The sequence below is a fragment of the Miniopterus natalensis genome, chromosome 5 (assembly GCF_054644295.1).
Source record: "Miniopterus natalensis isolate mMinNat1 chromosome 5, mMinNat1.hap1, whole genome shotgun sequence".
Lineage (NCBI taxonomy): Eukaryota > Metazoa > Chordata > Mammalia > Chiroptera > Miniopteridae > Miniopterus > Miniopterus natalensis.
The window spans coordinates 37077281-37221459 of record NC_142085.1 but is presented as its reverse complement, the minus strand read 5'-3'; the positions used below and the strand labels follow the sequence as shown (position 1 = coordinate 37221459).

General features: G+C 36.9%; 1 protein-coding gene across 1 annotated transcript; it reads right to left on the bottom strand.

Annotated features, from left to right (window-relative positions):
- Positions 1-29077: 29077 nt before the first annotated feature.
- MEI4 (meiotic double-stranded break formation protein 4) lies at positions 29078-130514 on the bottom strand. The gene is made up of 4 exons (XM_016207287.2): positions 130277-130514; positions 103626-104161; positions 69040-69171; positions 29078-29347 (listed from the first exon to the last, which is right to left on the bottom strand). The coding sequence occupies exons 1-4, from the start codon at positions 130506-130508 to the stop codon at positions 29078-29080; spliced, it is 1170 nt and encodes a 389-aa protein (XP_016062773.2). The 5' UTR covers positions 130509-130514.
- Positions 130515-144179: the final 13665 nt, after the last annotated feature.

Here is a 144179-nt window from a genome sequence, read left to right as displayed (position 1 = left end):
TCCTTTCTATGAAGTTTGCTCGGTTTCCAGAATTACGTTCCATAATCCCAGTGCCAACATTTTCATTACAGAGAGAGAGAGAGAGAGAGAGAGAGCCTGCCTAAGAACAAAAGTAAGAGATGGGGAAGGAGAAATGGGAGACTGAAAAGAGAAACAGAAGAGGAAAGGAAGGGGGGGGAAATATCATTAAGCCCCTGAAACCTTCTGTGCCTTAATCCAGCATCACCCATGGGATTTCCAGTTACATACGTCAGTAAATCTCCTTTCTCAAGTTAGAGTTGGCTTTCTGACACTTGCAAATGAATGTGCCCTAACTGTATAGTTGATAAAACTGTTGCCATGAGGAATTTAATTACTAAACCGCCAGTCCGTGGTGTCTTAGGGTGCCTTACACTTAGAAACATGCTTTAATTGTCAGCCTCAGCCTGACTGACTCTTTAATATATTCACCAGAGCAAGTTCCTGTTTTAAATTCTGGAGTCTCAAAACATGCACTTTTTCCTGAATAATTAAAAATGTGGTTGCTAGCGGGCTTGCTGTAATGGCTGTCTTGGTAAGGGCCGGTGGAAATGCCAGGGATTAGTGTTTTCACTTGGTTATTAGAAATTCTGAGCCCGAATTACTACTTATTATCTCATTGATTTTAAACCTCTTGATACTTTCTGAAAATATGTTTGATGATACTGGCATACTACAAGTAGACATATTTAAAGAATACAGGTGATAAAAACAAATCTCCCTTCCTCCTGCTGGCCCCTCGCTTTCTTCCTCAGCATGACTCACCTCCCACCTTGAACTCCTCACCTTCGCTTGCTTTCTTCTGATTTTTATTCCTGTACCAAATAGGGGGCATCATCAAATACCAAAGCCCATATGTTATCCTATTGGAATGAAACAATTTGTCATTTTCCAAACGAAGTTTTAGTTATCAAATTGCGCGGTGGATATTATATGTCCTCTTCATGAGAATGTTCAAATACAAAACATTGTTGCAAAGCAGAGATTAGAGTCAACCCAAATACACTTATATCCTTAGGCTAATATATTAATTTAGAAATGATGCTGTAGATTTGCAAACCATTTTATTTTTACATAACATTTTCACAGAAGTTAAGGTGATTCGAAACAAAAGAGAAAGTTTGAATGTGCAGCACTGTCTGTCTATCTATCTACTTACTTGTATTTCTCCTCTATGGTAAGCCAGACTTTTGAGGGTTGAGCCAGGCTAAGAAAAATACTAATTCCTAAACCTCAAAAGATATTCTATCCTTACCTACCTCCTATAAATCCATTTTAAGTTATAAATACTTTCTAGAGAGGAAGAACAAAGGCTAATTTTCATTTATTCATTCAGTCAGTCATCTGTTGTGTGTTTTTAGGTTCTGTGGTCAGATGACAAATAGGAAAGTGGTTCAACCTTTGCTCTTTCCACTAATACAATGTGATATGTTTGTTGAGTGGCTGGGGCTTGGAGAGGTCTTGGAGAAGGAGATCTTATAACTTAACCTATGAATATTTATTAAAATATCCAGAAGCTTAGATTTTCTCCTTTCCCACCCAAATCTGAGGATGTGTCAAAATTTGGAGTGGTCTTTCTGAGGAAGTTTTCCAGTGCCTGGTTCCTTCAAATATACTCCAACTTGCTCTGGCTCCCCACTCAGTTATAACCACTTTATGGTGTTTCCAGCAGGTGTTCGGGGAGCAGAGATGAGGGGCCAGTTAGTTCTGTGCAGAGTAGAGTTGGAGAACTCAGGGACATTTCCAGATGCTATGATGATTATTACTTTTGTATTTGAAGTGGGCCTTGAAGGATCAGAACAATAAAAAGAGGTGGAGAAATAGGGGAAGGAGCATTTCAGCTTGTGGAAACTGAGGCATAATGATTATTAAGCTTTTACCATATGCCACATACATTCCTCAGGTCATAGTCAAGAAAGTAAAGGACAGAGGTTAGATGATTTTCCCATGGCTTCGTAAAAGATGGGGCTGGTTTGTGAATCCCAGCTTTCATTCCAAAAAGCATGCTCTAAAACTTCTACACTTAGCTTTTATAAAGGGAAGTATTTTGGGAATGATCAGTTGGATGCCCCGGGTCACTAGTCATTGTGGTTTGTGTGTTTCTTTGCCCTAGTATGCCCTGTGAGAGACATCTAAGGGTGATGAGAATTGACTCCATCTATAACATAGTGTTGGTCAAACTATCTATCTCCTAATTAATGTTGATTTTTACTCTCTCAAAGCCTATTGTCTAAATTAAAGCGCTTCCCTCAAAATTCTCATTTTTTCTATGTCATATTTCTGCCTCATAATGAGTTCTCTGTGTGTGTGAGTTCTCGGTGTTTGTGTATGCACACATGTATATATGTGTGTGAATGTACACACACACACATTTATATATGTGCTGAGTCCTCTAGTTGCTCCTATCAGGGTAGAGCCTGTCACCAGGCAGATGGTACATTCTTGACATGGCACATGCCATGGGCTCATGCATGGACGGATGCCTAGCAGCTTATTGAACTGTGGATGAATGAACACTGATGAAAGGACCCGTCAGAATGAAAATTTCTTTCCAAACAGAAGTCCGGAGGTTTGGCTTTGTAAAATAGATTTTAATATGCGATATCTACTTTGTAGAGAGACTAGAAGTCTAGTCTCAAATGTTGTTTTACACGTAAAATGTCAAAGACTGTGTCTTGCTCTCATTTTTCATAAGCCACTTTATTCAGTCCCAAATTTATTATCAAAGTCCTTTGACATTTTGTTATCCACCCCTCAATTTTATTGCATGTAATCTTGCAGGAACAGAGGATCTTTCAAATATTAATAGAGAATGAGTGTGTGGTTGTTACAGTAGGCCAGACGCCTTCTCTAGCCCCCTGTATGAATTTCCACCTCACTGGTTACGGAATCTGAAAGAGGCAAACTTCACCCAGCTCGAAAATACCACGCGCTGTCTTGATAGTTCATCTTTCCCCCTGCTTGGCACAGATGGCTCTTAGTGCAATGAGATATGAATTAAAGGAATGAAAAATGATACGTTTTAGAAATATCTTTTATCACTTGAAAATAATGTGTATATCCATTATAGCCAAATATTACATTGAGTTCGTTCAAATAGAATTTAAATTATGAAACTCATTGCTAAGGTCAATGAGACACATGAGAAATTCTCGGTAAATGTTAGTCATGTAAAGTGAAGCTGTTTATACAGCTTTCATTACTTGCACTTCCATTTCCACGATGAAAACATTCGATAAAAGTAAGTGTAACTTTTTCATTTTAATCAGGTTTTCTTTGGGGACCAGAGTCATCTTGTATTTTCACTTCCTGCTTGGTTATTATGTTATGAGAAAAAGGATTGTTTTGCCTAAATTGACTTTAAAAAGGTATTTTGTTCTGTTTGCCCATTCAAATGTGGTTAAAGACTGAGCCATTTCAAGGAAAAGGGCAAGGAGGCGTATCGTCCCAAATCCCAGTTGAGCAGACACTATTTCAGCTGGAGAAGTTCATTAGTATGTTCCATATATACTATCATGAAGTGAGATTACATCTGTTAGATTATACATTTAAAAATTCTGTATGTGCTGCTCTTTCCATTTGCTTCCACAGATACCTTCCTTTTGAAAGTAGATTTGTGGTCCTGTGAGTATCATTTCTGTCTATAGAATTCTATTTTCTCATGTAAATGGCTTCCATTAATAAAAAGCAAGGCAGCTTCTTTCTATACAGTAGAGAAATAGGAAAAGCTTTCTAGGGACATGACATAGAGGGAGAGAAATGGGGAGAAGGAAGGGGTGTTGTTTTAATTGTGGCCAATCTTACAGAAACAGAGAAGCTAAGGAAGAGAAATCGTATCCCTGTGAGGAGCAGACATTTCATTTTTCAGCTAGAATTTGCAGAGTGCAGAAATAATGATTACATTTGTTGGAAGGTTGGAATTGAGAAAGGACAATTTCAGGCATATGTAGATTTTTCAAGTTGATGCTAATATATTTTCATTTATGCTCGATGTGATCATTTCATTGGTTTTGAGAGCTGTGGTGTTACTGATTGTCCCAACCATTTGGCCAGAGTCCTCTAAGAAGTAGACAAGATGCCATCTAAAGTCCTATTCACACTGCGCTTTGTTCAGCTGTAACTGTATATTTATTGCTGTTTAGTGAACCTTTTCTCTCAATTTATTGAGCATTTAATATATACAGAAATAAATATAAGAGTGATTAGGTCCAGTCCCTACATATATGTGTACAGTCTAATGACTTAGGCCATTTAATCTGCATTTTTCAGCCATAAAACTCCTTTTATTCAAAGTGAAGACTTTAGTAAAAAATCAATAAATAACACAAACCTAGAAGAAGAGAGATTAAAGTAGAAAATAAGGACTGCAGAAAAGTGCTTGCTCACTTTTTTAAAAAAAAACTTATTACTTTGGAATAGTTTTAGATTTATAGAAAAGTTAGAGTACAGAGCGTTCCCATATACCCTACACCCAGCTTTCTCTACTCATAACATCTCATATTACTGTAGTTAGTCATTTGTCACAGCTAATGAACTAATATTATTAATGTTTCCTAAAGACAGCACTTTATTCAGATTTCTTTAATTTTTGCCAAATGTCCTTTCTCCATCCTGGGATCCTGACATTCAGGATATCACATGTATTTAATTGTAATGTCTCCATACATCCTGTTGGCTACGCTAGGTTTTCATTTTTCCTCTCGGGATTAGACTGCGGGGATGGTTTTAGAAGAAAAACCAGAGTTAAAGCACTATTCTTATCACAGCATATTAATGGCACATCCTATTAATATGGCTTATCCCTCTTGATGTGAACCTTGAGCTCCTGGCTGAGGTAGTAGCTGTCAGATTTCTCCACTTAAAACATTACTCTCTCCCCCTCTTTTTTATACTAGACTCTTTGGAAGGAACTCATGTGCAGTTCACACAGAGGAATGGGGGGAATTATGTTCCACCTCTGTGAATGGGGAATATTATTAGGATATTTGGAATTCTTCTGGATGGGAGATGTATTGATTCTCCTATGTGGCAAAACTATGCAGATACTCTGGGAATGGGTAGAGTAAAAGCAAATGAAAGAAATTAGCTAGATTTGCATCTTGTGTCTGTACTGAAGGACTGGGATGTAGTTGTCACAAGGCAGTGAGTGGACTAGAAGAGACTTGGCAAATAAGCTGGCTATGGCATAAATAGAATTTTGAATTTTGTCAACATGTCTGGGTTTATGCTCTTTGGATTATCTCTTACTGCGTTGTTCTTCCTTCTGAGGTTCAGCTTGCTTCCAAAATGAAAAGACACAGATTTGAGCCAAGGTGCTGGAGGTGGGTTCAAGCCAGGTAGTGCTGGAATTTGGAGGGAAATAGGCTTTATTTTAATTATAATGGTAAGATTTATTTCCAATTCTTACCAATCATTCTCTTGTCAAAACATTCTTACAGTATCTTAACATTTCCTATATTTGAAGCAGTGATAATTGGTGCCCATTGAACACCTATTGGTGTCCAGCTTACATTCTGATATAATTCCATTTCCCCCCAAAACTTATATTGGAGATTTTCCTAGTTTTTTGAAATCTTCTGTTGAGAAGAAACTACTTACACATTTCATTAAACTTATGGGATAAGGGAGGTCACCATTGCACAATATGTCTCAAGGAATGATCCTGTAGAAAGCTTATTTCTACCTTATTACTATAAGATTTAGGTATATTGGATTTCTGCTTTAAATTCTTCCTGAAGCTTGTCAAATGGAAGCAAAAGCAAGGAGGAGAAAGTACCTTATATTTCAACTATTGAGAGAAGAGGAATATTTTCCCCAAAGCAATGAACCATTTAATTACTACCAGTGTTATCTGGGGGAAAATAATATCAATAGAAAAAACTTAGGAACCAGAATAAGTACTCAGTTTCTAGAGACTCTGAAATTCTGGTTCAGGGAAATAAGAATAGAAAGCTGCCTCTCAAAATAGCCTTGACTGATTTTTTTTTTTGCCATTATTTACAAATTAAACTTAAATTGCCAGAAAATTGTCAAGAATGCATGCCTCTTTGGGAATTCAAAATCCGCTGACAGGCTCTGTATTATGAAGAGCTAAAGAAACATACCCTAAAATAGTGGATGATATTTTAATATGTCAAATAAATGACAGTTAAAACTTACTGTACTTGCTTACATTGGGCTTTAGGTGAGAGAGCAAATAATAAGCATTCACACGTGAGCATACACACTTAGAAATAAGTGCTAAAAAAAAAAGAAAGAAAGAAATATTGGTTATTTTCAGGTCAGCCCTAAAATAAAACTTTCTGGCTGGAGAGTGAGGCAAAAAGGACTGAGGAATCAGTAATGTTCTCACAGTTAATCTTAAATAACTAGTCAGAAATACTATTGACCATATAATAAGAAAAAATATTAAAATAAGTCTCTATTTCTATGCCTAGGAAATTTTATCTTATCTAAATTGGGCCATTAGAGGTAGACACACTGGAAGAGGATTCTATTTAGGGTAGGGTCTGGGTTGCATGGGAGAATGGAGAAAGCATATAAGCTGATTTCTATGATTTATAAAATGAAGTAAGATTTACTGAGATCAGTATTGACTAAGCTTTATTTTGAGGATTATCCTAAGATTAACTTTCATGTCGGTAACTAACCTACCATTGGAATTCAAAAAAAGAATTCTTGACCTTAATACTGATGATTAGAGTCACAAAAAATATCTTCTGAATGGAATGCTCTCCATGTACCATGTCACAACTGGTGCTAATGTCAAATCTGTTTAATGTCAAATACACTGGATTTAAAGTTTCGATAGACACTTGGTTTTTTTCTCTGGGAACAGTGTCCTACCCATTATGGTGGATCCATGGGAGCCATGGTTCTGTCACATCGCCCTGATTCTCCTGCAATATCAGATTGGTGCGGGGTGAGCAAGACTCACTTGGTAGTTACATTTTCCTTCAGTGACTGAGGGGCAGAGCCTGGGAGTTGGGTTCCTAGTCATTTTAATGGCTGAGCTCTAGTGGAGCACCACAGACTCTTGATGCAGTGAGCCCTAGGTCCAGTTTCATCCTTTCTCAAGTTGCTTCTTCAGCATTTAAAAATTTTGTAAAATACCTGATATTTTCGCAGTAAAATCTCTTTTGATAGTGGATATTTCTCATGTTGGTTCTATTGTTAAAAAAATAAAATTCTTTCCTAAGGAGGCAGTCATGACACTAGAGCTTAGGAAAGGCCTTAAGGAGTCAGCTAGTTCAACTCCATTGCCCATGAAGAAACTGACGCTCATGGTTTAAGTCAGTTGTCTAACATCCAGAAGAAGTTCAATGTGGGGTGAGAACTTAGTGCTTACTCTTGCTGAGTGTTCCATTCTAGTTCTAATTCCATTCTAGTTCTAGTTCTAAGTTATAAGAAAGACATGGAACACAAGCATCTTGGTTTAGAACCTGCCCCCATAGAAATAAAAGGACTAAGGATTCTCCCAAATGCTCTATCTAGCCAAACTGCCAAATCAAATCTTTTAGATTATTTATAAACAAAATGTATCTGGTTAGGGGGAATCTGAAATAATAAATAAATTGATTGGTTAATTCTGCAAGTATTTATGAAATCCTTAGTGTTTGCCAGGCACTGTTCTAGTTGCTGGGGGCTATGGTAGCGAACATAGTAAAATCTCTCCCCTTCTTGGAGCTTCTCTTCTGGTTGGGGAAAAGACAATTAAGATCTACATGTAAAGTGTACAGCCTAGTATGTTGGGATGAGTATTAGGAAGAAAAATACAATAGTGAAGGGAAATGGGCATGTGTGGTGTGGTATTGTAGTTTTAGGGAAGGTGTTTCCACCTGAATCAGACTCAGAAATGGAATTGCCATTTGTCAACCAAAACCACAACATTAAAACAGATCCCACAGGCAATGTAAAAATAGGACTGTGATGTAAGGTGACGGGGATTAGAGATATTCCAAGTGGAAGTTTCTTCAATATCTATCACATGCTCAGATAGTACTGAATGTGCACTTCAAGCCTGTGTCTAAATGTGGTTATGTTTTTATCCCAAACTTCTGAGAGACTTTGTAGCCATCTGGAATTACTCATGAAAACATCCTTACCATCTTTTTAGGCAAGGTGACTTTCATGCTTTAATTGTTTTTCAAATTTTACAGCATAGTCAAGTGACTCAGACACAGTGACACATGCCCATTTTTCCTGAGTCTCCTATTCAAAGGATTGTTTATGTTAACATTTCTTGTGGTGGGCCCTGAATTGGGGTTGTTAAATGAAGTCCCCAACACAATCTTGTTACAAATGCTTTTTAAATGATTACTTATTTTATTTAGGATTAGAGTTTATTCTTTATTGTTATTTTGCCAAATACAGCAGAAGAACATTTGGCTAACAGTTAACAGAAAACATAAGGAATCAGAGAAATTGATTCAAATTCAACATGTTATAATTTTTGTGCCAACTTCAAGTACATCTGTGAAAGTAAAAATTTTCTTCCCAAATTAAACTAATTTCAGATGAAAGAATGATCTTTCTGTACTTTACCCCAATAATAGACCATCTGCTCAACGACCTTGACTTTCTTTAAGCCCAAGAGAGCATACTGCCACTCACCAAGAGAGAAGGCAGGGACAATTACTTCCTATTTTTAAAGGCATCACCCACTCCCAATTAATGTAAGCCATTTTTCCTATAGTCCTTAAGGCCAATTGGTAAGTTTTTGCAGAATGAAGCCTTCTTCAGGTTGCATTTTCATTTAGTGTTGGAACACGAATAGAATTCAATGTTTTCAATTTTTTTAAAAGGAGAACAAATGTGTGCCTTTCATTGAAATAGTAATGAAGCCTTTTCTTTTTGTATTGTTTAGAAACAGGGACATTTTCCATCTAAGAGTTTTAAAAACTAGATTCAAGAATCACAAAACCCATTATTTCTTTATTCAGTTTCCCTCCCTCCCATAAGCGCTCATTAAACATCTAGTATGTGCTAGCCATTTGCTGGATACTGATAATAGAAAATGAATACATCAAGGTCCACCTTTAAATAACTTATGTCAAAAACATAAATCACTGAATATAAAATAAGGACCACTATTATCTTTCAACGGGACTAATCTCCCTGCAAACTCATCTCTCTGCTTAGCTGCCCCCTACAGTCTATAGTCTACATAGTGGCCAGATTAATTTTGCAAACAGATTATTCACTTAATTCTCATGTCCCAAACCTTTCTGTGGCCTCTCATGTCACTTAAAATAAATTCTAAAGTCCTTACCTTAGTAAGGTCATAACTTGGTTTGACTCAACTATCTCTGACTCCTCTCCCCACCATCATGTTCAGGACACATGGACCTACTTTCTCTTCTTAGAACTCCCCAACGTGTCCTGTGTCAGGGCCTTTGCAAGTGTTCCTGCCTGAATTGATTTTCCACTGTATCTTTTTATGATCTACTCCCTTCAAGTCTCTGCTCAAATGCCATCTCCTCAGAATCCTTCTCTGACCTCCCCATTCCTTTCTCTAGTAATGGGGGGATCAGGGAAGGGGTCTATGATGTACCACTTTAGTTTTAATAACATTTCTCACCACTTATGAACATACTTATTTCTTTATGGCATAATCTGCTTCCCAGGTTTTAAGTTTCATGCAGGAAGGGATTTTTCTTTCTGTTTTGTTTATATTGGCATCCCCAGCCTCCAGAAATGAGCCTGGCACAGAGGAAGAACTCAGCTAATACTCCCGAAGTGACATCACACGTGATGATGGCACAGATGGGCAAGAGGAGTGACTGACAAGCTGGGGAAGTCAGGGGATAATTCACTGAAGTCAAATGGGACTGGGGGGCAAAAGATGAGCAGAGATTGGCTTGATGGGGAAAGGAAGAAAAGGAATTTGGGGGAAGATGTATGTGGACAAGGTGGGTACCCAATAAGGAGATGAATCAAATTAACCCAGGACATGGAGTCCTTGGGGGGAAATGAGCTCAGTGTACCTAGAACATACAGTTGACAGTCACTATTATTAGAGATGGGAGTTAGAGCGCTGGGGTTTTTCTGAGGTTCGGCATAGAGAGACTCAGGTAATGCCTTCCTTTAAAACAATGTGTGCTTTCTCCTAAACTACTTACTGGTGACACATATCTCCTTGAATAATTTGCATTCAATTTAAATAATTTCATGATAATTGAGTGGTTTTAAGGGACAAGCCTTTTGTCATCCTATTATTTACATTATTCATGAGCAGAGAGGTAGACCCTACTCCTGCAGGCTTGAATTCACACCCTCCTTCCTCTTCTGGCCCCCAGCAAATGCCTGGTGTGGTTAGGAGCTCGGAAAGTGGTGACTAGAGCAGGAGGTTTAGGGTTTTATTTAAAATATAAATATCTTACATAAGTTAGGAGTACTATTTAGAGCATCTCTATGGGATTTCTGTAAAAGGAATAACCATCTTTCTTTATCTGTCCAGATTTTCAGTTGCTGTGAGTATGTGAAATGGGACTGTATCTGGCTGGTCAGAATGCACATTTGTCATGTTTGCAATGCGTTCATGTCATCGCCAGCCTTCAGTGACCAGGAGAGGTGCCACGTCCTCTGAAGGACAGTGACTCTTTGTTCTCAGTCCTTGGAATTCTCCGAGTCATCAGCACCACTAGTTTGGCTCACGTCACCCCATTTTTTAACTACTTAAATTTACAAGTGTGTGTGGCAGATACTGGAATAATTAAAATATTTGTTCTGCCACCCACCCCTATTTGGAGTTCCTCAAGGATGGGGAACAGCTACTTATGCCTAACTGTATCTCGAGCATCTAACATAATGTATTTTGTTTATTCAATCAACACATATTTCTGAGGCTTCTGTATATCAGGCACTGTTCAGCATGCTTTATATGGGGCATAAGACAATGAACAGGACAAAATCTCTTACCTTCAGTGTCTTATACTCGACTGGGAATAAATAGGAAATACATAATATGTGGTATGTAAGAAGTTGGTAAATGTTAAGAACAATAAAGCAGGGAAGAAAATTGGTGATGTTGTCAAGGGGAGGCTTGCAGACTAACATGTAGGATGGCCTGAGCCTCAGAGAGAAGATAGCATTTGTGAAAAGACCTCAAGAATCTGAGGTTGTGTATTTGTCTCTAGCCATTTTCAGTTGCCTGAGTACAGGTGGATATTAGGAAGAGAATGCTCCAGATATAGAAAGGAACAGGTAGAGAAGGCCTGAGGTGAGGGTATGCCTGGAATGTTCTAGAACAATAAGTAGGACAGAGTGGCTGCAGCAGAGGAAGTGGAGAAGAGAGTGAAAAGGGGAAGGAAATAGGGTCAGACAGACAATAGGCATTCAGAAGATAGAGCATTTGTAGGTGATGAAGGATCATGGCTTTGATTAGAGTCTATATGGGCCGCTGGAGAATTCCAAAGAGGGGAGTGATATGAATTGATTTATGGGGTTCCTCTGGCCTCTGTATAGGTGTATTCCCTGAGTGTGAACTATAATCAACAAAGCAGATATACTGATGAAGTTTTAAATTTCTTTCAAGAGAAATTTTTGAGAGGTTTCAGATTATATTTAATATCCTGGAACCTTCCAGTCTGCAAACCTCTTTGAATAAATTCTTAAAAAGATCTTTGACGTAGTCATGATGGTGTACAAGTTTGGTGTCCAAAATAAAGATCCAAGTCATTTCTCAATCATATATTTGCCCCCAAAAGTTATGTGTCTCCAAACAATGTCTTCATATAGAAAAAATAATAATTTCAGATCATGCTTTAACCAAAGTGCCATTTATTTTTAAAATATATCTTTATTTCAGAGAGAGGAAGGAAGAGGGAGAGAGAGAAACACTGATGAGGAGTCTGATCGGCTGCCTCCTGCACGCCCCTACTGGGGATTGAGCCAGCAACCCGGGCATGTGCCCTGACAGGCAATTGAACCGGGATCTCCTGGATCATTGGTTGCTGAGCCACGGCAGCCAGACAACCAAAGTGCTCTTTAAACACGTGCCAGAAGACCTCACTGCAACTGCTTTTTAAGCCCTCCTCCTCGATGTTTGCTGCAATGCTTATTTCTTTAATTCTCTGAACAATATCCAGGCTGCTACAGGAGAAAATCCATTAATGCCCCTAAATTTGCATTTGTATAGCAGTTTTCTCAATTCTGCAGCAGGTATGGGAGAACACATTATGACAGTTCCCTTCAAAAAAACATTGCGATAGGAAGTAAGAGGGATCTGTGGAGAATTTGGATTCACTATAAAAAATCAGCTGTGGGACTTGCCAAATTGCATCTGTCTCAGACATGATGCTCGTTAAGAAACCCCAGTGGCTCATGATTTATTGACTGGAGACCAAATATCCTAGAAGACTCATAAGTTAGTCTTTGAATGGGGCTCTTAAATTCCTCCCCTCCATCCAGCAATGGATTATGTTCAGACCCATTTGCATCTGACTTAATCTATATGAAAATGTATCTCTTCTACTTTCTATCTCATTACTTAGATTGTTACCTAAAGAGCTTATGTAGCTGGAATCGAAACAACAGAATTTTTGTTAAAAAGATATTAGTCATATTAAATTCTAAAAGAATTTTCAAATAAATGTTATTTCAAATCTAAGTTTTAATCTTTGGATGGAAGTGTTTTCCAAATGTAAGAGTTAGAACCCTATTTGTATGGATCAAGCTGCAGATATGTTTATTTCAAAATAGACTTTCTTTTAATTTGGAGGAGAGAAAAAATCAAAGCACCAGACTTTTCTGTTTTCTTCTCTATGCCCCAGATACAGAGGATATTTAATAGTTTCTGCAAATACTTGAATCAGAAAAAGTGTCAACATTGTGTGTCAGCATGAGGTACAAGAAATAAACAAACCAACTCCTGGTCTCCAAACAAGAAGATTGAAACTAAAATGATTCCATGCAAGCAATAAGCTGGATATAAGGAGAAAAAATGAAACAAAATGATGAACAGATCGGCAAATAATATGATCTGAACAACAAACCACAGGGTAATTTTTAAATCGACCAAGTTAAAACACAAAAAAGCCAGATGCTGACTTAGGTAGAACAACCAAGAAAAACAAAGTATGTGAAGGGAGTAAAACCATCTTTTTGCTGTGATTCATTTGTTGACTCAAATTCAGACCCTCATTCCAAAAATTATTACTGGCAAGATGTGGAGAAAAGGGAACCCCCATGCACTGTTGGTGGGAATGCAGGTTGGTGCAGCCACTGTGGAAAACAGGATGGGGTTACCTCAAAAAGTTAAAAATGAAGCTGCCTTGTGACCCAGTGATTCCACTTCTGGGAATTTATCCAAAGAAACCAGAAACATTAATTCAAAAGAATATATGCACTCCTATGCTCATTGGCAGTACAGTTGCCAAGATTTGGAAGCAGCCCAAGTGGCCATCAGTAGATGAGTGGATGAAAGAGCTGTGGTACATTCACACAATGGAATACTACGCAGCTGTGAAAAGAGAAGGAGATCTTTCCTTTTGCAACACCATGGGTGGACCTGGAGAGCACTATGCTAAGTGAAATAACCAGTCCGAGAAAGACTAGTACCATATGATTTCACTCATATGTGGAATCTCGTGAACAATATAAACTAACAGAGTGAAGATAGGCTCATGGATACAGAGAACAGCCTGACAGCTGTCAGAAGGGAGGGAGTTGGGGCTGGGTGAGAAGGGTGAAGGGATTAAGCAAAGCAAAAGAAAGACTCGTGGACACAGACAACAGGACGGTGGCTGCCAGAGGGAAGGGGGTGGAGTGGGATGGGTAGAAGAAGGTAAAGGGAGACAAATGGTGATGGAAGGAGACTTGAATTGGGGTGGCGTACACAGTACAATATACAGATGATGGATTTTGTAGAATTGAAACCTGTATAATGTCATTAACCAATGTCACCCCAGTAAATTCAATAAAAAAATTATTACTGATGACACATGTTGTGCTAGGCACTGAACAAACAAAGGCAAACAAGGCAATGTTTTCTTCACCGTGGGACTTAAAAACACTACTTGGGAACACAACTCCAAACAAATTAAAACAAAAGGAGTACAAGAGTGAACATTAAGAGTGAGCTACTTCGGGAGACTAACTGGCCTGGAGTGTCAAGGGATGAAGGCATGTTTCCTGAGGCAGTAACGTCAAATGGAAAGCTGAGGAGCGAATGGTGATTAGTGAGTGACTAGGTGCAGCCAGATGGAGGAGGTGGTGGTGGCGGCCGTGGCGGGGGTGGACACATTGGGTAGCTGGAGAAGTGGCTTCAGAGAGAGGATGTGACAGCAGGAGCAGGAGCTCTGAGGCGGGGAGAGAGGATCGCCTGTTTTAAGGCTGGGACTGACTAAACATCTGTGAGCACTCCGGGAGGGGAGAGTGAAGGCGTGATGGGCACAAGGCTGGTCCATGTAGGACCTTAAAGTTGTGTCAGGAATCTCGGCTGCACGCTAAGGAAAATGAGGCGCCATTGATGCATTTTAACGAAGGGGTTTTAAATCTATATTTGAAAACAAAGAAAGAAAAGAACCATGCTGGCTGTAGCCTGGAGGCTGGGTTGTAAGGCAGTGATCAAAAGGTGGGTAAGTAGATATGAGGCTATTTTATGAAATCATGTAAGAGATGATGGATTTTTTTGGGACCAGGCTGTGGAAGTGGGGTCCAGGACTACGAAAACAGAGAGGAGATGAAAACCATAGCACTTAGAAATTGACAGCATGTGAGGAACAGGAAATGGGAAGAATCAGGAAAGATCCTTAGGTTTTAGAGAGAGCAAACCTATGGTGATGGAAGACTGACTGAGGCAGAATACAGCAGAGGAAGGATAGTTTATGGGAAAGTTCACAGATTGTTTTGGACATGTTGAATTTGAAGGGCTTGTGTGAAAGCCCCGTGTCATGACAAGCTGTTGGGAATGTATAATATAACAGGTGCAGCCAGAAGAGAGGTCTGGGCTTCTGTCAGTCAGAATGGCCTAGATTATGTTTCAGCAAAATTTCAGAGAATTAGATCTATGAGATTTATTTCTTGCTTTTGCGAAATGTCCATTGTAGGTCAAGAAGGGAGTTTTTGTTTTTTTTTTTTTTCCCATATTATTCACTCAGGCACCCAGGCTGATCAAAGCCTTATATAGTTACAGTGCTGCCATATCTCTTGGGTGCTTCAGTCTACACTATGGCAGACAAAAGTATGTAGGAAGCATATTAGGTCAAAAATATTGTGTTCTGAAGTGACACTTGTCACGTGATTTACATTCCATCAACCAAGGTAAACTGAATGAACTCTGCTGACTTCTAGAGGGAGGCAAGTGTAGTTTCCAGTTATTATCTAGGAAGAGAAAGAAATGCAGAGCATTTTTTGTGAGTGCTGGTAACATCTGCGAGGGGACTGATGAGATCAGTTTAGGTCATCTTAACATGTGGCCCATGTAGTGGATGTTCATCACTTGTGGTGGCCCAATATTTTCCCTATATTTTGATAATTTCTCACATTATTAATCTTTCTTTCCAAGAGAGAGGACAGAATATTTATATTCCAGAACCTCTTGCAGTTTTAGACGCAGGCATGTGACATAGGTTTCTCCAGTCATTTGAACCCACTTGAGATTTGCATTAGAAAGTTAGCTCTGTGAAGATGAGACCCTGAAAGGGGGAACACACTCTGGCACGTGGAATGATGGAGATATGGTTCTTTCTGGGATGGAGGGAGAGAAGGGAGTGGAAGAGCAGGCATCCAGTCCTAAGGGCTCTCAGTTCCAAGTGGCATGGCTATGGTGGCTTTTCCAGAGAGTCCCTGTAGTGTGGTGTCATTGCTCCAGGATGGTAGCTTCAGAATCTTGCCCTCTGACCCTTCTGTAATTTATATGAGCTCTATAATATCCCTTTAAAAATCTATTTTCTACTTAAATAAGTTAGAATGTTTTCTAATGTTTGCAATTAAGACTCCTGACCAATATAGTATTTGGTCCCAGGAAAGTCAACAAGCCCTGAGGAAATGGAAATTAGCGAATGTGTTATTTAAGCTGGTCGGAAGGCATTGGCAGGAGCTAGTTAGTACAGAACTGGGAATTCGGTGGTTAACGGCAGAGCACGTGAAATCGTTACTTAAATTATCCTTTCAAATGAAATGGCAAGTGAAGACAAGGCTTCAAAAAGCATGTGGCTATTGATATAAAATGATTAGGAAGGACTAAGGGCGATGGGGAGGAAAGGGAGACTGGCTGCTTCTAGCTGTCGGAGGGCTAAGGAACAGGAAATGAACGGTAAGATCTAAGTTTTAAGTTCATGGCTCAAGGCAGAGTAAAAGAATTGGGGACTTTCTGAGTCTGTGTCAAAAGTATTTGTCGTTACAACAAGATTGACACAGCCAAGAATAAAACACCCTGTCTGATGCTCTGGGCTGCTGAATGTCAGATTAGGTTGAATTCCCATCTTTGTCAGATGTCCTAGTAACCGCATGTTGAATAGAAACAAGCAGGGCACCAGAATCAAAAAGAAGGTGTTAGGGAGAACCCTAAACACTCAAGCCTCACGGAGTGTCCTGCCAGCAAAATAGAATCTTTCCCACTTGGTTTAGGCCATTAACGCTTTGTGCCAAGGCCCCTAAGACAAGTAAGTGCAAGGAAGGTAAGGACGGCGAGGGAGCCAGTTTGCCTCTCGCCCCTTCCTGCCAGCCCTCGGGGACTCGACTCTACGGCTGGAGTCAGTCAGCATTTTCAATGGCTTCCTTGGTCGATTGACTGAAACTTATACATTAGTGTGGCCTATGAACAAAGTAAACGTGGCATAAAATCCCTTAGTTAAGGTGGAAGATCATTCCAATAAATTATGGAAATTTTTGGAGTGAGTTTATCATGGGGTGACTCTAACTCCCAAATTGGTTCCCTGAGAAGACCCAGAAGACGTCAGTGCAGCTATCGACGGAGATATATTGGGAAGGAGGGACTCGGTGTTATTGAAGAGCATGATGCTGGTGGTTTTTGATGGACCTTGGAAGACCTTTGAGACACTGCCTTTGAAATGAGCTCCCTGATTTCATTGGAGAAAAAGCTTTAGAGGAGATATGGGCCAAGTTCAAAATAGACAGGATGCCATGGAAAAGGTAGGTAGCTGCGTCCGCTTTCACAGGGGGAGGCAACCATATCTTTATTATTATAAAGTTGGTAAAGATGAGAAGATGGCTGAAGATGATGGGCAGGTTCATGTTTCATAGTGGGAATTGAAGAGAGTCCCAGTTTTTCAAATTTCTAGGTAAAGCATGGGACAAGGTTATCTGCCGCGAGTGAGGGAAAATGAGAGGTCAGAGGTGTGCGGAATGGAAGGGTGGAGAGAGTTCTTGCAGAAAGGAGAGTGAAGTCATGAGAAAAACAGAGGTTCAGGGTGCAGCTGTGTTGAATAACAATGAACATATAATGGGCAGGTAGGTCTCCCTGTGTGATTTCTCCAGGACTACTGAGGAAATGGGTGTAGGAGGCAGAGGGCAGACACAGCACTCATCCTGAGCTGGAGAACTGGAGATACGGTGCCTGCCACGTGGACACGCACCCAGTCTGATGAAACTCAGTGCAGGCTCTGTGGGGACACAGCAGGAGGTGATCGACTGTAACGGGGACCATTTCAGAGAGGAGGTGTCCCTCGATTGAATGCTTGGAGGACTCGTGGACTGGGGTGTATGTGAGGTGGAGGAGTGAGTACTGGACAAAAGTAACGCTGGCAAAATGGCTTGGTTCTGATAACCAACTTAGTGTGCATGTTGAGTAATGTAGGGAGTGCCTCATAAAGATTTATCACGAAATAAATATTGAGCTGGGGTTGTGAAATTAATTCAGATAACTTAGTGACCTTGTATTATCTGGTCATTGATACTAGAACCAACCAGAGTCTAGGCCAACTTATGAAAGGAGATACATCCAGGCATGTAGCTAATATCATACAATAACTAGCACCTTGATATAATCAAGAAATAACACTTTATTGTGCTCATAGAGCCCCAGATGGACAGTAGCAGTACATTGAATATACAGAACCACCAACCAACATTTAACATTAGATGGATAGTCACAGACAAAACAAATGAACAAACAAACTTTCTCAGCACCTAGGAGAATTTTACTTTCCAATGCTGGGTTAGTGCTGAGTAAGTTTACTTTCATGTGATGTTTCCTATTATCCAGAGACACTGCAACAGAGTGTCAGTTATGGTGTCTGGGAAGTAGTCTATAATTCAAAATGATGGGAGTAACAGAGAGACTCTGTAAGATCATTTTGGATATTTAGTAAGATTTGCTAAAATATTCGAAGGCTATGAGCTCACCTCTGAGATACTTCCATCTGTCTAATTTCTAATGTAGCCTATATTTTCACACTTAGGTTTTTTCTTTTTTGAGTAATGAGAATAGATCACTTTTATTGTTAGTATTTAGGGAATACTTAGGAGTGTTTTATCTGAAAGTTGGAGGACTTTAAATGTTAAATATTACATAATTTCTTCACTTCTCAAATATGTAATTGCATGTCGGGTTAATATTTCTCCTCAAGAAATATTATGTAAATCATCATACCATTCAAATTAGAAGTTGTAAAGGAATTAGACTTGCTTTATAAAACTGCTTCATGGCAGACTTTGCATTTATTTTATATTAACTGGAGGATATATTTATTTATCCCCAGTTAGCTCCCAGTTGAGATTCTGGTGAAACTGAGTTTTACCTCCTTGCATATCCAAACAAATCCTTTGCTAACTAACGCAGAGTAATTCAGAGTGACTGTGACAGCTTCATAGGTCTGCTCGTGGCCCTGAACTGCAGCCAGAGTGTCTGGGCTGCCAGCTTCTTAGTGTATGAGTGATCAGAGGAGACTTAATCAGGGTTAGAACAAAGCATGCTTAACCGAAGGTACTTATGAAAAATTTGAAACTATTCATCAAATGCTCTCTTGGTTAAAAAGACACGGTAGTGTACAATTTCTTTTTAATTTGCAAAAGATAAAGAATTAGGTCCAGTATCTTTCACTGAAGACAACTCTATCTATACAGAGGTATTTGACTTTGGTTCTATTATTATTTATTTATTTATTTATTTATTTATTTATTTATTTATTATTTTGTGGATACACAGAATTTGATTAATCATGAACTTCTGTTCATAATACACTCATTGTTTGTTCTTTCCCAGCCTTGCCTTTCCTTTCCCTCCCTCCCTCCTCCCCTCCTTATTTTATTACTTATCTTTTAAAATAGAATAACCATTCACAAATCTAAAACAGAATCGAGGAAGTCCTGGATAATAGCCTATATCTACCCATATGGTACAATTTATCTCATCTGTTCCCCTGCTTTCACTGTTAGCATCATTCCGAATCCTACTTCATTTTTCATAAATTTCCATTTTATTTAGTATATCATATCTATATGCAGTCATGAAAGTATGTATTTTAATTATTTTTGATTCTGTAAAAAAATGGTTTCATGCTATATGTAATCTTTGGGATTGACTGCTTTATTTTTTATTGTAATTCATATTGTTAAATATGACTGTAGTTCATTTGTTTTAATTGCTGAATAATATTCCACTGAATGACGAGAACACAGTTTATTCACCTACTTTTTGATATATGTGCATTTGGAGACAGTGGTGCTGTGAACATTCTTGAATAAATGTTCTCTCTTGTACATATGTAAGGGTTTCTTCTGGGTGTATACTTAGAGGTGCAATTACTACATCATACCATACTTGTTTTTATATTGCTGTGAATATGTGTCAGGCTTTAGTTTTCATGATTTAAAACTAAACTAAACTGAAATAAGATAGGAAAAATAATAGGCTGTTTCTTCTTCAATGGTGTTTTGAAAATAATATGACCTATATTTGGCTTGAAAGAGTTCAGTAGTAAATGAATATAGAAAGTTACTTATAGATGGGTCTACTTGTACTTTGAGAAGCTCATTTGGTCATGACATTGTTTCTTTATAGTCACTGAGAAGTAAAACATCTTAAGTGTGAGTCAGCTGGCACACTGACATAGTTATAACCAATATTTGGCAGGTATAGGATGCTAATACTAAGATGGACAAGGATCACTTATATCTGGAAATATTTAAAATATTTACATATTATAAGTAGAACAACTTTCAGGGAGGAAGACCTCTGTATTCACAACTATGTCACTTTTTGCCTTATTAAACATTATTTTAACTTCTTAGATTTTCAGTATTTTCTAAAATGTGATGTACTAAGTGCTTTTGCATTATCTCTACCTACATAATCATTTCCATAATTGCCACGATGCCAGTAATTTTATTTTCAAAAATGAAGTTGGTGAAAGTCAAATTATGTTGAATCTTCTGGCAGCAGGGACCAAATCTAGTTCTTGTTACATAATTGCCTGTTCAGAAGAGTACTTTACCTGCAAAAATCCCATCTATAATATATGCTTTTAGACATTCTAATTGATTTTCCATATTTCCTCTGAGTGGCAGTTTGACTTGATGAAAGTCCTTCAGACTATTAACGAATTCTGCCATCGCTCTGCCGTAATTGATCACATTTACTGCAGTGCTTCCTCCTTGCTCCATTTTGAGGATAAAACATAGATAAAATATGTTCCCATATAACCCATTTGAGTGCCCATTCACATTTGCTATGAATTATCCCTTGTACTGTCAGCAGTAGTATCTGTGAGCAAAAAAGGGCTCATCTGTTCTGTGAACGATGAAACCTTTGAAAGGGCCACAGCGAACAGTGATTGCAGAAGGTGAAGCAAAAGCAGACTGTGCCCTGCTTCATGTTCCTTAGTTCCACGTGACGAAGCTCTTCCCCTTTGGTCACCCCGCCTCCATTCTCTTGAGCTGGCAATAGGTAGAGAAGGGCCCCAGTAGTTCCGAGTGTGTGGAGTAACGTAGCGACCGGTTTCACGCCCTGTCGGCTGCCTGGTCCTGCTTTCTTACCTCCAGGATGACCTCATAGGAAATAAGAAGTGAAATCCACCATTTCTGTGCATTTATTCAATAGTCAATCAAAATAATATGAACCCACTTTGAAAATCCCATGTCCTCCCTTCCACTGTATCTGAGCAGTACACATAACTTCCTTTAAGACATTCTTTTGTCCAAAAAGTATTTTTTTAGATACTAGAGGTCAGCAAATTAAATTCTGTAACATAATAAAATATGTTGCACAGTTTCTAGCACACAGAAATTATGGCTAACATTTATTATCGTGATCATCATGGTCACTGTTCAAAGTAAGTTGACTGAGAAGATGTCAGCAGTGATTGCATTTCAGCATTGCTCAGGTGTGAGTCTACTTAGAATTAATGTAGAAAGTTGGTACAGGAGATACAAAAAAATAAAATTTAATACTGTCTTCATCGCTAGCTGCAGACACTGAACAAGTCATGCAATCTGTGCCTTTTTCCACATCTGTGAAATGGAATTAATACAAATAATAGGGTTGTTATGAGGAGTCAATGAGAAAATACATGTAAATACCTGGTACATGACTGTTATTTTTATTGTAGGGTTCACAAAATGCTTTTCACACTGCCATTGCATTTCATACATACGAACAACCCTGCAGTGAGATTATCCTTTCTAAAATTTTAACAATGAAAAGATGGACATTTCATGTATTTAACAGGGAAAGTGCGAGACCCTCACCTAACTCCCTGTACTAGACCTTGTTAAATGTGTGAAAAGTGTGTCGCTGAACGGCCTCCGTGAAGGCAAGGACGAGACAAACTCCCAGCGCTGGGCGGGAACATTCAGCACTCAGGGGGGGTGACCCTGACAGATGTCACTCTAGTCGTTGATGTACACATTCAGAAGAAGCATGTTCCCTTAGCAGAAATGCGGTTCCTCTCGTTCTTTACACTTTAAAACTGAAAGGCAGATGCTCTGTATTATAACGGGAAAAGGAGAGTATGGAATTACTCTTTCTAAGGCATAAGCCAGCCTGGCCAGTGACGGCCCTCTTCTCTGTCTGTCTGTCCCGCCCCACCCTGTCTTTTCATCTGGGCCTTGGGCGGCTGTTGTCTTCAGGGTTTCACCGTTACTTCAAGATGGTAAAACAGGACGGCTCTCCAAAGAACCTGGATGGAGGGCCGATTGACAAGGCAGAGTGCAAGGAAAAGTCCTCACGTCGCTTTTCCCCAGATCAAAGGAAAGGGGAAACGAGCTGCCTGAGCACTTTTTGGGGAACGTATCACTGAGGTGTTTTTATTTACTTATTTATATGTTTTTGCCCCCGTGATAAAAACATTTCTTTCTACCTCATAAGATGATCATACTGATCAGTTTTAATCATGAAATAAATATCTTTTTTCTTTACATTTAAAAATAAAAATGTATTAATTTTGGAGCCAGTGGAGAAAAACCATGCTTCACATATATTATTTCCACATCTAAGACTTATGAATTAACTGTAATTCATATATGGATGTCTGATCTTGATTCCGGGATTTTGAAAGATTTAACTTGCATTATCCTCAGAAAGGGTAACACTGACTTACAAAAATAATCAGCTACTAGAGTAGAATCTATATATATTTCATTTAAATAAGTACCACCAATTGGAAGCCTCTGGAGTCTTACTGCAACTTTTTGTTTGTCCAAATAAATATAAAGGAGTATTTCAATCATCCAATTTTACTTAACAGAGTGTAAATGTCCCACCACTACAATTATCACAAGTGCATGAAACCTATGTCAAAAAAGAACTCTTAAAAAAGAGTGTAAACTGGAGTTTTACTGTCAGGATAACTTTATTCTCTACACGGTTTCTGCTGTTGCAGTTAGGACGTGACAGCTGTGGGTAGCTGAGTCCTGAGGCTGCAGACTGTTGACTTAGTTGCTTATTGCCTGTTTAAATACTGACTCTGATTTTTTTTCCATCCCTATGATTATGGGCAGATTAATTACATGCTCTGCCCCTGCTTCCTCATCTAACCTGGAATAATATATATGTATTTCATAAGGCTGTTGGAAGCATTAAGCAAAATAATAAATTTAGAGAACTCAGTGGACTTCCTAGCACATACTGGGGGCCCACTATGCTGGGTGTTATATCTGCCTTAATAAAGTGATGGTGCCAAGGCCCTGGATTATATGATATGTATGGAAGAAAGTTTATTTAAGCCAAGATCATACTAGCTTTAGAAATTATTATTTTTAAGTTTTCACATGGGAATAATATCAGTATAATTATATGGAGTTGGAGACATGCTCACATTTCTATAAAGTCTGTTTTATAATTGTAGAGCCCAGTCTCTGGTGTTCTATCCTAGATGTTACTAAGTTGCAAGATTACATGCAGGGTCATCTATGGTGAACTCCACTTCTTGGTCATGGTCCACTGTGGAAGGAGACAAGCCACACATTTCAAGTCCAGAAGTCAGTCTTCTCAGGGGAGTGCCCTGCTCCGGGGTGCTCCCAGGGAAGGTCATGCCAGGGTAGTGTTAGGGTCTGCTCCATGTCCTTCATGCCGGTTCGGACAAAAAGGCACCAGTGGTTCAGCCACTGCTGTGGTGAGGCCCCTTAAAGATAACAAGGTAAAATATAAGGAAGGAGAGTTCTTTCAAACATTAGAATTAGTTTTAAGAGATCTGGATCTCTTTTTTACAACATGAATGTTGAACTGAGTGTATGTTTGAGAGAAAAATAAGAACAAATGCACCCTTTTATCTGCTGGTGAAGTGTTTGTTGTTTCTATTCCTGAAATGATTAATCATTCATGAAAAGGTCTTAGTAGTTAAGTCCTTAAAACTAAAAGCAGTGATAGCTCTGTTCCCTGATCATGTCAGGGTTGCTGTCCTTATGCAACTCTGGAGCTCCCAGTATTATGGAAGAGACTCAACATGGTGGAAATGAATTAAACAAGAGTTGAGGACAGGCAATAGTTTATTATTTATTTACATCTACCTGTATTCCAGAAGGATTTAAAGAAGATAGAGTTTCATCTCTAGGACTAAGAAGCAGAGTAATATATTTGCTACTTAGCTATATTTACCATGTATAAGAACAGATCTCCAGGAGAAAGATGAACATTCTGATATTATTTGGGGTGCCTGATATCTCAACTTAAGAGTAAAGCAGCATCACATCTGCCTCTTTCTGCATGTTCACCACTGTACACCAGGACTAAAGCAGAAGGCTCTAATTAATTTATGATAATTTGGATTACAATAATTTTTTTTAAATACCACCAATAGGGAGTAATTATTTCAGTGAGGGCACTAAAAGCTAAGTATAGCAATGCTAATTTTTAAAAGCGTTATTAAGATTGATGGATATATTTATAAATTAGATACTCATTTTAAGTTAATCATGAATAATTAAGTTCCCCCAAATCCTCCTTTGGAATTTTAAGGCACACACAGGGAAAATTAAATAATTCAGTTAAGCAATTTGGGATGATTGACTTTCTACTTTCTGAATGATTTTATGTGTATTAAGTCCCCCTCTTCAGTAAAAACAATGATTATAGCCCTGTCCGGTGTGGCTACGTGGTTAGAGCATTAGCCTGAGCACAGAAGATTCCTGGTCAAGGGCATATTTCTGGGTTGCAGGTTCGATCCCTAGCCCTGGTCAGGGCACATGCGGGAGGCAACCAATCCGTCTCTCTCACATCGGTGTTTCTCTCTTTCTCTCTCCCCCTCCCTCCCTTTCAAGCTCTCTCTTAAAAAAACACACACACACACACACACAAAACAATGGAAGAAACATCCTACAGTGAGGATTAACAAACAAAACCAAACCAAAAAAAAAGTATTATAGCAGTGGTTCCCAAACCACCTACGGAACTTAACAAAACAGATTTCTGGGCTCCATCCCAATCTTTTTAATTCTGAAGTAGGTCTGGAGTGGGGCCCTAGAACTTGCAGTTCTAACAGGTTTCCAAGTGTTGCTGCTGCTGCCAGCCTGGGGACCACATTTGAGAACCACTGCTTTACATATAGATCAGAGAATACTGAGGTTAATCTTATCTATAAATCTTAATGCCCCAATGGACTGGCTATGGGACACAACTACTGACTAAAATATACTAGAAGTTTACCAACCAGGTAAGCAGCTACACCAAAAATTAGATTAACATATCAGAAGAAAATATTACAAATTCAGAGTATATATTCCATGAGTTAGAAAATGAATTATTTCAATGTCTTGAATGTTAGACTCATCTTTGCTTTTTACAAGCTTTGCTTATTAGTAATAGAATCTTAAAACTATTTAGACAACTTTCATCTTAAATGAAAAACAAAAAAAGAGCTGAGGCCATTTCCTATATGTCGGTCATACTTTGTAATATTTTCACAGTTCTTAAAAGAGCAGCCCATTCATTGACCAGATGAACTTAGTCTTGTCCAAGTCTATGAATAATTTAAAAAGAAAGAATTGACTTTCAATAATAATAAAAATTCTGTATCTTTTTTTCAATATTAGGTCAATGTTATCACTCTATCTCCAGTAAATTCTAACTATTGATGTTGTTAGGTCATTATATTGACTGTTAAAAGAAAGTTGTTTTATAAATCTGATAAAATGCAAAGCTTAATATGCTTATTTTTATATGTGCAAACTGGTTTGCACACAAAGTTGGTGCTTAAAATTTGATGAATAAATGAAACCAGACTATCATAAGCCAAAGCCATCAGTATTTTTCAAAAATCTACAAATGCACATAAAAATCTGGAAATGTAGTTTTTTTTCCTGGCCTCTCTTCCAGGAATATACTGCCCTTATCTATATGATGCCAACAAATATGAATGAAAAATACAATAGTTTGTGAAAGAACTGCATAAAATATCACCAATATCTATTTATAGAGCCAAGGAGAAAACAATCACATTTGTTTTCTCTCCCCACTGGGCTGAGTACTGCAGCCTGACAGTCTACCCGCTGCACCTTTAGAGTGAGCTTTGTACTTTTAAAACATTAATACTTGAAGATGTTTTTACTATGGTAAAATGCTATACATTCAGAAAAGAACAAATATGCCATAGCTCCGAGATGGTGGTAGATAGCACAGCTGTTCTGCAGGGGGTCAAAGAATCCAAAATAAGCTAATACTGAACTGCCATGCTGTGAGATTAGTAGTTGAGGGCAGATAAAGCTTCATTGACAATCTCAAAGATGTGGTATTTGTGAGAGTTTCATGAGATGCGAGTTTGCACAGAACAGGCAGTGAGGCATGGTAATGAAGGGTGTCGACGGGGAAGATAGAATCCTGGAGGTGAAACGTAAGTTTTCCATTTCCTGGTTGTGTAAACTTGGGCAAGCTGTTGAACATTCCTTTGCCTGAGCACCTCAGCTGTAAAATGGAGCTAATGTTACCTATAATGTAGGGTTGTTGGGAAGAATCAAATGAGTCAATATATACAAAAAGGTTAGATCAGTGCCTGGCATCTAGTTATTACTAATATATTAATATATGTAAGTATATAATCAATGATACAATATATAAAATACATTATATACATGTAATATTTATGTAATAAATAGATGTCATATTAGTATCACATATTAATATATGTAATATATTTACATATAAAATAAATGCTATATGAGTGTTAACATTTACAATTTTTATTACTTCCTCCATTTTGGGGCTGTTCTACAATCCTTTTTATTTCTGATAGTATTCTATATCCAGTTTCAGCGCTGCTCAATTTCTACTGTCTCCATTGTTCTTATCCCCAAAATCTTAGAGTTAGACATTAATCAAATCTTAATTGCTACAATATTTTTTATTATTTTTTAAATGTTTTTATTGATTTCATAGAGAGGAAGGGAGAAGGAGAGAAGCATCAAGTGATGAGACAGAATTATTGATGGGCTGCCTCCTACACTCCCCCTATTGGGGATCGAGCCTGCAACCCTGGCTTGTGCCCTGACCTGAAACGGAGCTGTGACCTCCTGGTTCATGGGTCAATGCTCAACCACTGAGCAACACCAGCCAGGCTTAATTCTCATTTAAATCATTCATTCATTCATTCATTCATTCATTCATTCATTCATTCACTCACTCACTCACTCACTCACTCTTTATCTTTACTGAAATACACAGATAAAAATGTCTTATCTCCTTTTTCACCAGCAGGACATTTAGGCCTCACTGCTAAATTTACAGCACAGTTAATACTCTCATAGACGGAAACACAGAAAAAAGGGTTAGGTATCATATAATTGACTGATGTTTAGTGTTTATATAAAAATAATACCAGATAGAAATAAATGTATCTCTATTTTATATATTAACAATGATCTATTCTATAATCAGTACATTTCCTAGACTAAGTTTCAGACTTTGAAGCTTTGAAGACTGTAGGAATTAAGAATTCTGTTCTAGTTACAAAAGGCTTCTTATGATCATTATGTTGGCTGACTGCAGTGGAAAGAGGGCCATTGCTGTTGCCTGTGTATTTACCAACCTTGTCTAAACATTATGGGGAGAGAGGATGGAGACAGGTCATGGGCAGTGGATTTTGTGTCGTGTCATTAGCTGAAGTGACTTACACAAATCCCAGGAATCAAATATTAGAAAAGTTCCTCTTAATTCAGGATCTGGAATTCTTGTGTTCAACTAGCATGTGTGATGGAATAAATTATTTGCCCCAGTTCTCTACCCTCTCCTCTATCCATGGCCTTTGCCATATAACTTTGGCAAGTTCTCCCATTTAAGGTGGAGGTATTTCCCTGTCCCTTGTCTCTGGGCTTGACCACTTGATGTACTTTAGCCAGTGCGTGTTGGCAGAAATTACAGTGTGGCATTTCTCAGCCTAGCCCTTTTCCTCCTGCCAGTATGCAATTGCCACAGAAGAACTTCCCCTGAGTAACTTCTTTGCCCTCATACTGGGCTCCAAAATACGCACATGTGGAAGAGACCAAAACCCAGTTTGCAGTAAGGAACCTAGCCCAGTGGGATCTGCCACTTGAGCAGAGCTTTCCAGCAGAGCCCAGTTCAGATGAGTTGATCCCCAAGTGACACACACACGTCTGAAAAATAATTACTTCCTTGCTGTTGTTTATTACATAATAATGGCTGACTGACACATACGTTGAGTCTCAGTATTATAAAAAAAGCTTTCTCTTTTCTAGAAAGCTAAAAATAACTCCAAAAATAACTGACAGACAATAATATGATTTTACATACATTTTAAAAATAGTGGCATTTGGGAATGGTAATTAATTTATGAAACAATACCACACACAATTGTGCCCTAAATTGTACTATAGGAAAGTACATAATGTGTGCTCATTAAGCTAGTTGGGTATGATTTTAATAATTGAAATAAAGTCAATAAAACAATATAACTGGAAAATTCAACCAATGCTTTTAATAAATATAAATATACTTTTAGTAAGTATAAAGTATGTTTCTGGATAATGTTAGAATTTGTGGAAATGTCCTTAATGTCTTATTACACACAACTTAACTACATTTTAACAGTAACAGGAGTATTACATATAATCAACAGAATCAAAACAAACATTTTTTGAAAAACAGAACATTTAAACAACTAATTAGTATTTTCTAAAGGATTTAAGATATGTTGATTATATGAAATTATAAGGCAATTACCTTTACAAATATTAAAGACTTTCCTCCTACACAAGTCCCTTTTAAGATGATAGACAATGATATAAGTGAAACTATGTAAGAAAAAAAGTTTCAAAAATCTAATTTATAACCACTTATTTTAAATCCTGTGTTGATAAAACTTTTAAAGATCTCTTCCATTACCTTTTAGTATCTATTACATGGAAATATTTTAAAATGTAAATATATTTTATGATATAGACAATTAATGGTCCATTTTAGACAATTATAGACCTATATTGAGTAACATTGTAAGATACAGTTACATGGGAATAAGGCTGATACTGGCTGATTACAGTATAGAAATATGACTCACAATAATTTCTACACATGTTAAGACTATTAAATTTAATTAATGATTATATTTAGAGATCCCTTTAAAATGCTCATTTAAAACTACTCTTGAAAATCTCTTAAGTAAAAGATCTTCATATATTCAACGTTAGTATGCTTCTGATATTTGATAAATTGCTAAGGAAGTGAGTTATTTTCAACAGTTTTTACTTCTATGGAATTCAAGAGAATGCCCAGTCTCCATAAATAAAAAGTAAGCAATGGAAATGTATCAGAGAGTTGGAAAATAGCTTCATCGTGCTTCTGAAGAAATTTCTTGATTTCTTGGTCTTCCTGCCTCATACCTGAAGTGTTGCCTTCTTTGTTTTCCTTCTGAAGAAGCTGCTCCAGAACCCAGAAGAGGGAGAAACTATTTTCATAGCATGTCACATCATAGCTGGCTTGCACCTACAAATAAACAACAAACTCTTTTTAAAAAAATATTGGTTATAGCTCAGCTCAGAAAAAAGCCAAATAAAGAGATTACATTTTCAGACAAAAAATAAATACATTTGACCCTTGAACAATGCAGGGGTCAGGGGCATTGACTCCTCCATCCAGTCGAAAATCCACATGTAACTTGACTCCCCCAAAACTTAAGTTGCTCCTTGGAACCCAAAGGTATTGGTTCCAGGACTGAGTGGGTACAAAATCTGTGGATGCTCAAGTCCCCTATATAAAATGTCATAGATTAATGCATAGAGGCAGCACTCCACATCGGCGGACTCCCAACCATAGATAGAAAACAGATTGAAAAACAATCTGCGAATAAGAGGACCCAGACCCACAGAGTTCAAACCCATGTTGTTCAGGGGTCTACTGTATTTGACGCAACACCTTCTGTCATCTTGTTCCTTTGGGATGGGGTGGGGGTGGAGGAGAGAACAAAGAACATTTTCTTTTTTCAAAAACTTTACAATCTTGAATTACTTTTTTCTCTTGCTGGTTTACAAAGCTCCAAATCCCTTTTCTGCATTATTGCTGCAATTCATTCCTCAGATAATTCTGAGAATACTTGGCAGACAGTCTTACACATACCAAATCCTATGTGTTTATTTCAATGTCTCATCAAAGACAATGGTCCTCCTGCCAATGATAATATAAGGATTTTTAGGGGAACGATTTTAGGAACATGTTTCACTGTACAACTCAGTCTTAGAGCAGTTAGAGTTATGATCTGGAAGCAACCAGGTGTGATTGCATCCTGAGTCCACACAAGTCATTTACTAATAGGATCAGATTGTGGTCATGAGGAAAAATGTAGCTGTGTCTTGTAGAAATTATGGTTTGGCCTAAATGGCTGAAAGTGAGATGAGTCAAAGGATGGGCAATGGAAAGCATAACATGAGGGAATACAGGAATCAGTATAAAGATGTAAACTGGCTTTATTATTTGTTTATTAAGAAATGTGTTGGAAACATTCACCAAATCTCTTCTCTGTAGTAATACATAAGTGAAGAAACATTCTTTTAGAGCCCAGAGAATGTATTCTTCAATAAGGTGGTCTAATAAACAGAGTTAAATATATACAGATAACTAATACTGTTTTTTAACTTTAATAAAGACAATAAAAAAACTCAGGTAACTGTAGACCAGTCTCATTTATGAGTATATACATCTCCGAGTTTATGAATATAGACATATGATTCCATGCAATTACATTTAATCCAGCAATCACATCAAGTAGGGTTTTTTTGAGGTGCTTCAGTAATGGGAAGTCTATCAATATAATCCATCATATCAACAAATTTAAGGACAAAAATGATATGATCATGTCAACAGATGAAAAGATTTTTTTCCAATTACAGTTTGCTTTTAATATTATTTTGTATTAGTTTCAGGTATACAGCATAGTGGTTAGACAATCATATACTTTACAAAGTGTTCTCCCTGATATTTCCAGTACCTAACTGGCACCATACATAGTTATTCCAATATTATTGACTGTATTTCCTATGTTGTACTTTACATCTCCATGACTGTTTTGTAACTGCCAATCTGTACGTCTCAATCCCTTCACCTTTTTCACCCAGTCCCCCAAACGCTCTCCCCTCTGGCAACCACCAGTCTGTTCTCTGTATCTTTAAGTCTGTTTCCTGTTTTGTTTGTTTGTTTATATCAGTATTTAGATTCCACATAAATGAAACCATATGATATTGTCTTTCTCTGACTGACTGATTTCACATAATACCCTCTGGGTCCATCCATGCTGTTGCAAATGGTAAGATCTCATTCTTTTTTATAGCTTAGTCATATCCCACTGTATAAATGTCCTACCACTTTTTTATCCACTCATCTACTGATGGGCACCTGGGTTGCTTCCATATTTTAGCTATTGTAAATAAAACTGCAGTGAACATAGGGGTGCACATATTCTTTTAAAGTCGTATTTTGGGTTTCTTAGGCTATATTCTCGGAGGTTGAATTGCTGGTCATAAGGCAGTTCCATTTTTAATTTTTTGAGAAACCTCCATACTGTTTTCCACAGCAGCTGCACCAGTCTGCATTCCCACCAACAGTGCACAAGGCTCCCTATTTCCCACATCCTCCCAACACTTGTTCATTGTTGTTTTACTGATGATAGCCATTCTGGCAGGTGTGAGGTGATATCTCACTGTGGTTTTGATTTGCATTTTTCTGATGACTAGTGATGTTGAACATCTTTTCATGTGCAGCTTGGCCATGTGTATGGAAAAGTGTCTTTGGAAAAATGTCTACTCAGATCCTCTGTCCATTTAAAAATCAGGTTATTTTCTTACTGCTGAGTTATAGCTGTTCTTTATATATTTTGGATTTTAACCTCTTACCACGTTTATGGTTTGCAAGTGATTTCTCACACTCAGTAGGATGCCTTTTCATTGTTGATGTTTTCCTTTTCTGTGTGGAAGCTTTTAAGTTTAATATGCACGTGTATAAATATATAAAATCATTGAAGTTATGATGGCAAAAGCAGCACATATTCACTTAAGACTATGTTTCCTACAACAATTGTGTCATATTCTTTTCCTCTGCCCAAAACCTGTGTGCCACCCCTTACTGAGAAAGTATAAAGCAAAAGGCTGATCGGAGCAGAGTAGTTAATTGGGGATGATTTCCTAGAGATGAATTGTGAGCCAGGACTCAAAGACAGTGAGGGGCATAGATTGGTGAATCATCTTTTGATCAAAGTGCTAAGCAAAGAAGAATAAAAAGGATTTGATGGGTATTAATCCATTTTGCTTTATACAGATAATGGTACAGTTGGTTACCTGCCTTAAATGTTGGATACTGGAGACTGGCTCTAAGGGGCTTCTGTCTAATTTGTGGGGTAACTTAGATGAAAAGTTCTAAACTACTGAAATTACTAACATTTGGGATCTTGATATTTTGCCTTGTTCCTGATGGAAATTGTTTAAATATGCAGTATTTGTACATTAAAAAAAAAAGTCATGTGAGGAATATATATAACAGGATTTTAAAAATCTGTCATTATTAGCCTTGTTCAAAAATAATGATTTTCTCATTCACCAATTTTACCTGCTTTTCTCAAATCTGTTTCTTGAGGCTGAATTTATATAGTAAGGTAACAGTAAAATGAGCAGACTGAAAAAAAAAAAAAAAGGCCTATAGCGGAAGAGAAGCTTAGACAAGGATCACAGAGAGTAAGAGGATGGTTTGTTTTTGTTTCACAAAAATAGAGACTGAGTCTCCCAACAAGAACAGATGTGGCAGAGGCCCCTGTTGGTTGAGATCTTTGAGAAAACAGAATCCTACTGAGCAAGGTTTTTTGTAAAGGAAGGCCATCAATTGAACACATATTCTTGGGTTACTAAATCCCCACTCGCCATTTACTAGCTGTATGACACTAAGCCTCACTTTCCTCATCTAAAGCTTAGAAATAGTAACTAACTCCTCTATTGGGTTGCTGAGAGAATTACATTAAATCATATATTTAAAACATAGCACAAGGAGCACAGATTTTTGAATGAGTATTATCTATTATTATCATAATCATCACTATTAAGTTTTTTACCCAAAGTGAAAGAGCCCCTATCCATGAGGTACTTTGCACCTAGAGGAAGACCACTGGCATTATTCAAGTATTGTGCTGTGGCCAATTACTGGATGCATTTCAAGCTTACTGCAAATTGCTCATCTACAGCTGTGTAAAGAACCTGAGGCAGCATCTTTATCTACTTTCCTCTGTTAAGAAAATCCTTCATAGACCGTAGTAATCTAGCAGAGAGTTCCTTTTTGCATAGAAGAGTGGTACTAAGGAACCTAAATGCGAGATGATTATTTTAAAGCCTTTCTGATATTAGGAGGTCCCATGGGAAATGAACATCTGCAAAAGTCCAGCCCAGTCCTTACTTCCAACCCCTTATCAAGGCATCATATTTAAAGAGCTAGCTTGATTGTCACTTTTTAATGTTATATTCTCCAATTATCTGACTAGTGTGAGATGGATCAACTTATTCAAGTTCTATTCTAGATGCTAGATGGCAAAAATTAGTTTCTAATTCCTAAATAATATGCCCTTTTGGTGACTTACTCAGTAACATCATAGATTAAATCCTAAGACTTTAAAATTTTATGTTTGCACATTTCTCTGGGTAAATGTTCTGAGGTTTGACTCCTACCTACCACTTTCTGGGTCATCAGAATAAGTAGACTGCTGGATATGATGATAAGATAGATTTCACATTGATTTGAATTCTCGGATTTCTTTATATAAAGAATAGAGAGTTCCTAATACACAGACATAGCGTTTCTCTGGTCTAACAGATCTCTTGAGTCAACTTGGAATAGCTTAAGTGGCATCCCCACTGCTTTCTCACGACCTGTATCCTCAATTATTGGGTCATCAATCCCTCTCAGTAACCTTTTCACTATTTTATAGTACAGTATTAAACTTGATCTAAAGCTGGAAATTTGAGAAGCAAATACATAATTTATGAGTCTGGACTTTTCATCACAGTAGTCCTTGACAAAACAGTACAAACCAGATGATTTGGTTATTGATAAAAGTCTATTAAGTGAAAGAACAGGGTTCAGAGACTGGAATAAAAGCAGCTAAATTCTTTAAGGAATAATTCTGCTAGGAGTAACTCAGCCTTTAAGATTTTATGTTTCTGCCTGCCTTGCACTCCTCTCTCTCTTTAGTCCTGTTACAAACATTTATTGAGTACCCTCATGTACCCTACAGTAAGTGCTAGAGATAGAGAAATGAATAGGGCAGGATCCGTACCTATATAAGAAGTTCTAGTGCGCATCTAGGGAGACAAACTAGTAAATAAATAATGACCATGCAGAATGCATGAACTAAGGCTATAAAGGAACTCTAAAGGGAACTGAGTCATTTGGTGAGAGAAGACACTGAAGGGTAGGAAATGAGCTCCGTCATGAATGATGATCCTGCAGGTTCACTTCCAGATGGTTCAGCAGGACGCTCTGGAGAGATGACCTGGAAGTTATTGTCAGCAGAGGTAAAACACCTGTTTGGCTACTACCACAGGGGCTTCTGTCTCTGATCAGAGACTATGCATAGAAGCAAGGGAGAGGTAGCTTTAAAGGAGGAGCAGGGAGGGTTGTCACCAAGCTGGGCTGCAATTCATTCTGCAGAATCTCTCTGCCTTCTGTAAGGCAGAGGAAATAGACCTGCTGACTGGAGTGTGCAGTCAAAGGCCAAATCACTTCTAAGTGTCAACAAAATCTCTTAATTGTTTCCATGAGGCTTATCTTCAGTGTTTGATACTTATCTTCCTGAAAGAAGGCACAGATAATAAGAGGAAGCAAGAAAGTAGTATTCTTGGGAGAGAAGGTACTGTTTCACTAAATTAAACTATTCCCACCATGTAATTAAGCCAGAGCTTGAGAAAAAGAAATCAAAGCTGGTGAAATACCCTATATACACTGGAAATAGACCTAGGTGGTCATTACTGATTAAAAACACACAAGTCCAAATAGCCAGTGGGGGTAAAATCAACAAGAAACATTCTTCTTTAGGATTCTGGATAAAGGATTATCCAAGACAGCATCAAAACCTGTCCAACCAGGCAGAAGGCAGGCGCCAGGTTTTTGGAGTAGCATCAGTGACTGCCCAGCCAGGCAAAAGCCAGAGGGTAAAATAATTTTCTAGAGGCTCCTTAGCTAAGCTTTGATAAATTTGCCTAAGTAAGCAAAGGAATGTATATTTTTTAAGAGCACTGGATCCAAAGCTCAAAATCAGTGACAACAAGGGGATGGGCTGAAAAGTCACCAGATCCTTTCCAATAATTTTGTTTAGAAACTGAAAGACAAATTTGACTGGCCTCAGATAATCTACTAGTTATATCCCAAAGGCCAACTGAACAGGGTTGGGTTCACAGAAATTAAAAGCCAGCACAGCTTTCTCTTTCTCTTTTCAATATGTATCACCACTAATTCAAGGACTTACTCTCAGAGGCTGAGTGGAGTTGAATAACAAGGGGAGGTTTAGAAACACAAAGGAGAAAAAACTTCTTATCAGCATTTTATCTTGTTACTGAAAGAGACTGGGCCTAGAGCAAAGTGAATAATACATTTCTTCTTTTTAAAAAGTCAACCCACCACCATCTCTCCTTTTTTAAAAATCAGGTTTCTTGAGATATAATCGACATACAGTAAAATTTACCCTTTTTAATAAAGTGTTAGTTGTATGAATTTGATAAATTACTTTTAAGAAGAGAGAAATGTTACAGAAATCTTTGAATAAAGAGGAAGTATCGTGCTACAACCATGTGATATTTAAAAACATTTTAAATGTTACCTTCTATCCAGCTGACTTTTGTTAAAATATAGACACATTTAGTGTTTTTTTTCCTCTACTACATGAAATATTTCTCCAACATTTAACTATAAGTTTGTTATCTGAAGATATTCCACAGAAACTTTTAAAAAGAAAAGACCCATACGTAATTCAGAAAGCTCAGGAGAAGAAGGAACTAGACTTCAAACTATGAGAGTTTTTCTGCTTTAATTATTTTTATTATCTTTGTGCTGAGAAGCTGCTGGGAAAATTATCTGTCACAAAATGCTAAGTGGACCTAGAGAAAACTTTCTTATCTTAGTGTCTGGTGAGAGTCACTACTTGATGACAAATGTTAAAAAAAAAAAAAAATTAAAAGTACAGAACCAAAGGACTTAGGCTTCCATTCCTTCTCTCCTTCAAATACCATTTCTTCAGTAGCTACTGCCAACCACAATGCTGAGATGGAAATTACACAATAAGTATGGTTTCAAGTCCTTTTGGCATCATTGTTTAAGGTGGAGTTACGTGTAAATGACCACAATACAATTGGATATATGTTGCAAGAAGGTTATGTCCACAGTGTTACTGAAGTGGCATTGCTGCTGAATGGATTACAGTAAAAAATGTGAAGAATGCACCCAGGAAATAATCTCAGTGGAGAATTAAGCTAGCAATGGATGATAAAGGGAAATTTAACTCATTATGGGAAATGCACATGTTAAATGTACTGAAAATAAAACAAGTTGGAGAACAACTCAGTATGCATGTATTAAGGAACAGGTTATAAAAGTGTTGCCCATCTTTTCAGATACATATTACAAAACCAAAATCAGGTTTTCTGAAGAGACACCTGCATTTATAAGGCAAATCAATTAGTTTACTTAACCAATACTGTATGGACTTGGGTATAAGCTTTATCAATTAGTTTCCTTAACCAACACTGTATGGACTTGAGTATAAGCTTTATAAGCAATCGTTTTCAGAAAGAAAAAATGTTCCCAGTAAGTTCACTGTCATTGGTTAATTTAAAAAAAATGTTTAGAATAGACATTGTTGACCACACTTAAAATGTACTTGTATTTGTTTCTTAATTTTCATCTGAAATTCCCATAAGTTGTACTTTTTTTTAAGAAACTATATTAATGCTGCTAACATTAGAAGAGTGATGTGTTCTTTATTGACATTCAAGCCCAAATGTACTATCTGGATCTGATATAACAATGATATTAAACACTTTAAGCAAGATATATTTACTAATACAATAAAAACCCTCCAGATACTTCAAGTGGTTTCAGCAAAACAAAAGAATACTCAAAAGCTTCTTTGTACTCTAAATCATAATATTTCATATGTAAAGAAATACAGTATTCCTTGTAAAATGCTCCACCTTTTGGGAATAAAGCTCTACTTATCTGTATGTCTAACTTCCAAACATAAAGTATGTGTAGCCTAAAAGTTCTAAATTTGGCCTTTTGCAATCTCAGGGAATACCTAAAAACTGGATTTAAAAGGGGAATAAAACACATAAATAATCTTTAATTTGGTTGAATTTAAGCCTCGTGATTTGACATTTTAACTGTGATTAATGCACGTTTTTCTATATATATAATACAAAAGAATTCCAAAATTCACTTTTCATGTTATCATTTTATAGTTCTAAATGTTTCACTCAGTTTTAGATAATCAAAAATGGGCAGATGATACTCCAACTTTAAGAATGTTCACAGCATGTGAATATTAAAGTTATATTTAATATAATTATGTATTTACTATGAGAAAATGTATACATATGTTTATTTTAGACTTAAACAAAATGGTGCTTTATTTTGTTTTGTTAATTTGCTTTTTCAGGTTACTCATTTTTAGGGAAATATTATAGCCTTGTCATGCCAAAAGGAATACCTGGTCTTAAGAATTCTATTCTCAGTATCACTGAATAAATTTAGATTCATATAGTTTTTTAAAAGGTTAGTAATTTTAGACATATTGAGGTCATTTACTATGCAATCCCATGAGATTTCAGACGCTTCCCGCCCTTTTTTAAAAAATCTTTCTTTTGATTTTTTAGAGACAGGAAAGGAGAGGGATAGAGAGATGAAAACATCAATGAGAGAGAAACATCATTGATCGTCTGCCTCCTGCACGCCCCCTACTGGGGATTGAGCCCACAACCTGGGGATGTGCCCTGACCAGCATGAAACCAGTGACCTCGGTTTCTGGGTCGATGCTCAACTGCTTAGCCACACTGGCTGGGCATTTCCACCTTGATTAAGTGTGTATATGTTGCTATATCACATACATTCTCACACAGAAACCTGAATACAAGATAAATTTTAGGAAGTCCAGACCTACCTACCCTTGTTATATTAGGTTAAACCATATCACATTTTCTGTATTTGACAGTTTTTACCTACAAAAATGGCAACTTCATATGACTCATTTCATTTGATTAAAAACAAAATGAAATAGAACAAAAAACCTCTGAACAAATACTTGTAGGTCATTTGAAATTAAAACATCTGGTATAAAATAAAGTGGCTCTTTATGATTAGTTTTCTAATGGTCAACAACTGCATGAAACTAACATTTAAAAAGATTGCTATCTGAAGTTTTCACCATGTTTAACAAGATTTGTATTCTGCTTACTTTTTCTGAAGACTTGTAAACTCGTCTTCTATGAGTTGTGCACTTTAGCTAAATACCTGTTTCAAATCATTTACAGTATTCCTCAGGTAAAGTCCTATGATGATTTGTTTATTGTTGAGTGCTTCCAGTTTGGAATACTGACAATCAGTGATATTTCATTTACTAACTAATTCATTTTTGTCAGGTAAAAGTAGTTAGCTTTTAACAGCAGGAGGTTATATTAATTAATTCAGTCATTCCTTCTAGATTAGATCTGTGTGTGTGTGATGCGAACAGCAAAACACATAGAGCAGCCCATGCCGATCACCTCTGTTCTGACACAACAATGCTGCCCCGGATGAACATTCAGGGCCTGAATCAAACCAGTCTTCTGAGAGTGGTCACTACAAAGAAATTATTTGATGCATTTTATTGCTAATTTGCTATATTAAATTTTAATTATTAAAGGCTGAGTGTTATTAAATACTCTCATTCCATTTACTTCCCTTAGGTTAAACATAGTATGGCATGATCACCTCTATTTCAAGGTCAGCACTATGCAGCTTTCAAAAAATTCATATCATGGATTATCTTTTCCAATCTCTTTGCTCTCACTTAACTCAATTTATTTGATTGTGTCTCGGTAAGAATAAAAGATTTTTGAGAGGACAGAGAATCATTCTCACATCTTCTGGTGGTGCCTTTTTCAGGGCTCCTTACCCAGAGTGTTTTCTAAAAGAAAGATGGTTGAATATTTGGTTTTCGGAGCAGAGCATTTTTGCTCTAAAACCAACCAGTCAGAGAACAGACTGAGTCAACAGAACAGACTTCTCCCATCGGTCATAGAAACTGATATTTTAAAAACACCTATTCTTCAAACGGCCAGAGTTGACATTTCTGATAGTCAATATTTAAGATTGTTATTCCAGTTTAAACTATTAGCCATGTTTTGGGGTACGTATGTCAGCTATAAAGGTTGGCAAATATAAGTGTGTGAGGAAATCTCCCTTTGTCAGCCACTATCACCTGTATGACATTTAGGGAAAATTGCATAATCTCTCTTCCTTCTGAATACTGGCATTTCAACTGTCAAAAAATTATCTTCTGAAATATTTGGCCATGGAAATCTGAGCAGGGCTATCTGTTAGTGGCTCATCTCAACATAACTTGGAAGGATCACATGAGACTTAGAAGGAAATATCATTAATATATATATATGTTCCTGTTTGTAGCTAGTAACAATGAAAATATAGGGTGATTACATCTTATTTGCTAACATCTGAAATTTTCACTCTGCATTTCCCTTTTTATTTTCCTTCTTCCCTCCCCACCCTCCCTCCATTTCACACATTTTCTATTTCTTGTCCTCAATCCCTGAGACGTTTTGCCTTTGTAGTTGTTATATTTTTTCTCATATTTTTCTAAGTCATGATTCATATTTTTAATGGCCTTAACTGACCAGTAAACAGATGTCTTGGCAGCAACATTGTGGGTTTCCTATTATTGGACATTATGTAAGGAGAGGTGACATTTAAGGGAAGGTAGAGGAAACTAATATTTATTGAGTACCAACTATGGTTAAGGCACGATGCTAGGCACCTAACATATGACTTCTTATTTAATCCACAATGGGTTAGGTGGTAGTACTATCACTATTTTATAAAGAAACAGTGAAGCTGGAGCTGTGATTCCCTCCGGGGGGGTCTCTAAATCTCTGAAGTCTGTGTTCTTTCTTATTCTAAATTTCAATATCTTGTAGTGTGACCCTGGAGAAGTCAGCTATGTACTGATTTATATCACACCAGAAAAAGGATTTTAAGTAAATAAAGCTAATCTCTCCGGATTAGTTTGTCAAAAATGGAAATTTCAATTCCATAATCCCTTGAATACTGTGGTTTGATAACTTCCATATGGACTAGAGCTCCTCCCAAATGCCCAGATTAAGTGGTATGTTCACTTGCATGCTGTATGATATGCATTTTATCATTGAATATATATTTAAATGCAACGCTAAATTCTTTGCACATTGTTGAAATATTAAATTCTGTTGCCACAGAACTGTATTAGGACATTTATGTGACATAAAACAATATGGAATTGTATTCAGTGTTTGCTGTTAAAGACAAATCCCTTTCCCAGATTCTGAATTTTGGATGTTTTTAAGCACTACAAATCACTAATAGCAGCTGAAACTACTCTGTCCAGTTCACACGCCCTTTCAAATGCTTGTTTCACAACTTCAGAGACTTGGAATATGCCTTAAAGGGTCCTAAGTCTTTTAAAGTCATGACAAATATAGCAAAAAGCTAAAGCCATTGTTAAACTACTCTTTGATCACAAGTAGTTCTTTCACATCATATAGTTATTTATTCATGGAGTCATACACATTCACATAACATTTCCTAATTGCCTGCAATATGCTACATAAAATGCTAGGCCTCTATGTAGTAGTGAACCAAAAAGATGTAAGATATACTGGGTAGGAGTTTACACTTGAGTAAAAGAGACTGGACATAAACAACTAAACACACACACACGCGCGCGTGTGCACATGCACAGTGATGAGTACTGTGAGGAAAGCAAATGGAATGCTGTGATAGGTCCAGTCAGGAGGTGGGCAGCTGCCCATGATGGAGTCATCGGGAGCCCGCCGAGGAGCCACCTCTGTGAGGGAAGTGGGCAACACTCCAGGCAGAGAGAACAACATGAGTCGGGCTGGGCGACTGGGTCCATGTGCGTACCTGGACAAGCTGAACTCCCGTTCTTTATCTGTGATCCTTTAGCTTCTAAAGTAAGCAAACTGAAAATAGGAAAGACCTTCTACCTTCCTGCCTTCTCTGGGGCTCACAAAAGACAATTTTGCCTTCCTACACAAACATTTCTCCTGAAAATAACTTTTTATGGCATGTTGTGAAGTGTATCTAAATCTATAAAATTAAGTTGAATTTAAAATGAGTATATTCTACAGCATAATTTTATTTTCTCAAGTACCTTTTAAAAATGGACTTAAGGTTCTTTTTTTTTTTTTTTTTTTTTTTAAATAGGACAAAAGAGCACCACGGGTCAAAAGCTTCCAGTATCTAGGATCACTCTGAGGTATGTAAATCCTGTGAGCCATCTCCAGCTGCAAAATTCTATGATGATCAGAAAACAAGGTAAGTCTCTGTTTGAATGTTAAGGAATACAACTCGTGGTGCTGAATACAGGAATATGAAAATACGCATAGGAAATTCATTATCATTACTATAGAAGTCCTCTTTAAATATAATTTATAGGCATTTGCCAAAAAAAATAAATGCTAAATTAACTGATGAAATCTCCTTCAACCCAAACATACAGTTTGGAGCCTAATCTAAAACAAATGTACTACACTAGTTACTTTAAATGAAAGAACTAGTTTCAATAACTTATCAGAAAATAATATGGTGAGCAATTACTTTTATAAATTCAAGACACATTTCATTTTAAAACTAAACTTCTTTGCTGTAAAAAAATAAAATAAAAAGAACTTTTAATAATGTAAGTACCTGATGAAAACCAGCATATCACAGCTTTACTCGGAATGTAATTATAGTTTTCCTAGCTCTGCAACATTCATGTTTGTAAACAGTTTGAGTGGCACATAATTATGTGCTTTCTCCTAAAACTGTCCCTGAACCTCTTCGTTAAATGCCTAACCAAGTCATTCTAGAATTAAAGAAAGACAAATTAAAGCTACATCCATTTAACTTTACAGTTTGGACATATCACTGTATGAAGTAGAGTGACATTTAGCAGTATTGTGTAACTCAATCTAAACTTAATTGGTAGTTCTTTTGTTTGTTCCCCTTGGCATTCAAAATGTGGCTCCAACATGCATTATTAAAATGTTTACATTTGAAGGGAACCAGTGTGCCCTTGTCCTTTCTGTCTCCTCACCCCTTCTCTTCTCCCAGCGATTAGGTTCATACTGTAGCACTTGCCCCAGTCCCCTCCCCCCCCCAGCGAATGATGGGATGGCCCTGAGAAGTCTCCCATAAAGCAGGGCCGCATTTGTGCCCAGCCTGTCCTCCAGATCCCTGACAAGATGGACCATCTAGGAGTGGGGAGATTTGGAAGGCACTCCCTTCATCCCCATACCTCCCAATTCTACAGGTACTTCTACGTACCCACTTCTACCCATCCAATCAGCCATTCGTGTATTAACCAAATATTTATTCCAAGCCTTCGGCAGCCTCAAAACCTGTGCTTGCTGCCCCCTCTCCCTGATATTCTCTTCACCAAAAATTCACAATCCATTCCCTTCATCCAGGCTAATGTTCAAATGTCATGTCTGCAGAAAGGTCCACCCAACCATACTACCTAATGACATGGTACCACAACATTCCATCTCCTCACCACAACTTATTTTTCTTCACAGCACTTGTTAGTTCACATCATTTGTATGCATCTTTTTTCTCTGGCTCCTTCCACTGGAATGTAAGATCCAGGAGGAAGTACTTTGTTTTGCTCACAGCAATACCCTCATGGTGTAAATCAGTCTCTGGCCTAGAGTTGCCATTCAGCATACAAATTCTGAATGAGTAACTTTTCTGAGGATCTCCTCTGCATAAGGTACTGGGCTGGGCCAGGCAGGGGATGCATCCAAGAGAAAGTCACATCCCAAAAGCAAGGAAGCACAGACCCCAAAAAGGCCTGGGGCTGCACGGAGCACAGGTGCTGTTCCTTCAGTTACCAATCACTTCTTTTCCACCCCAGCAGCCATGCTGTGCTTGATTTGGGCACTGCTGGTTGGGATTTCGAGGATGACCGCAGGATCAGGGGCAAATGTGAATACCTACTCTATATGTAGACTAGATAATTTATCCGATCTTGGTGTCATTCTCTGGAAAGGTTTGCTCAATAGTTTTGTCTATATTTTTATTTGAAGATTGGGGTAATAACTTAGAGGTGGGTTGATATGTTCCTTTCCTTCTCATTACCGTCACATCTATACTTTTCCCACTCTCAAATGCAGGAATTATATAACCTCTTTTGAAGAAACAAGGTGAGGTTGAGAGAATAGCTTATTGGATAATGCTCTAGATTGTTCTGTCTTTAAGAAAAAGATATATATGTGTGTGTGCGAGTGTATATATATATAATATATAATTTGGCATGGAAGATTTATTTATGTGTATATTACTGTTGGTGTATAATGGCCCAAGTTTTTCCTTCCATTTTTAAGTATCTGTACTGCTCATCTGTTCACAGATGTCCTGCAGTCTGATTGCCAAAAGTATATAAAATCGGTGTCTGAATGTATATTGCTGGTATGAAAAAGCAGGTCAAAATAATGAATATTTTGTATCCTGAATTTTGCTATCTAATCTAAAAAATTTAAATTACCAGGAGTGGGATCACTGGGTCAAAAGGCAGTTCCATTTTTAATATTTTGAGGAAACTCAGTACTGTTTACCATAGTGGCTGTGCGAGTCTCCATTCTACCAGCAGTGTTCCCTTTTCTCCACATCGTCACCAGCACGTTATTTGTTGATTTATTGATAGAAGCCATTCTGGCAGATGTGAAGTGGTACCTCATTGTTTTTATTTGCATCTCTGTGATAATTAGTGACGCTGAACATCTTTTCTTATGTCTCTTGGCCATCCGTATGTCCTCTTTGGAGAAGTGTCTATTCAGGTCCTTTGCCCATTTTTTCATTGGATTGTGTTTCTTCCTGGTGTTGAGTTGTGTAAATTCTTTATATATTTTGGAAATTAACCTCTTATCAGATGTATCATTGGCAAATATGTTCTCTCATACAGTAAGTTCTCTTTTTCATTTTGTTGATGGTTTCTTTTGCTGTGCAGAAGCCTTTTAGCTTGATGTAGTCCCATTGGTTTATCTCTTCCTGAGTTTCCCTTGCCCTCAGAAACATATTGGCAAAAATATTGCTGCGAGAGATGTCTAAGGAGAGGGGGATGGGAGGACTGGATAAAGAAGATGAAGGAAATAGCTAAAGAACATATATGCGTACCCCATGGATATTGACAATAATTTGGTAAATGCCAAGGAAGGGGGAGGTGGGGGAGAGGAACTCCTGCAATAATGTTAATATTAAAATGTTTTTTAATGAAAACAATTTTTAAAACCATATCTACTTACATAATTAATGAAGTCTGTAAATGATTTGTAAGCAGAAAAAAATGCTGTTTCTATTCATCAATTGCTTATCTTTCTTGCTGGTGGCATTTTCTTTTCTCTTTTCCTTTTTAACTTCCCTACACATGTACCAAGGCTTCTGAAACAAACTGGCCACAAAGTATGTGCTAGAGTGGTGCTTCTCAAATTGTGTTTGCTTAAAAAATGCTTTATCACAAGAAAATAAAAAGATTTCATGGTCATTAGTTTGGCAATATTCATAGTAAAGGCTCTGATAAGTTCTGTAGCAAATACATATGAATAAATTTATTTAAGGAGTATTTCCTATGCCTTAATATAAATGCTGTTTTTACAGAACAACAGGATCCAGTGAGACAGTAATTCGTGGGTGCTTATTTGGGAAATGTTTGTTTCAGAGCCATTTGGTTCATCATCATCTTTCTGACATCAATCCCTTCCCTTCCCTCTCCCAAGTCTTCGCACTTGCCATGGCACTGCCTCTCACTCAGAGCCCATTTCAGACATTCTCATGGGGAGTTCGCTGTGCCCTTCTCCCCGTCCTCCCTGCCTTTCCTTCCAATAGTTATTCTTACCTCAGCTACTACATTCCAGGCTCTGTGCTTGGCCCTCAGGGTATGAGACCAGTAGATTCATTAACTACTGTTGAGGGTGTTAGGGATGTGGAAGAAGAGCATCTAACCCAAGCTAAGGTGACAACTGTGCTGAACCAGGAAACATTAGTAAAGTAATCCAGATAAAAGGTGACAGAGGATTGCATATGTGTGTAAAGGAGTAATTGGGGGAGGGTTATTTGATAGACATGATATATTATGGGCAAAAAAGATAGCATGACCTATAGGAGTCTGAAAATTTCACTGTAGTCTCCAGGGCACAGGGAGAGAGGAGGAGGGAGGCTGAGGAAGAGAACGCTGGAGAGGCAGGAATTAGTGTGATCAGGGACGGCTTTGCATATTAGGCACACTGAATTTATCCTCTGAGCCAGAGGCTCTCAAGCTAGATTATGCATTTGCATTACCTGGAGCCTTTTAAAAATGCCTATTCATGCACCTGGCATCAATTCAGATTTAACTTGTCTGGAGTCTGGAGTAGGATCTGTTTTTTGTTTTTGTTTTTAAACTTCACAGGTGATTTAATATGCAGCCAGGGTTGAAACAACTGTCGGATGCCTTGATAACTTTGGAAGCTATTGTAAGATTCTGAAAGAGTGCAACATGATCAGATTTCTATTTTAGAAATATTACTTTAGAGACTCCTAAGCACATTTCTTTCTGTTATATAACTGAAGTAACTTTATAATTTTTAGATAGAAACATTCATGCTATATATGACAAATAGAAATTACACTTGAAAGTGATTTTTTGTTTAGGCATTATTTAAGTTTAGGCATTATTTACAAACATAAAAATATGGCATCACTGTATAGCACAAATTGCTAAAAAATACGTATACAAAGGTTTTCTTATGTACTTTACTGAGTAGTAACTGTGATGCAGACTACATCTGATCGGCAATGTCTTGAATGTCACTGAGCAGAGTGTTCCCTCAATAAATATGGGTAAAACAGAGTTACATCAGAAGTAATTATGCATTTCAAAAATCAATGAATGTATTCAGCAACTGTTGGGTTTTAAAATTATTTTAGAAAGTAACCTCATTTGGCAACATTATTTTATTGGGGGGAAAAGACTGAGTCTACAAACTGTTAAAAAGAAACGTGAGACAATTAGGACTAATATATTTTGCAGCTGGGATAAGCCTTCTGGATAATGTAGTCAGAGTGGCCCCAATGAGCAAAAATGACAAGGTAAGACGAGCCACAAGGAGAGCTATAACCAGGTAACCCATGTGGAGGGCTAATTCCATCACAGCCCATATAGCTCTGGCTTTGCTTTATGTGGAAAAAAATAGGTGACAAACTATGACATGGAATCTTTGAAATTGCCACTTGTAGGGAATCATCAGGAATACCTCTAAATTAATGCCTTTATAATTGAGAATCTGTTATCAAAGCAAAAGAAATCATTCTTATATGATGAAGTCATAATGACTAAATAATTATCACACACAGAACATGTTACCCAACAACAAGAATATATTTTTTTAAATAACCATGGACTATTAAAAAAAAGTCACGTATTACACTACAAAGAAACTTTCAAAATTACCAAAAAGTGTAAGTCATAAAATCCAAGCTTGACTCTAATGCAATTAAATTGTAATTTAAAAAGAAAAAATAGCAGCAATGCCCACAACAAAACTGAACCAGTTGGAAATAAAGCATAGTATATAGGTGGAAGACAAGACCTAATATTATAAGAATGTGACTTTCCCCTATAATAAACTAAAAAAGTCACTGCAATCCCACTGAAAGTCCTAAGAATACTTTACAATCAATGTGGTGAGATCATTATAGTTCACTAGGAAGAGAAAATTAAACTTATCAATAAATGGATAAATGAAATATTAAAAAGAACAAACCCAGAGCCTGATTCCCAGAACTGCAGAGTAGTACTACCAAGTCTCATGCTGCCCATCAGATGCAGGGCAAATCAGCTGTACTCAAAAAGACCACACATCACTTAGGATTCATCTTGAGACAGCTGTTATTGTCTCTATAAAAGCAGTAATAGTAATCTACCCATTGTAAAAATTTCAATTTTTAGATATCCTAAAAACATCACATTGTAGTTTCTTTGAACTCTACATACTCTGATTAAGTAATGCATTTATTCATTTACTGAATTTTCATTATTTTCTAGATATTTTCTCCTTTATACCTAAGGACCTTCATTGAATCATACTGCAGGGTTTCCAATGTTCTGTCACATACCTGATTTTAGCATAAGTATGCAATAGGTGCATTAATATCATCCTACTATATGAAGAAACAGCCCCAAAGTTTAGTTTATCTAATCTATGTGACCATGATTGACAGGGCTAGGTCTTCATGCCAGGACTTATCCATGCTTTTGCACTCTGTGCAGCCCTGAGGGGGCCAACACTAGGGGACCTTGATTCACACTTCGAGGTCAAAGGGCATTTCCTAAACCATGTGACATGCTCATGGGCTCATGTCACTAAATGGGTTATCATTAGTCTGTTTCCCTTCCCTATTTCTTCATTTACCAAATAGTTTACAATGCTAATTTCAGGAAGCCTGTCTTTCCTGATAAATTTAGGTAACCCTTTTTGTGCACAAAGGCCTAAGGGGCTTAACGGGGCCATAGGCCAGGGACGCCCAACTAAGTCAGGGAGAAACAGGTAGGCACCTGAGTTGCATTTGAAGGATGAGGAGGAATCTGGAAAGAGAAGGAAGTCTGGAGTTAGGAATCACATTCTAGGCAGAGCAGGAGTATCAACCAAGGCAAGGAAGGAAGAAAGAATACTGCATTTCAGGGCACTATGCGAGAGACGAGGCTAGAAAGGTAGGCAGGGCCCATCACAGCGTGTCTTGTCCGCCATGTGAGGGACCTTGGACTTTGCCACCTAATGAGGGAATGGGTGCAGGTGGAAGAAAAACATTTCTGATAGAGCCCTGTGAGAGTTAGGGGAAGGAATTATTAGGAAGAAATCTATTAGGAGAAAAACAGTGAATTTTTCACGCAAGAATGCACAGTTGCCTAATTTGAATTCTAATTATTTGTTAAAGAAATTTGTTAAAGTTCTAGTTAAGCCAACTGTCTCAATTACCATTGCCTGATTCTAAATGAATAAAGTAACACAGTGGTGTTTCCTTAATAATGCAATCTGTTTCCAAGGGGGCGTGGAGGGGGAGTCATTTTTGGAACTACCTTGTCAGTAATGGCAGGGTTTTTCTCCATTTAATCCTTACTCTGCAAAACCAATCGCATTAGCAAAGCATAAAAGTACTTTTTAACTTAGCTGCTTTGTTCTTCCAAAAATATAGCATACTAATTAAGGGCCTAGAGTTTTGGGTCAAATACACCTGAGCCTTACAAACCATGTGACCTGGAACCATGTGACTTCTGAACCTCAGTTCCTGAGCTGTAATATAAAAATATATCTCCTTCAGGAGAGGACATAACATTTAAATGCAGTCATTTTCTCAAGTACGCAGCATATAATGGTGGGAACATGTCATTATACATTTGTCCAAACCCATACAGTGCACATCAAGAGTGAACCCTAAGGTAAACTACAGACTCTGGGTAATGAGGTGTCAATGTAGGTTTAGTAATTGTAACAAATGTACAACTCTCGTGGGGGATGCTAATAGTGGGGGAGGCTGTGCACAAGTGGAAACGGGGTATATGGGAAATCTCTGTAAACTCCCCTCAGTTTTGCGCTGAACCTATAATTGTTCTAAAGACTAAAGTCTACTTTTAAAAAAAGATGTATAATGAGAATTTAGACTAACAAAAAATTAAAAGTCATCTTTAATCCACTACATCTGCTGGCATTAACTTTGCATTGGGCATTATTTTAGTCATTTTATATTAATTTCTCTTTATGTTTCTGATTTTTTTAAGAATAATATTGACAGACAAAAGTCTTATATTGAGCACACTGGCCAACAATTTAATCTCAAACACTGAGATAGAAAGTTGTTGGGGTGGGTGATACCGTTTCTTGTTTAGATTTAAAGGGTAAATTTAATAGCATGTCTTTAAAAACCTGAAGTGGAATCCAAGTGACTGAGAATCCTCAATTAATTTATCCTCTTTCTCCTATTTGTGCTTTTAGGAGAAACACAAAAATGACAGTAAAAAAAAAAAAAAGCAGGATTTATTTTGTAAAAAGAAGTTCATGGTCACATAGAACCATTATTATTGTATTCTCTTTAGTTCAAATGAAATACAGTGGGAACCGACATTCACAAGCATCACACTCTCCAAGATTATCTAGAAAATATTTAATTATGTTGAAATAACTTAGCTAAACAGAAAATCCAATGAACTAGAATAGCCCATTACTTGGATATTCTAATAAAACAATGCATAGTCTTTGATGAATGAGAGTCATGAAAAAATGGATCTTCTCTAACGTATTTTTTAGATTATACATTCTAAGCCTCTCATTTCCTTCCCTAATCCTTTAACAGAACCTAATTTATGTCCTGATACAGAGAATTCATGAGACACCCACACAGGGACTCAGGTCATGCCTTGGAGTTAACGCTTCTGAAAGAGACTGAACTTTAGTATTTTCATAGAGAATAAGAATTCTCCAGATCCTGATTGTGATAATTTTAATACAGTTTTCAAAGAACCCTGATGTACACTGTCTCATATGCTTTTCACAACTCTTTAAGCGTACAGAGAATAGAAATTGTTATCTTTGACTTACAACAAAGGAACTGAGATTTGGAGATATCAAATAGTGTTTTTCTAAGTCCACAAAACTCTGGAATTGCAGAGCTAGCACAGCGCACTTTAATAGCTGATAGCTCAATTTTGAAAATGAAATATATTTTAATAAACACTGCTTTTATAATTATTCAAAGTGTGGGCATACATTTTTGGGACACCCTATATATATTTAATATTGTATAATGAAATGTGTGAACATTTAGAAAATGTATATAACTTAGTGATCCAATACTTTTCAAGTGCCTAATTCATGGTTGAAAGATCCATTCAAAGTGTAAGCTAGATAACGGACCTAAGAGAACAGAAGAGTATGAAAAATTCATTGTATGGTTTCAAATCAGTTGACACCAAGAACACATCTGGTGTTCTCACCCTTTTTACTCATGTTGTTCCCAATTTCTACAATTCTTTCCCATCTTCTGTGTCTTCATATTCTTTTCATTCTCTAAGGTCTATCAAATCTTGCATGTAGAGGGTACTAAAAAATAGGTACTGAATTGTATTAAACTATAACATAGATACATTATAAGCCAAGCCTTTCAAATCTCACCTCACTTAATAAAAAACTATTTATTGCCCATTAGCCATAAGGTACTGAGGATTCAGAGATGCACGTAATAAATACACTTTCTTCCAGAGGACAAAAATGCTTCTTGTACTCACTCTACTCAGAAACCCCCCATGACAGCCCAGTCCCTTGTGGTGTCTTACTGCACAGTTGGCAGCATTTCCTAGAAGCCTATAGTTCTGTGCTGTCGGTATATAACCCACTGCTCAGGGAGATCATAGCCCTTTGAACTCCTGCTTGATAGGTTCTAACATAATGAAGAATTTACTTGCTTCCCTATCCACAGTTCAAAGATGAACATTTAAAACTTACTTAGTTGTCTTTTTGTAAAAGTTTTTGCATTTAGTTGTGTCAAACATTGATTCAAAAGGAAAATATGCTTTACACGTAACGCTCTTATGAATTAGTTGTCTCTACTGAATGAGAAGGGCTTGCTCCTCTTTTCTATAAAAACATGAAAAAAAATGGTAACAACTTGGATAATGCATAAGCGTCTTCAAACCCGCTAGAAATGCAAATAGTAACAAACTTTTTGACTCCTTTTACTCCTTGACCATAGCGAGTGGGTCTTTCTGCTTTGTGAATCTCGAACATCTAATTTAGAACACTGCAAACAGAAGGCACTAAAATACTTGTTTTAACTTAGTGTTAACACACATAATCCATAAGCTGAACCTAAACCAGTTTCTAAACTGAAGTTATTCATATTAGCTTATTTTCAGAAAGGAGGAAAGCATTATGCCAGCCTTTTCGGAATCAAAACATATCTTAAAAGCTTTTTTCCTATGTTTTATAGCATCCATATTTTAAGTAATAGTTGTCCTTAGGATGACTATAGCACCATCTGAAGAAAGAGATAAGATTTAAGTAAGATTTAATTTATGCATTTTTATTTTCAAAGCTTTTTAACACTTGCCATGTCCCATCAACTTCTGAGGCTCAGCTTTCTAACAGAGCGATATTTTAATTATTACAGCAAAGCACCCAAGCTCAGAGTCATTTTTATTTGTACCGAAAGGAAACAAAACAGTGTAATGTTCAAGTTAAAGGAGAGAACGTCATTAAAACTCTAAGAGTGGAACTTTATTACATACTTGAGTCCTTGCTCTGCCCCTCCTATATATAAATCGTAGATGTTCATTTCTTTTTAAAAATATCCTGGACCCATTTACAAATAAGCAAGTTAATTTACATTATGTCTAGGCTATTAAAGGACTAACCAGATACCATGTAATAATAATAAAGTAAAAGTTCACTGTTTTGGAAGCTATCAGTACTTTCTCCTGTCTCAAATCCCTGCTTTCAAGTTCTATAGGTACTTTTCAGTAAACCTTCTAAAGGCTAAATGAAATAGAATATATAACATAGTTACCCCCTAAGGTGCTTAACCATGTCGTACATGTTCAAGATGAAAATGGAAGTAAAATTTTTATTACTTTTTACCAAATTCTGCCACTGCTTTCATATTTTAATATTAGATGTGCCATCAGAAAAGGGTTTAAAATCAATCTGCCACATGAGATGCATGTTTATGGAAACACTGCCTCAAATATTAATGTAATACTATATAAAATAGCAGTTCCACCAAAAAGTGTCAGATTCTTAGGAATAAACGTGCACTGACTGAGAATCAGAGCTTTTTCCTTTCTATACATAGAGAATCACATGAAGCAGTCACTTTGGCATGCCAGGCGCCACCAAGTCCCTTGTCTACTCTGTATTACATGCTACAGCTATATAGTCACCAAGGCTGTGTCAAGCAGAGGCTCTGCTTCATAAATCTGTTTGGAGTGTGCTCATTTTTCCTTATTTGCATTCTTTGAACATCTAAGCACTTTCAAAAAAATATACAAAAAATAAACAAATACCTGTATAAAAATCCATAAGCCTTAGGTTATGGGGAAAGTCATAACCTCCAAGGAGAGCATTTGCAGATACTGAATGTGATTTTCCCCAGAATGACAGGAGTGGAGCTCCGATCTCATCTGTCCACCCTTCTCACATACCCAGGCACCGGGCTGGCCATCAGTACTCTTAGCTGACCTGAAATATTTCCTTACATCTTACCGTCACTCCTAGGGCAGCTTACGTCCTTTCTTTTCTGTGTGACTGTTAGGGGAGTGCCCAGCAACCCTCTTTTCCTTTTTTAAAAAATCTTTTTGGATTTGCTCTCCATTAAAATACTAACATTCTCTCGATATATATTAATCTAAATATATAACATAACATGCAAATATGTTCCTTCAACAATTATTTTATGTATATATTCGAAGTACTTATTGATTACCTACTTCAGTTTGGATGCTGCAGCAAGCATCCCTCTTCACAATGAAACTGTAAATATCCCAGGAGCCTCACCCCCAGGGCAGTTAGCATCACACTTGCCTCACAGTGAGAGCTCAGTATATGTTAAGATTAATAATGATGGACAGCAACACAGTTTGAAAGTAGCTGCAGTTCATACTCAAAATAACGTGGTTAATAAATGAGAACAGAAGTACTAAAGCATTCTAATCAGCACTGCAAATCATAATTATGATGAGACTACCTTCTGCCTCTGTGACCTCTGAAACCTGGTATGCACTGAAGTGTGACAACTGCAGAATCTCCTGAGAGAGGGGCTAGATGGTGGCACTCTAGTTGGAAAGGGGGTGGCACAGTATGGCAGGAGATCTGAATGTGCTACGTCACATCCACAAAGCTCACCTTCCCAGAGATCCTGGCAGAGTGGAGCGTGTTGCCCATAACAGGGGCCTTAATAATAACCCTCATACCACCCTTTCTTCTTTACTTTTAATCCAAAGAATTTTCATTCTTTCATGGATTTATTAAGATACTGTGTGCCCAGCATTTTGTAGACACTGATCAAAATGCCAGAAAGCTGTTTCTCAGGCCCCTTCCCTTCAGCTTTACATGACGCTGTCACCTTGAATGATTCCCCTTGGATGAACCATCTAAGGCCCCTGACAATTTCTTTGCCTAGTCAACTGCAATAAACCTTACACCTAACTCCATAACCAACGGCTAGAAGTGCACAATTCTAAAATGTGAAACTCTCCTTGCGCACTACAGCTTTCCTTTTTTGTTTCTTTCAGTCTCTTAACTTGTGACAGGACGCCCCTAGGCCATCCAGAAAACCTCTATCATTATACCTGCTGATTGCGTTGGTTTTCTTCCCCCAGGTTTATTGGGATGTAATTGACATATAACTCTGTATTAAAGTGTTTAGCATAATGATTTGATGTGTGTATAGATTGTGCACTGATTACTACAGTAGTTTAATATCCATCACCTTACATAGTCACAAAGTTTTTTCCTTATAATAAGAACTTTTAAGGGCTACTCTCTTAGCAGCTTACAAATACAAAATATATGTTGCTAACTATAGTCACCATGCTTTACATTACATCCCTGGAATTTATCTTATAACAGGAAAGTTGTACTTCTTGACCTCTTTCACCAATTTCCCCCATCTCTACCACCACCTCTGGAAACCACCCATCTGTTCTGTTTCTGAGTTCAGTTTTTCAGATTCCTCATATAAGTGAGGTCATATAGTATTTGTCATTCTCTGTCTGACTTATTTCACATAATATATAATGCTTTCAAGGTTCAACCATGTCACGAATGGCAACACTTCGTTTTTTATGACTAAGTACTGTTCCATTGTATGTGTGTATGTATGTATGTATGTATGTATGTATCACGCTTCCTTTATCCATTTATTCATAGATGGACACTTAGGGTTTTTCCATGTCTTGGCTGTTATGAATAATGCTGCAATAAACTTGGAGTGCAGATATCTCTTTGATAACCTAATTTCATTTTCTTTGGATATACCCAGAATTGTAATGGCTGGATCATATGGTAGGTTTTTTTAAAATTTTTTGAGGAACTTCCATACTGATTTCCATAGTCATTGCACCAAATAACAAGGGTTCCCTTTTCTTCACATTCTCACCACTTGTTATCTCTTGTCTTTGTAACGATAGCTATTCTAATGGTCTGAAGTGATAGCTCATGATGCTTTTGATTTACCTTTCCCTTGTAATTAGTGATGTTGAGCACCTTTTTCATGTATCCATTGGTCACTTTTATGTCTCTGGAAAATGTCTATGTAGTTCCTTTCCCCCTTCTTTGTGTTTTTGGTGTGTTTTTTTTTGCAATTGAGTTGTATGAGTTCTTTATATATTTTGAGTATTAACCCCTTTGTATATACTATTTAAAAATATTTTCTCCCATTCCATAGGTTTCCTTTGCCGTGCAGCAGCTTTTTAGTTTGAGGCAGTCCCACTTGTTTATTTTTTGCTTTTTTTTTTTCTTTGCTTTTGGTGTTAATCTGTTTCTTTCTATTCCTTCAATAAGTACTTTTTAAATATGTGCCATGCATATCTCCTAATTTCTCAGAAAAATGTGGAGAGCCACATATTAGTCTCTTTCCTTGAAATCATTCTTTTTAGGCACTCAGAGGACTTCTGCATAAAGTGAACATGTGAGGAGATGCAGAGTCCCATGTTCTTTTCTTTCATTTTCTTCTTAATTCTGAGTGAATCACAGCTTAAAACACAAGCGGTGTATGTTTCAGGGTCAGTGCGAGTTAATGATTATGGGTGGCTTCATTTCTATTTAAAGTGAGAAATTCTCATTTAATAAACACAATTGCTTTCTTCATAGGTGAATTAGAGAAACAGAAAAATGGATAAGACATTTTCACTGACCTCAGTACATTCAAAGAAAAAGACATGTAAACAATACTGGATTATAATTATTTCCAACATAATGTGTTAATATCTGTCACACAAAGATAGCAGTAGGAAGGATATGGGTGCTCCTGCCCTTGTGATTAGAGAAGACTTCACAGAAGGCATGAGGTTTTGACTGCGTCAGAAAATTATTCAGAACAAATATGATTTTACTTGCCACAGGAAGCAAAATAAAAACAATCAGGAAAATATATATTATTAAAATAGATTTGGAATTTTCTCATGATACTGAAGTGACTCTGATGGTTTTAGTTCTGACAGACCTTTATCAATAAATCTGTAGCAATACATTTTCATGCTTATGGAAAAAGAGTTAATCATATTTAATTGACATTTTATTGCTAGCATAGCCAAATATAGAGGAAATAATTGGCTTTATTTCCAGTACTTACTAAAAACTTCTCGAGTTAATTATAATCAAAGGCAGAGAGTAGCTGTGACAGCAACTGTACACCTGGTTTCTCTATATCTGCTTGCTCCTATATGTACACAGTGACTTCATGCACCATTTGAGAACTTGTAGAGAGAGCACCACTGATTCTTTTATTTAAGCACATTTTTCATTAACGCACCAAAATGAATAAATAAGGAAATGTTCCCCCACTCCTTTCCACTGCAAGTAAGAGCATAGCACCCTTAAAAATTGCAGGAATTCTTGTTAAAAATGTCCTTTCTAAAGAATCTATGAGGGCAAAAGAAACTCTAAGCAGGAAGCTGATTGAGCTGGATTGAGAAACATAGTCCTCTGCCCCCCCCCCCCAACCCCCTGCTACCCCAGTTCTCCTGTACTTGCCAAAGAACAGGAGCACTGATGCTGTGTATAGGACAAGATACAACAAAAGCTCTGGAAACTCAATGCTTAGCACTCTAGTGTTACTATATCCCACATGCTCATCAAAGCACTGTGGCCAGGGCTACAGGATTCCATGTCAGGGTCAAGAGAAAAGCACTGAAGTCTACTCTCCAGCAGAGGAATGGAATGGGGGCTTTTACTGTCACCTAAGTGCACAATGACCACGGATAGGGGTAACTGACATGGGCATTTATGGGCAAATCCCAGACAGACCCAATGATCATTTTCTCATTACAAGATAAGGGAAAAGAAAAAGTCAATTAAACAAACAAAAATATAGATCCCATGAGAAGCAGTGAAGTGACACAGAAAAGAAATGGCATCCTAAATACAAGTTGGAAGAGCAAGACTGGGAATGACGTGCTAAAGAACCCAGAATAGAGAGAAGGTGGTTAAACAAGTTCAATGGCATTAAAGGACCCATGTCCATGATGAAAAGGTGAAAGCCAATAAAGATAAAAAGACAACATACTAAAGTATAAGAAGCATGCACAGAGTGAAATAAAGATGAAATGTAGTGAAATGAGGAAACATTCCATAAAGGAAAACTGAAATCCACATTGAAGACAACTGAAGAAATATAATAGGAAACTGAATGAATAAGGAAGGATGAACTTGAGTTCACTGGACACACCCTTGGCTAAGGACAGAGAAGGGCTGGACTGTCTGGGAAGGAGGAGCATCTCTGGGAGTGAGAAATGGTAAGACCGGCTACAGAGAGAAGACCCGTTTCACAGCGCTGAAGCTGGCCCACTCGGAGAACCTGCCGTCCCTGGCTGACCAGCATCTTGGGTTTTGCCTGGCTCCCTCTACACAGGAGAGAAGACAGAGGCTGCTGTCTGTACAAGGTGGGGTTGGGACTGGAGGCAGCCACGTAAGGCTGAGGCCAGCGAAAGTCTCCATCAGTAGGTGAACCAGGAAAACAAAACTCAAAAAGGGAGAGAGTGAATTCTTGCCCACTTCACTTGGCTGCCAGTGGATAGGAAAAGAGGAAAAAGACTATCTGAAAATTTGAGGCATAAACCTGTCCTCACAGGCTGGAGAAGTTCACACGTGTTACAATTTATGTCGACTGTCTTACTCCTCCTAAGTAGGCATAAGTCCTAAAGCTATTGATATGTGATGCTTTTTCTGGGAGTCTAGGGGAGTCTAAGTGTTTAGATCTTGGACTCCCTTTCATTTTCTATTATCAATATAATATAAATATATAGGATATTAAATCTATACATTGTAAATATATAATAAAATACAAAACCATTGCCTTTAACTTCTTTCTCCAGTATTTGGCAGGGACTGGGGGATGGATTCAGGCAAGGTCACTGTTATAAATATAACAGTAAATACACTCTGATATGTTCGTTGATAATTTAAATTTTGGAATGAAAAACGTATCCAATTGCTGACTTGTGTGTATGTCTTTGATGTTTTGTATTCGCCCCATCATTCTTTAACATAAGGTTTCAATTTGCAATGCAAACTTCTGAATTAATAAGCAGAAATTTAGAGAGCTGAGAAAGTTTAATCAGTTTTATGGAGAAACAAATCATCTATATCTTCAAGATGGAGAAAATTAACCCCAAGTCATCATGCACTGAGAAGGCTTCTGTTATGTTTTGAAGGCTTTCCAAGACATTTTACTGTGCCCTTTCAATGTATATAGAAAGCCTCTGTTTGCAGGTAGAAAAATAATGAGGAATTCCAAATCTAAATTTCAGAACATGCTTTATCATCATGAACTCTACTCTTAAAGAATTATTCGTATCGTGATTCCAAAAGCTATAGATAATGACTGTGTCAAGAGAAAGACAAACACAAACAAATTCATGAGTCATTCAAACAAGCATCAGTAATGTCACCATGCTCTGCCTGGGCATCTGCTCTATATAGCCTTTGAGACACACTCTAAACTAAAATGGTAAAATGGCCAAAAAAGTGGAGTGATCATGATACAGTCTGTTTGAAGAGTATCCATAAAACACATGTTGGATTGGCTGCCTCTCTAAGTCTTTGATTCAACTGCCTAAGAATTAAATATGTGTGTGTGTGTGTAAAACCACCAAACAGCAACTACATTTGATTTTAGAATTATGTTCAGAGGAGTAGCCACTAAACTAGTTAATGAAGCTAGAACAGAACCCAGAGCTTCCAACTGGCACTGTGTTCTCTTTCCACCCATTTTACCAATTCTGTTACACCTCTGTCTTCATCCATAATCAAATCATGAATAAATTAATGATTACTTGAATGTCAGCTCACCATTTTTAAGAAATAATAAGTTCATTTTTATATGAGTTGCATTGTCACAGCTTCTTTGGATATAGCTTCTGGAATTAGAACACAGAGACCGTTATAATACTCACATGTACATAGAAAGGTATGGCCTTTAGTGATAACTCAACCTGGTATTTATCTTTGATACACTGATTATGCCCTCTAGAGAGAGACTGAAATGGTTATTTTGAACCACTTGTTCTTGAATAGATTTTTAAAAGAATAGTCTGCCTACATCTTTATAGCTTTCTCCTTGGTTTGTTTTTCTCAGCAGGCCTACAGCTTTGAATGAAACAGAAAAAAGAGTAATTAAAATTACTAAACATTTAATGAGAATTATATGATAATAATAGAGAAAATTTTGCAAAATAAGGCATCTTTAATTGGTCTAAATAAATTTCATTTTTACACAAAAACAAAACAGTTATCTATCCAGTGTTAACTTCTCAGAAAAATCATCTAAGTAGAAGCTGCACTCCTCAGAAATGTAATGATGGTGTTTTATTTTAATAGTCACCACTTACATGGCATTCAACCACAAAGCATTTATTTGAACAGTATATAAAGCTTCAACAGGTTTCTAAAAAGCTAAGTAATTCTTGTTTTAATCATCTCATTATGCCAGAAGTTTAAGATAGTCAGTTCTGTAAAACAGCCTTAGAAACAGGAAAACAAAAACACCCATGATGCCTAATGTCTAAGAGAATCAGAATTTATGTTTGTTACTCTGCTCCCACCCCCATTCCTCTCCTGCTCTCTTTTCTCACTTCTTGCCAGGAAGAGTAGGTTTCTCTCAGAGTTTTCACCATTCATGATGTTGGTGCATAGTTACATGACCTTGACCACTGCTGTGAAGGGACTGGAGAGAAAATAAAACCAAACATCTCAAGGATTCCTGGCGTACTCTCCAGGTCAGAAATGCCCATTCCCAGTCCACTTGCCAGAAAGAGACACTTTTGTCTAAGCTTTTGCTGCCCTCAAGCACTGACTGTATGGTTCCTTGAGTGGGGCTGATCTTAGATCAAATCCCAGAGATAAGAGGGAAAAAATGGAAAACATATTCCATATGATGTTTTTGTTCAAATTTTGTCCTCAATAATTCATATGCTGTTTTTGTTTTTTTTTAACTTCAGAGTGCTTACGAAGTTGTTTTGTTTTTTCCCCAAATTTTTTAGTTTGATCAGTGGGGGAGAGACTATAGTGGCTTATTCTGTCCTATCCAGTATCCTCAGTCACATTTTGGGCTTTGAATGTTAAGAACTTAAAGTTTTATATGCAAAAGCAAAGTCATAAAGCAAGCCTAATTATTTTATGGCCTCCTACGACAAATCTTTCAACCATCTTCAGATGCTCTGTGCCATAGCCACAGCCACACAAGGAAATTCAGACATCACCACCAGACTGATTTTGGTACATCTTCAAGTGTTTCTTAAATACTTGTCCAAGATTTATGCTGAGGGGAGGATGTACATTATACACTTAAGTTCCTTGAGTAAAACAAACATCTTTGTGGTTACGCATACCTGTCTTCTACAGAATATGGTTTAGAGACCATCAGTTGTCAAGCATAAAACTGTTCTTGAAGATGGTTCTAATATTATTTTTATAAATGCATATTAATCTAAGTGGAGTTTTGTATTTTAAGCTTTATAGCTTGTTGAACAGTAATAATAGCAGCAGCTAACAGGCATTGGGCTCTTACACTGTCAATTTTGCTAAATGCAAATAAAGATTATTTAATGAGACCCACAAAAACTGTGATAGTACTACTGCTGTATTTTAAGAGGAGAAAGGTTGAGGTTTAAAATAATTATTTTTACTTAACCCTTAAATATATATTTATTTCTAAATACTAAGGACCTTCTAAAAACATTACTAGAATAACATCACGCCCCAAAAATTAATTCCTTAGTATCATCTTATACTGTGTTCACCTTTCCCCAACTGTCTCATAATTTATTGTATTTTCTAGTTTGTTCAAATCAGGTTACCAAGACGATTCATATATAGCAGGAATTGGCAAATCTTTTTTTATAAAGAGCCAATAGTAAATATTTGATGCTTTACAGGGCATATGGTCTCTGTTGGAACTACTCAACTCTGTTATTTTAGTGCAAAAACAGTCATAGAGAAGGCATAAATGAATAGGCATAGCTGTGTTCCAATAAAACTTGATTTACAAAAGCAGGTGGCAGGCCAGATTTGGCCCAAAGACCACAGTTCCTTAATCCCTGATATATACTAACAGCTTAATGTCTTGTGAGTCTCATAAAATATAGGCTCCTTCCTTTCTTTCTTTCCACTCTTCTCATTATAATGCAATCTATTTGTTGAAGAAAATGAGCTGTTTTTCTTGTACAGTCTAAACTTTTTAAAATTTATCTTTTTATTGTGGACAGTATTACAGAGGTTCCCCATTCCTCCCCTCCTTGTTCCCCCTCCACCCAGGCTCTGCCCCACCCCAGGCCTTCACCACACTATTTTCTTGTCCTTGGGCTATACATATATGTATATAAAATCATTGGTTAATCTCTTCAGGTCCCACCCACCTCTGAGATCTGTCACACTGTTCCATGCATCCATTTTACCAAGTGTATCCTCATGGTTAATTTAACATGTTCCTCTGTTCTATACCTGCCTGGAAATTTGTAATTCATTGTGTGGAGCCTTCAGGTTTGATTTGCTGACAAGAGAGACTACTTCAGAGGCCCCATGGCATTTTAACCAGGCATCTGATTCCAAAGTTCATGCTCTTAGGCACAATGATCTAGCTTATCTTTCGATGCTTCTCTTAAAAAGATCTAGCCTAGCCCTGGCCAGGTGGTTCAGTTGGTTGTAGAATCGTCCCATAAAGGCTGTGGGTTCTATTTCTGGTCAGGGCACATATTTTGGTTGTGGATTGGATCTATCCCCAGTAGGGTGTGCAGGGGTGGCAACTGATCAATGTTTCTCTCTCTCTCTCCCCCTTTCCTCTCTCTCTAAAATCATATCGTCCAGTGAGAATTAAGAAAAAGAAAAAGATCTGGCCTATATGTGGCAAATGTCTTAGCTACCTTTCACCTTTATTGCCAGTTGAGCTCACAGATTTTCTTAATAAGCAGCAGCTTCAAAAAGGCATTCAGCAATGTAGAAATGTTTAGACCAATCATGTATATTGGGGAATTAATTTTAAGCCTTGTTTAATCCTTACTTGATTTCATTATTTGCATCAAAACCACTGGTAAAGGAGAAGCTTCACTAGCCTAAAATAGAGCTTATTATCAGGAATTTCTCCTAAGTTTTGTTAAACAAAGATAAAAAAGGAAAATCCCATGCTGAGGACCACTAATCTCGATGTTGTGCACTTGAGCACAGTTTGAAGTGAACTCTGCTCTCCCTGATGGATTGACTGCTAACTGAGCCAGGCTCCCAGATATCATATATGATCAAAATACCCATATTTTCAGAAAGAAATGTGGTTCCTCTCTCAGCTGAAATAGGTCAGCTGCTTCTTGCTCAGGGCTATGATTATTTTTCTCATCTTATTAAAAAATGCTTATTTTATTGCTACATTTTGCCCTAATTTAGAAAATTAGTTTACTTTAAAGAAAGTATACACAAACTCATTCCAGATTCAGAATCTTTAATTTGCATGTTCTATTTTTATAAATGAGTTGCTTAGCTTTTATTTTATGTAATAAGTTAAACAGATATCTCAAAAGTAAAACTGCTTCCTGATGTGAGCAGCAGAGTATTTTAGTTTTCTTCTGCTAATATGCTTTTCTTCCTATTTTAAAAATCTATTTCCATGTAGAGATTTCATCTACTTTGTAAATATTAGGTTTCTGAAGTATTTAATATAAGTATGTGCATAATATTCTAAATTCAGATTTCACCCCATCCTTATCAATATTCCAAAAGCATTATTCATTTTTAATAGCTTGGCAACTGTACCTCAAAACATGCTGATTAGATAGAGGTATGAAGTCTAAAAAAGAGAAAAACACTTCTGTAAAATATCCATTAAAAACTGAGATTTCATTTTAAATTAATATAGTTCTGATACCCAAGACTTTTTCTTTTAGAACCTATTTTATATTTTTAATTCTGAAATACTTTTTCAGCGTAAAAATGTTTCATAATGCCAAGAAGCATAGCTCTTGAGTACACACAATATACAAGGTGGGACAAAACTAAGTTTATAGTTCATATGGCAATTAATAAACAATAATACAAGAATAAACTTTTGCATACTTACAACCATAAACCTAATTTTGCCCCACCCAGTATATTTTCAACACTCATTAATATTTTCTCATATTTACTTCAGATTCTTTAAAAGAATTTTTAAAAGAATTTTTAAATGTATGGGTACACTGGAAGAGTGTCTCGTGTGTGTGTGTTTGAACAGTTTTGCATATATAATTTTCACAACTGGTATATTTGAGTATCTTTCCTCCCTGGATACTTCCTTCTTCCCTATAACTCAACATTATGCTTTCAAAATGTATCACTGTTAATACATTAACTGCTATAGAATATTCATTTTTTATATACCACACCCAGCCATCTTTTAAAAATAGACACTGTATCTAGTGTCTAGCTGTATCTTAGAGCTAGACCAGCTGTATCTTAGAGCACAAACATCGTTAACTTTACCTGGTGATGAACTCCATTTCCCCACATAATCAGAAACACCTGATACTGTTCTCAGCTTAAATTTACGTCAGTATAACCAGTAAATCATGAAATAGCTTATTGTTTTGTAATTTTGCATTCCCCCGGTACTGCTGAGGTTGAGCATTGTTCATGTTAATTTTCCTTTCATGGTTCCTCCTCTATTAAACTGCTTTTTCACATCAGTAGCTATTTTTTTATTGGGTTGTTTTTCTCTTTTTCTTATAGGTGTGTAGGTCATTGTATGGTCTTGGTATTAATCTTTTATGTTATAAGTTATATATAGTTTTTGAGGGAGATAGCATAAACCTATTTACCATATCAACAACTGAAATATACCTTCTTAAAGGATTTTTCTTTCTCAGCTGACTTGATTCCATAAACATTCTCCTAGCACACTGAGGCCTCAGGAACTTTACAGCAAGTTGGAAGGGAGAAGATGAAGCTGGTGGTACTTACTGGGGGTACACTCCAGAAGAAAAAGAGGCTGCTGACTAGGTCTATCTCTTCCTCAAGTGGACCTCCTGCTAGTTGCTATTAGGAGGAAATTTTATCTATTGAACGTCCTTAGTAGAAAGTTCCTAGCTAAAGAATTACTTATACTAAGTAGACTCAATCTATGAGACATTTCTCCATGAAGATGGCCGTATAAGATGGAAAATTATCTGGATGGGGCCAGGTTGAATGGGTCAATGGGGAGAAAAAGGGACATCTGTAATATTTTGAACAATAACAAAAAATTATCTGGGTTATAAAATGGAGATATGCAACAACTTCAAGTTCCTTCTGTGTGAGAAACACCACAAAAATCTCACTTGGGAACTTCATGTATTTTTGAGGACAGAGATACATCTCTTAAAACAAGGACCTTGGGAACCACACAGGATATCTCACATCTCTTTCTACTTCCTCTGTGCCCTTTGATTGCCTACCTCTTGGAAATTATTTGTAAAGCTGACACTGAATAAGATATATCTGATCCATAGGGTTCAATCCACTTGTGTTTGCTCAGTGTTGGCAGCTATTTTTCCAGGGCTAAGCCTCTACCCCCAGTGAACTGCTGTATTATCTGCTTTGCTCCTTGTTCTGGTCGTTTTCCTATCTGATTTTACTTGACACACCATGGAAACTTTCTATTGATTTAGCATCTTCCTAAAGTGCTATCTTTGCCACCTTCCTACTTATCCTCAGGCCAAGGCAACTGGTTGGTTATTGGGGCCCAGATGGGAGCTAGGACTGGAGGTAGGATGCCTGATCATAAGGCTGATTCTGTGAAAATCACATACCATCTAGATACCTAGAGAAACCTGTAAACTTATTAATAAAATTATTACAGACAAAATAGAATTTACTAAAAACAAGTCTTCTGCTTTTTATAAAGATATTCACCCCATAGATGCTCTGTAACTATTTGTTTACTGACTGGATTTTCCTAGATATGGAAGCTGCTTGAGTTCTACCTAAAAATAGGAAGAAAGCCCCTTAAAGGAGTTACTCACAAAATTTTCCAACACAATGCCCCAGTGGCATAATGATTGAGAAATTAAAATCAATGTCTTGATTTTGTCTCAGTTTTGAACAGCCAAAGAAGGCAGGCCTTTAGAAAATCAATATGTCAGCACTCTATGGAATTCTACAGGAGCCACTTTTTCAGTTACTCTCAAAATAAATAGAAATCCAAGGTGATTCTGTCACAAGATGGTAAATATACAATAATCATGAGAAGAAAATTCTGTCACTCCAAAAAGAATGATAGCTACAAACTCTTAATTTAAATCAATAGATAAGGAAGAGACTCCAAGCAGGGGAATACAAAATACATACTTGTCAAGATATTAGGAAAGTTTTATCCTGAGCATTATATAAACAGTTTTTCAACACCCAAGAAAACAGCATTCAAATAAACACAGCTATAGAAAGGGAGGATGAGATAAGAGGACACAGACCCACTTTCTCAAAAATCTGGTTAAAAGTTACCTATTTTCAACAACAAAAATATATGTAAAAGTCTCGGAGGAGTAAGAAATGTTTAGAATAGTTTTTAATAGTTTAACATTTTCTATTTTTATTTATATCTTTATTGGTTTCAGAGACAGGGAGAGAGAGAGCTCAAACATCATTGATGAGTCATTGATCGGCTGCCTCCTGCACACCCCTGAATGAAGATCTTGCTAGCAACCCGGGCATGGCCCTGACTAGGAATCAAACTGCGATCTCCTGTATCCTAGGTCGATGCTCAACCGCTGAGCTAATAGCTTTAATATATATTATTTATATAGTGAAGTTTCCTATTTTCCCCTTATTATTCATGTTTTCTTTTAACATTTATAGCAGCTATCTTGGTACTTGCATGCTAATTCCATCATTTCTGTCATTTCTGGTTCCATTTTCATTTATTGATTTTTTCCCCCCATGCTTCTGAGTTATACATTCTTGCTTCCTCACATGTTGTCCTTTCTGAATGGCTCCTGGACATTAAAGACATCATGTTGTTGAGGTTCTGTACTGTATTGTTTCAGCAGGCAGTTAATCTAGCTGTGAATCAGCAGGATGCACTCAGGGCTTATTTATCAGCTTTGTTAGAATCCATCCAGCATAGCCTTTCTCCTAGGACAGTAACTCACCATCCTGCTAAGGTATAACCTTTTAGGGTCTCTACTGAACGCCCAGATTGTTAAATAAGGTCTTGCCAATATGACTGGGTAGAATTAACATTGCCCCAAGCGCTGTGTGAGCTCCAGCCGTTGTTCAGCTCACAGCTTTTTTTATGGTAGTTCTTGCCTGAGTAGTTCTTCTTCTCTTGGCCTTGAAGTGTCCTTCTGCACATATGCAGTTTAGCAGTCAACAAACCATCCAGAAAACCTCTGCATAGATTTCTTGAGTTACTGCTCTTCACGCGGAAATTCTACTGACAGCGCTGCTCCTGATCTCCTGTCCGGCCCCTTCGGTTCAGGGAAGCTGCTGGGATTCGCTGGGCAGGAAGGGCCTCCAACCTGAAGCCAGGGCAGTCACAGGGCTCTCACATCATGTTTGCCTAGCTCTAGAATCACAGTTCTGTCCTGTCCAGATTTTTAGCTGTCTACATTGGAGAAGATACTCTATTAACAGTGAATTATCATGACTTTTTAAATTCTTTTTCAGAAGTTCTGAGAAATTTTATTTTTTAATTATAATTAGATATTTTTATATACTTTCTCAAAAGTCATCTTAATATGCAAATTTGGGATAGAAATCATAAAGTTGAATGCTATTACATTCAATAAAGTCAATTTCTGAAATATATCTCAATGTATTGGTTTCAGAAAACTGTTATGTTTTATATCAGAGGTCAAAATGAAAACAGCAATAACCTATATGTCCAACAATAGACTAAAGAAATCAAGGAACATGAATATCATAAAATACTGAGTCACTAAAAAAATCCCATTTTCTTAGTGAGAGAGCAGAGTACAAAACTATATACTGTGTGATACAAGTACTTTTGGGGAGCAAAAACTCAGAGATATAAAGAAAACAAAATATGAAGTATGATTTTAATACTTATATTTTCTGTAAAATCCACATTATATATATTATTTATATCTGAAAAAATTTAAACCATTTTAACCTGACATTTATCATAGCTATCTAACATATCTATATTAAAGTAAAACCTGTCTTCTATCCTTGTTTGTACATCTGGCTGAGTCCCTGTTCTCTTTCTATCATTTTATGATTGCCATATAGTGATATTTCTCAAATTTCTTCTTTCTCTCAAGTTTTAATTTCATATTTCCATCTGTCTACATTTGGATTACTTCAGTGTTTCCTCAATTTCAGTATACCCAACCTCAACTTATTTGGTTTGCAAACAAGCATTCCTTCGGAGCATTCTTCTCAGTGATAACATTTTCCCTATCTCTTAGTTTTACAATATTAATGTTTCTCCTTTCTCCTTCACCTTAAATCTTTCCTTGAGTCCTTTGGATAACACCTCTTATATCCAATGATTATCTCTATTGCTGCTTGTGGAAGATTTATTGCACTGAGAGTCCCAAATTAATGGCCTCCCTGTATTCACGTACTTTGCCCTACTCTAACGCCATTTCTTACCAGCATGTTACTGAATCTCTGAGCCTTATATGTGATGGACACCTTGGACTAGAGTGAAAAGCTGAAAAACCATAAAACTGCATTTTCTATACTTCCTTGCTGCTAAGGTTCTGAATATGCTGTTGGTTCAGAAACAGATGCACTCATGAAAACTTTGTAGTTGAAACTGAATCACAGAGTGAGACAGGTATAGGGCATACATTTGGCAGTTGTACACTGTGGCTGGACTGTTTTCTGGACCCTCTGACTGTAGCAGCAGCTTCCTGATCATGGTGACAAAGACAACAATTCCTTTGGTAGCTAAATTCTGATGCATGGTTATGGGAATCATTCCTGAATAAGGCCTGGAGTCACAGTTATTCATGGATCCTTTTAGGCATAAATTGGTTGGAGTGAATTCTATTGTCTACTATTACGAATGCCAACTAATAGTTCTCTTGTCTTTAAACAACAAGACTAACATCTTGAAGCGTTATCAGAAGAATTGATGCGGACAATTCAGGTAAAGCTTATTAACACATACTACCAGCAGAAAAGTAGTTACTGTTCTTGTGTTCTTGTTATTTTTAGCAGCATAACAATCAGAAGGTCAGGGGTTGAGCTATATCTTTAGCATATGTTCATTCTGAGATCTTGGTCAAGTTACTTAACTGCTCTAAGGTTTGATTTCTTTATAAACTAGGTAAAAAATATAACTACTTCATGGAGTTTTATGAAAATTAAATGAGTATATAAGTAAAAATTTCTTTTCTGTACTTTGTTATTCTCCACACAAATAATCTCACTTGATCAAACTAATTTCCCACATTACTTCCTGTTTTTCAGTGCCATGACCTCACCTATTTCCTCAGAATCCTGGGCACACATTTTTACAGAACCACCCAGTGTCTCTATATTCTGTTATCCTGTTTTTCAACTCAGAGCCATTTTTCAAGTTCCTTTCCCATGAAGTCTTTGCAGGGACAGCAACCTACCTTGATCACTTCCTTGATCTTGGGGCTCCTCCACACAGCACCAGGCACATTGACACTTCACTTTTTTTCCAGTTAGTGAATGTGCTTTATTTCTTCCTCGAATTGACTTTTAGGTCATTGAGATCAGTGGCAATTACTTTAAAAAAAATTATCTAACAGAGTTTTAAGAGACTTTACCATTTAGTAGTCACTTGAAAAAAAGCTGCTGAGTAGATGATTTACCATGTCAGTCACTGAATTCAATTAGATTATATAATATTTTTGGAGTATGTCATTAAATGTAGAACGCAGATATAAGAACTTAGTTAAAAGCTATTTGAAATTATATACATATATTTTTGTATTATTAATTTTTTCCTCTTTACCACAATATTTCTACTTGCCTCTGTCTGGTTTCCTTTAATTGTACTTAATTCTACCATAGAAACAGCAGTAATATTAAGTGAGCTAATGAAATGAATATATAACGTACCAGTGTCGACATTAAAATATGGGAATGAGTGCTGCTCCTTAGACATAGTTGTCAGCAGTGATACAAGACTTGGCAATATAAAAGAGCTTAGAGCACTGGTTTTCAAACTTGGTACACATCAGAATCACTTGGAGAGCTTTAACCACAGAGACCTCCATTCAATCTGAATGGTTATATGGCTTGGCAACAAGATATTTAAACGTGAGCCAGATGATTCTCACAAGCAATTAGGAAAAAGAGCACTGGTCAGATGCTGTTCTCCACTGAGCACCCTCTACTGTCACTTCTCTCTCTCGCTGCTTTGACTTAGGAACATGCTGCCTGCTTGGAGATTGAAGGCCATTCATTTAAGCATTCCTTTGCTGTCACCAGTGGCACCTTTGTACATATATACAAATACAGATGATGGGGTATTATTATTTTGAAAACTATTTTCTGAAAATATCTTTCTATAATTTTAGTAGGCAGTAATAGTATTCACATACATTAGAAATAAGGTAGTGACTAAAATATCAGCCTGGCAAGAAGAGAAGTGAGGGGACAGGGAAAGAAAAGCTATAACTGTATAAACAATAAAGGAGAGTTACGGTTTCAAGTTGTAAGTACCTGACTGACGTTATCCAGATCATCAATGAAGCTATTTACTTCTGATAGAAGCAGAGATATTATAGATTTTCTCAACAATCTGCAACTTCCCAGGGTTACCAGGCTCTGAGAGACACAATGCTGTACCTGAAACTGAAGATAAAAACAAGTAGATTTCTACTTTTTATCAAGTCAGATCAAAATAGAATTAGTGGGTACTTTCTAAGACTTCACTACTGAGCTCCATGCTGTGGGGTGAACAAAATGTGTCAACATAATTCTAGGTGTATCTCAAGCAAAATTATGAAATAGATAAATTATAATAACATAAGTAATAAAATTTTATATAGCAATTAATATTTTGAATTGTATGAGCACTAAAATGAAAATTTTACCTGAAGTATCAAAAGGTGATGTTACCATTTAGACGACAGACCACATACAGAATGGAGATGACAGAACAAGGCTCTTAAGCCGTAGCTACTAGATGTAGATGTATATATAGATAATATATAGGTGTATATATAATAAGAAGGTATAATATGTGTTTATATAGGGTTTTTTTTTTTTTAATAGAGACATCTGGAGAAGAAACAATATAGGAAAATATAGAGGAAGAAAGTTTTCTAGGCATAAGAACAGAGAGAATTCACAGGTAAGTGAAGCATAATATATACTAACAGAAAAGAACAATTAGACTGACACATAATTCCTCAATACCAAGAATAAAAGCCGTAAGACTTTGGCATATTATATTCAAAATATTTAGAGAACATATTATTAATCTATAATTTTGTTCTTCAAGAACAAAAGATAATAAGGCTTTCTTAATGACTAAAACAGAAGGTAGTTTATTACTTACTGAACAGTAGTAAAGTGATCTCCAAAGGTTGGACTTAGAAGGAAAATGATCCCTGGAGTCTCCTTTTATTTGGTATTCTGAAGAGACCTGTTTCCCTTTTCTATGTCTATTTATTTTAAAGTTTATTTGGACCTACTTTTATATTTCATTTTAATCTGCATCAAAAGCAAGCACATCCTGATACATTTGTTGGCTGTGTTAGTAAAACTACAGAGTGTGTAGCAAAGAAAGATAAAAACATGGGACAAAATAAATAAGGTTTAGGATCTCAGAAAGTTCATAATAAAAGCAAACTTAAGTAGTTGATGGAAGAAATAAATGAAGTAAAGAAAATAAGAAAAGCAGGCAAACATAAAAGTTAGATGTGAAAATCACAAATTCTTGAAGATAGAATAAATGAATCATAATAAATCATCAAAGCTCAAAGTAAAGAAATCATCCTAGAACCAACAAAAGATCAGATATAGGAAACAGAAGGACTGCTTCAGGTTTCAAACAAAATCAATACACTGAAGCCAACACCAAGAAATATCTAGGAAATACTAAATTTCAAATAAAAAAGAAAGGCTCTTTTAATTTTCTAAGGTGTTAACTAGAAGAGCTCTTTAATAGAGGAGAGGTACTACCCAAATTCCAGTTCTACAACGTCCCTTAAAAGTATCTCCCACATCATAAGTTAATGTTCTCACTGTGGGGAAAAAAGGGCAAAGTTATGAAAACTTTTTTTTAAAAAATATATATCTTTATTGATTTCAGAGAGAGGAAGGAAGAGAGAGAGAAACATCAATGATGAGAGAGTCATCACTGGTGGGCTGCCTCCTGCACATCCCCAACTGGGGATCAAGCCTGCAGCCCAGGCATGTGCCCTGACCGGGAATCAAACCTCGATCTCCTGGATCCTAGGTCAATGTTCAACCGCTGAGCCACGCCAGCCGGGCTGATGGAAACTTTTGATAGAAAGAGCTTGGGATGATGACTGGTTAATTAAAATATCCACATCAAACTGTATTAAAGGTAGACTATGGAGTTAATTTTTTCAATTCTAGGAATAATACCAGAAAATAATTATACCCACAAAATTCTGGTCAGGTAATGATTTTTCTAAGTTTTGAACAAGAAAATGAGTGAAGATCACATACAAAAAAAGATCACATACAAAAAAATCTGAAGTATAGTAACTAAAAGTGAGAAAAAAAGTTAATGAAACTAGTAAAAAAAATGCTTACAGTGTTAAAACATTATTGAGTACTTAATATGTTAATATAAAAATAGAAATAGTGATCTAACATTTGAAAAAAAATGTTCAACACCTCAAAATAACCAAATTAAAACAAAGAACATAATATTTAAACAATGTGAGAGAATGAAAATACCATACACACACACATATATATTGAAATTGTATTTTTTAAACAGCTAAATATCCAACAATATAGGAATTGAGTTGCATCTACTACATAAGTATCACAAACATTACAATGATGTATAACATAGAATACTTACATCATAATACAATGGTGTAAAAAACACAAGTGATTAGTTTTAAAAATAAGTAAGGAAAAAAAAAGTGGGTATATTTACAAAGACCAGGAAGTAAATTTTGAGTTGTATTGCTGTTGATATTTCTGTTTAAAAAGCTCAAGCCTGGCTGGTGTGGCTCAGTGGTTGAGCATGAACCAAGAGGTAACCTGTTTGATTCCCGGTGAGGGCACATGCCCGGGTTACAGGCTTGATCCCCAGATCCCCAGATCCCCAGTGAGGGGCATGGAGGAGGCAGCCAATCAGTGTTTCTCTCTGTCCCTCTCCCTTCCTCTAAAATCAATAAAAGCATATTTAAAAAATGTATTAAAAAAAAAAAACGCTCAAGAAAACATAATTTAAGAAACCAATTAGATATACAGGGTGGGGCAAAAGTAGGCTTACAGTTGTTCGTATGGAAAATAATACAATAACTGTTAAATAATAAGAATGAACTCTGTGTTTCCCATACTCACAACTGTAGAACTACTTTTGCCCCGCCCTGTAAATGTAACTCAAATACTGTTATAGTTCTAACAGGACACATGATTTTTTTTTTACCTTATGAAAAGATATGCAAAATAAAGCTCCTGTTTTGAAAGATCTCGGATGCTTTTGAGATATGCTCTAAAGGAAAATTAGATATAAAATAAACTTTTCTAGGTACACTGATTTTAAATATACACATACCAAAACAAAGAAAATCCTGAAACAGGCTATGTGGCAATGTACATTTTCCAGACCAATAGGGCAGATGACAGCAACCATATATAAAAGAAATAACAAAATGAGGCCCAATTTAATAACACTGAAAAAGCTTTGTTCTGTTGGCTTCAATGGCTTGGTTTACAGATCCTGATGAGCTAGTTCTTACGCACGAGCCGAGATCTCTGAAGTCCCTCAGCAATGCAGTTCAAGTCGGTATCAAAACAAGGAAGACAGTGAGCACAGCCCATGAGGACACTGAGTGGCAGAGGCGGCTGTGGAATGCCGCACTGAAAACATGGTGAGGCACAGGATATTTGAGATCTCTCTCCCTATGTCACCTAATACCTGGGCCCTAAAAACCAGTCTGCCTGCATCATTCTGACCTATTTTAGGAATGAAGAAAAAAAAGAGAAAAATAATTTTGGAAAAGAATAAAAAAATTGGGGGAGTAATGAGTAAGATTAGAGAACTGTGAACAGGTTTTAGAGTCTATAAATGCTAAGTTAATTATTGCTTTGTCTGTGGCACGTGGCAAACTTCATTCAAGATGGCACAGATTTAAGAGAAATGAAGACAGCACAGGCAAAGTCCAGAGAACACCTGAGTGGCCACGCTGACAATGAGAACTCAGGTAAGCAGAGGTGTAAACAGAAAGACAACCGGGAGAGGACTCGGTATCAGGCTTGGCTAAGGTCAACCTGGATATAAGAATTGAAATCCAGGAATCATAAGCTCAAGGATGCTCCTTGCCACTCACAGAACTTTACTATTTCTATCCTCAGAGAGGGCTAAATCTTTCAAAAAGAGGTAGGGCACTGTCAAGGAGGATAGGTTCTGTCAAGTTTCTGCTTCACAGGGACTTCTCTGAACCTAACCAGAGTGGGAGAAATGCTGCCTATGTATTTTTTTCAGTACCTCAGTTATACCAAGGGTAATGTATGTATAATAAGAAGTGAGCTGCAGATAAAATGGTGGTAAACAGGAATATTTAAGAAAGTAAAAAGAAACAAGCAAACAACACACACACGCACTCCTTCCTCACACCAGTATCATCCAGCAATGAATACAAAATGAATTACAGCTTTATAATATTGGATCTTATGAAAGTTCAGAATTAAATCCATGCTTAAATGGTCAGTTAATCTATGACAGAGGAGGCAAGAATACACATAGGGAAAAGACAGTCTCTTTAGTAAATGATGTTGGGAAACCTGTACAGATATATGCAAGAAATTGTACTGGACCACTTTCTTATATCATAGATAAAAATAAACACAAAATGGATTACATAGTTAAATGTAAGATCTGAAAACATACAATTCCTAGAAGAAAACTGAGACAGTAAACTCTTGACATATTTTTGGATATGTCTCCTCCCATAACAAAAACAATAATAAACAAGTGGGACTACATCAAACTAAAAAGCTTCTGCAAAGTAAAGGAAACCTTCAACAAAATGATAAGACAGCCTACTGAACAGAGAAGATATCTACTCATAATATATTTGATAATGGTTTAATATCCAAAATATATAAGGAACTCATTCAACTTAACACCAAAACAGTCCAATTTAAAAATAGGCCATCTGTATGTCCTCTTTCTCCAAAGAGGACATACAGGTGGCCAACAGAAACATGCTCAGCATCACTAATTATCAGGGAAATACCAATCAAAACAAAACAAGTGTTAGTGAGGATATGGAGACAAGGGAACTCTCATGCTCTATTGGTAGGATTATATACTAGTGCAGCCACTATGGAAACAGTATGGAGATTCCTCAAAAAATTAAAGAGAGAACTACCACATGACCCAGTAATTCCACTTCTAGGTATTTATCCTAAGGAAAAGAAAATATTAAAAAAGATATATGCACTTATTTGTTCCTTGCAGCATTTTTTAGGATAGCCAAGATTTGGGAAGTAGCCTAGATGTCCACTGAAAGATGATTAAGTGGATGTGGTATACAAATATAATGGAATATTATTTGGCCATTTGCAACAATGTGGATGGAACTTGAGGGCATTATGCTAACTGAAATGAGTCCAATTGAGAAAAATAAATAGATAAATACAGTATAATCTCATTTATATGTGGAACCTGAAAAACAAAAAACAACCCCAAGCTCATAGATACAGAGAATAGATTGGGGGTAGGGGGTGGAAAGTACAAGAAATGACTGAATGGAATCAAAAGGTCTAAACTTCCACTGATGAAATAAATTATGGGGATGTAATACATAGTATGCCAAGTATAGTTAATAATACTGTAATGCATACTTGAATATTGCTTAAGACTAAATATTGAAAGTTCCCATCACATGAAAAAGATTTTTTTTGTAACTATGTATGGTAGCTGATGTTAACAAAACTATTAGGTGATTTTTTGGCAACATATACAAATATCAAACCATTATGTTGTACACCTGAAACAATGTTGTATGTCAATTATACCTCAATAAAAAAAATTATCTTCCAAATGCTCAATGCTTTATCATTTTTCCCTTGACTCTATATATGTAGGAGTTACATAAGAATCAAGGTGATGATGTTCTATATATATATTTATATAATAAATTTTCAAAAACTTTAAAATGTTTTAAAACATGGCTCAATTTTAGCCTTCTTTCTAATTTATATTGATTAACTTGACTGAACAAAACAAGAGTTAAAGAACAGCATCAATGTTTAAAAACCAGAGCAGAAGATACTGTCCTTTTGTAACAGATGGATCTAAAATATGTTATAATTTACTTGAGTTTGTCCTCTGGTTAACTTCTGCAGCTTCACAGTGATTAGCACTACAACCCTCAGAATGAAGGCTTGTCTGTATAAATGCCTTGGTTGGGGGGTGAAAAGACAACTTTGAAACTAGTGCACCCCGCAATGCAGCCTGTCTTGTGGGAGTTAAAGAATAGTGGAAAGTTAAAGGATGGTGGAAGTTTGTTAAAAAGTAACACTATTGGAACAAATCAGGCCTAAACAGCAGTCATGGGGGCTAAAGAGGAGAAAGAAGTCAACTCCCACTATTTTGATACAGTCCAGAAGGTTTGGTCATAATCCTTATGAGATAGACAGAAGACAGGATTATGCTTGGAGAAAACAAAAATAAACCCAGCTGCCAATCAGACATAATGTTCTTAAAAGATCACAAAGAATTTCCTAACAGGGTGTATATAGCCAGGTCACAGAATAGTTGTAAAATGACTAACAATCCCCCCTGTTGTGCAACTGCTGCTTCCTTACCCCATGAATCTTGGGCCCTGCCTGGGTCTTCCCCACTCCTAAACAAAGAATACTGAGGGAGTCATTTGTTAAACTGCCCCAGGCTTGTTGACAGTAGTTAAATCTAGAATTGGTTCCCAAACCCTAATTTCTCTTTAGGAGCCTGTAACACAGACCAAAACCTTATATAAAAATTCCTCCTAACTCCCCTTGACTGCAATGCTCCTAAGGTTCCTCTGAAGGTAAGATGAATACACCTAACTCTGAGTAGAGGTGCATTCTGGTGGTCTTTGGCTAGTGGGTTTCTATTACTTAAATTTAAAGTCTTCTGGAAAATCTTCTCATATTTAAAACTCTCAAAGGAAGGAGATTCTCTAGTCTCGCTTTTGAATCTACTCAACAAATGTCACTGTTAAAAAATATATCACTTTGATGCACATTAAAATAAAATATATGATTAGGTCCAGTGCTCTTTTAATGATAAACAGACATAAACAAAGAGAAACAGGCCTCTGCTGGAAGTATGAGTGGAAAAGTTTAATACCAACTGTAGCTAGAAAAAGATGGCAGAAAGAAAATCATTTCTTAGGTAGTTTTGATCAGAGAAGTATGATTGAATAACTTGCAATACTTAAAATCAACAGCAGATCTAGTCTACAGGACGGGGTACTCAGGGAACAAGGATGGTTACCTGATCATCAAGGCTTCTGCATATTCTGATAACATGATAGTGGAAAGAATTGGGATTCAAGAGCCCAGTATGGTTTCAGAGTAGGTGGCCTCAAAACAATGTCCTGAAGAAGGTATCGGACCAGCGTTTCTGGAGAGCCAAGAGACAGAAAAAAGGAAGAGAAGGAATATAGTTGTTTTTGGTTGGTTTGTTGTCTCTCCCATTGACGCTGTCAATGCAGAAAAATGAAACCAACAGGTAAGCAGTTAAGCAATAGTGGAACCAGGCATAATTTCCTGGCCTTAAGTTAAACAGTAATGGTACAAAGATTTCTTTTCTGTCCCTGAATTAAAAATACTGGGACCAGGCATTTTAAAACTTAGCTGCTTCCTCCAGGAAATACTAGCTCCTAGAAGAGAACACTGTAGTCAACCAAAATAATTTGCTTGTTAACACTTGCTTCAGGATCTTCACCTAGCTATGCCCATCAATCCAAAGCTATTACATCACAGATTCTTCCCAGTCCCAATCAGTTCGCCACTAGACAAGACCCACCTGAAAATCACTGAGCTCAGGCCCTAAAGTTCTATAAATAGCCTTCTGTAATTTTTCCATTAGGATATACCACTACAATTATGTCAAGGGGCTGTTCTATAAACTTTGCTTACTCAATAGTTTTTTTCCCGGTGGTCTTTTGGAAGACTGAGAATCAAAAGCCCACATGGCTTCACTTGCTCTCCTAATGCATCAGCACCACTGCGTGGAAGTATCCATGAACTAGGAAGCACAAAGGCTACCTTTTGCTGTATTCTAAGAAAACTACCAGAGATCTCTGTCTAAACATCCTGATGTTTACCTTGCTCCCCAACCCAACCTCCACTCCAGGGAGTCAAACTCAGTATCACTCCTAGATGACTGGCCTCAATAGTAGGTCATTTTGTCTTCTGACTCCAAATAAAATCAAGGAGAGTGAGACTGACACAATCCCATACATAATCTATGCATATAGTTTAGTATATTCTTTTATTTTCACCTTCAAAAGTTCTACCTGCTTAATCTTGTTCTCATCCAACTTAATAATCACTGAGCCATATGATTTGTGTAACCAAAATAAGTATTTAGAATTTTGCATATTTAAACTTTTGATAATTAAGGAATGTAAGAAATGTTTCTTTGTGGATTCCCCAAAGGATACTCACTGATATGTGTTCATGACAGCTGTTATATATTCCAGTGTTGAGCTTTTCAAGAATCATTTATGAATACTGAAAAGCAACTACTCAGGGAAAAATACATGAAAAGAAAAACTATAATCAATATGTTTTAGCAATAAATTCACAGAAAAAGATAATTATCATTATTTAAGTATCTTCTTTTGAACAAGATATATTTCCACATACATCTCCCAGGATCCTAAAATATATGACTTTATATACTCTGAATTTATCAGTTGCCTGAAAAAAGACTTTAGACACCAAGTACACACATCAAATAGTTACTGTGAATGTCTAAAGTTAGCACAAAATATCTAATGGATGCATATCTTTACATGCATATAAACACTGATTTTAAAATACTACAAACTATAGAAATAATCTCTGAAAGTATAGTCTTATGTGGGATATAAAACTGAAAGCAACCAATGAACAAATAAGAAAAACAAACAAAAACTCATAAACAAAGACAACAGTATGGTGGTTACCAGAGGGAAGGGGCAGGGAGGTAAAGGGGGTCAAATATATGACGGAAGTTTTGACTTTGGGTGGTGGTCACACAATGCAATGTACAGATGATGTATCAAACAATCTACATTTGCAACCTATATAATCTTATTAACCAATAACCCCAATAAATTTAATTAAAAAATTAAAAAGGAAAAAATACTACATAGGCATTTTTACTAAATATATCTTCCTCTTATCTATCAAAACATCTATGGACTACTTTCAAATTACCTCATCTTCTATGAAAACTGTAAACCTTATCATAAAAAGTTTATGAAGAAATAATATCAAATCATACTTTACAGAGTTCATTATGCAGGCAGCATTCTAAGTATTCTCCCTAGAATAACTCCTCACAAAAACCTTATGAGGTAGGTACAATTATTCCCCCTCTTTAACAAAAGTAAAGAACTGAAGTTCCAGAGGGGTAAAGTGACTTTCACAAGGTCTCACAGCAAATAAATGGTGAAACCAGGTCTCAATTCCAGACCATTTCACAGTCTGACACAAGAGTCTGTTTTTTTAACTATATGTCAAACAGACACACATGTATGCTTAAACAAATCTGTTTTCCAATACTAGAGATACATCTATAAACAAAGGAGTGATGATTCTGATATTTATTTACACAACTTTAATAAATTATTAAAAGAAAATTAGAGTACAACTGAGCTTTAATTAAATACTCTTAAATATCTAATTATGCAGTCAATTTCAATATAAGCAGTTCTGATTTTAAGTAGACAGACTTTTTTCCTTCTCTTCCTGCTCACAAGAGATCTAATCAAGAAAATATATTTAAATACATTAATATGAAGACAGACAATAGCTTCTTACAATATAAAAAGAAACCATTTATAACATCCAAATACAAATAAGGACAGATATGCTGCTTCTGTACCAGAAAAGAAAAAAAAAAGTATTTCATTTGTGGACACTTCCTTCTATATTTTGTGACCTATTTATGTATTAACTTTTGATTATTAAGAATTCAGGGTGTCTATGACACGTATTTTCCCTTTAATAGCAGTAAGATTCTATTAATAGAGCAAAGTAGTGAAAAGGCCCCCAAGTCTGTTTTAATTAGTTTTTATGTAATAAAAATAATAGCCTAGGGCAGCAGTTTTCAAATGGTGTGCTGCAGGAATTTTTAAATTCCATGCAACACCTGACTATTTAGTCAGGGAAATGATAACAGCCCTGTCCAGTGTGGTTCAGCTGGTTGGGTGTCGTCCAGTGCACCAGAATTTGAGTCCTGGTCAGGGCACATGCCAGGATTGCAGATTCGATCCTGGGGAGGGAGCATGCAAGAGGCAGCTGATCCATGTTTCACTCTCACATCAATGTTTCTCTCTCTTTCTCTCTCTTCTTCTCCCTCTCAAAATCAGTAACAAAATATTTTTTAAAAATGACAATAACCAATACAACAATAGCTGTCCGGTGTGAATGAATCAAAATTATACCTATTTTTTTTGTCAGATTCGCAAAAAATATATTTTTTGGTGTGCTGGAGAATTTTACTAATTAGTTTTTATGTGCCATGAGATGAAAAAGATTGAAAATTGCCGGCCGAGGGGCTCAGTATAAGTTTGAGATTAACACTGATATTAAAACAAATACTTGCAAAATTTATTGACTAACTTGCCTTTTCCTTTTATTCTCTGGCACCAGGCAAATGCCTCTTTACCTCCTGTGAAGCTCATATACAGTTTTACTTCTAGGATCATACTCTTTTAAAGATGCCTTCTTTGGCAGCACGTGACCTACAGATCAGTTTCTAATCATGGTGAACTGGGACAACTTGCTCCTATTTCCTTTTTCCAGGACATTTACCATTCTGAGGCCAGAGCAAGGCTGCCAGAGTTCCCAACAGGTGGCCTGGGGGAAGATTGTAAGATCCATTCAAGTGCTAACTACAGATTTTTGCTGCTTGGCAATAGAAATTGCTAGACCATCTGCCAAGTACACCTTTTACTCATTAAAACTCTCTTGTCATGTCTCTTCTCACCTGGGAAGATTCTGTAGACATTAATGAGATTCCACATCTGATGGCAGGCAACATATACAAGCCAGACTTGCCCAGCATGCATCGATTTAGCTCACTATAACTTGCATTCACTTAGGCATGCCCATCAGCATAAGTCTTATATTTCTAGTGTTGCCAATTGCACATGCTATCAGGGGATTCTTTGTTTTTTTCTTTGCAGCACAGGCTGTAAAGGAAGCTAAAAATCTCATTGTAGCATACAAACAGAACTGCCAAACTCAGCAAATTAAAATACAGGAAATCCAGTTCATTCGAATTTCAGATAAACAATGAATAATTATTTAGTATAAGCATGTCCCAAATATTATACCTCACTTGGTAACTCTATATGCAATATGATTACCTAAATTTGATAAAATATATTTAAGCTCTCCCTAATATCAACCAGTGAGTAGTCAGCTTGATTTGATGCAAAGACTAGTGGAGAAGATGTGAAAAGCTGGGCTTCTCAGCCCCATTTCTTCTCTGACCATACTCTGACTCCATCCCCCAGCCTCTATGAACTCCAGTACCCTTACTTATAAAATGAGAATGACATTTTTCCTTTCAACCTTACAGGGCTGAGAATCAACTAAGTGAACAGAAGTGAAATAACTGTAAAAACTAAATATGACAACTTTATCCATGAGTCATTATTAATCTGTATGTTTTTAATAAAGGGAGTTGATATATTACCTTTTCAAACAGAAATCAAAATTTATCTGTTTCAAAATAAAACTATGACATTCATTGTTCAAAGCACTTCCATCTCTTTCTGCCCAAACCACTCCATTCTTAACTATTATTGTGAAGGTCAAAAAGTTCTTAAATAAGCTAAGTAAATTCTCAACCATGTATCCTCCATCACAACATCATTTAGTTCACACACTCATTACAACATGTAATAGTTTTACACATTTATCCACCAGCACTTAGTCTGCCTGGCACACTTTAGGTGGTCAATAAATATGCTGAGTAAGTAAATATACAAAGGTCACTTATCAGTCCTCATCTACTTGTCCTCTGTGGTAGACACTATGATGGCTACCCAGATCCCCATTCAATAAAACAATTCTTGTCCCAGCTGCTAGGAGTGCTGTCAGCAGATAGCATTCAACTGCCAGTTTCTCCAGATATTGCCTCTGCTCCAGGGAGCCACCTCACCCCCAAATCATACCCTTCATAGGGTGGCCCATATTCCAGTGAAACATAATGACCTGGCCTTTTGGCCCACCTCAAGACAGCTCTAAAGGACCATTCTGGCCCCAAAGCTCCCTTGGGGTTCAGCCAAGCTTGCCCTTGGGCCTACATCCAGGCTCCATTTCTCCTGCTAATCCTCCTTCTGATCCTTCTCTTCCACAGATAAAGATCCCAAGGACTCCTGGATAAACATGCTGCACCTTACACTTCTTTCCAGAATCTGCTTCCCAGGGAAATCGACCTGAGACACTCTCACAATAGCTTTTAATAAAGATAAAACTGCCTCTTGGATGCAATCTTCTCTCAGGGTTTTCATCCTTTGCCAGTCCTCTTATCTCCTCTTACACATATTAAGATGCTAGACTGACCCAGAGCCAGCCCTGCTCCTTCTATTTTACACTCTCTCTTAGTTGTAGTTGACCTCAACCATTTCTATATTTCTTGTTGATAAAGGTTCCCACACTGATCTCTAATCTACACTGCTCTTCTAAATTTCACACTTGTAAGACCAACAGTTCATTTGAATGATATCCCCATTTGATGCCACCATCCGGAAGCAGGGACATTCTAGCTGCCTTTCAAAATCAATTCTTCACATGCTGGCTACTGATCTTTTAAAAACATGAAACAAACCACATTTTTCTTCTGTTTCTGTGATTTTCAATTTTATTTCAGAATAAAAATTCAAGCCTGGCCGGGCATGGCTCAGTTGTTGAGCGTCCACCTAGGATCCAGGAGATTGGGGTTCAATTTCTGGTCAGGGCACATACCCGGGTTGCAGGCTCGATTCCCGGTCGGGGGCGTGCAGGAAGCAGCCAATCAATGACTCTCTCATCATTGATATTTCTCTCTCGCTCTTTCCCTCTCCTCTCTCTGAAATCAATAAAGATATAGTAAAAAAAAAAAAATTCAAATAATTTTCCATGATCTAGAAGTAGGCTGAATACTTTTCATAATAGTGAATATTTACTTTTCACATATAGTTATATTCATAAATATTCAAACTGAGATTCGTTTGAGAGTGAAATAGTGTGCTATTAATAGTTACTCCAGGAAAAGGGACAACCAGAACTAGCCCAGGCAATTGATGACATGTGTTCATTCTAGATATAAGGTGTTCCACTGCACTGTTTTCAAACTTTCTGAAGTTACAGACTGCCCACGCATAGTTTTAATGTCCAAATGTTCACAACCTTCGCATTGATTTAGGTCCCAAATGATGTAATGGTAAAAAATGTAGTATCAATATTTTGCATGTAAAACCCATAAAGATGTCTCATGGAGCTGTAGTATTTAACTTAGATGGTGCTCCATAGCCTTTGAGGCTTTTTGGCATCACCTATGGGACATTTTCAAAATGCATGACTGACTATAGGACCTCTCCAGAACCACAAAATCAAAGTGTCTGGGGATAGCCCCAGGCCTGTGCATTTTGGAAAACTTTCCCATGGTGAGAACCATTGCACTATTCTATGAGAAGCACTGTTCCAGCCACTTTATTATTTTTTAAAATATATCTTTATTGATTTAGAGAGAGGAAGGGAGAGGGAGAGAGATAGAAACATCAATGATGAAAGAGTTGTCATTAATCGGCTGCCTCCTGCATTTCCCTGACTGGGGATTGAGCCCTCGACCCAAGCATGTGCCCTGACCGGGAATCAAACTGGGGTCTCCTTGATCCTAGGTCAATGCTCAACCACTGAGCCATGCCTGACCGAGCTCCAGCCACTTTTTAAATAAAGGGAAACATACATAGACATTGATTGTGTACCCTTATCTGCAGTGAGAATTTTTTTTTATTAATTTCAGAGAGAGGAAGAGAGGGAGAGAGAGAGAGAAATATCAGTGATGAGAGAGAATCATTGATCGGCTGCCTCCTGCATGCCCCCTACTGAGGATCAAGTCCATAACCCAGGCACGTGCCCTAACTGGAATGGAACTGGGACCTCCTGGTTCATGGGTTGATGCTCAACCACTGAGCTACAATGGCCGTGCTGTAGTGAGAATATTAATAGGCTTAGTAGTATGGCTTACCCTTAGATCAGTGCTTGGTTTTGCTTTAGAATACTCCAGAAACAATAGAATTTTTTGAGGCATGAGAATAGAGAGAACATGATTGGCAAATGCTGATTATTGTTGAGATGGAGGTTACATGGTTGTTCATCCCTACTTTTGCATATGTTTGAAAATTTCAATAACCAAAAGCTTAAAAATAAGAGCCATCGGTAAAACAAACAAATAAATAAATGACTGATCAACTAAAATGACTAAGTCATGTCCAGCTAATTGTATTTCTCAAATAACTTTAATTTAGACCTCCGCCTGCCACTATCCTTATTTTAGGACTTTATTATCTCTTACTGAAATCTGAGTTTACTTTTTAATTCACTCTTGATATCCCCTAATGAATATATTCATTCTTTGAAATATCTTTATGAAGCATATCTATTTGCAAGAATTAGGATATATAAAGAAGCTAGTATCCTCTTACTGCTGCCAAAGCTAGTTTTGTAAGTCATAAATGTGATCAGGCCATTCCCCAGGAAAACAAAACAAAACTATCATTCATGATAGGGATTGGCACACTTTCTGTGTCAGATAATAAATATCTTAGGCTTTGTGGGCCAAAAGGTCTCTGTTGCAACTACCCAATTCTACCACTGTAGTGCAAAAGCAGCCATAGACCATACATAAACCAATGTGTGCAGATGCGTTTCAATAAAACCATATTTACAAAAACAGGTGGCAGGCTAAATCTAACCCACTAGCATTGTCTGCCACCTGATCTATGTTAACGACCAAATTCCTTAAAACACTAATCCAAGGTTCTCAACAATCAGTTCCTTTAAAATAGTAATCCAAGATTTGAATATGACCCCAAAAGGCTCTTATCACTGTATTACCTGCCACAATCCCATGTTTTGCATTGCCACAGAAATGGTAATATTCTAATATCCATAACAAATGTTACTCTCCACGTGAAACCTTCTCTAGATTTCTACACTTACCCTGAATTTTGGCAGAGTTAACACCTCCCCAAATACATATGTATAAAGTACTATGAAGGTACTTACCATGTATTATAAATTCTCTAAGTTCTGCAGCCCCACCATCACTGCCCTTGCTGACCTATAATCTAAAGGTCTATCAAGGGCATTTCTGGCTGCTCAAAAATACCAACTAGCATACACGGTGGACACTGCCACTTTAGCCCCTCAGAGTAGATACTATACTTTTTTTAGTACAATAGGCCCCCCTTATCCATGGGGGATATTGTCCAAGATTGGATACCCCAAACCACAGATAGTACCAAATCCTATATAGACTATGTTTTTTCCTATACATATGTATCATAAATTAGGCACAGTAAGAGATTAACAATAATAATAAAATAGAACAACTATAACTATATACTGTAATAAAAGTTATGTGAATGTGGTCACTCGTTTCAGGGGATCCCTTGCTGAAATTTTACAATAGGCTCAATGCTTTCTGGTACAATACCTTGACAAAAACTGGAACATGTTCTCTGTTCATGTCTCCCACCCACAAATTAATGTTTTTTCCTTCTTATCTAAGCACTTATCAGACTGTGACCATAACTTTTGCAGTCTGAGGTGAGACAGCAAAACTAGCATGAATTTCTTTTTCCTTTTTCACAATTTCAAGAAGATTCCTTCTTAGAGCAGATCTTAGCAACCTCAGCATATGATTTTTTTTCCTTTCCCTTAGTAAGTTGAGAACTTCTACCTTTTTACTTAAGGTAGGCACTTTATGGCTTCTCTCTGGCATATCAGAGTTGCCAGCATCACTGATCTTTTGCTTTGGGGCCATCATTAAGTAAAATAAGAGTTAAACACAAGCACTGTGATACTGCCACACAGTTCATCTGATAACCGAGATCGCTATTAAGTGAATAACAGGCGGAGACAATACACATTGAACAAAGAGATGCTCCACATTCTGGCGGGATAGAGGGACAGGAGATTTCATCATGTTACTCAGAATGGCATAAAATTTAAAAGTTACGAATTGCTTACTGAATTATTTCTGGAATTTTCCATTTAATATTGGAATGTTGTTGACTGTGGGTAGCTGAAACCTCTGAAACCTCAGAAAGCGATGGATAAGCGGGGGACTACTATACTGACAATATTAAAACTTATTTTTCTTAAAGTCCAAAGCAATAAATATGCAGAAATAGGACTCCATGGACATTAACAGCATAATTCATGTGCACTTTAAGTACATGCTTTGTTCTAAAGTTATTCCTTTAGTCTGCATTTTTCTTTGCCAAGACCCTAATGAGGTTTCAGGTCATATTTTCTTCTCATGCACAGCAACCTAAAACAGGCCAGATGAAAGGGACAATCAGAGGTCAAGTTATTCACTCTTCTTCTCTTACGAAGAAACATTCTCAACATACCAAAAAAAAGGAGAAATAATTCTATGTTAGAGACCTCAAGAGAAAGTCATTTTACAACCTGCTCTGGTAATCTGTTCTAATGCTTAACAAATTTTGCTCTCAGAAAATAATCTTCATTAGTCCCTTATACTGCAGAATCAAATGAATTTTTTTCTTGTCCTGTTCTCAAGGGAAATGTAAAACAGCATACATTACCTGTGTAAGAGACATGAATATGTTTTAAAACTTAATGAAATAATCCCTAACCTATCCTTTTAGAATTTTTACTTCGTGAAGCAATAATTCTGGTTTCAAACGGCAAAGTGGTTGAAACTTAACTCCAAATATTTATTTTTCTGGTTTCACTTACTGGTACTAAATAATTGCTTACACTGCCTTTCTTTCCCTACCTGTTATAAAAATAAGAATTATTCATTAGAATGTAAAGTTCTAATTATTATTTAAATGGAATTTAAGAATTAGAATTTAAAAATTGACTTCTATCCTTTGTTTAGCCCCTGAGCAATAATGTTCTCCCAACAAAGGTTTTTTAAACCTGATCATACACGAAAATTCTTCAGCTATCCATTTTTATATAGTAGTATGTAATTGAAAATAAATTAACATAGCATTATCTAAAGTGGGAGGTTTGAAAGCTCATTAAATTGTAATCCTTCACCTTGAATAAGAAAAACACGTAGGAGGGAATGGTGATAGTTTGCAGAATAAGAATACTTCATTCAAATTCAAACCACTATAGTTCAATTTAATCAGAAGGCCAAAGGGATGGCACAGAGGGAGGAAATTCCTGTGTCTAGGTTTAATTCTTCACTTGCTTTTTACTTTTCCAACCTAAAGATATTTTCACTTTAATAGAATATTCTTATCATTATCATCCAAGATGAAAATATCTTTTATTTTTTATTGTACTATATTGTATAATAATGAGTTAGAAAAATATACTACTCAGTATGATTTCAAAGTGTTTTAAGGTTAAAATGTCATATGCCTAATATTGATGCTGAAAGTACAGATGAAACCTGCTGACCAAAAATCCACGGTCCATAAAATATATTGAATTTGCATATTGTATCATAATTGAAACATCTATAAGCATACATGTGAATAAAACTATTAAGTAAAATTCACAGATGGTTATCTTAGAAGACTAGAAAACTATCAAGTACAGATCAGTGCCTCTCAAATTGGATATACTTCATAATCACCTGGGAAGCTTTTAAAATTATACTGATACCTGAACACTATCACCCAGAAATTTTGATTTGTCTGGGATGGGTCTGGGACACCCATATGTTTAAAAGTTGGCTAAATAATTCTAAAATGAAGAGAGAAGAAAAAATGGTTTTGTATTCAGCGTGCACTGGAACGAGCATATCCCTCTAGTCATAATGCAAGTTCAAGAAAGATAAAACCACTTAACACTCAAGTAAAAAGGAAAGTTTACTGGCAGGAAGGAGTAAATGTGTGGATAGGGGCAAATGTGCTGAAAGAACAGACAGGCTCATCAGAAATGAAGCATCAATGGCTAGTCTCTCTGACTCTCTTGTGAACCAAATGATTTATTTCTACTTTTCTATTCATTCGACTCTCCTTCCTAAGGTCTGGATTCTACCATTTTCCCACAACTTAACATTTTGTTTAATCCTTAGATTGTGTAACACTAAAGCCCTAGTGTTCACCACCAGCTGATTCAACTTCGTGTCCAATTCTAAATTCCAAGGAGAGCAAATCTGTCTGTACTTGCTTGAATTGACCATCCTCCTGCTTTTGTGTGTGCATACCCCGAGAGATATGCCCAAACAATTGCTCAATTCATCAGCACTATTCCCGATAGGACATGTTGATACCACTGTAATAACGTGGTTATTATTTAACAGAAGAGGAATAAGGGAAGACTGGGTAATATAGACATGCCATTTATACAGCTTTGCCAAAAAGCTGCATTTAACACACTCCAAGTGTGTTTCCCCGCACATTGATGGAGGAAGGGACTGGGCAAAGGCAGTTTGGACGCATGCCCAAAAGGTCGGAGTGATGTGGGAAGGTGCTTACCTGTCTGTCGGTCACACCTGGGAACAAATTATTGGCCAGAATAGGCGTGGCCACTGCAAGTGTGTGAAGCCTGAATATTTAAACTTCTGAACAAAGAAGCGGGCTCTTGCCTCTTTCTCTCACATGCCAGCTCCTGATCCATTTCAGGGGGTATGCTCCCCTGTGCCCACGTGGCTTGTGGCCATGTGGGACTCCACACAATGGACTGGTGGACTTGAACTAGTTTGGATTCTGAACTACACCACATGAAACCGAAGCTCTAGACACTGGCCTAGCTTTTGGCCCAACTGGAACCCCAGCTGCACCTCTTTCAGGACTGGGTTAAAGGGCATGGGGCTTTGGAACCCGAGAAATGTAACTCTGCACAAATAAAGCCTTTTATCACATCTCCTTCTCCTGTGGGAATCTTAGAAAATTTATTTTCTAAAGATAACACAAGAACCTCGCTCTCATGAGCGACAGGGAAGTTTGTATCTCTGGTGACAGTCTGACCATACTGTATCTTTGCTTCAATTTTTTTCCTGAAAAAATATAGTGGCTTCCTGGTGATTGGAAATTTTAAGTAAAAACAGTTAAAAATAACTTTAAGTAAAAACAACATCTAAAATAATAGCTAGGAAATAAGCAGTCCTATCATTTAACCATCCTTTCAATATTCATCAGATTCTTCCCAGAGGTCACGGGCTACTGCTAGCTGTATTGCCACAACTAGAACCTAAATGGCAGCTTGTTCCCTCAAGTCTGCACTAAAAATCATAATTTTTTTTTTTTACATTTTTCAAATGAGTAATGTATGAGGGAGGCTAATGTCCCACTTTAAGTTGATTTATAGCTAATCGTACAGCCATGATTCCTTGAGAATATGGCATGGAATTTTAAACTCCTCCATATTTCTTATATCCAAAACATGTAGGGTAAACTCTGAATAATGTTCAGCAACTTGATATCAGTATTAATGCACCAACTTGGTTTCATTAATAAGTAAATAGAACCATTCTGAATAAAAGTTAAGTATCAAAAATCTATAGATCCTTAGTGAATAATTTTAAGTTATGGAAAAAGGTAATGTGTAAGCTGTACACTTAGAATGGTAAAAAGAAATGGGAGATCAGTGAATTTCATTATCTGCTATTGGTTCAAGTAATTTCTTCTAAAATAGTTAAAAATTATATTTTGACATGGAATTTTTAAAAAATCTGAGTCATGTCTCATATTAAATTTGGAACATACCATTAACTAGGACAGAAATCAAACATGATACTACTATTATAATAATAAATAACTATTTGTATCAACCTGATTCAAAATGAAAACTAAAAGGCACTCATGGTAAACTAATCATAGACAATTTTAAAGAACTGATCTAAAGTTAGTGGGAAGACTTGGGACAAATCAGTAAGAATAGGCTCCATTGATTTGAACCTTAAAATGATGACTATTAAAGATTATTTTATAAAATTCATCACTTAGTATCAAAATGATCATTTTTATTCTAAATATTTCTGTTAAAGCCATAAAGCATTCAGTCCACACTCCCCCACCAGCACCTGTTCTTAATTTTTTTTCCACAGAGATCTTCCACACCTCTTTTAGGTTTATTCCTGTATGTATTTTTGTTGCTATTAAGTAGACTTTTTTCCTGCCCAATTTTCTAACTGGTCATTACTGGTATAAGAGCTTTTAATTTGAATAATGACTTTACATCTAAGAACCTTGTTAAATTCTCTTATTTATATAATTTGCAGGTTCTCTTGGACTTACTACATAGATTAATCATACTGACTATATACAGTGTATGGACAGTTTTACCTCTTCCCTTCTAATCCTTATTACTGATTTCTTTTTCTTGTTTTATTACATGACCTAGCATATGCATTAAAATGCTATATAGCCTGGCTGGCATGGCTCAGCGGTTGAGCATCATACTATGATCCATGGAGATCGTGGTTCTATTCCCAGTCAGGGCACATGCTGGGGTTGTGGGCTCCATCCCCAGGAGGGGACCTGCAGGAGGCAGCTGATCAGTGACTCTAATCATTGATGTTTCTCTCTCCCTCTCCCTTCTTCTCTCTGAAATCAATAAAGACATATTTAAAAAAAAAACAAAGCTACATAGAAGCAGTGATACTTGACTTCCCTACACTTACTTTAAAACGGGGATGTTTGAAATTGATTACCCAAAACCTCTACTTGTGGCAATGTTAGTGTGTTTATTAACATAGCTGATAACCACCTGGATTCCTCTTAAGAAAGGCGTTGATAATTTAATCAACATATTTTATTCTGCATATTCTACAATCAAGGCTATTATGCTTACAATTTTCTCTTAATGAGGCTTTGTTAATAATTAAGAAATCATGGATGAATTCACTGTCTGCTATCACTGTGACAGTCACTCAAAATGTGGTTAATTTATACATTCCTAATAAAAACCTTGTCACTCCATTATTTTTCCCCCTTAGTGAATTTTCCCCTACAGTTCCAACTTAAAAACAAAAATCAAGGAAAGAGTTTAACCAAATAATTCCCATGCCATACTTTTATTCTTTCTACTTTAAAACAGAAATAGTGGATACTTAAAAAAGAGATATTTAAGTATGTTGAATCAAAGACTGTCAAAAGGAAAGACAAGATTAAACACTGGCTGTGCCTCAGGAGGTTTCTATGACCTCATTCAAAATTAAATATGCCACAGGTACCCTCTAAAATTCTAATACTATGAATCTGATGGGAGCTATCTGGGTGATTCTGATGTCTAGTGAGAACTGGGGATGCCTGGGCAAACACACAAAGCTGATGCCTGTTTACAGTAGGAAGACTGACCTCGTTCAATTTTCCTGCTTTCTACCTAGCTGCTTCCTGCTCCACTTTCTCCTAATCCAGTTCCTCCAAACTGCATTTGCTAGATTATTCTTACCCTGGGGCCAAAGGTCTTCCTTCTAAAGACAAATAAATTGAAAGCTCTGCTCACTTCTCCCACTCCCAAAATATAATGCTAGTAATTTCTCCCATTCTCAAACTAGCAGATGGCCAGTGGCACATACACATGCATAATATCTTGCTTTTGCCTGTTCATTCGAGCTAACTCTTTTACAGAATCACAATGCAGTCAGATAAAAATGAAGGAATATGAAATGTGAGACATTTCTATTCTGTGTCCTATCATTTTCCTTCTCAATGGCCGCTTACTTTTCTTGCTGCCTTCCTTCATTCCAAAGAGTTTATTGCAAATATGGAAAATATAATACCTCTGCATACCAACATAGGCCTATTATTCCAAGCTATGATCAGTAGTTGGGAATTGCTTGAAACAAATCCTCACAAGGATTTTAATGAAGACTGTGACCTTTCTGCCTCATTTCTCCAGAGAGGGCAAGGTTTAATAGTAAAATAACAGCATGCACATAAAGCTTCAAGAATTTACGCCTGGCCGGGCGTGGCTCAGCGGTTGAGCGTCGACCTAGGATCCAGGCAATCGGGGTTCGATTCCTGGTCAGGGACATGCCTGGGTTGCGGGCTTGAGGCACCTGATCAATGACTCTCTCATCACTGACGTTTCTAGCTTTCCCTCTCCTTTCCTCTCTCTGAAATCAATAAAGATATATTTAAAAAAAAAAAATTTACAAAGTGCCTCCATAAACATCATTTTATCGTCCCCTAATCCATTTTTGAATGATAAAACAAAATTTCACAGAGGTTATGTAACTTACTAGTAAGTAAAAAACCCACATCCCACAAATCCCTAGTGATTTTCTGTATTCTATACTATCTTAACCCACATGTTTATGTGATGAAGGAATTTTAGTGCCAGTGTGTTATTCATAGAGTTAACTGGGAGGGGAATGAGTATGGACAAATTTTAATAAGCCTCAAACACTGAGTAAGTAATGTGCATTGAAACTGATTTCTTGGAAACTGAGAACAAGTAGCTCATTAAAAAGAGGGAGAAATAGGATTAATAAAGATTGCCTAGGATGGCAACTGAACAGGACCCAGATGGTTGATTATATTTCTCCTCTATTTATCCTGGGGTATAAAAAGAGAAATTATGCAAGTAAATACAGTACTCTAAAAACCAACCTAGGGCAAGTCAATTTAATTTTATATTTACATTCAACAGAGCTCAGCATCCAGTCATTTGCTGTTATTTACCAGATTGCAAATTTTAAGAGAGCTTCTTAATAACCCGTGATTGAATTGTTGTTCTGCCAGATTTGACACTCTTGTACCAAAGAATGTACAGTATTTCTTCTGCATTAATTCCCTTGGTATTTAATTAATTCATGGAGAATGAAGCCTCATGTTTATTGGTTTGAAATGCATCAAGGAATACGTTAATCTATATTTAAATAGCATTTGTCCATGAACAGAAAATCTCTCCTGGCTTCTGAGTCAGGTTATGTCAACCCAATAGTTGCCAAAACCAGCATGTGATGGCTGCTCAGCTCACAGTGTTTCCTCAGTAACAGCTTAAACTAACTAGACAACACATATCACAGTAAGAGATTAGTGCTCATTTCAGTGCCTGAAAACTTCAGGATCCACACTAAATCATCTAAAAAAAAATTGTCCTTTCAGTTACTAAATGGTGGTGTGTGTATTTTGTTTTTTTTTAATATACTGCCCTTATAGCGGTTCATCATAATACTGAGCATTACAATTGCCTGTGAAACTTTTAAAAATATCAGATGCCTGCTGGGCCTGTTGGTTGAGCTTCATCTCATGCACCAAGAGGTCACCAGTTCCATTCCTGGTCAGGGCACATGCCCAGGTTGTGGGTTCAATCCCCAGTATAGGGTGTGCGTGCAGGACACAGCTGATCAATGATGTATCTATCTCTCCCCCCTCCCTTCCTCTCTCTGAAATCAATAAAAACATATTTCTTTTTAGTTAAAAAATGAAAATAAAAATATCAGATGCCCAAAGATTCGATTTCAATGGTTCTGGAATAGGATTTAGGCACTGGTATTTAAAGAAACAAAACAACAACAAAACAGGTTAAGGACCATGTAATTTTATGTCAGTTAGTAGAAATTATTTGAAGACAAATTCTACATTTAAGCTGTCTATAACTCTGAAAACTTGATTTCTCCTACTTCTATTATTTAAGATTAGTTTGCTATAAAAGGAAATTTCAGTAGTTTTCTAAAGAACTCATCTCCTGACAGAAGACTGACACTAAATAAGTATTTAGTAAACATATAGTTTTAAGTAACTACATACAAATCTTGGTTTAATGTAGCATGTATTAGCATTTAAGTATTCTGATTTTATTATTTGATTTTACTCTGAAACAATAAAAAGATTAGACTGGCAACATTTACTTCCTACCATTTTGTTCAATCTGATGTTCTTAAGAAAAATTGCTTATCATAAAATAACAGAAATATTCATAGAAATGGCTAAAATAAAATAAACCTTTTACTTTGGACAATAATTGATCTCATATTTCAGAATACTTTGCTTCTACAATACAATCCCAGTGAAAGAAATAAAGAGATCTTTCTAAGCCTGTTCTGGTTTCAATTACTTACAAAGCCAAGAAATGGAATACATATTATTGTTTTATTTTCCATATTTCCTAGCATTTGAAATTATTATATAGTCTTATAGTGAGATCAGTTTCATCATGCTTTTCATGTATTTTTTTTAAGACTCATGGAAAAAAATGAACACATCTGAAAGGTAAAACAAGCTGTTTACCATGAAGGAAGGTGTATTTTAAAAACATTTTGCCATATGCCCCTGTTATACCCTTAGGTATATACATATCATATATATGCTCACTTGTACCTGAATTCATACAACTGAACCCCTTCTCTTAGATGAGCCTAAATTTGTTGTGTTTTGTGACTGTTAGGAAATAGGGAGGAGGAAAAGCCCCATCCTCCAGACAGTGATCACTGGAATGTGCAGGGAAGTTCAATTCTTCTATTTCCAAGACAAATGCATATCATGGTTTCCCTTGACACTGCAGAGGCCTAAACATAGCTGCAATTGACAAGACAAGGTGTGGTGGGGAAAACAACAGATTTAGAAAGAAATGTAATGATCCCTTCCACAGTTCAGGCAAATGCCCTAAGATTTGAAGTAAACGTAATCAGTAGCTCACTACATGTGCTATACTATTCAGCCAAAGACTACTATAAATTTGAAGTTGCTAGACCTTTGATTAAAAGTAGTAAGCAACTGTACATATGATCAGTAAGTTATTCACTCAATGCTCATATTTAATCTGTTACTTTTATTTGCAATGCATGTTTGAGCAATGGCCAAGCTTTCAAGCTATATACAACAACCACTTTGTTTACAGATGTCAATCAACATGCTAAAACTGTGAAATTACAGCACAGCCCCAATCTTCCTATATTCTAATCACAGCTGCACACTCCCCTTGCCCCTTATAGTCAGCTGGTGACTTTTCCCATCTCGGTCTCTTCCCTTATCAAAACAAAACAAAGTTCAATATCATTTGGCCAAAATCTCAATCATAGTAGTGTAAGCTCTCCCACATACTTTCATTTTTGCATTTTGTGGAGTAAGAGTGTTTGCCTCCTGTAAAAAAGAATTTCAGACAAAAAATGAGTAGATATAAATTTATCAAACTGTGTATTTTAAGTATGTGCAGTTTATTTTATAACAAGGTTGCTTTAAACTCGAGTAGATAAAGATATTTTCTGAGATGGAGATCCTTTTCCTTATGTGTAAAATTACATGATGTCTTAACCTAATACCAAAGATTCATCTACTTTCATTATTTTAGGGGGCCTAAGCCAAAAAGGACTCAGGCCCTCTCCTCTTCTCTCATCTTTCCCTTAACCATAACCAATAGTTTGAATTTATTCCCCAAGGGAATTCTAAATGCCACATCCTAAAATGCATTCATAACATACCCCTACCTCTCTCCATTCTGTGTCTTCCCCAAATGGCCTGCATCTCCTTAGGGGTGACCATGACAGGCAGGAAATCCATGCAGGTAGTTCTAAAATCCTCTGATAACTGGGACAGAGAGAAGGTACTTATTCTTCTCAAAGACTTCTCCAGTTAGGGTACGGGAAAAAGATTCTCTGAGCTTAAAGGATAGACACCACACCAGTGGACACAGAGCATGGGGCTTCTAGGAGCTGGGGTTATGGAAACCACAGCTTTGGGAAGGCAGCTAGTGCCATTTTCAAGAACCCAGCCTCTTGGGTAGAACTGCATGGGTTAGATCCGGGTTCTGCCTAGCTATACTCATGGAAGAGTTATCCCCTCTTCATTTGCAAACAGCTTTGACAAGAGGTTAATATACCAACATATTTAAAGAACTCATACGACTCAATACCAAACAAACAATCCAATAAAAAATGGGCAGAGGACCTGAACAGACGCTTCTTCCAAGAAGTCATACAGTTGGCCAACAGATATATGAAAAGATGCTCAACTTCACTAGCTATTAGAAAATGCAAATCAAAACTACAATGAGATACCACCTTAACCTGTTAGAATGGCTATTATCAACAAGACAAGTAATGACAATGTTGTAAAGATTGTGGAGAAAAAGGAAATCTCATTCACTGCTGGTGGGGATGTAAAATGATACAGCCACTATGAAAAATGGTATGAAGTTTCCTCAAAAAATTAAGAATAGAATTACCATATGAACCAGCAACCCCTCCTCTGGGTATCTAACTGAAAAATTTGAAAATATTTCTCAGCAAAGATATATGCACCTCTATGTTCATTGAAGCATTATTCACAGTGGCCAAGACACGGAAACAACCGAAGAGTTTTTCAACAGAGGATTGGATAGTTTAAGGTGTATAATGTAGTGATCCTACCTTTATATACACTACTAAATGATCGCCACAATAAGTAATTACTATCTGTCACCATAAAAGTTGATACAATGTTATTGTCTATATTCCCCTTGCTGTACATCACATCCCCATGATTTATTTATTTTATATCTGGGAGTCTGTACTTCTTGGTTCCCTTCACCTATTTTGCCCACTCTCCCAACCTCCCTCTCCTCTGGCAATCATCAGTATGTACTCTGTACCCGAGTTTGGTTTTGTTTGTTCGGCTTTTGTTTCATTTTGTTGTTTAAATCCACATACAAGTGAAAACAAATGGTATTTGTCTTTCGCTGTATGACTTACTACACTTAGCACAATATCTTCAAGGTCCATCTATGTTGTTACAAATGGCAAGATTTCATTCTTTTTATGACTTTGGAAGGATCATGAGATGATGTCCAGGTACTTGGTACATGGACACACTTCAGGAATTTCATTACAATGTCAATAAGACAGAACTGCTGCTAAAGAATGTCCTATATACAAAAATTTGACCAAAAGTCAGAAAATGGAATTTAAACATATGGGGGAATATGAAGTATAACTTGTCATTTATTTTCATTGTCTCATTTTTAATACAAAAAGTACCACATTTTGTTCCTAATGCGAGCTCAGCATTATATAGCAGGAATAGTGGAAAACAAGATATGGTCCTTACACCAAATATTATGATAAGCACTTCATTTGCATTTACTCATTGAAAATTCTCAAAAGTCCCATGGGTCATATGATAACAGTCATATTTCTTATTTCCATTTCATACATGTGGAACTTGAAGTTAGTTAACTTACCTAAGGTCATCACTAGTACATAAAAGATTTGGGATTTTAACCTAAGCTATTGATCTCTGTGATAAAAACATATGCAAAACTAAATAAAATATTTTTTTTTAAATTTGAGCCATACTAGATAAGCTGAAAATAAGATAACATATGGCAAACTGAAAAGTGAATTATGTTGACAATAATCGCAATAGAAATTCAGAAGAGGAAGCTATTTCAGAATCAAATTGATAAGAGAGAATTTATTAGTGAAATGAGATTTGAGCCATGTTTTGAAAAGTGGGTAGAATTTGGAAGAAAAAAAAATACTTATTTGGGAAGGGTGTGCCAATCAGTCTCAATGATTTCTCAGATGTTATTTACTTTTGGGGCTCACAGTACCCTTTCAGAATCACATGAAAGCTAAGAGCACTCTCCTAGGTAAAAAAAACATATACTCCTACACACAACTGTATGCCTAAAGACCTTTAGCATGTTAGAAGAAACTCAATTATTAACAAAACATATAAGAATCTGCATTACCTGGCCCTTCTTCATCACATTAGTCATTCCTTGCTAAGCTCGTCCTTCCCAATCAATCCCCCAAACTTGTGTCCATTCCAGGGTTCTCCATGCTTACTCCTGCTTCACTGCCTCTGCCCAAGCAGCCTGAGTCCTGCCCAGAACCCTCCCACAAATATCTGCCAGGTGGCCGTCTTAAATCTTATCCATTTTTCCAGATTAGCCCAAGGTACTGGAAAGCCTCAAATATGAAAAACGGTGATCAACTGAGAAGGGGAAATCAAGACCAGAAGAAAATAGAAGAAAAGGAACAAAGAAAATAAAAACATTTTATATCTTATTGTACATAAAATAAGAATGGGGCGCTGTAAAAAGAAACAATCACGAGAACAAGAACTTCTCATAGAAACTAAAAATATTTCAGCAGAAATAAAAATTTCAATGGAATGGCTAGAAGATAACATTAAGGAAATTTGCCAGGAAAAAACAAAAATAAAAACAATGAACAATACAATAAAATATATAAGCAGTTTAGAAAATGTGGTCTACAACAAGGGAAGAGAGAAGACAGAAAGCAGGAATATATGAAAAAAGCTAATCAAAAATTTTTCAGAATTGAAGGATGAATCCTAGATTTAAAGTGTCATCATGACTCAAGAAAAGGAATTTTGAAAGATCCAAAGTAAGGTACACCTTCCTGTAGTTAAAGCAATGGGAGTAAGTCAGATTCTACATGCTCTGGGGGTATAAGAGGACAGACCACATTCATGGAATTTAAATCAGAATTACACTGGGATTCTCATTAGCAACACTGGAATCCAGAAGTTAGTAGAAAAAATGTCTTAAATTCTATGGAAAAATTATTTCCAACCTGGAAATCTATGCTAATCCATCAATAAAGTTTAAAGTTGGAATAAAATATTTAAAGCAAACAAACATTTTTAAATTTTACACCAGATGAACCCACTTTAAGTAAGCTCATGAAGAATGTTCATCACCTCAATGAAGTTGTAAACCAAGAAAAGAAATATATGAGATCCAGGGACTGAGATGCTAGCATAAGAAAGCAGCAAAGGGAATTCCCAGGGTGATGAAAAGAAGTCCCTGAAATAAAGCTGAGCAGGAGGCCCAGGGGGCATGGTCTAGATTAGAACAGAGGGTTCCAGAAGGTGTATCTTAAAAAAAAAGGTAGAACTGATGAATGAATTTGTTTGGCCACATTGAGAGGATGTTTCCAACCCTGTCCAAGAGTCTGAAAGAAGAATCAATTACAGGTATGTAGAAAGCAAAGCAAATGAAAAAGAAATTAATTTTAAACAATCATCTTTAGGAAAAAAAAGTTGTAAAAAAGGAAATGAAATTATATATTACATGTCTCAGTGCTAAAAATTTCACATTTATAATAGTATAAATATGTAATATTGATTTAACCAAAACATTATGATAAAGACTGGAGAGTAGGTGGAGGAGGGCAGCTATATACGACATAAATTTTTATCTTCCTTGATACAGACTGAACAGATAAAAAAAGAAAGTAAGCTGAGAAATAGCAGTATAAGCTTTTTATTTAAAAATACAGGTGTAAGTGGTGGCACACAGAAATGAAGATCTGGTAATGGGCATCTCTTTAGGGGTAGGATTGAGGAACTGGGTGGTAGGCTAAACTCTTTGTTATTAAAAGTATGAATATTATTTGACTGAAAAATACACTAACTGGTTTCCACTTCTGGGAAGTGGACTTACTCATCTCTGTTCCTCTCACTAAGTACAACTAAAAACCCTGGGCATTACATCAAAAATCTAAGAAAACTGACAGGCAGGCCAGTTATGGGCCTTAAGACCAAAGGAAAGACAAAGTGATGAGCTTTCCTGGGTTTCTTTTTGCCTCATATTTGGAACGAAAAAAGTCAACAACTCAGAAATGACAACAGGCATAGAAAAGAAAAACAAACAAAACAGAAAACAAAAATGAAAGCCTGCTCTCTCTAGCCAAAGGACATTAAAAAGGCAATATAACAAGATGTAAAGTTTTTAAAAAATTACCTCCCTAATGCAGCCAAATACCACAGAAAGAAAAAAACTGTGGCCTACTCCACCCATACAAAAAAAGGCCAAGTGGCGACCTCCACCCTCACTAGGTTATAAGGTGATGCCCCAAACCCACTACTAGGCACCGTGTTGAGAACTGAGGATATAAACTGAGTAAGACACGGTGTCTGGCCACAAAGGCTCTAATTTTAATGGGGGGGGGGCAAGTCAGTAGCTACTGCACAGTGTGTTGTGTACTATGATGAATTTATATGAGGGATGTTTAATTAGCACAAAGAAAGGAAGCCAGAAACAGGGTAGGAGGGAAGGTTTCTTTGAGGAGCTAACCCCAGAGCTCAATTTGTAAGGGTAGGTAGAGTTAGCCAGATGGAAGAAGGATATTCTAGGCCAAGGGACTGACAGGCACTGAGGCACAGAGGGGAGGAACAGAACAGAACAGAAAGTACCTGGGAAACTACAAATAAGTGTGTCTGAGTGGAGTGAAGAGTGCTTCGGATGGAATGGAGCAAGATAATGCCAAAGAGGCTGGATAGGTGCCAGGTAGAGAAGAGCCTCACTGACTGGTGAAGGGTGTGTACTTTCTTATACATCCAAGAGGAGCCACTGAGGGATTGTCAGCATTTTTAAAAGATCACTTTGACAAAGTGAGGTGGATAGATTAGAGGAGGATCAGGTGAGTCAGGAATCTAATAGGCACATGCAGGAATCTAGTCAGGAAGAGACAACATCCAGACCACACAGTGAGGGAGAGGGGGTTATATAAGGCATGTCTGCATATGTCCCCTGATCTAGGTCAGTTTTACAAACCTGCGATTGTGAGGCGAGAGAATGAAGAGGGAAAGCACAGCCACACTCAGTGCTAGGTGCTAGTGTTCACAGAGCTGCTAAGTAGCTTTTGTGGCCTTGGGCAAATCTCTGAGCCTCATTTTCCTCATCTGCTAAACACAAATAAGAATGGCAACCATGCCTATCTTACAGAGTTATTGTATAAATATATGATAAGATAATGGACAATGGACGTGAAAACACTATAAAATAAGCTAGTGTACTATTTCCTGTTGTCATTCTCATTTTTACACTGACTCTCCTGCTTCTCTCTTTCATTTACAAGGACTCTTTTGAGTACTGGGCCCACTCGGGTAATCCAGGATAATCTATTCATCCCAAGGTCAGCTGACTAGCAAACTTAATCGCGCCCCCCCCCCCCCCAGTCATGTAACATAAAATACTCACAAGTTCCAGGGATTAGTATGTACACATCTTTGAGGGGACCATTATCCTGTTTACCCTACATACAAAAGATTCTAATTTAATGTCTACTTGGAAGTCAATTGTTTTTTTTAAATTTCACAATATGTCCAAGAGTTATTTTATAGTTTAAAATATAAAAAATCTGAAGAGAATGTTTTCTAAGTAATTCACTAATATGTCTGTAACATTTAGCAATATATACTAAACACTTGAAGCTGAATGATAACTATAGATTTTTAAATATTTAACTTAATATAATCATTCCCATCTCTTCAAAACAAATTAAAATTTAAGACAAAGATACCATTGCAAAATTTAAACAGAATCATAAGCATTCTGGTTTAAAATTCTATTACAGTATCCTGGCCTGTAAAGAAATAGGTGGCAGTACAATGCTAGGATTAGCTCATGCTTCTTCTAATTATAGAACTCAACATGTTTTTTGGGTGTGGAATTACAGGAAAAGTCAGGCAGTTGGTCAAACAATGGGCATTCAATATCTAGAAGGTAAACATTCCTGACCCAAGGCAAGTATGCAGGCAGGTGAGGAAGGTACTATACTGGAGCCTACAGGTAGAAGACAGCTCAACCAAGTCAAGACTGTGTCCCAGGTCCCCTATAGTAGGCTTAGCGTAGACTCCTGTAAGCCATCTGATTTCAAGACACCTATCTTCTATATCTCTCAACTATGTAACTGTACATTATACCTTTTAGTCCCACCTAATGGTTATCCTAAAAATATAATACAGTAGTCCCCCGTTTTCCACAGGGAATTTGTTCTAAGTCCCTCACTGAATGCCTGAAACCAAAAATGGTACTGAACTCTCTATATACTATTTTTTCCTATACATACATGATAAAGTTTGGTTTATAAATTAAGCACAGTAAAAGGTTAACAATAATAACTAATAATAAAATAGAACAGTTATAACAATATACTGTAATAAAAGTTATGTGAATGTGGTTTCCCTCTCTCTCATACTGTACTGTGCTCACCCTTCTTCTTGAGATGGTGTGAGACTGTACAATGCCTACACGATGAACTGAAGTGAGGAGAGTGATTAGGCGTGCTGAGGTTGCGTTAGGCTACTATAAGGATTACTTGAACACAAACACTGCAATACTGGGACAGTTGATCTGATAACCCAGATGCCTACCAAGTGACTAACAGTCGGGTACCATGTGCAGCATGGATAAGCTAGACAAAGTAATGATTCAAGTCTTGGATGAAGCAAGATTTCATCACACTACTCAGAACGTCTAAAACTATGAGCAGTTTATTTCTAGAATTTTCCATTTAATGTTTTTGGCTCATGGTTGACCGCAGATAACTGAAATAATGGAAAGTGAAACTGTGAATAAGGGGGAACTTCTGTACAGACATAGGTCTCAGATAACAATTCCTAAAGAAAATTGGTATTAAAGTTTCTAAAATAGCATGAAACAAATAGTATTTATCCAAATCTGAAAATTCACAAATCACATATTTTTCCCTAAACTTACCAATAATTTCAACCAACCTAATATCAGAGAATTATTTAAAACAAGTTTCAGGATATCTCATTTCAATCTTCCTATCTCTTGAATACATACAGCCCTGACATAACTGATATTCACAATGATGACCTCAAGATTTTGAAAGACACCAAGTTCTTACAGATCATTTCTAAATGAGGTCAGAATAATTTTATGACTAAATGTATTTAGAACATGTGGTTGAAGATTTTTATTTAAAACATGGTTATTTAGGAAATATAAATATGTGAAATCCATCTGTCAGAATATTAAAGTATTCACACCACAAATTTTCCTATCACATTGCACAAGGTAAATTCACTTTAATGAAATTAACAGCAGGGCTCAAGTTTTTAAGCAGTATAATCTAATTAAACACTTCTAATCTATGCAAACAAGTTTTTCCAAAGAAGTGTATTTTTTTCTAAACTAGGCTATTTTGTTTTAATCAATCCAGAGTAGTATCAATAAAATGTAATAATAGAAGCTATCCTATATTTCATGTCAGAATATATTCTTTCTTGAGACTTTGCTTATTACTCAAGAAAAGCTAAAAAAGACAGAAAAGCATTTATAAAGAGCAATAATTATTCAATTTTTCTAATAAAGAAGCTTTATGAACATATCTGGAATATGATGGTGATGATCATAATGATGGTGATGGTGACAACAATGACAAAAGTTTGAGTGACTTAGTCTAAGATACTTTTGCTGGGGAGGAAAAAAATCCCAAGAGAATGTCATTAAAACTTACTTATGAATCATCGTCCTAATTGTAAGTCCGGTACCCTATTTTATAATTCTTTCTCTAAATGCAAAAATCACATCTGCAAGAAAACACCAAAGCCATCCATTTCCTTATTATTCCACTGCTGACCAACTATTCAGCAATGGCTTGCACCATGACAAGTATCCTGGAAATGGGCTTGAGACCAGTCTGTACCATCAGAAGCTGCTTCTACACTCCTTTACTTCCATATAATTCCCAATGCTACTCTTGTGCAGTCTAATCCTTAAGTAAGAAAAAGATTACACTGAAAACGTATTTGCATCATCTGGTAACTGATAAGGGATATAAATGTGCGCATCTGAAAGGCTCCAAGTCACACAAAACCTGTCTAAAGTAGTTTTAAAAGAAGAAAGCAAATACAGTATATGCAAAAAATAGTTTGCCAGACAGAAAATTAAATGTCTTTCCAAATTCCAAAAGGTTAATCATGAAGTTTTCTATAATTCTGATCAAATCATACCTTAAGAGAGAAGGAACAAATGTATGTGCAACAAATTATTCAAATTTTGTCAGAGATTTGAAATTTCAGGTAAAGCCCACACTGTACAAAATATGGGAGCATTAGATAAAGGCTGAGGACAAGCACTTGACAATTATACAGCAAGAGAAACAAAGTCCAACAACATTTTTCCTATAGTGAAATACCATTAATAAGTTAGACCTTTTAGTTTCCTCTGTGATATTTTCAGTAGTCAATTAAAAAGGGTTAAAATGTAAGGCATCTATCTGGAGTATCCCAAACAAAGGATCAGATAGTGAAGAAAATAGAAAGCAATACAAAAAAGACTCTTCTTTATGTCTCAAGAGCCAGACAACAAAACAACTTCAGGTCACCTTAATGTCACTTGTGAAAAAAGAATCCCTGAGTCAACCTTTCTAAGCAATATTAAATAAATAAGAAAAATAACTATAATAAAGCCATATATTATGTGTTCTTTAGCCAATTTATTCAATTAACCCACATCTGCAGAGGGTCCATAGGGTATTATGTCATTTACAGGAGAATATTTTTTGACTTCCAGGCATCTGCTAGTCAATGTCAGAAAAAGAAAAAAAGAAAAAATCAATCCAATACAAGGAATCCATCATGAGGAATTTAACACTCACAGAAGTTATAGATTGGGAAACTATCAATGTTACTGGTTTAAAAAAAAAAAATTAAGACTTTTTTAGAAATAGGAAGTAAATATAGGCAGAGCAAAACAAAAGAGAAGAATTCAAGGACGGTGATAAAGAACAGAGAAGGTATTTCAAAATAAAAAGGCACAAGTTTTCCGCATACGCACCTATGTAGAGAGTACTGCTGTAGTGATCTGAGGCAAAGGTGGGGACATGACGACAGGTAATAGCTGCAAAAGATCCAACTAAAAACTGAGCCACAAGGCTAAGAGACAGCAATAGGCATCATCCAGTGGGAATGTTCACCAAAATTACAGACATATTATTTCATAAATATAAGAGATTTATTACTTACCCGATTTATACGGTTGTTCCTTAAAATAATCTGTAGTAGGGTTCTCTCCAATTCTTCCAACTTCTTGGAACACTTTTTAAGAATATGATTAGATAAGTTGCAATCACTGATCAGTCTAGCTAAAGTATCAACAGCTTCTATCCAAAAGCTTGAAAAAGGAAATTTGGGTTCACGGTAAAAAGTGATCAGGCCTTCTAGCAACTGAAGAACAGAATCAGATACTGTGGAAGAGCTGTTTTCAAAGTGGCTTAAGTCTGCTTTGAGACTCCCTGATTCTGTCCAGTTCTTCAGTTCAAGTAGATGTTGCAAGAATTGCATGTGAGAAGACAAAGGATTTTCCGGAGTCACACAGTGTTTCTTTGAAATGGGCAGTGATAAAAAGGGTGTGGGGGTGCAGCTCTCCACAAAATCCTGTGACATCTCTGAAGGTTCAGTTCTCTGCTCATTTGATAAATCACACCCAGAATCTTCCAGCACAGTTAATGTATTTTCAGAACTCCCAGGTCCCTGAGCCTGCAACTGGGAAGGTAAATCTCCTGAAATAGAAAGAAATACAAGTGTATAATCTTTCTGTAGCTAAAATATTTTCATATAGAAACTAGACACTGACTTTTCTAACTTAAAATGCTAACTGAAGCATACAGATATGTATTAAACATTTTAAAGTAGTAGTGTCAACACTGAATAGATGAAAAACTAAAAGAAATTGTTTAGGCTGACTGTAGAAAAGGTATTTATCCTTACTGGTAGGAAGCAAAGGTGATTCACCCATATCATTATCTATCATTCAACTATGTGTCACGCTTGAAAGATACAGAGGAGAAACCACAAAACCTGAAGGAGGTCTCCATCTGGTACAGATTCCAACAAAGCAATAAGGTGTGTATAGAGAGATTTGCTCAGGGCAGTATGCACATAGGTAGACCCTGATTAGCTTAGTGCATTCTGGAAGAGGTGGTGGTGGAACTAACTTATACAACATAAGTAGGAATTCAAAGTTAAAAGTTAGGGGAATGGAGGAAGACAGAGAATTCCATATACCAAAAGGGTAAGCACAAAAGCACAGACTTTAGTAGAAAAAGAAAAGCATTGTGTATATTATGACACATAGTAATTTGACATTCCTTTGGGAAAAAAATAAAGTAAAATTAAAAAATAAATAAATAAATATATATATGGCAAGAGATTAAGATGGAGAAATATGTGGAGGCCAGGTCATAAAAGATCTTAAAAGACGTATTAAGGACCCTACAATTTATAGGTACAGTGTAGAGTGAGTGCAATTCAAACCTGAATAATGTAAGATCACCTTGGAAAAAATATATACACACCCACACATGTACTTATATACAAAATAAACAATTTATATGTGTATGTGTACTTATAGATAACCATCAATCAATCTATCTATAGATCCTTGAAACTATTTCTATAACTACTAGAATCTTCTGACATTGCCAGAGAAATACTGCAGTTAAGGCTTAACCTAGTCACTGTAGTCTTGTTTGACAGAGATGCCATCAGAAACACAAATAAGGTTGTTGTTATTTGTAAAATGATTATCAGTAAAATACACACACAAAATTGAAAAATTCTCATTGAACACTGTAAAGCACAGGCATATACCTCTGAAATCTAATTTGAGCAATATTGCTGTCAACAATAGAAGCGGGAAAGAGACACTAAACAGTGCAATGCAGGGAAGTGAAATGGTCTTACTTTCATTTCACAGATTACTCTGCTGGCTATATGAAGAGCAGACTGGAGGGGGACACAGTAAGACACTGACAAACCAGTTAGAAGGCACCTCCGTTAGTCCTAGTATCAGGTGATAAGAGAAATGAATCAAGCAGTCAGAGTGGAAGGGAAAGGAAGACCAAGAAAATAAGTATAAAACATCAAAATATAATCTGGAAGCCGGCTGACTGAGTAGATGTAGGCAATGAAGCAAAAACAGGAATAAATGCATCCCATGGTTCTAACTTAGATGACTGGGTGGATAAGATGCTACCAACTAAAATGGTAAAAATACAGACAAAATAACTAGCTTAGGAGAAACTATGAGAAGTTCAGGTTTGGTCACAGAAACTGTGAAGAAACTGGAAAAAATCTAGGCAAAGATATTTACCTGGGAATTGGCTACATGAGCTTAAGGGTGGGGAAGAGTTCTAGACTAACAATGTGTAGGTAATGTCTGAAATAATAAAAATGATTATGAGCACTTGCAGAGAGGATGAGCAGTGACTAGAACAGGGGATCAAGACGCATGCTGAGTATCAATATTTGAGGGCCAGTAAAGAAAAAACAATCATCAAGGAGACAGAAAGAACAATTAAAGAGATTGAAAGTCAAGGAAGCAGTTCCCAGGAGACCTGCATGCAGTAGAGAAGTCCAACAAAATAAAGAGCTGAAGAAAATATGTTGGAATTACCAATTAGAAAATCACCAGTGATCGTATCCATAGCAGCTTTGCTCAGTTAGGGTGGTGGACAGAGATCAGAGTGCAATGGACTGAAGAGTGAATGGGCAGAAAGTAAGGGAAGACTGATAACACTTCTGAGGACTTGGATCAGGAGAGTATAACGTGGAGAGTAACTGAAGGCAAATGTGGCATGATAAGTTAGGAGAAACATGAGCAGTTACAGACTAAGATGAAAAAAAACAATAGAGAAGCAACTGATGGAGAAACAAGAAAATATAAAAATGCCAGGTAAGGCATTGCCAGAGAGAAGGCAGGAGAGACTGAGTCAAGGACCCCAGTGGATGGGGTGTGCTTAGTGGAAGTATTTTTCTTCATCTGAGGCTGAAGGGAAGATGATGAGAATGTATAGGAATAGAAAATAAAATTAAAGCCCCTGTTATACAGGAAGTTAAAGGCTATCCCACCTAACAAGTTATATACAGGGCGGGGCAAATGTTTACAGTTTTTTGTATGAAAAATAATGCAATAATTATTACTTAATAATACAAGAATAAACTCTTGTTTTGGGAACTCACAACTGTATACCCCCTTTTGCCTCACCCTGTAATAAAGCTGGAGACAGGAGAACACTAATTGAACAGGGCATAAGAATAATGCTGAAAGTGACATCTTCTACCCCTCACTACCATATATTTGGAAGTCTTTCTAATTTGTTGCTTTTTTTGTCTTTCAGTAATATTAGAAGCTCATAAGACTGAATCAAGAGAATTGAGCTTTAATTTAAAGTTCATTCACTTAACAAGTGCCTACTATAATCACTGCAGATGTGCAAATGTGTGCTTGCTAATCATCACTATACTATCTGTACTTCATGTTAGGGAGATAATGCAGTAAGTTAAAAAATGTGGTGGTGTCCAGAATAGTGACCTATCAGCAAAGCGTTTAACTGCATGTGGTGCTTTCTATACTAAAACATACAGCCTGCTCACTTTAAGCCAACGGATGGTTTCTTTTTCTTATGAGCAAGGATTAAACATTTGAAATGGCTTCTCTCCACATCCATCTCACTCTTCACAAAAGTATAGTGGGGGGGGTTACTATGATAATTATTCAAGTAGATTATATTTTTCTTTTACAGAATTCAAAATGATGCTCTATTAAGAAAGTGAACACAGTTTAAATATTTCATTAACCTACTCAATTTTCTATCAAGGTAAGCTGAATTTCATGGATGATGATTTTAAGGAAGAGTCATAAAATAAATTCTACCAACTATTAAATTAGGAAGCAAGAGCTGCTTTCTTATTTCTGCTTTTCCTCCTCACTGGTGTGCCTTTTCGCAAGTCACGGCCACACCATCTCATCTTCAGGTGGGTACATGTTTAAAGGGAGTAGTTTTACTCATTCATGTGCTCTGGGAATAGGAATACCGCCATTCCTCCTGGCTGCCCTGTTTCTGAACCCTCAGGAAAGAGTGACGAAGGCATTATGTTGGAGATGCAACTGTGGAAAACCACAGAAAGAGGAATCCCCTCTCAGTTCCCTAAAGGAATGCATAAACTCCACAAGAGAGAGCCATGCTGAGATTTTATACAATAGCTTACAATACTGAAGTCATTCTATCGAATTGAAGAATCTAATGTTCATATTTCACTTTACAAGAGTTTCACCACATAGTTCAATTGTTGTTCCCAACAACCCTGGAAGATAATGAAATGCAGGCTCGACTTGATTAAGAGGCCTGGGAAAAGCCATACAGTGAGCAAGTGAAACCAGTTCTTCAGTTCCAAGTCCAATCATGTTCTAACCACAGGGGAGAAAAAAAAAAGCCTGTGTGTTTCCATACAAACTTCTGAGCATTTCCATTACAGTATTGATCGATTTCTGTATGTTGTCCACTCTCTTATGAGCTCTTGAATGGCAGAGGTCCTGTCTCTTGTCATCTGTGTGGTCATCTCACTGAATAATAGTATCACCATTTACGAAAACACATCATGCTAACTCACACAACAATACATTTGCACAATGCATTTGGACTGATTCTTCAAACCCTACTTCATATCCTGTGAAGCCTCGAGCAAAAGGCTTCCCAGAGCAGAAGAAATCACACCCTGTCTGGGTTATCTTGTACCTTACCCATACTTCTACAACTGCATCCATTGAACTGTTTTGAATTACTCCCCACTGGAATGAAGAGATTCTTAATGGCAGACACAGAGTTACTACACTGGGTATCTCTGTTGCCTGATGTCTACATGGTTGGTGGTCTAAATACTTGTTGCATATATATATTAACAAAAAGTGAAATCAAATAGCATCTCTTCAGTTTACTGAAAGGTCATCACAGGCATATATAATTTGTCACCACCAACTATGATTTCTTAGCATTAATTATAATCACTCACATGTGCTGATACATAGAACAATTTAAAAGTAATGTTTATGCCACCTGGTGGTCAACCAGGAAATGCAATTTTAAAGTACTACAAAATAATCTAAAGAGTATTTCACTTTAAAGCAATTGTTTGTCTTCTGCATCTGAAAGGATATATTTCAGCATATTGCAAAGCATATTTGAGAAATGCTGACCAAAAAGGTTGAAGTTTTGTTTAATCCCACTCTTGCATCACAATTCTAACTTTTGAATACACCAAAAGAGACAGCAGTGTCAAAAGAATGAAACTATAAGCTAATGGAATGATGTCTTAGTTGAATTGTCTTCACTGCATGAGGTTCACAAAACAAAACTGTATTTGCTTTTGTACTTGTCAGCTTGGTTCAGGACTACTTGACAGTACAATTCCTCCTGCCTTCAGGTGCTCAAATTCTAAACTTTTCTAGTTACTACCATCTCTCCCCCAAGCCATCCTCTTGTTCACCAATTTAAACCTTCCTCATCGTCGTGCCTTTGGCTTTCTTTTCCTGTTCCAGCGTCCTGCGTGTCACCACCTTTCCTATAGCCTAAAAGAATTCCTTTAAGCAGATGACTCTCAAATCTCTATCTCCAATCCTACCTCCTCTCCCAAGTTAAGTCTCCAGGTATCTCAATGTGACTTATCTCAGCACTTTAAACCTCATATTCCCAAAAGACATCACATCCTTCACTTAAACTTGGTCCAATTTCCAAATAATAGTACTACTACTCTTCTTCTTGAACACTCGAAACTAAGAGTCAACTTTGATACATTCCGCTGACAAATAATATTAATCCTGCCTCACTCTTCTGTTCCTTGGATCTACTAAATTTGTTCCCATTTTGGGGGCCTTTGCATTAAATGTTCCCTCTGCCTGGGATGCTCTCCACACCCCACCTCAATTTTCTCAGGGCTGGTTCCTCATCATTCAAGTGTTATTTTAAATGTCACTCCTTCTAGAGAGGACTTCCCTAACAACCCAATCTAAAGAAGCCACCAGGATAATCTTTGTCACATCTTCCTGTTTTAATTCTCTGAATCACACTTTTCACCACCTGAATGTTTTCTGCTGGTATAACCAAAAGACTGAGTACTTCATGGCAGTCTTGGACTGCCTGGCTTACTGTCATATCCCAGAGCCTGCGGGATATCAAGTAAGAGCTCAATAAATATTTACTCAATAATTAAAAACCTCTTTTATATCACCTCTTTTTTCCATGCCAAAATAATTACATGTAAGACCTGGGCTATGACAGTGATGTTCTCTTCTCCAGTCTCCTTCCTCTTCCAAACAATTCTAAACACGACTACCCAATTACTCTGCCTAAATAACCTATCCCTCAGGTCACCTAGAGAAATCACTTTCAGAAAGCATACTGCTTGGCACATGCCTAGCACACTCCCAATAAATGTTAGTTTCCCTTCTATTTTCCTGCTGGAAAATCTCCAAAGGTCCCTTGCTGCCTATAGAATAAAGTGTGTTTTCCACTGGCTGTCACACCTCTTCTTAATAAGCTCCAACCTAGTTTTCATCTTATTTTCCAGAACACTACTTCATGCTCTATATGCCACAGTCAAGTTAAACCATTTGCCAGTAGATTCCTATGTCTGTACTTTACACTGTTCCCTCCTGCCCGAAATATCCTAGTATCCATAGCTTTCTAAATCCTACCCATCCTTTAAGGTCAGCAACTTCCTCCCAAAAACTTTCAAAAGTCCTGTTCTCTAAAGCAAAATAATCACTCTCTTTCTCCTCTGAACATCAGTACTTTTCTCTGGACCACAGAGTCTCAGTGGCTGTAAGTTAGTGACTTATGATCACAACAGACTGTGTGATCCTATGGGCAGGGCTTAGACCTTCTCTCTCTTTGTATTCTCCACATCACTTGTAGCTAATAGCTACTGAATTAAAAGTGGCTGATTGTATGAACAAAAGAATTTCTCTAAAGGAAGAGTTATTACAACAAAATTAGGGGCTGATAAGCAGCAGCAGTTGCCCTTTGGATTCAGTCACTTAGGGAGCAAAGATGTGCAGTATAGGTTAAAATCAATGTCCTAATTTCATTTCCTCACAAACCGTATCAGGTAGGGAGATGGTGGACTCTTTTGTGATGCCAATATCACAGCCCTACAGAACATCAAACCCTCGAAAATACAACGCTCTGCCAAGTGAACCAATGAATCCACCTGCATAACTCCCATTCATCAGTGTGTGGGTGTTATGAACACCATGTGGAACCGGTAATTACATGTGGTGGCAGCAAGACACGACATTCATTGTCCTCCCAATTCTGTGAATGCCAAACCACACAGCTCTCTACAATCTAGCCCCAATTACCTTTCCTGCTGAGATCCCACAGATCTCCAGCCTCTCCCTGACCAAGCCTCTTTCCAAAAGAATTTGCCCGAGTTTGTTTTCCACCATCCACTGGAGCCACTGCTTTGATTTCAGTTTGTTTGTTTTTTTAATCCTCAACCAAGGATATTTTTTCCATTGCTTTTCAGAAAGAGTGGACGGGAAGGAGAGAGAAAAACAACGATGTGAGAGAGACACATCTATTAGTTGCCTCCTGCACATGCCCAGACTGGGGCTGGGGATTGAGTCCGAAACCAAGGTACATGCCCTTGGCCAGAATCAAACCCAGGACCCTTTCAGTCCGTGGGCTGACGCTTGAACCACTGAGTCAAATCAGCCAGGGCTGATTTCAGCTCTTAACCACAGGATCCCAACTGCTCACATCTATACTGCTGAGATGTTGCTCCAAGCTGGCTTGGTCCCCTAAGCCTCCCCTTAGACAACTGAGGTTGACATTCACTCCTACCAATGTGTCCACTTGACTCTATCAAAAACCAGAAGCACTGAAGTATTTTATCCAGTGCAGTGTTTCCCTACCCACACATCACCATAAGTGGAATATACTAAAATTATGTATTCCTAGGCACAGGTAATCACTATTTTCAGGGGAGGGCTCCAGGAACTTGTATTCTAAATAAACATCTCAGGGGAGTCTCATAATTGAGCAAGGCTCAAAAGCAATGCTTTTCTCTACTCCCAAACTCAAGCACTATGCCTGCTTTACTTGTTTCTTGCTGGCTTGAGATCTCCTAGCTTATAAGAATTTATACAGAAAGATCTTACACTGGTGGTTTTCAACCTTACTTGCACATTACAGTGACCTTGGGAACTTTTTAAAACTCCAGTACCAGACCGCAGCCCATGCTAAATACACCAAAATTTCAGAGGGGGACTCAAGTGTCAATATTTTTTAAAGCTTCCCAGGTGATTCTAGTGTGAGAACCACTATCTTAGATTAATTTGTCTGTTCTGCTTTCTTTTGGTAGCAGAGAAGTGACCCGTGTTCCATTCATGCCATCTCCACTCCCACCTACAAACCTCCCAGAAATGTCTTTGTTTCCTCTCTAAGGGTTCATGTTTAATTCATGTTTAATATTTCCAAGTTCATCTGGATTTCCACTCCCTTTTCAGGGTTCACCTTTCCCAGTTTATTTTCTATTTTGTAGAACTACAGCTTTATATATTCTAGCTGTGTCCTTCCTGCCTTGTCCTAAGCCAGTAAACTTCCATTACGGACCATAGCCTCGGACATGTACCCAGCAGTCCTGCTACTACTCTCACTTACATTCTCCACACAGCAACCAGAGCAAGAAGTTTAAATCTCTTGCTTAATGCTCACCAAAGGATTCCCACTGGAACAACCCTACATAATCTGCACCCTTGTCCTCTCTCTGGCCTCAATCCTGCCCTCCTTTCCTCAGTTACTTTGCTGTGTAGCCACTGCCTGTTTCTGCTCACTGAACTTGCCAGCTAGTTCCTGCCTGAGGGCCACTTGGATGACCCTGCTCCTTCAGGAGTCAGCTCAAACGTCTCCTTCTCAGTGAGGTCTCACTGACCACCTTATTTAAATTAGCAGCCTTGCCCCACTCCCAGGCACTCCATCATTCAATCTCTTATTTTCTTCACAGCTTTTAACACTCAGAATTGTTCTTGCTTATTGGTTTACATGTTATTACCTGTCTCCTCCACTGGAATATAAATTCTATTTCTTCTATCTTCTACCACCTGACCTCCAGAAATCACTGTTTTTGTTGATAAATCGATTAATCAATGCATGACCATGAATAAATAGAACCAAAACCAAAACTATACAGATCATATGGAGCATCTTTACATGTGTCTGTCTCAGGAAATCTTGCCTCTCTATCCAGACTATAAAGTCATAATGAGCAGTAAGTAAACTTTTTCTTCTCTTCCAACCTTGTAAGTCAAGCACAGTACTGACCAGATATCATACTTTAAGTGCTTGCTGATTATATGGGCTATTTTAGAGGATCCTTGTATTGTATTGAAAAATACGTGTCTGTGTTTTAACTAACTTTCAGTTACCTGTATTCCTCTGCCTAAACTATATGTTTATGATATCATACCTGACAAGAATGGGAACAAGAAGTCTTTAACTTTAATTCACCTTCTAATTTTTTCACTCTTCCATTCCACTTTCTAAATTATATCCATCTTATTAGGTACCCAGCAACTTGTAAATCTACAATTGCACTCTTGACCTGTATGTGGCCATTGAATTGCCTAATATGGCGCCAGGCACATATTTGTCTAACTGATAGAGATAAAAACAGAGATCTAAATCAGAATACTACTACAGGGATGTCCCACGATAAGCTGCATTTCTAGGGATAAGGACTTCCTCTGATGAGAACATTCTTTAAAGCCTGTCTTATATAATAGCTCCTGGCTATGAGTTCTGGTTTCAAAATTTTATCTATTTTATTTATTTATTATTTATTTAAATCTGACATATCAAAACCAGTCCATGGAATCTAGGCTTTGCTTAAAAGCTATCAAAAAAAGTACTGTGCAAAACTAGAATCAAATTTCCCCCCCAAAACTTACTGATAATCATAGATACTAAGGAAACTGCTTTCTATGAAACAGAAAAAACCCCACAAAACCCAGGCAAAGTTATTTTTCTAGTATCATTTAAAATATGATTTTATTTATGCCCATAGTGGGCATTACCAACTTCCAACGCCTTTTCTTATTAATTTTGGAATTAGTAACAGTTCATTCTGTCCCCAGGTAACTGCTAAACATGTATTTTCAAACAACTTAGGCTTCTGCAAGAAAATAATCTCATAGTCCTAGGATACACAAATCATTCATAAATCCCCTTTAATCTTCAGTCCTGGTGACTAAAAATAATGTGTCCCCCAAGTAGTATAATATGAGCCATAAAACACACCCATCATTTTCTTAGTGCCTTGCAGATACTTGATGTGTTTACCTATTATCTCCCCAAGGTGCCAGAGTCCTCATAAATTCTGTTGACTCAGGTGAAGGCACTCCAGGATCCTCACTAACCCTGCTGGGCTCAGAAATCACCACTCCTTTTCATATGGAGATATCACTCCAAGAGGAGTCAGGCAATGGATTTTTCAGGTACTCAACAAAATTATAAAAAGTTTGTTCCTTAAATATATTTTCCCTTTCCCTCCCAAAATGCAAAATATTTCTGACCTCATAATCAACAAAATCAATACACAGCATATACAAGCATCACTGTTATCACTTATAAATAAAATGTTCTTTTTTCAAACTGCCAATTTTCAATATTTTGAATTCCCTTTGAGCACTCTCTTTTTCTTCTCTCCCTAAAGCTAGTCAGTTATTCAGTAAGCTGAGTTATTTTTGTTTGTTTCAAAATGTACCTTTGGAACCTTTTCATTCCCTTTGCCAGGATCCTAGTCCATGTTCTTTTCATTTCTTGCTTGGAACACTACCTACCATCTTCTCCTACCGGGCTTTCCTGCCTTCAGTGTCTTCCCCTCTCTTCTCAATACACTGTTGCTGGGTTAACACCAATCTTAGTCCATAACCTTTTAATGTCTCCTCATTATTGGAAAATAAAGTCCAAACTTCATAAGGACAATCCTATCTTCTGGGATAACACACCACACTCAAACCTCAGGATCTGCTTCTCTTCATGGGTTGAGCATATTCCTGCTTACTGAAGTTCAGTGCTTTGTTCAAAGCTACTCACAGGATATCTCTTCCCTTAAATGTTTCCAAACAACACCTTTCTATTGATAGTGACCTTTCCATTGATGGTCATGAAACTTACTGCCTATTACATGTGTATGGGTCGTCCATATATATTCTGCTTCTCTCAGCAAAGTTTCCAATGAATGAACTCCTGGTCACCTGATTTAATAGACAGTCACCAATTTCTATCTTGCTTGACCTTTCATCTCATGCATTTCCTCATTCTCAAAATATTCTCTTCACTTAGTTTATGTGATACTATCTTAGGATTTTCGCCTAATGATAATTTTTTCTCTTCTCCTTTTGCCAACTGCTATAGTCTGAGTGTTTGTGTTCCTCCAAAATTCCTGTGCTGAAATCCTAATCCCCAAGGTAATTATATTAATGCTGACCAGCTATTTCGAGCCAGAACTTGCCTGTGCGGCCGGCTACTTTGGTCAGCAAGGTGTTTAAAATAAGTGCAGACACAAGTTATCTTGTGATTGGTCAGAAAGGTGTTATGAGGTAAGACCTTTGGGAAGTGATTAGGTGATGAGGGTGGAACCCTCAGGAATGGGGTCAGAACCATCACAAAAGAGGCCCCGAGAGTTCCTTTGCACATTCCACCATGTGAGGACACAGCAGGAAGGTGCTGTCTATGGGCCAGGAAATGAGTCTTCACCAGACACTGAATCTGCCTTGACCTAGACTTCCCAGCCTAAATGGTATTTTTGTTGTAACAGCCCTTACAGACTAAGACACCAACTTTTACTCTTACCATTGTTTGCCATCTCAGCTAATGCAAGCCTTGTCCAAGCTATGCCCCTCACTTTCCCAACTCACTGCAATGCCTTATAATTGGTCTCTGCACATCCATCCTCCTCCTTCTGTCTCATGCTGGAGCCCAGTGATCTTACAGATCACAAACCTTATGTCACCCACCTGCCGAAAATACCTCAATAATAGTTTTCCAAGTATTCACAGTATCTCTCAGAGTAGGATCTAAACATTGAATTTTTCAAACTACTCAGGTGATTCTAATATGCTACCAAGGCTGAAAATCACTCCTGCAGACATATACAGCTCAACACTTCTGTGCTAATTTTAAACCTAGAACATTCTCCTACCCCTTCCAAACCCACCTGTCTTAAGTACAATTCAATACAGATTTGAATTTAAATGTTCCTCCTCAGGAATGACTTTTCTGACTTTCTAGATCAGATAGATTTTCTGAAATGGGTTCCCATAGAACTTGTTATATATTTGTTAGTTGCCTGTCTTCTTTCTTAGACTTAAACTCCAAAGAGAAGGTACCACATCAGTCTTACCACTGTATTCTAAGCATTTAGCATGGAGCCAGGCTCAAGGTGGGTGTGCAGCAATTTTGCTAAATGTTATAATAGCATTACTGGAAAAGTGTTATGCAATCTCAGAGGTGAAAAGATTATTTCATTGTGGAATAACAAAAATGACTCTTTTTTTAAAAACTCACAAGACTATTTGAAAATATTGGTAATACCCCTTGACTGAGTGACAATTCAAAAATAGAAAAATACTGTAATTGGCCAATTTTGAATCTCAGAATTAGATGCCTTTCATTTCACCCTGGAATAAAACATTTGAAGGGTGACATAATAACTAATCAGATGATTTAAGTATATGAACTAATTACAGGCTTGCTACGAAGACCAAGAATCACTCACATGTCACAGTTTGGAGATGTGTGCATTTCCACAGCTAACATTCTTTTTCTTAAAAGTATAGTCTGTCTGCCAATAAAGCTCCAATGACCACTCTATCAGAAAACAAGGCTATGGCCGAAAGTCATATACTTAATTCTGTAGAGTCTCTTCTCTAGCATAAGGAGACAAAGTAAAAATATTCTTAATTTCAAAAAATAAAAGGGGTATAGCCAGAGAGAGGTTAGTCAGCCATTACAAGTGAGTTATGATTAAAATATATTCTTGTGAGTAGTAAAAAGGACAGAGAACTCAAAGTCAATTTTCTGTGAGCACACACACACCTTATTGCTAATCAAGCAGAGCTCATTACCACTGATTTTACTATTGTTAAATTTCTGAAAAGTCCTTTCTTAGGGGGTTCTGGTTTTCACAACTTGCAAGGACGAATATAAAAAACTACAGCATAGCTTCAGTGCTACAGTTGATTCATCCTTCAGCCATTGTAAAAATCAGTGGTCTAGGAAATTAAATAAACTTGACCAAAAGAGGGAACATAATCGCTTACCGTTAAAAAATGAAATTATCAGACATTTTTCAGAGAAAATAAGCCAAACAAAATACATTCTCCTTTGCCAGAATAGAGGATTTCAGAGCTTATACTCATGCAGTGCTATAATGTAAAGGCACCAGAATAAGGGTTAAAAGGGCTTGAATGGTAAACGAGGTATGGTTTCCTACCATCAATGAACTAAGAAAAGGACAAGCCGATAGCTAACTCTACTAGAGGTCAAAAGGCATTATTGTCAGGGGCAGGTGATATGCTCTAAGAATACAAAGAAATTAGTTCAAACTGGAGAAAGGGAGAAAGATTTCATGTAGTAGTGTCAAGGGATCACAAAACTTTCATTAGGGAGGTCTTTCACATCAGGAAAGAACAGCAACGAGAGGCTCGGGTGTGGGCAATGACTGGGAGAAGGTGTAGCAGGAACACAGGGAAGGCAGAGGTGTGTAGGGAGCGGGATACGGGTCTGAAAAGAAAGCATGGGTTCATAATAGAAAGCTATGCACTGTTTAAAACATGATCTTAACTGTGAGGAAAATTGCATAGGCAAAAAAGGGTGGCAGATAACTTACAGGGAACTTACTCCTGAAATAGGAGAAATGATATTTTATAGAAGAGAGAAACATCATAGTGTTTTTTTTTTGTGGAAGGAGAACACTGAAAATTACATAATTGAGAAATCAGAGCAGAAGAATAGAACTCAGATTAGAACTTTTTATAACAACATAGAAACAGAGTAGAGAATGAAAATCAAGTTCCATTAATGTAACTCCCAAAATAATTAAACGGGATGACAGCTGAATTCCTACTCAAACAATCAGGCTGAGGATCTTCTACTTTTGTTACTGGACTAGAACTGAGAAAGTGGCAGTGATGCCAGTCATTCAGTTTTACTATTGGAGAGAAAACCGCACATACCCTTAAACCTTCGTTCTTTCCTTTCCCACTTATATAATCTGCTAAAACAGCTAGATCCAGGACTTTGCAAGAGAGAACTAAACAAAAAAATTCCCAAGTAAAAAAACACACACCCAAGGTTATTCTGCTATTAAGAAATCAATGACCATTTCCATCAGAGTATCAAGGCCGAGGAGGAAGGAAACTAGTATTTATTTATTTATTTATTTATTTATTTATTTATTTATTTATTTATTTATTTATTTATTATCTATGTGTCAGGAAGCTTGGTGCCAAGTATTCCCATTAAACCTCACCATTGCTGTTACGATCCTCCTCCTCCTCTGCACCCTCATTTTACAAAGAAAGAAAGTGATTCTCATGGGAGGTAAAAAAGCTTAACAAATATTGGTAGATCTGAGATTTAACCCAGATTCATCTAATTCAAAAATCTATGCTCTTTCCAATAAAAACTCTATGTCCAGAATATGTCCTCAGCAACCCTTCCCCCCATCAATGGTACCTCCTCTTTTTTTTCTGTTAGTTCTTTCTTCATTCGTGTATGTATGTTCATTTTAAAAAATATATATCTTTATTGATTTCAGAGAGAGGAAAGGAGAGGGAAAGGGAGAGATTGAAACATCAATGATGACAGAGTCATTTATCTGCTGCCTCCTGCACGCCCCCCACCGGGGATCGAGCCCGCAACCTGGGCATGTGCTCTGACCAGAATCGAAACGCGATCTCCTGGATCCTACGTTGACCTCAAACGCTGAGCCACACCCGGCCGAGCTATACCTGTTCATTCTTAAATTGACCACCAAACACTTACAGGGTGCTAGACCTTGATGATGACCATTTATCAGCATATAAAAGTGTTTTATACTGAGCATGGTGCTCTAGGCATTGTCCTCTTCCTCATTCAAATATACTGTCAGAATGGATGTTACAATCACATCACATCTATTTACTGCCAAGATGCCTTCTAGTAAACATAAAGATTCATAATATTCATGCCATAAAACCTGAGTGTCTACTACTTTCCAGTAAATACAGGAAATTTTAGTTAATTGGGGGGGGAAGGTATTTACTACAGAACTATCTAAAAGCTAATATACTGAATAATTTTAATAGCTGAGAATTCCTGATAAAGTTGTTAACAGAATTAAGATCAGAATCAATAAATTAAGATCAAGCTGCCACTTGGTTTAAGGGTAATTTTAACTAAAGCACTATAAGTTGTGAGCATATATATCTTAACTACCCTTTTAAGTAAATATTTACTTATAAACTATACAACAGAAAATCTCTCTGCATCAACTGATAAGGATTTCTGAAAAATATCTCATATTGCCAATAAAATTTCATAGCCAGCTAATATAGGAAGCCACCTGCAATATGTAAATGAAAAGAAAGAATGATACCTCCTTTTCTAACGAGGTATTTTCACTCATCATGGGCTGCTAAGTAATTCAAGGACCCTGTATAGTATAGTAAGTATAGCAATAACATAAAAAGATGCTTTTAAAAAGCATACCACACATTGTTAAATAAGTTATATACTATAGTAGACAAGAGGACTGAAGGAAGAGCAAAAATACGAGTATTCCCTGATTTTTAAAATGAGAATGCTTTATGATACTGCTTTTGGAGGCTGGAAGAAGCAGTCTACTACTATTATTTACTCTTACAGAATAAAAAAGGAGGTTGGAAAAAATGCCAGTTTTCATTTTATAGTTGTGCACTATTCACACAAATGAGCTTGAGATCCTCACCAAGGGCCCAACTCCAAACTCAGCTGTGCAGCCAGCACATCCAAATATGTGCACAGACAACTGAACAGCCCTCCCTGCAGCTGCCCACACACCATCCCTTCTCACCAGTGTCATCAATGATCACAAATCTCGCAACTGAAGTAAATTAGTGTCAGATATATCTCCCCAAAAGGGCCAATATCATTGTATTCTACTCCTCCTAATAAATAACTACAGCATAGTAAATACTCCAATAAATTAATCCAATAAAATAGGGGATTAAAGCTAGGTGGGATTAGTAATGAAAACTGCTAATAAGGGCGTTGGAGTTGAAAATAGGAAATAAAAGTCTACCTTAAACCAGTGTTTCTCAATCCTACCTGTACTTTAGAATAACCTAGGGATTGTGAAAAAATACTGGTGCTTCAACCCAACCTCCTGAGATCCTGACATAGTCTGGGGTGCAACTCAGGCATCAGGATTTTTAACAGCTCCCCAGGTGCTTCTAGTGCACAGGCAGGTTCAGGGCCACTGTCTGGAGTTCTAGCCTATGTCTATCAACAATGCAGAGGGAAAGCCTTTCAGAAGGTGGCTTAAACATAAAAATACACTTAACAATTTTCAGTTGCAAATCCTATTAATGGTACTTCTCTTTTTCACACAGGTACAAAAGATTCACATTTAACAGCATTTTCTGTTAAAAAAAAGCCAAGTGAGCAACTAAGTTTGTCATCACTGTGTTCACCGCCACAGACGCCTGTGCATGGACAAGGCACTTGTTTAAAGAGAAGTTTCAGAGGGACTAGAAAAGTACAGATCACTGAGGCACACCATTCTCTGGGCCCAGCTCCTCAGACATCACAGAGAGCTGTGATGCCACACAAAGCAGCCACCAGCATGGACTTGTCCTACTTTGGATTGACTCCTGCTCGGAAATTACAGATATGATGAGACACCTTGTGGTTCACAGGATAAAAAATAATCAGATGAGGACACAAACACTTTACAAAATACACAGGTAGAAATAACTTCAGTTATTAAAGGCACAATTATTAGTAATATTAGGTATTAAAATATGCAAAGTGCCACCTAATTTGTATGAAAGGGTCAAAGAATAAGGTCATTCTATCAAAAATATCAATTTACAGAAAGAATGAACAAATTATACTAAATCCCAGGGGGAAAGCTATCTTATTAGAATAACAATGGAAGGAGGGAAAGATGCCAAAATTCTGCAAAATTCTGGTTTATTGATATATTTTTTAAAACTCCAATTATAATAAAAAGTACACTGAAGGATCAGGAGCTTTATTTTTTTTCAGCAAGTGGTTACATCAAATGGATATAAAATGTATGTATTACATTATATTTTACATAGAAAATCCCACTTCAGCTCATGAGAGTTATTTACACTACAAATATTTACAAGCCTAATCAGAGGTGGTAATTTAAATATCAAGCTAAGAAGCATCTTTGAAAAGCAACTATGTGTAATGTCTCACTGAATCAAGCACTGAGGGAGGGCACAAAAGCAATTCAGTCTTTGTTCTTCATGTGATTTATTAATTACAAGAGTGATGAGGAATTTTTAGAGCTAGGATTTTGAAAGAACCAGCTTTCTCTGGAAACAATCTCTGTCTTATTTCAAAGCACAAAACTTGGCAGACATAGTCTGAATGTATTAAAGACACACAGGCAATATTTCTCTCTGACTATAAGAGAAATGGGAGAGACCAAAAACAAGAACAATTATCATACAATTACCATACAATAACTGAAACAATGGATTTGCGCAGTGGCTGAGAGCAGCTCAGCACCTGTGTCTCCAGCAGAGCACACAACGAAGGCACTCTGACGGATTTCATTTTCACACTAACTCTAAGAAATGTCTATGAGCAATGTAAATTTTGAAAGTCACATGTTTCCAAAACAGGAGATTCAACTGAAAAGACCACATTTACCTGCAGTATAAGAAGTGTAATGCCAACCTTATAATGAGTGCTATCACACAAATCACAGAAGAACTGTCATGGGGCCCATACACAGTAGACCTCCCTACACAGTTCACTCCTGGCACTGCTGGTTTTGTACCAGTTACTGATACATGTGCTCCGTCTCCATATTCCATTTAGGAGTTCATTCACATTCACTCTACATCAAGGTCAGCGAGTTTAGCCAGTTCCAAGTATGCACAGTTCCAAGTGCATGATAAAAACTTTATTTCTGAGTAAATGTGTTTTGTCTTATTGCCTATAACATGCTGGCATTCATTTATAGCAGTATATTTCTTTTTAGTTATATTACTTTATATACTCCTTAAGGATTGGTATAATAGTATAGTTTAAGTAGAAGTTAAGGCTTTCTACTGATTTCTAGTATACAGTATACTGCATTTCCTATCCAAAAATTTCCTTACAAGATGTCTTTTAAATTACTTTAAATATATATAAGAAAAAGGATGTTTTCCCTGAAATAAACAGGGGACTGTCTCATACAACTGCACAGCTTATAGCGGAAAATATGACATATTCAGAATCCTCTATCATGGCACATATAGGTGCTTATTAGGAAGGGAGGAGGAAAGTAATGATGGATGGAGGGTGAGAGGGTAAAAGGGATAAGTGAACAGAGAGAAACAGAGATACACAGACAGTACAGTCAACCTATCCAGGGAATGACCTGGGCACTCAAGATACATACTTTCCTAAAACCCAGCCTAGGCAAGGAAGATGACTGTATTGTGCAATGAGAGTCAGAGCTGGGTACAGGGAAGAGATTTGGGAGGACTGAAGATTTCCATCTGAACACTGCATACTGCAGGCTGCACCGCTGCCCTCAACTAGGCCCAGCCTCCAGAGCTCCTGGAGTCCTGCAGGCCGGGTACCTACTCCAGCATTGATCTGGCCCTTCTTATGCCCCATTTCCACACACCATGCGTACCAGAGTCAGCTCTTGTTATAATAACTATGATATTTACATTTCTAAATTATTGCCTTGTCACTATTAAAGCCATTTAAAAATATTCTGAATTTTTTAACCTTAACTTTAATTTCTTTGTATGTTGATAATCTCTAAAAGATTAATTCAATTTTTATATAATGAGTAAAGCATATCTAATGTACAATTCTCCATGCACATTAAATTATTTTGGAGCCTCTTTTTTTGAATTTTAGTTTCAATTACAGTTGACATTCAATATTATTTTGTATTAGTTTCAGATGTACAGCATAGTGTTTAGATAATCATATACTTTACAAAGTGATCCTCCCAATATTTCCAGTATCAGCCTGGCACTATAGTTATTATGTTATTGACTATATTCCCTATGCTGCACTTTATCCCCATGACTACTTTGTAATGACCAATTTGTACTGTTTAATCCCTTCACCTTTTTCACCCAGCCACCCAACCCCTCTCCCCTATGGCAACCATCAGTCTGTTCTCTGCATCTTTGAGTCTGTTTGTTTGGGAGCCTTTCATTAGAACCAATATTAAATCAAGGGCACAGTCTCCAATTTTTATGTACATTATGCATGTGTATTTTAAATCAACTGAAATTTTAAGTAAACTTCTATCATTATATTTGACAATTTATATGAGAAGAGCTATGTCAAAACTAAGAAGGAAATGCTTATGCATTCATTTTCCAGGGTCTTTCAGTATCTGTAAAACTGTGAGTGCTCCAACATGTAATTCTGGGCTGTTAAGTCAGGTTCTTGTTTTGTCTCCTCAGGACATGGTCTGAGGCAAGGTGACAATAAACAGATGGGATGGAGGCTGAGTGGCCTGGACCAGAAAAGTCGCCGCTATCAGGAGAGAAAGACAAGGTCCATGCTGGGTCTAAAGAGGTGTACATGGGCAGCTGGGATATCCAGCCACTGTTCCAACCCTTGGTCAACACCGTTGTAGCCAAAAACCTTTTCTTAAATCCAGACTTACATAAGCTGAGAAGCAGGGTCTAGGGCAGGCAGTCCAACCCTGAGGATTCAGTCTTCAGGGTGTACAGCACTCAAAGGGGACAACAAAGGATGGCCAAACAACCATAAGCATTTTCAGCTAGAAGGGTAGGGATGCTCCTAAAGCCTCTGGTCGGATAGGTTGTCTCACAGGACCCTAAACTTAGATAAGCTAAATTCAACCTAAACTAACTATACTGCTCTGCCCACCACCTCCACACGCTATATGTGTGCTCTGTATTCAATGAACTTCACAAATAAACATGTAAAGCAATGAGTTCATTTCATTTTCTCTTACTTTCCCTTTACTCTAGCCAGTTACTCCTCCAGTAGCCTATCTATCATTTATAAAGACACACTGAGTACATAACATTGTAGGGGGAAAAGCACATACCTGACACTTCATCCATCTACTTCCCTCCTGTGAATGCCAAATTACTGTACAAGTATAACAGCAATCTCCAGATTCCCCCTGCCTGCCTGCCCTGCCACACACACTCAACAAGGCACTGCTCCTGTCACCATGCCCCTTCAATCCCTAGTCAACATTAAAGAATAGTCACTAACACCTTCCTGGCCAGTCTCTATGCCCTGGGTCTTGCTCACCCAACTACTGAGACCTAGATGAAGTCCTTGCCAACATTATGAAGCCATCTTTAAGAAATTGTTCTAGATTAAAGAACATAGTTTGTCTCTCTCACCTTCTCCCCTATAGATCAAGAAGATTCTTGGGAGAAAAATTAGTGTTGCTCTGATTTATTCACAACCCTCCCTGCTCCCCGCTCTATAAGTTAGGATGTGCTCAATACAAGGAAAGGAATACATGGATAACAATGGCTTAAACCACTACTTAACCTTTCTAAAAATTCCTAATAAAGTAAACCTAGAGTTTCTTTGACTGCTCGGCAATGTAAGGAAGGGCCCAGGTTCTTCTCACCCTCCTCCATCTTTAGCATGTTTGGCATTAATTTTCAATACAGCCTCACAGTTGCAAAACAGCTTCCACAGTTCCAGGCATCATATCTTTGTGTGTCAGTGTCTCATACAGGAAACAGGATTGAGGTGAAAAAAATTTTAGCTCTATTTCATGAAACTCGGTCTCTTTATACAAAAAAGAAAATCTTTATCAAAAGCTCATAAGATTGCTTTCTACCTTACATTGGCTGCTGTCCAATCTTAGAGCAATATTGACAAAGCAAGTCCAGCCTGGCCAGAGCGGCTCAGCGGCTGAGCATCATCCTATGAACCAAGAGGTCACTGGTTCGATTCCCAGTCAGAGCACATGCTCAGGCTGCAGGCTCAATCCCCAGTAGGGGGCATGCAGGAGGCAGCCGATGGATGTTTCTCTCTATCCCTCTCCCTTTTCCTCTCTCTAAAGTTAATAAAAACATTTTAAAATGTTTAAAAAATGTTTCTAGATTTGGACAATTAATTATATGTGTGGGTATCAAGAAGACAGATAACACACAGCTTAAGAAAAGTTAAAGAAATGGTAAGGATTGGCAAAAAATTTGTTAAAAAACAAGAAAGAAAACCAAAAAACAAGTCTAAGGTGTTCATGGATTAACCCAGTGAACATGAACACATTTCTGCCACAGAAAACTGGAGTGCTTTAGTAAAGACGAAAAAAGCTACAGAGTAGACAACTAACTGTGTCTGCCATGCATCACCACAAGGGTTCTGAGAAATGTCTGGGCTTCTTTGAGCCTTCCTCCCTCCCTCTTTCTCTCCCTTTCTCTCTCTCCCCTTCCCTTTCTCTCTCCCTCCTTTTACTTTTCCCCCTCCCTCCTTCCCTCCTTCCTTCTTTCCTTCCTTGTTCCCACTACTGAGCATTTAAGTAAAATAAAAATGTGGCATAATTCTAAGAAAGTTATATTTATCCTGTCTCTGTACAGTCTAGTCAGAGAAGTATGTTTAAAGAAGTATGTTAAAGAAGAATATAAAGAAGTATGTTTCTCTTTAAGAAACTATAGCCCAGCCACTGCCCACTCTCCGGGTGCTGCCGTGGTCCCAGCTGCATTACCAGATTTCAAACTGTATTACAAAGCCATTGTAATCAAAACGGCCTGGTATTGGTACAACAACAGGCATATAGATCAATGGAACAGAACAGAGACCCCAGAAATAGACCCACGCCATTATGGTCAGTTAATATTTAACAAAGGAGGCAAGAGTATCCAATGGAGTAAAGACAGTCTCTTCAATAAGTGGTGCTGGGAAAATTGGACAGACACATGCAAAAAAATGAAACTAGACCACCAACTTTCACCATATACAAAAATAAACTCAAAATGGATAAAAGGCTTAAATGTAAGTCACAAAGCCATAAAAATCCTGGAAGAAAACATAGGCAGTAAAGTCACAGACATCCCACGTAGTGGAATTCTCACTGATACATCTCCTAGGGCAAGAGAAACAAAAGAAAAAATAAACATATGGGACTACATCAAACTAAAAAGCTTTTGCACAGCAAAAGAAAACAGCCTCAAAATACAAAGGAACCCCATGGTCTGGGAAAACATATTTGCCAAGGATGTATCTGATAAGGGGCTAATTTCCAAAGTGTACAAAGAACTCATACTACTCAGCAAGAGGAAGACAAACAACCCAATTAAGAAATGGGCAAAGGACCTGAATAGATACTTCTCCAAAGAGGACATACAGATGGCCAAGAGACACATGAGAAAAATGCTCGACGTCGCTAATCATCAGAGAGATGCAAGTTAAAACCACAATGAGGTATCACTTCACACCTGTAAGAATGGCTACCATCAACAAATCCACAAACAACATGTGCTGGTGAGGGTGTGGAGAAAGGGGAGCCCTAGTACACTGCTGGTGGGAATGTAGACTGGTGCAGCCACTATGGAAAACAGTATGGAGGTTCCTCAAAAAATTAAAAATGGAGCTCCCTTTTGACCCAGCGATTCCACTCCTAGGAATGTATCCTAAGAATCCTGTAACATTCATCAGAAAGAATATATGTACCCCGATGTTCACAGCAGCACAGTTTAAAATAGCTAAGATCTAGAAATAGCCCAAGTGGCCATCAGTAGATGAGTGGGTAGAAAAGCTGTGGGACATATACACCATGGAATACTACGCAGCTGTAAAGAAGAAGAATCTCATACCCTTTGGGACAGTCTGGATAGACCTGGAGAAAATTATGCTAAGTGAAATAAGCCAGGCAGAGAAAGACAAACATCACATGATCTCGTCTATACGTGGAATCTAAAGAACTTAATAAACTGATGAACAGAATAGATTCAATGACATGGAAGCATAGATCAGACTGACGAATGTCAGAGGGATGGAGGAGGGCACGTGGGTGGAGGGGGAGAGATTAATCAAAGAATTTATATGCACATATGCACAACCCAAGCACACGGACAATGGTGGGGAGAGGGACCAAGGAGGGGGATGGGAAGGGGTGGAATCCGTCACTGGGGAGAAAAAAAGGACATCTGTAATATTTTAAACAAAACTAAAATTTAAAAATTAAAAAAAAAAAACTATAGAAAAACAAATTAAAATAAATGGCTGAGTTCCTAACATGCTTTAAAAATTATATAATACTTCCTTATTTGTACTTTGACATTTCAACTCTGCTTTATTTCATTCTGGGTTGCTCAGTTGCTTCAACCGGCAGTTGATGCTAGAAATTAAGTTCCACAGCCTCTCATTATGTCAAGAATTATTCCATTCAACATTTCTCGAGGGCCTGCTGTCTAAACACTCAAAAACAGTTGTATATGTACAGCAACCCTGAAAATTCCAGAAATAAATATTTAATAATATAAATACATCTATAATATAGTTCTGATTTTCAGGTATCACGTTTTCTTAGAGCAAGCCATATAAGCCTTTCAAATTCTACAGCTTTAAATAACAGCTGTGTTCCTCCTCTATTTTCCTATTAATCTAATACCCTTTACAGTTTTTTTTCTTTCTCCTTTAACAGTGACTCTATTTATCTGAGTTTATCCATTTATTCCTCATTTTTCAAGTTTAAGTTAACAGATGGAGAGACCAATTACTTCCAAACATCTATGATGAAGCACTTTACCTGCAATTCCTGCTGTGAGTAAAACTGATTTTAATTGTATGATATTTGAAATTTTCTCTCACAGGCGTTGTAAGTGAAAGTTTTCAGCATAAGAACAAGTTACCACCTAGGCTCTTACTGTGAGACATACTTTATTCCAAACAAAAAAATACATCTATTTCAGTGTTATATACAGGCCCTTCACCATAAACAACAGTTTTTGCTTTGTTTTGAAATGTATCTTTATTGATTTCAGAAAGAGAGGAAGGGAGAGGGAGAGAGAGAGAAACATCAATGATGAGAGAGTCATTGATCTGCTGCCTCCTGCACACCCTAGACTGGGGATCGAGCCTGCAACCAGGGCACATGCCCTGATCAGGAATCGAATCGCAATCTCCTGGACCATTGGTTGATGCTCAACTGCTGAGCTGCACCAGCTGGGCTAAACAGCAGTTCTGGTATCACAGATGTTTATGATAGTCACACTTTAAGATTACTAGAGTTTTTATATGTGTGCATTATATCAATCATATAACTTTTCAGAAAAAAATTAAGAAAATTGATTATGTTTGCCATTCACTGGGTACCATTACCTAGAAAGACTCTAGAGACTAAAATGTGGCTATAAATCATATAACACTATTTTTCACTCACACAGTGAGATTTTAGTAACATCTGGGTATCAGGTTAGTGAGCTTTCCTGATATCCCCAAAACTAAAGTTAGTGAGTACACTACTACCATAGCTACCATGTGTGCACTAAAAGCGTATTCCTAATTGACAGTCACATTCTTTTCCACGGCTCCTTTTCCTCTGCCCACCCTGGAATGTTGGAACCCACAGTACCCCCAGCTCCAAGCTCTGTTCTCCCTATCTCATCTCCAGCTATACCTTCAACTATTACTTATATGTCAATGAATCTTAAATTTGCATCTCCATTTCCAGCCCACTCATCCCTTTTTAATTTTAGGACCATATACTTCCACCTTCCTTCTAGATAATCCCTGTATATTCAGGGGTCAGACTATACTCAGGCAAGTCTCACTCAACTTTTTATTCTAAAAGTTTATTTCTGTGTTCACTACCTGGATTCAAAGCACCACAATCAATTCAATACCAGGATTGGAAAACTCAATTATCCTAAATGCCTCTATCTCCCTTAAAGACTCTCTGAAATCTTTCACAAATGTCTGAAGTGTCTACTCTGAAACCATGAAATCTGTCTGACCTCCTTTTAGTTCTTACCATCATAGATCTAGTACAACTCATCATTCTTCATATTGGCTTTGGTAAATGCTTTTAAAACTTGTCTCCTTGCTTCCAAACACTGCTACAGCCAAAACGTCCTCTATGCTCCGCTTCCAGCTGACAAATATTTGTTGAGCACCTTCTGTGTGTCAGCCTTTGGGGCGGGAATTTAGTAGAGTGTGCCTAGCAATCAAAGACCTATACTCCTCAGCGAACTTGGGCTTCTGTTCAGGAGATCAGGCAGCAACTAAGTAAACAAATAGTCCACAGGGGTTGTTTGGTTAAAGAATAACTGGTGTGGGGGGTGCAATGTACAAAGAGTAGACACTTAGAAGGTTTCATTTAGAATAAGACTTCCAGGAAGGGAAGAGGCCAGCCACAAAGAGAGTCAAAGAGAAGAGCATAGCAAAGGTCAGAGGCACGAAGAGCCTCTGCGGGCTGGAAGGAGGCCCACCGTTTACAAGGGGGAGGTTGTACGAGATAAGGTGGGAGGTGAATGGAGGTGAAATCACCCACAGCATCCTGGTCAATGATCACAAATCTGTATCTAATGTGAAGCAGGCTGGAATTTAGAGAGGGGTTTTCCACAAAGGGGTAACATGATCTAATTTACTTTTTTGTTGTTTTTTTTAAAAATCACCGGAATTATGTTTCCCAATCCCAATATGAGGGTCAATCCTATGCATCAGAAGAGTTCTATGTTTCCTGATAAATGGGATGACCACATGTTCCAGTTTGTTCAAGTGAGTCCTGGTTCTTGCCTGTTGTCCTAGTGTAACTATGAATGGTCCCCTTCTTTCACTCTCATAAGGGTCCTACAGAGACCATAAAGTAAATGGTCAACTTACTGATAGGAAATACAGTAAAATAGTCCCTAGGCTGACATTCAAGGCCCTCTGAACCTGGTCCCAATTCACTCTCTTCCCTTCTCCCCCATCACATCTCTACCTTCTGGTGTTCTGGTCACTCTGAAATGTAATGCTGGCAGTATCCTGAATGGGACATGTGTCTTCCACTGCTGTGCCTTTGCTCACGCTCCTGCATCCTGGTGCATACTGTGACCATCACTGACTAGTGGCCAGACACAAGAAGCCTCCTAGAAACCAGGCAGAATGAATAGCTCCTCCTCTGCACTTGACTAGTACTCCTATTATCCCATTTGTCACAACTGGGTTAATTATTTATAGGTCTGTTTTCCCTGCTAGAATAGTTGGAAACTAATGGCACGGATGGCACCTCCTCCTATGTTTTTGGCTCCTCATGACCCACCTCATGCCTGGTCCACAGCTGGAACTTGATATATGACTGCTAGATGAATTATTTAATATAAAAGCAACATATAACAATAAGATTGAACAATGTGATTTTAAAATTAATTTATCTGTAAGCTTAAAACATTACTGCCTTCATATCTATTTCATTTTCTAAATTCAACCCATTGTCTAATGTAGCCCATTCACTAGGAAGGGGCAGTAAAGTTTTAATACATGGCTAGAAGTACAAAATCTTTATAGGGAAAGAAGTCTAGTTTTAGGAAATTAAACAATTCCTAAATAATTGTGAAGCACAAATAAAACAGACGGATGTACTATCAAAAGACAATTTCATACACTCACCACTCTTAAACAATCCGGAGCAAATCCTGCTCAGAAGAAGTTTTTGACGTAATTGCAGAACTTCAGCTTCCAAGGTTTCAACCTTTGACCTCCACTCCGACTCCTGCCCAGACACCACCCTCGCAAGGTGCTCTGTGTACTCTCTGCTGCTTCTGCCTGGTGGTTTTGAGCGGATAATTGCCAAGGCCAGAGCCAGTTTTGCAGTTTTCAGATACCATTCTTGATTATCCATCTTGGCTTTCGTCTCTATGGTGCAATAAGAAAAAAAGTTATAGAAGTGCCTTTTAACTTTTGCACTGCATTTGCTCACAACTGATTTTATAAAGTAACACTAATTAATAAATTTATAATACTACTTCACACCAAGTAACAGAAAAATATTTCTCAGGAACTGAAAACACTATGAAAAAATATGCAAAAGAAAAATGTATACACATGCATATTATTAATAATCAAAACAATAAGCTCAAACAATTTGACAAATTCCTGGGGTAGAAAACATATACATTAATTCATTTAGTGGTTTCTAACAAATGGCATATATCAGAATCTCAGATATATATATCTCTCTATATATACGACATATATAGAAAAATATAAATATTATAGATCTAGATATAGATATAGAGATATAGATATAGAGATAGAAATATAGATTTCCATCCCCCCTAAAATTCTAATTCAGTAAATCTGGGGTAGAAAACTGAGACTTTTTTATAACTTTTTAAAAATTTTTCAATTATAGTTGACATACAATATTGTATTAATTTCAGGTGTACAGAATAGTGGTTAGACATTTATATACCTTACAAAGTGATCACCCAGATGAGTCTAGTGCCTGACACCATACATGGTTATTACAATATTGACCATATTGTCTATGCTTTTCAACCCTGTAACTGTTTTTATAACTGGCAATCTGTAAATCTTAATCCTTCTCCTTTTTCACCCAACCCCTAATCCCCCTCCCATCTGGCAACCATCAAAATGTTCTCTGTATCTATGAGTTTGTTTCTATCTTCTTTGTTCATTTATTTTTTTTAGATTTCACATATCAGTGAAATTGCTTAGTATCTGCCTTTCTCTATCTGGCTTATTTCATTTAGCATAATACCTTCTAGGTGCATCCATGTAGTTGCAAATGTCAACATTCCATTATTTTTTATGGCTAATATTCCATTATATAATGTACCATGCCTTCTGTATCCATTCATTTATCAATGGGCACTTTGGTTGCTTCCATATCTTGGCTATTGTAAATAATGCTGCAATGAACATAGAGGTGCACATTCTTTTCGAACTGGATTTCTTTGGTAACTACCCAGAAGAATTGCTGAATCATATGGTAGTTCTAGTTTTTTACAGGGTGGGGCAAAAGTTGGTTTACAGTTGTTCATATGGAAAATAATACAATTAATAAATAATAATACAAGAATAAACTCTGTTTCCTATACTCACAACTGTAAACCTACTTTTGCCCAACCCTGTATTTTTGAGGGCCTTCCATACTGTTTTCCATGGTGGCTGCAGCAATTTACAATCCCACCAAGAGTGTACAAGTATTCCCTTTTCTCTACATCCTCAGGTGTGAGGTGATATCTCATTGTGGTTTTAATTTGCATTTCCCTGATGATTAGCAATGTTGAGCATCTTTTCATATGTCTACTGGCCATCTGTATGATCTCTTTGGAGAAACGTCTATCCAGGTCTTCTACCATTTTTAAATCTATTTTTTTGGTGTTAAGTAGTATGAGTTCTTTGTACATTTTGGATATTAATCCCTTATTGGATGTGTCATTTCCAAATGTCTTCTCCTACTCAGTAGGTTGTCTTTTTATTTTGCTAATGGTTTCTTCACTGTGCAAAACTCTTTAGTTTGATGCAGTCCATCTGTGTTTTTTTGTTTATTTGTTTCCCTTGCATGAGGAGATATATCCAAAGACTACATATATATTACTGAGTGATGTTAAAGATTTTACTGCCTATGTATTCTAGAAGTTTCATGGTTTCAGGTCTTACATTTAAGTCTTTAATCCATTTTTAGTTTATTGTTGTATAGGGTGTAAGAAAGTGATTCAGTTTCATTCTTTGGCATGAGTATGTTCCCTTTTCCCAGCACCATTTATTGAAGAGACTATCTTTACCCCATTGTATATTCTTGCCTCCCTTCTATTCTGTTCCATTGATCCATATGTCTGTTTTTATGTCAGTACGCTGCTGTTTTAATTAATTTGATATCGAGTAGCGTGATACCTCCAACTTCGTTCTTCTTTCTGAAGACTGCTTTGGCTATTTGGGGTCTCTGTGGTTCCTATCCTCTTGATGTGCCATTTGCAAGGTAAAGATAATTCTATTTCTCCCAAAATTTTGTGGAAAAAAAAGGATGAGCTTCCTAAATATAGTCTCTGTTTAATTTAGGAAAGATCAGTAGTAACTTGCAGAAAACCTTTTTTTAAATTTCTCCTTTGTTTTCCTTTTTTAAAATTAAATTTATTGCGGTCACATTGGTTAATAAGATTATATAGGTTTCAAGTGTATATTTCTATAATGCATGATCTGTAGATAGCATTGTGTGCCCATGACCCAAAGGCAAATCATCTTCTGTCACCATATATTTAAAAACCTTTTAAAAATTCAATTTATGCTCAAATAATTATGGTAAATAATTAAAATGTACATTTTAATGAATCTTCCCCAAGAAGATATTTAGTGTCCTTGAATTTTTAATAGCTGAAAATACAAAATTTTAACAGTCTTTTTAGAATAGAGTAGTAGTTCAAATGGGCTTTATTTTTCTTTGCATCTGAGAATAGATCTTACCATACCAAAGTCCCCCATAGGGCTTTGAAATTCTAGTTACATTCCCTTGGATCCCTGGGTTCTCCTTCAGGCAATGCATGCATAAACAGCTACTCTGCAAACAGTATTTTGGCAATATTTATCTGTCCTTTTTCTTCTACCATCATTTTTCTCCACTGAGCTTTAATTTGCCATCAACTAACCAATTCTCTTAACTGTCAAAACTGTTTTGAATTATAATCCTGAATTATAAAATTAGTTCATCTCCAAGATCACTGATGAAAATTCTATAAGTAAAGAGCCCCAGATCACTCCTATATAAAACTGGTGGAAGTTTAAGTTAGATAACCATTCAGGAGAATATTTTCCTAATATGTATCAAACACCTTCAAATATTTATTCCCCTTTGGCCCAGCAATACGAACTCTAACATTTTAACTTAGGATTTTATCTTAAAGAAATAGCCAGAGCGACATACAAAACATTATGCCCATAGATAATCTTATAGGATTATTTATATTTACCAAAAAATCCCACCAAAACCCAAAACAAAACCTGTCACCAGCTTGACCATCTAACAATAGATTCATTAATTAAATTATAACCTATTATACTATTCAATTTAAAATGTTTTTGAAAATATTTAAAAGTATGGAAAAATATTTCTCACATGTTAACTGCAGAGTAAAATATAGGCTTTTGTAAAAGCAGTAAAATTGGACATTTGAGGGGGAAAAAAACTACAGATTAAATATTGATAGATTTAGAGATAGGTGGGATGGAAGGAATGGAGAGAAGGAAGAGAAAGAAGAGAAAGAAGAGAAAGGAGGAGGAAGGCTAAAGTTATTCACCAAAATACAAATAATACATTGACTATGAATCGAGGAAGTCCGATTTTATTTCCATGTTTCCCACAATAAACCTTATAAAACATATAAGACCTAAAAATGTCTTAATACTAATCCTACAGAAATATTTCCTATTCTATTTTTCGAAGTAGAAAATATAGGAAAAATGAAGACAGATTTTGAATAAAGCCTCAGAGCTCTACACCAATCATTTTGTGGTTGTGTTAATTAGCTCCAGCCTGTGGAGTTCAAGTCCTCAATTCTGAGACATCTTTAACTATAAAACACACCATCAGTCCAACAATAGTTTGGGAGAGGGGAAAGGGGTTGGGAGTGAAGTAATAGTACATTAAACATACTCAGAAATTTTAAACTATCAACAAAGTACTTTCAAAATTGAGCAGTCAATCAAATGAGAATTTTGTCTCCCAGGTTCTCTAATCTCCCTTCCTGGTCAGTTTTCCCCAAAGTCCACTAAGCCTGTGGCTTTCAGACCTTTCCACGTCCACACATAGTTGCATGCCCCTTCACTCAGATGTGTTTGGTGTTCCTTCCACTAATTCAAAACACACAATGTATTTTGGAGCGGGATACAAAAACTTTCCAATATGACCAAGCAGCAAGCTACTAGCCACTGCATCTCCAATGCACAAGCACTGACTGGCATATAGTGAGCACTCTACTAAGTACTTAAAGGAGTGAGTGAGTGAGTGAGTGAGTGAGTGAGTGAGTGAGTGAGTGAGTGAATATATCAATACAGGTCATGCAGTCACAGATAGCTGCTTGGCCAGCTTTTAATCCTGGCTCTCATCAGTAAATCTTTGTCAATTACATACTAGGGAGAATGGCAACCAGGGACAATGGATTAGGAGATGAATTTAATTAGTTAATCTGAAAGTAACATCTCTCTCTACTTTCTGATGCATCCTTTCTTGACTTCCAATGAATATCCTCCCTCTAAACGTATGCCTTTCTACAGTACAACTTCAGACTTTCACCAAAACAATTCCTGACTACAGAAACTACAAGAAAGATGAAATCTAGTTCATACACAGGTTTAGGTCAGAGTTGGTAAACTATGAGGGAGAAAGCCAGATTTCATCTCATTGTGAACTCACAATAAATACAGTAATTGCCTTCTCAGGAAAGCAAGAAGCTGAAGAACACTGGATGAACATTACATAAATCACAGAGATAAATATATTAAGGACAGAGTCTGAGTACAGGAGGAAGTCCCCAAGTACCATGATGGTGGATTGTGTATTTATCAAGTATTGGTCTGGGACACAGCAAAGCTCCGGCAGCAAAGCAAGATATTACAAGGCTTTTTAAATAATTAGTTTCAGTAATGTTTGGACAGTAGTCTAACACAATTTTTGGATTAGATCAAGCTGACAAATCCCCCAATTATTTAGTTTCCATACATACGGTACTGTGAGGTGCTCAGCAGACTAACATCATGTGAAATTTTACATTAAAAAATCAGGAGTTGCCCTAGCTGGTTTGGCTCAGTGCTTAGGGCATCAGACTGCGGACTGAAGGGTCCGGGGTTTGATTCCGGCCAAGGGCACATACCTCGGTTGCAGGCTTGATCCCTGGCCCTGGTTGGGGGCCTTCAGAAGGCAACCAATCGATGTGTCTCTCTCACACAGTTTTTTTTTTTTTTTCTCTCTCTCTCTTTCCTTTCCACTCTCTCTGAAAAGCAATGGAAAAAATATGTTTGGGTGAGAATTTAAAAAAAAACAGGAGTTACTTAAGATTTCAAAACTCTACACTTGAATTACTGAGGGGGCCTTTAAAAGACATTTCAGCAAAGAAAATCTGTATATGTCAATAGGCTAGTAAAGAAAAGGATGCTTGCTTTATTTTTTCCTTCTGTTTCGTTTCCATCAAAACAGGCCAATTAGCTATCATTTTCCTCTTTTTGAAAGAGTTATCACAGATTTTAACTGTCTACACTGTAGACTCTACAGAGTCTCTTAACACTGTTTTCTTTTTATGAAAACTCCCACCCCTCACCTTTTGATTCCTATATGCTTCTTTTGAAATAGGAAAGATTTTCTCTGGATTCTAGCAAGTAACTACTGCACAATTTCATACAGGAAAAAATGCATCAAATACATTTTATAAATCAGCAAAAAGCACGATGATTCAGAAATGCAGACTCATATGTATATAGTACAGACAGCAACCATTTCACACCATGTAAGTCCAATAGAAGGAAAGGAGACCTGATACCTACTATTAACACATATTTTAAAAAATCATCTGGAAGAATGATAGGTGTTCCCTAGTTACACCACTGGTATTTCACACACTGATGTGGACATAATCCTCATCACCAACACAAGCACATTGTTCTTTAGGGCATACAAAAATGTCTGATAATCCACCCAACTCAAATCCACACACTCTACAAACCTGAAATCTTTATGAGGTATACTTTGGAAATGGAAAAGGTTACATGTTATAAAATGGGGAAGATTATAGAATGAAGCCAGAAAGCAAAGAAACACCCAGAAGAGGCCATCAAGAGGGGTTCAGCCAATCCCAGGAAAGAGAAAAGCTATCTTCTGGGAACCAGTAAGTCAGGGCCTGAGCTTCCAGAAAAACAAGACTAAAGAGGGGAATAGGCGAGGCACAGAGTCCTCTGGAAAAGGTACATGGCCCCATCATAAGACGTCCTATTTTGTGAATGACACATTAGAAAATGAGATTTGTTTTGCAGCTACTATTATGTAACACTGTCTTAGACTTCACTTTTGTGTACATTTAAGATATGAGCTCAAGAAAGCACAAGCAGCCCCACACACATTTTCTTTAAGGCTCATTTTTAACTCTGAAAAAGTGCTCTAATTCTCATCTGTCTCACTCACTTAAATCTCATGAAGGAGATCACCACAAGCAACGGACAATGCTTTATAGCTTATCAGAGGGCTTCATTTTATAAGTAAGTCTAATAGTTTTTTACTTTCTACTTAGATTTTCATTTAAAAAACAGATGAGAGTTCTACTTTTTCTAGCCTAAAATAGCCTATTAAAAGAGAGGCATTGTTTCACAAATATTGAACACTTTGCTTTGCATTTTTATATTCAGCTCCTCAACTTGCTCCAAACCCCCCACACACACACACACACACATACACACACACGCACAGAGCCTTTGTTGTAAGTAAGTCATTACTCAGGACTGATCCTTTATGACTATCTGTTCCCACCTGCTCCTGCCCAGAATTTCAACTTAGTTCTATGACTGTATATCCTCCGAAGTCAGACAGTGACAGATTCATCTTTCAGAAGTTGCATCCTGTATCAATTAAAAGCTCTTCTCCATCAAGAACGTGTCAATTCACAGGCTCCATGCTACCTACCCCCTGATAGGTAGCACTACAACCCCTAACCAACTAAGGAACACCAGAAAAAGCTGCAAGCCAGTCCAAATGACCCGTATGGCACCCTCCTGGGCAACAAAATACAGCATAAGGTACATGTCCCTGGGTACCAGGTGAGGGCATCCAGAGCAGGAATTAGTCCCTAACTGTCCTCCCACCATTGGAACCAATACCTACCTCTACCCATGTAACAGGATCTATTTAAGGTAAAAAATGATAGCAATCCTGTGGCCTAACACCTGTCATCTACCTTCCCCAGGCAACTATACCAAACTTTCCAATTCCCCATTTGTTCCACCCATGAGAACTTGCTTTCCTCCTCAAAATTTACATCTGACCAACTTGAGATTACCAACCCAAACAAATTCATGATAGCCAACAACTGGCCTCATGATGACACCATGGGCAGTCCTGAACCTTGGTGCACATGGAAAGTATAGGCAGACCTGAAGCTGCACAGCCATCTTTTTTATTTTTTTTTAAGTAACAACAACTGTATTAAGAATTTCTAGAACCTTTTTTATCATGCTATCTTGTGACTATAAAAGTGGTCTTTTACTGAAAATATCATCCATCTATTTCATCTTATAAACAGAATACTCCTATTGTTTAATAGGAACAAGGCTTAGCTACATCAGTGGTTCAGTTTTACTCCAGGGTAATCAATTAAACTCATTTGTTTAAAACCATAGGCATTTCACAAAGTAACTCATGCTATAAAAGAAATTCAGATCTTTAACTTATGATCTGAGTCTAAATCTATTTGTCCTTTCAATAACTATAAGAAAATCATAAAATGTGGATTTTATCCCCTTACAAATTTTACTGAACTATTAAGAAAAAATTTACTGAGAAAATAAATATCATTAATTTACACATATATCTGGCAATTTATCTTAAAAGAGAGCTTTTACCTAGATGGTCTACCTAAGTTATTTGATTTGTGCCTGAAGGGCTAAATTGCAAATACATAGGTTAAGGTAATTAACTATTTTTAGACAAACATGAGTTGAAAATAAAAAAATGCAAACACAGTAAACATAAGAAATTTGGGTTGGCTTTATTAGTAGAAGACAAAGGAAACTATGACAAAAAAAAATATTACCAGAGATATTGAGAAGCATTTCATAATGATAAAAAGGTCAATTAATCAAGAAGATTAACAATTCTTAATGTGTATGCACATAATAGCAATTACAGAATTTCCAAAAATATGAAGCAAAAATTGAAAGAACTTAAGGGAGAGGTAGAAAACACACAATCATATGTGAAAATTTTAACACACTTCTTTCAATTATTGATAGAATAACTAGACCTGGAATAATAATGATGATAATATAAAATATTTGAGCCTGGCCGGGCGTGGCTCAGCGGTTGAGCGTCGACCTGGGATCCAGGCGATCAGGGTTCGATTCCCGGTCAGGGCACATACTCGGGTTGTGGGCTCAATCCAATGACTCTCTCATCATTGATGTTTCTATCTCTCTCTCTCCCTCTCCCTTCCTCTCTCTGAAATCAATAAAGACATATTTAAAAATAAATTAAATAAATAAATAAATAAATAAATAAATAAAATATTTGAAAAGTATAACCAACCACCTTGAACTAACTGGCATTTATAGAACATTACACCTTATAGATAGAAGATGCATACATATTCAACTTCATATGGGACATTCAACAAGACAGATCATATGCTGAGACACTAGGTTCTCTAACCACAAGAAAAACTATTAGAAATGTCTAGAAAAATCCCTCAAATATTTAGAAAACGAATAATCCATTTCTAAATAAAATAGGGGACAAAGAAAAAATTATAAATGTAACTAGAGTATTTTTTGATAGTAAGAACACAACATAATAAAATTTGAAGGGGAAAGCAAAAAACTTGTAAAGGAAAAATTATAGCTTCAAATACTTATTTTATAAAAGGTTTAAATTCAATGACCTACATTTCCACCTTAGAAAATTAGAAAAAGAATAGTAAATAAAAACCAGAGGAAGTAGAAGACTATCAGAGATATAATTAGAATGCAATTCAATAAGAAGCAAACAATTAAGAAAATTTAAAAGCCAAACTTTTTTTAAAGATTAATAAAATTGATAAATGTCTAGAAGGACTTACCAAATAATAAAATAAAATAAAGAGATATAACACCAATTGTAACAAGATGAGGAAAAACAGGAAAGATTTCACTATATATCCTCCTGCTTTTAAAAAAAGTAATAAGGCACGCTGCCGGGCGTGGCTCAGCGATTGAGCGTCAACCTAGGATCCAGGCGATCGGGGTTCGATTCCCGGTCAGGGCACATGCCCGGGTTGCGGGCTCGATCAATGACTCTCTCATCATTGATGTTTCTATCTCTCTCTCTCCCTCTCCTGTCCTCTCTCTGAAATGAATAAAGATATAGTTTAAAAAAAAAAAAAGTAATAAGGCAAAATTATGATCTATGCTAATAAATTTGAGAACTTATGATGAAATGAATACATTTCTTGAAAAAATATACTGACCAACACTTCATAAAAAAGACAAAAATTCTGAGTAGCCCTGTATCTACTAAAGAAATCAGATATTTATTAAAAACCACAGCCATGCAAAACTTCCATTTCCATAGGGTTTCACTATTGGATTCTAGTAAACAATAAAAAAAGAAATTGTACCAAGTTTATACAAATTTAAAACTATAAAGCAGGGAGGGTAAAACAAACCTCAAAAACTTTTTGTAAAAAGCAAAGAAAGGAGAATCATCACAATTTGTTTTATAAATTCGATATGTATATTGGTATAACCCTGACACCAAAATTTACAAAATACTGCAAGGGGGAAAAAAAAAGTATAAACCAATGTGTAGTAAACACAAATTCAAAAATAATTTACACAATACTAGTAAATCAAACACTGCAATTTCTAAAAATCATCACCAAGCAGAGTTTTTCCAAGAAAGCAGGACTGGTTTAACATTCAAAATTCAATCACTGTAATTCTACATAGTAGCAGAATAAGTTCTTAAAAAAGTCAACATGATTATCTTAATAGTTTTGTAAAAAACATTTGAAAAATTCAGTGATTCATGATTTAAAGAAACCTCTTCATAAATAAACAAAATAAAAATAGAAGGGAATATACTAACTGTGATAAAGATCTACAAAAATCCACAGGAAACATTATACTTAATGATGAAACATTAAACACTTTACCCCTAAGACTGGAAACACAACAAAAATATCCACTCTTCTTATTTCTATTAAATACTTTACTAGGTAGTGAAAAACAGAAATAAATAAAAAGCTAGACTGGAAAAAAAGAAGAAAAAATTCTACCTATTAATATATAGCTTGGATGTCTATAGAAAACCCTAAGGAATCTTAAAACAAACAACTACGAGAATTCATGAGTGAATTTAGCTAAGACTCAGGACACAAAGTCAATACGTAAAAACCTATTATGTCTACAAAAAATCCATTTAAGTTAAAAAATTTAAAAAGCAAAATAATTAGGAATACATTTAATAGTAGATGTGAAAGACTTTCACCTTGAAAACTACGAAGCACTGTCGAATAAATTAAAGAACTAAATAAATTGAGAGATATACTGTGTTCATGGATTGGAAGACTTAATATTATTAAGATCTTAATTCTCCTCAAATTGACCTACATACACAATCCTAATGAAAATTCCAATCAACTTTATTTGTAGACCTTGATAAATTCTAAATTTTATACTGAAATTGTAAAAAACTAGCATAGCCAAAATAATCCTGAAAAAGAACAAAGCCAGAAAAATCACATTGCTTAACTGCAATGCAAAATACAGACAAAGCAATCAAGACAATATGGTATTACAATAAAGGTAGGGCAATGAAACAAAACAAAGTTTAGAACTAGATCCACATTTTTACAGTCAACCCATTTTCGACAAAGGCTTTATGGCAATTGGGAAACTAAAGTTTTTCAACAAATAGTGCTAAAACACTTAGTTAAATATAGGGGGGGGAATGAGCCCTGCCATCTATTTTAATCTTACTTCAAAATTAAATCTAGCTGAATCATAGATCTAAATGTAAAAACTAAAACTAGAAGAAAACAAGATGAGCTATGGGACAGAAAAGATTATTTATCCAAGTCATAAAAAGCATTAATCATTAGAGAAACATTGATAGATTAACCATCAAAGTTAAGTCGGCTAAGTGATGTCATCAAAAGACATTAAGAAAATAAAAAGCAAAACAATGAACTGGAAGGAAATGTTCACTCTCTACATCTGACAAAGGACTTGGATACAACTTTATAAAGAACTTCTACAAATCATTTTTTAAAAAGACAAACAACCCAACTAAAAAATGCTCAGAACACATAAATATATGTCATTTAAAAGGCTATAAAAAGTCAATAACTATACAGAGGTGGGCAAAAGTAGGTTTGCAGTTTTATGTGTATTCTTTTATTATAATTACTGTATTTATTATTATAATTGACCTACTTTTGCCCACCCCTGTGTAAAAAGGTATTCAACATTATTATTAGAGAAATACAAATTAAAATCACAGTGAGACACCACTTCACACCCATAAGAAGTGCTAAAATTAAGAAGTGTGTGAAAGCAACCGGGACTCTTACACATAGGCGGTGGAAATGTAAAATAGTATAACCATTTTTGGAAAAGGTTTCACAGTTTCTTAGAAATTTGAACATATATAGCTTAGGAGATCCACTCTTATTTATTTACCCAAGAGATATAAAAATAGCCCGGCCAGGCGTGGCTCAGTGGTTGAGCATCGACCTAGGATCCAGGCAATCAGGGTTCGATTCCCGGTCAGGGCACATGCCCAGTTGCGGGATTGATCAATGACTCTCTCATCATTGATGTTTCTATCTCTCTCTCTCTCTCTCCTTTCCTCTCTCTGAAATCTTTAAATAGATGATAGATAGATAGATGATAGATAGATAGATAGATAGATAGATAGATAGATAGATAGATAGATAGATAGATAGATGATAGATAGATGATAGATAGATAGATGATAGATAGATAGATAGATAGATAGATAGATAGATAGATAGATAGATAGATAGATAGATAGATAGATAGATATAAAAATATATGTCACAAAAAGGCTTTCTGGTGGCTGCTCTCCTGAGACAGCCCAGAGGCAGAAGCCATGACTCCCAGCTGAAAAGGCAGGATCCTAAAGGCCCACTTCCGCAAGGATTGGCAGCTGTGCGTTACCATGTGTTTTAACCAGCTGGCAGGGAAGATCCACCGACCCAAGGCCAGGCAAGCCAAAGCACATGACATGGCCCCCACCTCCTGTAGGCTAATCCAGCTCTGCTCTTTGCCAGCTAAATGACAGAGTAATTGCACCTTGCTTTGTCCATAAAATGAAAAATGTACAGTTGACCCTTGAACAAAATAAGGTTTAGGGGGTGCAGACCTCTCACACAATAAAAAATCGGTGTGTAACACAAAATAAAAATCAGTGTATAATTATGTATTCAGTCAGTAGTAACATTCTCAAAAAATTGTTTTAAAGACCAAAGTGAATTATGGTTGAAAAGCGTGTATGATAGTACCTGGTGAATATGCTCAAGAATTGTTAGCTGTTTTTATCACTACTAGTACTAGTACTACTATTTCAGCTATGCTATTACACCACAATTTATTTGATGGGAAGAAATGAATCTTGGAACCACATAATTCCTAATTTTGTGCTCTCCTACCCAATTTTATTAGTTTAACCATTGCATTGATCAGTGTTGTCCTTGATACCCAATTAGTAAGCTTGAATTCAAATGCAGTTCTGGTATAACTGGAAAAACAACTAGTCATTCTGTGCCCAAATGTTCACTTTTCTAGACAAGGGTAATTGTTTACTTAACAAAAGCTTCCACCATAATTGCTGTTATTAAAGTTTACACTGACCTTATATCAGTGATGTGCCTAGTGAAATTATTTTGTTTAATTCCAAAATATTTTATAAAATCATAAACTAATTTTCATACATCTACAAATACAGATTCTTCTAAAACATATACCCCCTTCCCCAAAACAGAATGTAAACAAACCACTCATTTGATAATTATTCTCCCATGTCAAGTATATTTGCAACACTTTGGCATTTAGCAATGACAGATTTAAAACATTCTGCTGAAAGCTCCTCTGTGATTAAAATACATTTTAAAGCAAATTAAAAATAAGTTTAAATAAGCAGCTGTTCAGGGACTCTGACCAAACATGATTCTGCAAATTTAAATTTAGAACAGTTTGACACAGCACTAGCTGCTAACAGCATTATTTGATCTGAGTAGACGTGCAAACATTCAACAATAAAAAAGCATGTGTCAATAATTCATAGGTCTAGAGTCAACTCTCTTGGGTAAGGAAAGTGTATCTTTTTATTTTTTTCCTATATCCCAAGACACTTTTTTGCTCTGTGCAAAGTCTTCCCTCTTCAGCCTGCCAGTAGACAGATCACCTGTTACAATCAGATGTTCTGCTGACTTCAGTTGTTTTTGTCCATTAAGGACCAGGCAGCCAACTAACTCAATGTGCGAGTCACTAAACCACAAAAGACAGCAATTGGTGTGGAAATTCAACACTCCTTGCACTCCCAGTACTCTTAACCCCTCAATCCCCTTCAAGTAGATGAATGAGGTGTTCCTAACCCAACCCTGAGAACTCTATTTGGCAGGTAACATGTTTCTTAGACTGTTCATGCTGGGAGACAAACTGAGATCCCAGTATCCTTTTGGCCCAATTTAACCTTCTACTTTTTAGGGCCTAAGTACACTGGCATCTCTGCCTCCCTTGTGTGTTAAATCCCCTTCATCCACTAACTCCAAAAACCGTATTAACACAGAAATAG

What these genes read in the sequence shown, in the direction of transcription:
- MEI4 (XM_016207287.2), bottom strand. Translation starts at nt 130,508, where the DNA reads ATGGATAATCAAGAATGGTATCTGAAAACTGCAAAACTGGCTCTGGCC. An exon ending in GGAACAACCGTATAAATCGG is followed by an intron (nt 69,172 to 103,625) that starts GTAAGTAATAAA and finishes TTTTATCTTCAG; the next exon opens with TTTCAGGTACAGCATTGTGT. An exon ending in ATCTGGATAACGTCAGTCAG is followed by an intron (nt 29,348 to 69,039) that starts GTACTTACAACT and finishes GTTTATTTGTAG; the next exon opens with GTGCAAGCCAGCTATGATGT.